At 28.4% G+C, this 128,725-nt stretch overlaps 11 protein-coding genes and 1 pseudogene across 22 annotated transcripts; 8 read left to right on the top strand and 4 right to left on the bottom strand.

The window, feature by feature from the left end:
- The first annotated feature begins 1,169 nt into the window (after window positions 1-1,169).
- On the top strand, window positions 1,170-6,188 carry LOC113547912 (plexin-A2-like). Of its 3 annotated transcripts, none has more exons than XM_026948494.1 (3): window positions 1,170-1,289; window positions 2,458-2,574; window positions 3,412-6,188. In XM_026948494.1, the coding sequence occupies exons 2-3, from the start codon at window positions 2,482-2,484 to the stop codon at window positions 5,533-5,535; spliced, it is 2,217 nt and encodes a 738-aa protein (XP_026804295.1). In that variant the 5' UTR covers window positions 1,170-1,289; window positions 2,458-2,481; the 3' UTR covers window positions 5,536-6,188. The 3 variants fall into 3 exon arrangements, with proteins under 3 accessions (XP_026804295.1, XP_026804296.1, XP_026804297.1); XM_026948495.1 differs by having other exon boundaries at window positions 1,176-1,293; XM_026948496.1 differs by lacking the exon at window positions 1,170-1,289 and adding an exon at window positions 2,316-2,333.
- Window positions 6,189-9,788: 3,600 nt separating this feature from the next.
- On the top strand, window positions 9,789-19,749 carry LOC113548581. Of its 3 annotated transcripts, XM_026949533.1 has the most exons (4): window positions 9,789-9,966; window positions 14,851-15,020; window positions 17,290-17,394; window positions 17,743-19,749. In XM_026949533.1, the coding sequence occupies exons 2-4, from the start codon at window positions 15,015-15,017 to the stop codon at window positions 19,396-19,398; spliced, it is 1,767 nt and encodes a 588-aa protein (XP_026805334.1). In that variant the 5' UTR covers window positions 9,789-9,966; window positions 14,851-15,014; the 3' UTR covers window positions 19,399-19,749. The 3 variants fall into 3 exon arrangements, with proteins under 3 accessions (XP_026805334.1, XP_026805335.1, XP_026805333.1); XM_026949534.1 differs by lacking the exon at window positions 14,851-15,020; XM_026949532.1 differs by lacking the exons at window positions 9,789-9,966; window positions 14,851-15,020 and adding an exon at window positions 12,932-13,087.
- A 3,662-nt stretch (window positions 19,750-23,411) lies between these two features.
- LOC113549455 (plexin-A3-like) lies at window positions 23,412-28,851 on the top strand. The gene is made up of 3 exons (XM_026950766.1): window positions 23,412-23,598; window positions 24,916-25,016; window positions 25,798-28,851. The coding sequence occupies exons 2-3, from the start codon at window positions 24,939-24,941 to the stop codon at window positions 28,078-28,080; spliced, it is 2,361 nt and encodes a 786-aa protein (XP_026806567.1). The 5' UTR covers window positions 23,412-23,598; window positions 24,916-24,938; the 3' UTR covers window positions 28,081-28,851.
- A 6,311-nt stretch (window positions 28,852-35,162) lies between these two features.
- On the bottom strand, window positions 35,163-41,201 carry LOC113556745 (ADP/ATP translocase 4-like). Its single transcript, XM_026961877.1, has 7 exons — window positions 41,185-41,201; window positions 40,580-41,117; window positions 39,285-39,407; window positions 37,858-38,007; window positions 35,972-36,239; window positions 35,736-35,896; window positions 35,163-35,659 (listed from the first exon to the last, which is right to left on the bottom strand). Exons 5-7 carry the CDS (start codon window positions 36,231-36,233, stop codon window positions 35,384-35,386), a joined length of 699 nt encoding a protein of 232 aa, XP_026817678.1. The 5' UTR covers window positions 36,234-36,239; window positions 37,858-38,007; window positions 39,285-39,407; window positions 40,580-41,117; window positions 41,185-41,201; the 3' UTR covers window positions 35,163-35,383.
- On the bottom strand, window positions 37,713-42,080 carry LOC113548883 (ADP/ATP translocase 4-like). Its single transcript, XM_026949977.1, has 4 exons — window positions 42,069-42,080; window positions 39,285-39,407; window positions 37,858-38,007; window positions 37,713-37,805 (listed from the first exon to the last, which is right to left on the bottom strand). The coding sequence occupies exons 1-4, from the start codon at window positions 42,078-42,080 to the stop codon at window positions 37,713-37,715; spliced, it is 378 nt and encodes a 125-aa protein (XP_026805778.1).
- On the top strand, window positions 41,485-46,387 carry LOC113556736 (ras-related protein Rab-40C). The gene is made up of 4 exons (XM_026961865.1): window positions 41,485-42,229; window positions 43,765-43,958; window positions 45,300-45,522; window positions 45,614-46,387. The coding sequence occupies exons 1-4, from the start codon at window positions 42,079-42,081 to the stop codon at window positions 45,928-45,930; spliced, it is 885 nt and encodes a 294-aa protein (XP_026817666.1). The 5' UTR covers window positions 41,485-42,078; the 3' UTR covers window positions 45,931-46,387.
- Window positions 46,388-50,398: 4,011 nt separating this feature from the next.
- LOC113548875 lies at window positions 50,399-55,553 on the bottom strand (annotated as a pseudogene).
- Window positions 55,554-58,135: 2,582 nt separating this feature from the next.
- Window positions 58,136-69,173, top strand: LOC113549874 (probable multidrug resistance-associated protein lethal(2)03659). 4 transcript variants are annotated; one of them, XM_026951376.1, is made up of 26 exons: window positions 58,136-58,326; window positions 60,611-60,689; window positions 62,401-62,511; window positions 62,575-62,709; window positions 62,888-63,095; window positions 63,271-63,490; window positions 63,574-63,730; window positions 63,821-63,959; window positions 64,034-64,144; window positions 64,204-64,479; window positions 64,546-64,710; window positions 64,775-64,896; window positions 64,953-65,050; window positions 65,139-65,224; window positions 65,316-65,728; window positions 65,802-66,088; window positions 66,171-66,250; window positions 66,333-66,483; window positions 66,569-66,675; window positions 66,746-66,869; window positions 66,953-67,123; window positions 67,211-67,338; window positions 67,402-67,647; window positions 68,277-68,449; window positions 68,531-68,771; window positions 68,861-69,173. In XM_026951376.1, exons 2-26 carry the CDS (start codon window positions 60,613-60,615, stop codon window positions 68,900-68,902), a joined length of 4,068 nt encoding a protein of 1,355 aa, XP_026807177.1. In that variant the 5' UTR covers window positions 58,136-58,326; window positions 60,611-60,612; the 3' UTR covers window positions 68,903-69,173. The 4 variants fall into 4 exon arrangements, with proteins under 4 accessions (XP_026807177.1, XP_026807169.1, XP_026807185.1 ...); XM_026951368.1 differs by having other exon boundaries at window positions 60,590-60,689; XM_026951384.1 differs by lacking the exon at window positions 58,136-58,326 and having other exon boundaries at window positions 60,620-60,689; window positions 62,387-62,511.
- A 3,744-nt stretch (window positions 69,174-72,917) lies between these two features.
- LOC113548523 (poly(rC)-binding protein 3-like) lies at window positions 72,918-82,462 on the top strand. Of its 5 annotated transcripts, XR_003404890.1 has the most exons (11): window positions 73,161-73,268; window positions 74,363-74,419; window positions 74,479-74,595; window positions 74,652-74,909; window positions 75,380-75,460; window positions 75,533-75,617; window positions 76,348-76,525; window positions 77,001-77,135; window positions 80,673-80,705; window positions 81,960-82,089; window positions 82,216-82,462. XR_003404890.1 is itself a non-coding variant. In XM_026949453.1 (10 exons), exons 2-10 carry the CDS (start codon window positions 73,179-73,181, stop codon window positions 77,604-77,606), a joined length of 1,344 nt encoding a protein of 447 aa, XP_026805254.1. In that variant the 5' UTR covers window positions 72,918-73,051; window positions 73,173-73,178; the 3' UTR covers window positions 77,607-77,982. The 5 variants fall into 5 exon arrangements, 4 of the variants coding, with proteins under 4 accessions (XP_026805254.1, XP_026805255.1, XP_026805257.1 ...); XM_026949453.1 differs by lacking the exons at window positions 80,673-80,705; window positions 81,960-82,089; window positions 82,216-82,462 and adding exons at window positions 72,918-73,051; window positions 77,264-77,982 and having other exon boundaries at window positions 73,173-73,268; XM_026949454.1 differs by lacking the exons at window positions 80,673-80,705; window positions 81,960-82,089; window positions 82,216-82,462 and adding exons at window positions 72,951-73,006; window positions 77,264-77,983 and having other exon boundaries at window positions 73,173-73,268.
- A 7,343-nt stretch (window positions 82,463-89,805) lies between these two features.
- On the top strand, window positions 89,806-97,290 carry LOC113558502 (nuclear transcription factor Y subunit beta-like). Its single transcript, XM_026963985.1, has 4 exons — window positions 89,806-89,965; window positions 90,247-90,356; window positions 90,759-90,879; window positions 96,936-97,290. Exons 1-4 carry the CDS (start codon window positions 89,933-89,935, stop codon window positions 97,209-97,211), a joined length of 540 nt encoding a protein of 179 aa, XP_026819786.1. The 5' UTR covers window positions 89,806-89,932; the 3' UTR covers window positions 97,212-97,290.
- An 8,819-nt stretch (window positions 97,291-106,109) lies between these two features.
- On the top strand, window positions 106,110-113,510 carry LOC113549285. The gene is made up of 4 exons (XM_026950512.2): window positions 106,110-106,408; window positions 106,472-106,541; window positions 108,431-108,471; window positions 110,786-113,510. Exons 2-4 carry the CDS (start codon window positions 106,521-106,523, stop codon window positions 112,074-112,076), a joined length of 1,353 nt encoding a protein of 450 aa, XP_026806313.1. The 5' UTR covers window positions 106,110-106,408; window positions 106,472-106,520; the 3' UTR covers window positions 112,077-113,510.
- A 5,502-nt stretch (window positions 113,511-119,012) lies between these two features.
- Window positions 119,013-128,393, bottom strand: LOC113547815 (homeobox protein B-H1-like). The gene is made up of 4 exons (XM_026948333.1): window positions 128,062-128,393; window positions 125,238-125,374; window positions 123,382-124,237; window positions 119,013-119,496 (listed from the first exon to the last, which is right to left on the bottom strand). The coding sequence occupies exons 1-4, from the start codon at window positions 128,062-128,064 to the stop codon at window positions 119,152-119,154; spliced, it is 1,341 nt and encodes a 446-aa protein (XP_026804134.1). The 5' UTR covers window positions 128,065-128,393; the 3' UTR covers window positions 119,013-119,151.
- Window positions 128,394-128,725: the final 332 nt, after the last annotated feature.

Below are 128,725 nucleotides of genomic sequence, written 5' to 3'. Positions count from 1 at the left end.
ATGACCTAGGCAGGATATTATTTGAAAGGGCTCCAACCCCACATTACAAAATGTATTTATTATAATTAAATTAAGTAAATCTTAAATATGAAAAATGGTCATTAAAATGTAATACATATAGATTATATATTTGTCATTTTAAATTTAAAAAAATAAAGTTGACAATTCTCTTATTCTAAATTTACAGGTAGGTATTTAACTTGTATGTGAAAAACTATGTATATATATAAAATAAATACATTTAGTATATTATATTAAAAGTCTTATCATTTCTTTTGACGATGTTGATATGTCATCTATTAGTTTTATTTTATGTACACTTAAAGTACCATCTTTTTCTATAGCCATAAGCATTAGTGGTTCTAAATGTTGCTGATCATTTTGAATTAGTAATTCCACTTTTACTTATTTACTATTATTATATTATTTAGCTCGCGCCACAACCGCTGGATATAATATACAATTAGTAGTTAGTAGTTTAGTATCTATTGAAATATCCATATAAACTATACCGGGAAATAAATTTTATTTTCAAGATCATTCATCAATAATAATAATTATAATTTATATTTATCGAACTACAGCACAATTATAAAACCTAGCTAAGATAATAATATAATAAGAAGTACGATTTACTTATTCTAACTTAAGATTTAAAAATTAAAAGATAAACGTACTTTACAGTCACAGTGTTCCTCGTAATTATTATATCCAAACGTTTCATTGCATTTAAGTATACATATAAAAAAAAAGACAGAGACACAGGCAGCGATTGCTGCCTAGTTACATTGGCCAGGCCCACACTGTGCCACTACCACAATCAGCCTTTACAGCATATTTTTTGTAGCTTAAGTAGTATATATTAGTTTCCAAAACAACTAAACAAAATATAAATTATATTTTATGATTGATTTAATTATATTGTATGTAATTGATTATAATGGTATATATAATTATAAGTACTAAATAATTCCTCCCAACACCTATATTTTGTTCAAGGAGTAATGCGACAAAGTATTTTTTCTGTATTCATTTAAACAGTATAATATAATAGTTTTTTTTTTTATTGGTATTGTGGAAGGGGCAGGGGAGGGGGGTTATGAGATGGAAAAATGTGTATACCCCCGTCGGTATTAAACCTTAACATGGCATTAAACTTTAACGCAGCGCAGTGATATATATGTTGCGGAGAGAAGTCAGTTGTTTTCATAATTCTAGTCGTCACCATCACGCACTATTGACAGACCACCTACGCATCATCATCGCCATCATCGTATATCTAATAAAAAGTGTGTAGGTATACCTAAATATGGATAGACTTAATGATATGTTTCCCTTATTCCTTTTTTGCTAAATTTAAAATTCATATATTCAATACTTTTTATAATGTTTTTAAAAACCACATTTGCTGTGATCTATAGATTTTTATATATGTTGTATTCAAAGTGTATCACGAAGTTCTGACAAATGAAATATTTTATGTACCAATCAATGTTTTAAATTTTTTTTATAAAATTAATAGATTTGTATTAAATGTGTAATATACCTAAACTTTTTTATTTATTTTTTTTTCTAGATACAGAAAATAAAAAATTTTTAATTAAATTTATATTATTTTGAAAAGCTTTAAAATATAGCCAATTTATGAACATTGAAAAAATAATTTTAACGTTTACAGTGTTTAATATGAGTAATTTGTTGGCGACACGTGAAGTTCAAATATTCGTTCAACCTTTTTCTACCGTGAAATGTATCGAAATCAAAAATAAAAACCAGTAATTAAAACGGAATGTTTATCTGGAGTTAACGATAACCATATCCGAATACTTAATATTTTAAGTTTTTTATTTTTTTGAATGTTATATACATTTTGAAATAGAATTTGTTTTTTGGACTACTAACTTCAATACATAAAGATCGAAATTAAGACTGGTATAGTTTAAGAACTATAAGTATTTACGAGTCTGATATGTTTGCCCGACTTAACTTTTAGCGGTATATTTTGACGTGACACCATATTTATTTATAACACAACTTTATATGTCATAGAAATGTCAAATGTGTTATTATAAGTTGTATAATTTTGAATGCATGACTAATTTGTAAATAACATAATATAAAATAATATTTTGAATAATTTTTGACACAAATTTATTCATAATTTAATTTGATATTGTCGGGCAAATGGTGTCAGGAAATTGAATGTTGGGAAAATGTACTGATCCCAGTATTTACAGCATTGGTGAGCGGAGTAGTTGACTAACATTTTGCGTGGTATTCTTGCACCACTCCACTGCATTCACCTAAAACTTAAATATATAGAATTATATAAAGTATGTATAGAAGTGATATAGCTGATTATATAGAAGTAAAATAAAATGAGATTTTTTCATAATTTTTTTTTTTTTTGTTATAATTTACTTATTTAAAGTTCATAAGATAATTATTTATTTTCAGGAAAACGTACAGAATCTCCCTATTATGTTTACTTCCGGACATTACAATTTAACGGCAAAACAACACAATTATTGGAATCATTCCTCTATTAAACAACTGTTATTCGCAATTTTATTGGTAGGTTAAATGTTAATAATTTTAATTATAATGTATCATTAATTACACACAAATATAATACGCATGGTATTATTTTTATTTAAATTATATGACATTATCTTACGATAATATATATATATGCTGTTAATGTACTGTATTATATGTATTGACTATGTAATTATTAAATTATAGAATTTAATACGTTTTGATCTTGGATATATGTTATTATAGACTTAAGAACATAATGCATTTATAAAAGTATAAGTAATATAAGTAATATCTATAGTTAAATTAGGAATTAGGTGCATAATATATATTTTTTATTGGTGTAAATTAAGAAAAATCTAGTTTCAAAACATACAAAAGATAACAGTAAGTATTGAAATTAATTAAAAATATTATACTAAAAATAATAATAGTTAAAAATTTAATATAATTTATAAATACCTTACAATTAATTATTAGAAAAAAATAATTTTTTGGATATAAAAACCTTAAATATTAATAATAAATATGAGAAATCTAGAAATTAATTTTGTACTTTACTATAAAGTAAATTTTGAGTGATGAGCATCATCAAAATCATTAGATTTTAATGGATACTATTCATATTTTGATGTTAATAATTGTACCGTTTTACTCGATTCTAATTGAACAGGATATGTTAGATTCAGACTATATCTAAAAATATTTTATAATTCATTTTTAGAATTTATGCATTTATAGCTTATTAATAATGCAAATCAAGCTTATGATTTATAAATATATTAAAATAGCTATATATTCTTGGAATTTGTATTTTTTTATATAAAATATGGTGAATAAGTTATAATATAATATCTTATATATATTTTACAGCTGACACCGAGTGTTATAATTAACGCAGACAACGTAAATCTGACGGAAAGTGAACCAAGTCAAGAAATAAACTGCACGATTTATAGGTCGTGCACACAATGTACTGATGCATCTATTTGTAGTTGGGCGATCGATAAACAAATTTGTCTTTATTCAAATCAAAGTCTCTCAGAGAATTACAGAGTGGTTACAAAAGAATCTTGCCCAGAGTTTGCCGTGACTTTGAAAACCAAAGATAAATATTATTGGATACAAGTTACGGTCTCGAATATGGCGGTAAAAAGTGTAAACACTTTTTTTAATGATAACACGGTCATTAGTTGTGAAATAGAAAATATAATCTATAACGCTTCAATCAATAATGGAATAATTTCTTGTAAATGGGTAAAAGAAAAAATTATTTCCCTCGAGAAACGAAGCTCTATGGACATCAATCCTTTGTCTATTTTTTATTTTTCAATCGTTGTCAACAATAATGTAAGATTACAATTTAACGACCCTCGAGATCATTACATCAGTTATCATAGTTGGACTTGCCCCGACGTAAATTGTTCGATCGTTTTTTGGGAAAGCGATTCGAGAAAATATTACTGTAAATGGTGTTTGAATAAATTCGGTTGTCAGTTAACAGCAGAAACGCGGTACAGTTGCGACGTACGTCACGCGTTGAACAACGAGAAATTATGGAACAACGACACTGCGCTGTCCACGATTGAAGTGAAAAGTCCCGAACTGGCGATCGAATCTTTCAATCCAGACGTATTGCTTTTCAATCGTAACAGGGCAATGGTCGTGAGCATAACTGTAAAAAATCATAAGATTTTTGATGACGACCGGTCGACAACTGCAGTGACCGTGGCCGGTCAGAGTTGTGTCAACCCAACCACGGTCGACGATCAGACGATTGATTGCATCGTCAGTGAGTACAACGACGAGATGAAAGTGTCGGAGGGTCCGGTGCTGGTTGAATACACGTGGATGAGGACGTCGCGCAAGGTGAGGTTGACATCATCACAAAAGTTCAAGTTTGTCATGCCGAGCGTCACGGGCGTCAACTCGACGTGTGTTCCAGCTACCGGCGGCATCCGGATAGCACTGTCCGGTGAATATCTGAACGCCACGACTGACGTTCAAGTGTTTTTCCAAAAAAATGAACAGACCAAAACGACGTGCGTGATCTATGAGCTATGGCGTGACCGAATAGATTGTGTTACAGTCGTCAACATTAAAGAACTCGAGTCTAGTGAGTTGTTGATCGTTTTCGACGAAATAATAGGCATAATATACACCGAAAAAATTGACACATATGTCGACGATCCGACCGTTTTTGACGGTCAGGTGTTCGCGGGAATCGCATCGGGCGACGTCCCGTTGATCGTTCGTGGTAGTTTCGACTGCACGAAAAACCAACAGGTGTACGTCGACTACAACGGGGAAAGGCACTTCGGCCGCTGTGCGATACGTGACATCAACAACACGTCGATAATGTATTGTTGGCCACCAAAGTTCGGTAGCCCTGCGCAGATGACGAGCTTGCCGCTCGGCTTTCGTGTCGAGTTGGCTGATAAAGTGGTGTTTGTGCAGCAAAAGACGCCCTACAGTTACCTGCTGTACCCCGACCCAATTTACGTTGACTTTGAAGTCCACGACGTCGACACCATCCGCGTAAATGGCGTGTTTCCGGACCCGCTGCAACGCCGCCAATTGGACGGAAACTATTTGCTCGAAGTAGTATTGCTTGGCAGGCCGTCGGATGACGATGACATATTTTGCACCGTGACCGAAGTCACCGAGGATTACGCAGAGTGCCGGTCACCTTCGGGCAAGTCGTTTGTTGATGTCCTAGATATCGTGATCGTATTAGCGGGCAAACAAGCGACACGGACCGTAGTGCACAGAAGACCCAAACAGAATGATCATGCGATGCTTCGGTTGTTGAGACAGCGATATATCGTCGGTGGTATTTCAGCATTGCTGATGTGCGTATTGGTGTTGATTTTTTGCGTAAAGAATCTGATGAATCGGTCTAAGCGACACGTCGATAGGCAAAATATAACCGAACTACGAAACATTACCGCCGGAGTAGATGAAAGCAATGACTATTTGTTGAATTCGAATACCTGAAATAGAGTAAAGACTTGACTACAGCATTGAGTTAAGTCAGAATTATATGTTACTGGAACAAATATAAAAAAAAAAAAATTATTTAATTTTGATTTTATAAAATAACATGTACATTAAAATATTATTGATATAGTTATGAATTGTGAATGAATGCTTTTAAGTGAGTTTGTGTTGAGCAAGATTTATATTTTTACTTGATATTGTGAGAATACGTTGTATCAAGATGTAGAGTTGAGTTTTTCAGTGATACATTTTATTTTACATTTTTATTTAAATTGATCTTCTGCATATGTTGTGTGTTGCGTTTTTATGAAGTCAAACTCATTGTCATCATTTTTGATGCTCTTGAATTCTCGATGTATTTTTATTCTTATGTAGAGACGCTTTTCTTATACTTGTATGTTTGTAATTTTGAAATGCTGTTATTTATTTATTTTTTTAATTCACGAAATAATAATAACTATTTTTATATATTTACATAATAGTCATAATATGTAATTATTAATAATATGTCACTTGTTTAAGTAACGTAATAACTAGGGCTAGGGACTTCATGGCCTAAAAAACTTTAAAATATGCATGCATTTATACCGTATTAAAGAATTTCTAAATATGCTATTAAAATATGCATTTAAAAAAAACATATTTTTAATAAATAATAATAGTTGTAGATATAATCCATAAATAGATAAATTTGATTAATTATCTAAGATAATTATTTTCCTTTTTCAGATTTATTTTCATTTTACATCGAGTTTTAGTCTAAAACAAAATTTTTTAAATTTTTTTTTAAACTAAAACTTAAATTGAATACATTTATATATTTTTAATATAGTACTAATTAACTTGTATTACATTGAAGATTGAACTATCAGTTATTTTCTCAAGTTGCAGGGAATTAAAAACTTAGGTATTACTCATTCGTATAAATAATTGTCAAATATGCACTTATAAATGAAAAATGGTCAAACATACAAATATGCAACTATAAATTCGTATTGCTATGAAACAAATGTCTATATTACTTAGCTATGTTCTTAATGGTTATTTAAAAACATGCAAACTCCTAGAAGTCCCGAGCTCTAGTAATAACTAACAAGTAGTTAGTTTTATGTAATATGTTGGTACATTTATTTTGTAGGGTGTTTTTAAAGAACAGTAGATTGTGTGGTAATGGATTGGTGGAAAAAACATAACCTTTATGTATACAAATATAGCAATTTTACAGTATTTATGATGTTCAAAAAGAAGTTATTTTTTATACATAGTTAATAATTGTATATCAGATCCAATAATTTTTCAACTCAATAGATACATCATCTGTCATTATCATTTGGCATGTACTCTATTACAACATTGTGACAGCAACTAGTGACAGTATCTTTAAACTATTATGAATGATGATATTGATTGTTGTCTGTTACTTTTGCACTTATCGCATATACCTGGTAACAATTAATGTCCAAATTTGTGATTGGGTCAATTATCTATACCTTGTGTGTATAATATTGATAGTTGATACTGTATAGTGTATAGTTATACTATACTATTATATCAAATTGATATATTATATTGGCGCTATACTTGTATAGTATATCATGTGTGTGATAATTTATTATACTTATGTAAATATGTATTAGGTACTTATAAATTAGAGTAAAATTATTACATTATTTGTAAATACGAACAGTAAAATTATATTTTTAATCTTTTTCTAAAATAACTTGATTTCATTAACCAATTGGAATTTGAAATTTCTATTCACAATTATATTCATATTTTGTTTTATTATTTATTTGATAGCTTTCAAAATGTTCTGACGGGATATACTCGTATATTGAAAATAAAGTTTTATGGACATGGGGATTGGATTTTCACTCTCCGCCATCTATATCAGCTTATGCTATGATATAAAACCGTGCTATGTAGTATGTATATTGAAAAAGCGTATGCTATATAGGCGTGTGCCGACAATTTTTGCAGGTTTTGAAATAAACATTTAAAATAAACCATTCAATAATCCATTGAAAATTATTATATTTTATCTCTCATACAACTACAAGTTTTTTTAATAAACTGGGACTTGTTATTAAAACAAGTAATATTTTTATATATACCTATGGTTTACAAAAAAATACTGATAAGGAAAATATGGGTGCCTTTTGGTATCGTCCTATCACTAGGCGACCAGTGGCCAATAGCCACTAGGGATGATAAACTCTACCGAATAATGATCTAACATAATATATATAAATTAATTTTGATGTCATTGTAAGATCCACCTTAATGCGAAACCTGTGGAGTCACACTAATAATGTTGTAATATAAAAAGGAGTCCAAAGATTGCAAAATACTTAACACCTTATATGCAGTGACAAAATCAAACACGAAAACAATCAAAACGTATTATCATTTAAAAAAAAAAACCAAGTGTACAATGCAATTTAAATGTAAACAATCAGTATAATATATAATTACTAATGGTGCTGCAAATGTGTATTTCAAGTCGATAATAAAACTAATAAAATATATACTTAATAGTTACTAAAATAAATTTAAGATCATTACTTATTTAAGTGCAACTAACCCAGGGACTGAAACCTTAATGATTTTTACGCTTCCGGTTTCGGTTAGATTCCTAAAAAAATTAAAATTTCGGTTCCGGTTCCTTTACGGTTTTTAAATTTGGGTTTCGGTTTCTTTCGGTTCCTAAAAAATGAAAAATACGTTTCCTGTTTTGGTTTTATACTTCTGTAAAAAAAATTTGGTTTTGTCGATTTTTTAAAAAATATAAAATATTAGTAATGTCAATTGGCTTAAATTATGACAGGCCAATATAAATTTTCAACCAGATATCCTACTAATTGTTTAAGTCAAAGGAAAAGACTAAATAAGTAAAATAATTGCTTAACACTATTAATGTTAAGTAAATTAAAGATTAAACATAACTCTTTTTGTTTTTTTTTAATTTTAAATCTAGTTTATACTTTAATTGTTATGTATAATTTGTTAATTACCACTTATTGTATCAATATTCGGTATTTCAAATTTTAAAATATCACCAACTTTTTATTTATTATCACCACATATTATATCTATAGTATACTATTTAATCTATTAATAACCGAAATAAATCGTAAAAAACCTTTACAAAAAAATAACGGTTCCGGTAAGGTTCCGGTTTTTAAATTAATTTAAATTAGGGTTTGGGTGAGGTTCCAGTTCTCAAAATTCAAAGGAATTTCAAACTCAAACTTGCGTGGGAAACTGTCGTTGAAATTAATAAGTGTGCCCGAACAATAATCGAGTCTCTGTTGACCGAATACTGACTAAAAAATATTAAAAGACATTCCGTATTATTTATCATATAAATTACATTTTATCGTTGAAAAAATGACGTCAGACTATCGGAATAAAAACAATTTTGAGACGTAACTGCGTTCACTTAATAACCGAATATCGGAATATGATAATATTATTCTTTATTCCTATCATTATAATATTTATATATGTATATTCTATAATACAGTCCGTGACGTAACTCGGTGACTTACAAATACGCAAAATGCAATAATATGGCTAATGGCTATATGAGTCGAATAGTAAATAATGCGATCGACGAACATAAATATTAATTTAGTTCGGGAACGACGTTGCTACTATTTTATTTACTTGTAGATTGTAATAAATCGTAAAAACTATTCTGACAGATATAATGCTCTTCGTCTTAACCATTTTAATGACTATAATTTAATCATCGCGCTTAAGCTAAATATATTTAATTATAAGTATACTATTCGTTGGTTTATGATGTATATGGACATTGGTATTAATGGGTACCAAATATTCATATTAAAACTACTACAGTATTATTTATATGACTATGCTGCCTTATAATATTAATGTTCCATATATTTTATATCTTATACTCAAAAATTAAAATAATTACTATAATTATTAAATCATATAAGTCTAACCTATACAGTACAACTTATATAGATTTTGATAAAATTAAACAAGACTGTTAACTATAAAAATATATTAGAATATAATTATTATAATTGATAATATTATTATAAATAAGTAGTTTTGGTCTAAATTTTAATTACATTATAATATTATCATTAAAATAATCGATATTTCACAAAAAAAAAAAAAAAATAAAATAAAATAAACGTCATCGTCAACGAGTGAGCCAAAATGTTTATATCCTATCTCTCCAGTAATAAAATCAGTATGTCTCTATAGCTCATTCCAGACACTATCAATCTATATACTTAAATTGTGTATATACCTACCTATGCATTTATATTATGCGTCAGTGTGTCAAATTTGTACATAGTGTTTCAATTTATTAGAAAAACAATCTTGTTGTTCAACTCGTATGTGCATTCATCAAATTGAAGATATCAAATTTATCTACAATAAAAGGTAATATAGTAACATATTTTGTATCTACATTAAACCCTTTTATTATAATTTATGAATAAATAACTCTTTAATTCGTTTTAATTCCTCTTAAAATGGTACGTGTTTAATCATTATGTACAGGTATAGTAAACGAAAAGACAATCTTGATAAATTTTATTGTATTTAATTTTAGTTAATATAATTTATAATTTATTTGTTTTCTCTCGATAAATATATTATATAGAATTAATGTTCCGTTATTATTTATGTAGGTAATTTAATTTAACTATTTTTTAAATTTGGATTTATTGCGATATTTATATTAGGCGTATTTTATACAGTTGTATATTGCCTATTTAAAAGCCAAACTATCCGTGATATTTAATAATATTAAGTTACATTACTATTATAATTGTATTTTAAATATAATTTGTGAACCTGTTTTTATTTCTGAGAAATTAGAATATATTTTCAAAAAGTTAAGAAGTATTTGTTTTGTGTATTTTATATTTTACAGTTTTATATTATGGTTTACTTGCTGTTTCATATGTTTGTATAATATTTTGAAATATCTAGGTATATAACTATAGCGGAAGTATAAAAATGCAAAATGGAATCGTATTATATCGTCATATATTTTGATTTTAAATACATATACATGTATAAGGTATATTATATTAATAACTATTTTATTAGATACTACTACCTATATTAAATTGTTTTGCATCACGTTTTTATAAAATGCAATTTATAAAATAAATATTGTATTAGCTGATTATCATTTCAAAATTAAAACCATATGCTATAAACTATAAAAAATTAATTTAAACACATTCATGATATTATTTAAAAATTGTAATACGTACTATAGGCAAGAATACTATATATAATAAATGAATAATAAATATTGCAAACTTGAAATAATACTTAAAGTTTGATAAATATTTAAAAAATTGAACGTTTCAATAATATTACCACTATTTTAGTATTGTTACATACACATTACACAATAATATATTTCTGGTCTATATTTTTACTTCCAGGCTTAAATATTCTCGTATACAGTCATACAGATAATTGAAATAAAATTATATCAAATGGATTTTTGAGATTTTTTCTTTTAATAATAAATACACTGTTTATAAATATTTTTTATTTAATTTATAAGAGTGATTCTTTAGGGATTGAATCTTGAATTCCATATTTCACTGGATGCCCATTTCCACCAATTGTGAATATTTTTTCTCTCAAAAGGTATCTTTTCTTTTTCCATCAAAACTTGTATCATTTAAATGATTTATCAATCACGTTTCTATACTATTAAAAGCTGGTAATAGAGTAAAAATTAATTTAAAAAACTAATGTTAGATTCCATGAAGAATTACTTAACATTTAACGAATTAACAGTGAGATAATGGTCCCTTAAACGTAGTTAAGTGGCTCGTGATCAGCCCAATAAATTGTACCTATTAATCTATTAAGTTAATTAATTTTCTTTTTAACCTGATATATAGGTATATAATTTTAAAAACAGTTTATTATACATTTTAATGATCTAATATATATTGTATACAATTATAGAATAAAATATATAATTATAAATATACTATGTATGGGGTACTAACATAAACATTTAGTGAACATTTTAAAAATCTAATATTATTTGTTTTTTATTTAGGAATACTAAAAAAAAAAAAATCAATTCTGCATATAAAATTAGAATTTTTCTTAATTTTTTTTATTGTTTTTTCCTGTTATTTAAAAAAATATTTTAAATTTTAAATTTTGACCTTTTAAAAGTACCAACTAGATTTTCTACCAGAACCACCCTCAACGTTAAAACTTGAAACATTTTGTTTCACTCAAAAATTGATGACAATCAGAATTGTAAAATCAAAAAATTCATAGCTTCGCTCAGAATCTAAAATCATTAAGTAATACTATTATAAAATAACTCTTTACCAATACTAAAATTGCAAATTGGCTATTTTAAAAGTAAATAATAATTATTTGTTTAAATACTTACAACAATACTAATTAGTATAATTAAGTAACATTATTTTTTTTATATACATAAACAAATATTATACATTGATAGGTATACGTATTCAATAAATTCGCGATTTTGTATTGGTACAGAATTATTTTATTAAAATGGTTTTTAATATTTTATTGTATTTTAAATAAATTCATTGTATTATAGCTTTTAATAGAATGGAAATTGTTTTGAGTATTTTGGTGAAGACGTATAGTCAATATTATCCCACTTTGTGGAAACATGAAATAGTGGAATGGTGGAATGGTGAAAAAGAATGTATAGCTGTTTTCGAGGAAACGTATTAAGCACTTATGCACACATCATTCGAAGAGGGTACTTGTATTTGAAAAATTTTGCATTCGCGTAGAACGAATGGATAATTATTTCATTTAAAGTATTTTTGTAACATTGATGGTGTGAAAACGATTTTATAGGTAGGTGCTTACACGTCATATAGGTTTCTTTTTACGTTTGAGATCTTTGAAAAAGAAAAGAAAATTGTTTTTTCATCCATTGGAGAGTAGGTCAGTATTTCCTGTAAAATATTTTACATATAGTTATATACATTATAGTATAATTATTATAAAACATAACGTCATACGTAACGTACATAAATACCTATATATATTATTATTGTATTATTGTTATGGTTGCCGACTTGCCGTATTCCGACACTAACGAGCGCGATGCACGCATTGATTAATAATTATTACTTTAATTCGCCTGCTGTGTCTATATACTACAGTTGTAATCATTTTGTGCTCAATTTGAATATTTTTCGACCAGCCTTTCGTGAAAATCGTAATTCCTTACTGTAAGCTAAGTTCAGATAGATATCGAACACTTTTCGGGATGGATTGCTGCCATTTGTGACACTTGGGGAAACTCCGGTGTTGCCGTTACGTATTTCTTTGCCGCCTATAGGCGCCGGCGTACGATAATAACATCATGTCACAAGAGACGTATCAAAGGTCTGATTACGGTATTAAAGATAATTTACAGATATCTTACATACTGTCGTGTGGTCGTGCGGCGGTTGGTCATGCACGTCCCCATACAATCGGCGTGCACCACGTGAGTTTGCAGCAACAACAGCAGCTACCGGTATTACTTATTGTACTTAAGTTTAAAGGTTGTGACGAACATCTGCAGAAATTAATTTGCATAATTGTTTTAAATAGACATTTGAAGTTCAAATTAGATATTTTAACGAAGAAAACAATATTTTTTTGTTTTAATTCAAAAATATTATTCGTGGGAACTTAAAATTTTATGTATATCCTTATATTTTATTATACGCAATAACATTTCCAAAATATTTACATACATTTTATGACCATTTATACCGTATAACCCTAGTCCCTAATCGTATTACTAATTGTAAATAAAATTACTATAATAGCAATATAAATATACTTATACTATATTCTTATTTCTTATTATGATCTCCACTAAGAATCGTTTTTCGTATATAATAACTAACAACTAATAAGGTATCATTGAATTCAAATTTCATTTATACATTGTAGTGACTTACTGAATGACAAGGTACACTTGAACCCTTAGTACAGTAGGATGGTAGGTATTTTTCTCTTTATTTAAATATTGTTTACCCCGGAACTCTAAATAATTTACTATCACACCTCCTGCACAGGCCAATTTCGAATATTATATACATTATGTAGTTATATACCTATCACTTGAATACACCTATACATATTTCATTGGTTTTTTTTTATGACATTTGTCATCTGTATAATAAGAATCTAACCTGATTTAGGAGACGAAGGAAACCGGTTTTGAACGTCTCTGACCTTATCGCTTCCTCTCATAATAATAATTATTATATATATTTGTTTGTTTATTTATTATTGTTATTATTATTATTTAATTATTTATTTGTTTGCACTTGCATTTTTCCATTCAAAGTATATATTATTCATTGAACAAATAATTTATTATTACATTTTTTTCTACCTTATCTATATTCTATAATAAAAAGAATAAAATTTACCACTCCAGTAGTTGAATTCAAAATGTAGAATATATAATTTTCAGAAATTAGCAATAAAAATAACTATAATATGTAATTATAATTTATATTATTTGTGTAGCCAAAGAATAGTAATATGATTTTAAATTAAATTATAAAAAATAATTTCTTCCGGAGGAAGTTCGGGCTACTATTAAATAATAATATATTAATGTGTTCGGTGATCCAGAAAGGAAGGGTAACCGATATCGTATACAATTTACATGATTATTAATATAATTAATATATAAATAGAATATAGGTAGGTAAAAACGCATTTTATATTTTAAAAACATAATAATATTTTTAAATTGTTTTTTGTTTGTATATATAACACGATAAATTGTCCTTGTTAATATTGCATAAAAATTAAAAGTATAAAAGTGGTTTAGTTCTAAGATATAATATAACTAAATAAGCATTTGAGTACTTTATAATATTATTGTAACCGCTCAAGTAAAGTCTAAAAGTAAGATAATGTTATTAAATTAAAGTTTTTTGTTTAAAAATATTGAAATATATTATAAATAAGCGTATTTATTTTTTGTTATTATTATAAACATTATACAAACATTAAAAAAATTTTATTTTGCAATTTTTAATATATATTTATTTTCGGAAGAAGAGGTTAGTCATATACTTCTTCAGTATACGTAGTTAACTTATTCTTTTGATAATATTTAAATTAATTTATTCCAAGTTGTATAAGTGAAATTGTTTCGATACTAATATCACCATATATAGTTGGATAGGATCAATTAACTAATGGAAAATCATTGATTCTATCTTTTGATTGTATGTACGATATTTTAATGTAATTTTACTGTCCTTGCAGAACGATAACTCCGCAATAATATGTTTATATGTGTATATAAATATATAATATATTTTGTACATTCACGGCAGTCATCAACTAGATCATAGATGTATGTTTTTAGAAATTTGTTCTTCGGATCTTTTAATAAAGAAAACGCGATTTTTCCAAAATAAGATCACGCGATGGAGGTAAATATTTATACAGACGTATCGTGTATCATTTAATCAAAATGCTACAAATAATATTTTCATCAATTAAATTTGTAACTTTATCGAATTTGTTGACATTTAAATCTAATATATATTGATAGCTTTATGTGTTGGTCTGCGATATGAAAAATAAATTAAATTAATTGAGTTATTAATTAACTATTGTCTATCAATAACCGAATTTAACATACATAATATCATAATGCAAATATTACAATATTATCAAAATCTAATTTTTGCATTTTAGCTGCTATATATATTTATAATTACAAATGTATGTTGTGTTGTTGCAATTGGAGATTTTATCCGTTCATACGTGAATTTTTTTTCCTTGTTTTTAATTTATTTACTTATATTAATTTAAATTTGTATCGTTGGTTCACCTTTCTATACAATTTTGAAATGAGTTGGTAGTATTTAATAAATATAATTTATGTAATATTATCATGTATACATATAGGACCTATAAAAGTATCTACCTTATCCCATGATATTTATACTACGATACGTCCTAATTTAGTAGTATTATAAAGAGAAACAACCGAAATAAATATTAATGTGTAATTTCCTATCAAATAAACATAGGTATTGATTTGTTTTACAAAAACTATAAATGTCAAATATAAATAACCTTACTTAAAATTGAATGTGTATACAAAATATAAAAATCTCATAAATAACAATATTAACATAAAAACCTTAATAACACATTTCAAGAATATTATAAACAATAACATTTTAAATTAGATCATCCCCAGGGTTCAACAAGTTAATTTTTTTTATAAATAATTCTAAAGTATAATTCACGTAAATTGCTAAAATTATTTTAGTATAAATACGATATATAATTATTTATTAATGTCGTTTTTTTTTCAAGTATATAACTCGCGTTACAAATAATGTTAGACGATTAAATCAATAAAATAACTAAAACATCTTAAGGGGATTCGAAGCGATGACTTTCTGTCTTTGTCTAACACACGTGGAACATAGCTATACGCCTGACAAAAATTAAGGTACTTCCAGTTGTTCGATTTAAAATATGTAAAGATGTTTTAATTGGTATACAAGTTTACTTTGCATCAATCAAAGCACTTTTCGGTTGTTTCATTATTTAAAATAAATATTTTAAATTTTATAAATTTGTTAATTTTTATTTTTAAATATATTAAAAATATGCTTCGACCGATGCAAAGTAAACTTGTATACCAATTCAATCATCTTTACATATTTTAAATCGAACAACTAGAAGTATCTAAATTTTTGTCAGGCGCGTATAGTTATTTTTCCCGTGTTCCATGTGTGTAAGACAAAGACACCGCTTCCAATCCCCTTAATTAACGGTTGTTGAAACAATTATAACTATTATTACCTCACTTAAAAGCTCATCGAACTATATAAACAACTAGTGGTAATACACTTTTACTGTATGAATTTAAAATATATGTAAAATATCATTATAGTAAAAGTACTAAGTAATAATTTATAATATCAAATATACAGTATATATTTATACACTCACTGAGTATATAAGTTACATTCAGTAGCGTAGTTAGAGCTAAATTTAGGGGGGGCTATTTAAAAACTGTAATACACCACAAAATATCGTAAGGAATTCAACTTTTTGCAATTTTTATTTTATTACCCACATAGGCTATTACAGTGATGAAGACATCACTAATAAAAAATGCCAAAAGAGGCCAAATACCCTCACTCCTCACAGTCCTCAGCTACGCTAATGGTTATATTATGTCTATAACATATAATAGAGATTAGAATCTAAGACTGAGACAGATTTTATATGATTTTCTCAAACTATTTAATGTCTATTGTAAAAATGTTTGTATTAAATTCAAATCAACTATCGAAAGGGTAAAACATATATGAGAATATAGGATCATTAGAGTACCTCGTAGAACGTAAATAACTAATTTTAACTTACAAAACTAATAATTGATAATCGATTAATTAATTCAGTGTAATATACATATATACCTATTTCATATTTGTATACAAATTATAAAATTAAACATTATAAATATATAAAAACAATATATTAACTATAAAACTGTAACGTTTATACAATATTATTATCCATATTTTTTTGTTTTTATTAAATATAATTTACTTACCTACTAACCTACTTTTATAGTAAAACTAATATTTTCAAATTTTTTAAATTGTTATATAATTGTATTTACTATAATCTTAAGTGTTATTAATATTATTTATGATTATTTATTTTCAGAGAAACAAACTTTACTCAAGTGACATGACTGTCAATAGACATCTTAAATTTGGGCGTCATTTAAAGCATTTATCATTGTATCAATTTGTATTCCTAATTAGCATAGTACGTACATAATATTTTGCTAATATTAAAAAGCTTTTATTTTTATCATATAATATAAAGTTCCCAGTAATGTAGTAATTAGTGCAATTAATATGCTGTGCTGCTTAAGATGTAGTATTTATTTAGGTGCTTATTACATTTATTTAATATTATATAGGCACTTTAACCTACGGCATTTAAATTAGGTATTCTATCCGCAGTTGTGCCAAGAAAACAATACCTATATGATTAATAAAAAAATTACTAAAACATTCTACTCGATCGTGTATTTTACATCGATTATATCGTGAATAATAATGTACAATATACGAAATTAAACTAAAAATTACATTGTGTTCAATATTTCAGTTAACTGCGGTGCACGAGATACTAGCTGAGAGCGAATTATCGGGAATTACAACGTTAAATGAATCCACGACCGAAAACGGAATTGCGTGCGCTGAGCGATGGACCTGCACATCGTGTACAAAAGGGATGACGCCGTTGTGCAGCTGGTCCGTTCCCGAACAAATGTGCGTGAATAGCGTTGCGGTAGCAGCGCAAAACCGGCTGGTGATCACCGACGGATCGTCCTGTCCAAAGTTTTCAGTCAAAAAAAGCAACAGCACAACAAATGATAAAAATATAAAAATTACGGTTATGGTTAACGACGGTGACATTGGTTTCGTCAATCTGTTGGCTAATAGTAGCGTCAAGTGTCAGCTGAACAACAAATTCATCGGGGCCAAGGTGGAAGGCGACCGAATCTCTTGTATGTCGGGACCCGTTAAATCGCACTACAAATTAAAGTGCTGGGAATTTCAACCGGTCATCAGTCATCTGTTGATCTTGTTCGATGACAAGTTTTTGAGATTTGACGACGAAAACGACCACTACGTGACCTCGTATCCTAGTGATTGTCCGACACTCAATTGCTCACATTGTTATCGGAACAACGGCACGCACAGATTTTACTGCAAGTGGTGTAGTCCTGATAACAAAACCGAGAACACACCGTTTCATTACTGTGATGTACGGAATAATTTGAATTTCACGAAACTGAATTCCGATAACATGCAAATCAACGAAACGTGTTACGCCAGAAGTCCGGCCGTAGTGAAGACATCTGTGACGCCGAAAACGACAGTCCAATCGTACCAGCCCCAACCGGAAGGTGCCGCGGACAACAATAACAGTTCTCCGACCGTTCCGACAGTGGACGACGGCCAAACAATCGGCGGTATCGTATCTGGCGGCACCACGTTTATGGTGAAGGGTCGAAGATTTAGTAACTTGCTGGACATGAAGGCTTGCGTTTTGAATAAAACCGCGTGTGGATACTGTAATTTCCGTGACGATACGCTCATGGAATGCAAATCTCCCAAGATCGTCATCAACGATCCGCAACCGCAATCTGTAATTGAAACTCAACCGTTGGTGTTTTATGCTAAAAACTCTATCGGAAATAAGATAGAGTTCGAGTCGAAGATCAAATACAACATATACCATGATCCGGTTTTCACGGATTTTGTGGTAAACGGTTGCTGTAACGTCACCGTAAACGGTCTGCATCTTGACCAAGGTTACGCCGCTAAGGACTTGTCTATTTTACCGGACGCTGATAACTCGTCGTCCCGTTGCCTGGTCACTTGGACGGACAGTACACAGATCACTTGTCAGCTGACACAGTCATCGTTGTCTCAGTTAGACCAACTTCCTAAACAGATAAATGTTAAGTTAGGTAATTATAATAGCGTCGTGAACATAACGAAACAAAAAACCAGTCATTTCAGAAGTTCGTTGTCTGCGATATTGCCAGGTGTCGTCATCACTATAGGTGCGTATGTTTCTTTTATCGCAGTTTTATGTGTAGCTCTCATATTTTTTAAGTCTTCAAAGAACTATGACTTATTACATTTGCATGGCCGTCAGCACCTTGCGGAAATGCGGCCGCTCAACGAAAGTGATGACTACGACAACAACAGCGAATCTAAGAATATTTTGTCGGTATGTGATAAACATTAGTTTCGTATTTTGTTATAAAAATGAAATTTAATTTATAAACTTTTTTTTATATATAGTATTATATAATATTCCATATATATATGAATTTTAAAACATCAAATTCTTTGATAAAACTATACTTAAATCTGTAACAAATGTTTAAATTGTGTAAAAAATATATGTGTGATTGCATAAATAATGTAATACGAATAATACTGGCAGAAACTGCAATAATTGAAAAAGTCTTGCATTTACGTGTTTGCTAAATTTTTTTAGAATTGCTTGCTTCGTGCTATGCAGAAGATGGATATCGTATGCTCGATATTATTTTTAAAACTTTTTCATTTTTTTTATAATTTTATTGAAATATGATGAAAGAAATTTTAATGATATAAATGTAGTATTATACATTTTTATAATTGTCAATTGTTTGTGAATAAAATTATTTTATTGAATACTAATGTACCTTTTTTTTAAATGTTGTTAGATATGGAAAAAAATCTATTCTTCAAAGAATTTATTAGGTATAACTATAATTTTACAAATAATTAAAATTATTATTTTGTTTTGCTTATATTATATAAAGTATTTTAATATTATGATAATTATTTTTTATATTTTACAATGAAAGGATTAAATCGTTTTTATAAATAAAAAATGACTTTGTGTGTATCGTAAAAATATAAAATTATTTTTTAAAATATAAAATGATGTTTCTAAATTCTTATTTGAAATACCAAACTGAAATCGAAATCGAAGTTGAATATTATAGCTAAGCCGCTTAGGACAGCGGCTCCCGAAGTGTACACCGCGCTGCCTTAGAATTCTATATGATCTAAAAATAAACCCGTCGAAGGCGACAACGGAAAAGATTATTACGTCGTAATGTAATAAATTTGTAATGTTCAATTTTTTAAATTTTTATTAATTTTATATTTTTCTTATGATGGACGATAGTCATGCTATGACTCAGGAAAGAGTGCTCCGATAAAACCTTAGTTTTAAAAGGACACCACGAGCCGTAAAAGTTTGGGAACCGCTGGCTTAGGTTTTAATTATTATTATAATAACCCCCAAGCTACTATATATAGTTAGAGATTTAGTATTCTTTGAAAAATATATAAAAGAAACATTGTACTTAAATTATTATAGAAAATGATAATATGCATAATACATTTATTATTAAATTTATAAATTAAAAGTTTTTGGAGTATATTTTAAAATTATTTTAATGAATAGATTTAAGTGACTATAGTTTATCAAGAAAAATAATTAAGTTATGAATAATTTAGAAAACTGTGTGAATCTAATAACCGGAGAGGTTGAGAAAATAAATAAATAAAGGGTATTATCATCATATACGATCATTGCCATTTAGTCATTACTTATATTTTATAAACATAATATGGGCAATAGGTACATATTATACAAACATATACATTTTTTATCTTATTAAGCTATAAACATAACGTGTACAATATGTTTATTAGATATTTAGCACCCCGGCTTTTCCCGCATTTATTATTGTAAGGCTACGGCCAAATAACAATATGTAAGAGAACGCTAGTTCTCTGCGATAACCATCACGCTTACCTGAACTCTGAGACAGCTCCACATTTTGGTAAACTGTGTTCCTCAGTAATAATAAACTTTTATGTAATTATAATTATTAAACCAATCTACACTTATTTGTAATATTAAAATCCTAAATACCTTCATGCTGTACGGTACGGTTAAAATATATTCACAAGAAACTCATTTCTTCCCTGAGTATTATATATTTAACAGGTCATCCCCATTCCCTAACCACGTTATAATCGTGTATCTATAAATTCATAGATATATAATATGCCATAACATGGAGATTATATATGACGTATTGACATTTTATCGAATGCTGCGGTGGTTACGCGAACATTTAACACAGTTGCCACATTGGCGCGACTAAGTCTAAAATATTAGGGGGTCTGTAGGCCCACAAATAAATACCTAATTTAATTTACTTACTTTCATGCTTTCCAAAAATCTAGGTCTGAATTATTTTCATATCAATAGTAACAACTGTACAAATACGGATAACTTTTTTGGTATATTAAAAATACTAAATAAGTTTTTTTGTCCATTTTTAATCACCAAAATAAAACTAAAATATTGTACGGTGATCACCGCAATGCCGCTGGTCGATGCCATTTGTTCGCATAATATTTATTCGATAAAAATATTTTTATTAAATAATACCTATATTGCAAAATAAACTTCAATATTTTATATTTATACAATTTACTTTTGAAGTAATAATTGTATTGTAATAATTTTCTACGTCATATTGCATAGGATGTATCTCACATTCTCACTATTTTATGCTTAAATTATTATTTAATCTTAAATAATCAAAACAATTTGGAGAGGCTAAAATATATTTTGAGAGAGTTAAGCCCCCCTAAGTCCCCCCTAATTGCGCTAATGAGTTGCCATGAATTTTGTTCGTTGTTGAACGTTGTCATATTAAAATTGGTGTGTGTAAGAAATTATTAAATTTCACCAATTTGTCCAACTGTATAATAGTATTATTACTATAGTGTTAGATGTTATTTTTTTTCACATTGTCAGCAGCCTATTTTGTGATCCAAATATTTGTGAATCAAATTATTAATCTATTATATCTTGGAATCAAATGGTCACATTAACACATGATATTGTTTAGCGCTAATAACTGAAGGTAAATTGTAATAGTTACATATGCTTATTATAATTTATAAAGTATATATATTTAATATTTATCTATATCAGCTTGAATAATAGATGCATTTTTTAATGAGATACCTATATATATATATATATATATATATAATATTATAATATTTGAAATAGCTTAAAGAGTTATTATTCCATACCTACCAACTCAGATAGCTGCTTATTAAATTTATTTTATTTTCCCGAAAAATAAATAAAAAGAAAAATAATCATACAATTATTGACCTACCCTTTCATTATTACACATTACACAAGTATTTATTAATAAGATAATAATATTATTTTCTATATAACTTTGTATACTTAATTAATATATATTATAAATGCTTTATATTTTTATCGTATTAATTTATGACTCATGCACCGTGACATATTATTAGGAGGTATCAGTAATATTATAATATCAGTAATCAGTGTAAGATAACAACACTCGATTTGCTATTGATGTTTTTTACAATGAAATAAATCAGCTTTTATTTTGAGTGACAATACAACTGATATAATATTTTATTATATGAATTAAAAACAATAAAGTTATACTTTTTCCATAATATATGTATAACCAACAATTGAAAACTTGACATTTTTAATGTAGGTAATAAATATCTTGCTGTAATTAGCGGTGCTTAGTAACCTGAAATACAATATTTTATACCTAGATAGATTAGGTTATCGATTTTTTTGATCACCTACAATATTATTGGGCTGATAAGATTTTTTGTATAATATAAATCTAGCGCAATAATATTATATGTATTGACCAAACATTTATACACAAAATAGATAATGAAAACATACCCTAATTCACAAGATGATGCTTTTGACCAGATAGAAAATGATATGATTTATTTAATTTTATTATTATAGAGTCCATTTTCCATGATCGGTCTCATTTTCATTAAGTGGATATGCATACAATATTATAATATACGAGGCACGAGTAAATATATACATATATAAATAAAATATAAAGATTCAAATTTCGTTGTTATTTATGTATACTATATAGGTACATAGAACGTTGACCATTATTAGTAAACTGTAAATAATACATACATGTCGTCTAAACCAGAAAGATATTTTTATTCAGTTTATTTTATTATTTTATAACAATATATAATATTATATAACTATTAACTACCTCATTTTCTAGATATAATTCTATAACTATCGACTATTAACACAATCTGACTACGCCCATTAAATAATAAGCATAAAATATGATAAACATATAATAGCCCTTTAAGAACGTGAGTTATTTCAGATGATGGTTGAGTTTATTGAATATCGGCTGCAGTAGGTACAACACGTTTCGAACGCTTGAAGAACAAGCTACACAATTAAATGTAATTGTTTATTTTAATTTTTAAGCACACACTTTTTAAAATAAAATCTAAGTGATAAGATACATATACATAAATCTAGTACGTTTACAATATTTTTCAATTTACAAGACACGATCTGCAAGTAAGTAAATATATACTAATTATTCTTATGTAATAGTAAAATTGTAACAATATAATTTATAATTAAATTGAAACAATTTTAGAAATAACTTAAGTAGGTATTAAAAATGGACAACGAATGTTCTCAATATAATAAATTGAATAAGAACCATTATTTAAAAATTAAAATAAATTTTATCCTACAAAATAATGTTTTCCGAGTTTTACATACATTTAACCATTAAATTTACAGAAACATTTTTTCTGAAAATTACTACATATTATCATAAAATTCGATATTTTGTAAAATAAATGCCGCATGTCGAGTAGACACGTAATTTCCGCAAGAATCCACTTTGTGTGGATCCGCCTTTATATTCATTATTGTTATAAAATGCAATTGATATAATATAATAATTGTTTGTAATTCAGTACCCGATTAGTTCAAGGCTGTGCATTAATGAGCTAATATTTGTAAATATGCCTTAAACACGATTATATTTAAAACACAAACACATTAAGTCGGCGAGAGCTTTTTTTCAATTCACGACGTTAAACAGTTATTTAGAACTGACTCTCCGATCAATATCATTGTTGGTTTTAGATATTATACATTTAAAACTTTTAATTGTTTTTAGAAGACCACTTATATTATGGAAATTTGTATTATTATTTAATGATGAAAAAATTACAAATTATTATCTCAGCTTATTTGCATAATGGTTCATGAATACTAAAATATAATTACATATCATTTAAATTAGTTACTGTTATTTAGAAATAAGCTATACTTTCTAAAGCTGTCAATATAATATACGATGACGGTATGCTAGATAAATTGAAGTTTTAAAATTTCAATTATTAAAAAAAATATATTCTATGTTAAATAAGATATTAATATCTATAAATAAATGTAGTAATCATACCCGTTTAGTAGACTGAATCAAATACGTAGACAATTAAACATTGAATACAGAATAACAAAGCAGCGACTCCTTTTAATGATTTTTATACTCAATTGTACTCAAAGAACGACTGCATTCTCGCCACAAAATAACAATATATATATATATATCATATTGTAATTTGTAACAATATGGTATATTTTATGCACAAATACAAAAGAGTTTCATTCAATCGAACGTTTTCCTTAACAATAACTTAAATTCAAGTCAAAAATAAAGATTCCTATTCCTATTCAACTAAAATATAGCAACATAATTTTCCTTCGATTTTAATTAAAATGTCTAATAAAATAAAAAAAAAAATTGAATTTAAATCAAAAATATTCCTTGATGATAATGTTATACTGTCTAATAATATAATTATTTTATTCCAGGTAAACTTACAAATATAGATACCATGTTTGTGGGTAAACGTTCAAAAAAACGGTTCTGGAACAATTTATTTACCAATCGACTATGGCTGGCTATAGTGATCGTACGTAAAGCTATATATTATTGATTATTTTTAGCCCTTTAAGGTGTACAATATATTATAAATATGTGATTTCAAACATGATATTTAATTTTTTTTTTATTTGTTATCAATCAACATATTATAATGTAATGCATGAAAACGTAATAATAGTTAAAATTTAAAAATATGTTAATCTATCTAAATTAAATTAAATTAAAATAATTGTATATAATTACTAACACATCTATACTAATTAAAAATTAACTACCCAATTTTCAGAATTAGTCAAACACAAATTACAGATAATAAAACAAGCGGTTCATAAATTAATAACTGAATAACATACATATATAAATATAAACCAATAGATGTCGACTAATACTTTGATAAACATTATGCTTGGAGAAAAAAAACTATGTAAAGTTAAAATAAATAAATATTTAATTTCAGCCTATATAGTATATATAATAGATGTGTCACCAAATAATAAGAGTTATAAGCTATTTAAAACTAGAATTAATGTTTTAGATGGTTTAGCACTCAGCAAGCATCATTTGATTTTTAATTTTATTAATCGCACAATCAAATCTGTAACCGATAACAAATAAAAAAATAAAAATCGAATAGACATTTTATAGTAGCGAGTTTTTTTTTTTTTTAAAACCGAAGACGTTAAAAGCCGGATTAACAAAATTACATAAATTATTTAATTGATAACGAAAACCGAAAAATCAAAAACGTTTTTGATTCCCGAGCTCATGTCACCTCGTGATTTACTATTTAATATAATATATAAATATAGATGATGTCGATGACGGCCGGCAGTGGCGCGATGGCAGCGGTCGAATCGCCGTCGACGATCGCACCCGAGCAAACCACCGCCATCACGGCCAGGCCTAACGTCACGGTGGACTGCGTGGCGCGCAACACGTGCGTCGATTGCGCGGCCGCGGCGCCCGCGTGCAGTTGGTCGCTGGTGCGACAGTCGTGCAACACCACCGCGGCGACGGAAAAACAACTGATCGAAGACCCGGGCGACGACGGCCACCACCACCCGCCGACACAGCCGGTGCGCGACGCTGGATCGTGTCCGCGGTTCAAGGTCAACTACCAGAAACAGACCACCCTGGACACGACCAACCGCACGGTGAACGTGAAGGTGTCCAACGACCCGACCGGCACGTTCCGGACGCTGCTCGAACGGGGCGAGGTGTTGTGCCATCTGAACGAGATGAAGTACCCCGGCCAGGTGGAGAGCGGCGGGCGGCAGATCACGTGCGAGTCCGATTACTCCGAGTCGGTCAACTCGTCGCTGTCGTCGTCGATGGTTTACTTCGCGGTATCCGTCAACGGCGTCGCGCTGGCGTTCGACGACAAACGCGAACATTACTTGGACTTCACGGTGCCCCGGAACGCGTGCGTCACCGACAACCAGCTGGGGCCCAGCGACGAGTGCAAGGTGTGCCTCTGGGACGACGACGTGTACCGGTACTACTGCCAGTGGTGTCCAAAGAGCAACCCGTGCACCGGGTCGTACCAACAGTGCGACGTCCGCCGGCTAGCCGATCCCGGTCGCGTGACACCCGTGAAAGACGTGCTGGTCCGGTGTCCCGAGGTCCGGATCGAGTCCATCGAACCGCTGTACGGGTCGTGGGCCGGCGGCACGACCATACGGATCGCCATCGGCAACCACCGGACGCTGTCCGAGAACAAGGTGACCGTGATCAAGGTGGCCGACAGCCGGTGCCTGCTACCCACCGTGTCCATGGACGGCAAGACGGTCACGTGCACCATACCGCCGACCAACTCGAGCACGTTGAACCAGGGCCCGGTGGAGGTGACGTACAGGTCGGAGGTGAACAAGTTGCTGCCGTCGTTCACGCTCAGGTCCAACCAGAGTTTCTACTTCGTCGAGCCGGTCATAACGAACGTGTGGCCGTCGTGCGGTCCCGTCACCGGCGGCACCCGGGTGACGATCCGCGGCCGGTTCTTGGACGCCGGCAACACCGTTCGGGTGTACATGCGGGACAACATCACGTGCGCGGTGCAGGCGCACAGCCAGAACGAGGTGACCTGCCTGACGGGCGCCAGCGACGGCCCGTCGTCCAGCGCGATCCGCATCGAGTTCGACCACTACCTGAGCAAGTACGTGTACGAGCCGCCGTTCGTGTACACGTCCACGCCCACCATGGACGTCGGCCAGTCGTTCCGGGGCATATCGTCGGGCGGCACGCAGCTGTCGGTGCACGGCCAGAACTTGGTGTGCATCCGCAATGCGCTGGTGCACGTGTTGTACAACGGCATACAGTACACGGGCGGGTGCGATGTGAAGAACAACACGTACATGGAGTGCACGGCCCCGACCATTAACCGGCCGGCGCCGCATCAGGTGACCGCGCTGCAGTTCGGGTTCCAAGCCGACTACAACGACACCATCGTCAAGATATTGTTGCCCACCGGTACGCCCGACTACACGCTGTACCCGGATCCGGTGTTCACTGACTTCGAGACCAACGGACGAACCGTTACCGTTTACGGTATTAACATCGACCAGGGTTACGACCACGACGCCGACCTGTCGGTGCTGTTCCACAGGACCGGCGTGCCTTGTAACGTCACGTCCGTGCAACCGGACCGCATCGTGTGCCGGCCGCCCAAACGGCTGTCGTTCAACGACCACGGCGGTCGTTCGGACGAGGGTCAGGCGGACGACTACAGCGAAGACGACGACGACGACGAGTTGCCGGCGGCCCTGGTCAACGACGAAATCATCGTCACCGTCGGCAACCTGGTGTACGAGGTCAAGAGGAAGCCGCAGACGATCCGGCGCAACTTCCCGGTCCGGATCAATACCATCATCTTCGGCGGCATCGCGTTGGTGTCGCTGATCATCACCATCGTGGCGGCCATTGTGTACTGCATGAAGATCGCAATGACTATTTCCAACCAGCAGACGGAAATGCGGTCGCTCTGCGAGCACCTCAACAGCACCGAAATTGGAATCAGGACCGGAACTGAAACCGGTAACACCTGCAGAGACGACGTCGAGTCTGCCACGGCACCGGTCTGCAATGAACGATCATAGGATAATGATAAATATTATTTATTAATATATCATCATCGTGCACGAAAATCGTCTAGAATGCACGATAAGATGACTGAGATGAGTCCCTTATTCCCGCGACTCGTGTATATATATAAATATAGGTAATAAGCATATCGTGTACAAGGTGATTTTCTAATCGAACAATACTCTTTATTTCAAAACATTTTAACGTTTTTGCAAATATTTTTCTAATATAATTTACATTCGAAATAAAAGAAATGTTAATAGTTTTTTTAAATAATTATTCATAAGTATGATAAAAGAATCACCTGGTATATAATTAATATAGGATTAGTAAATCTTCGCATGATCTACGACAGTCATCCATAACAAAATATAAAATATTTATATCAATAATCATTTATCTCTGTAATTTTTCATCTATAAATATCATGATTATGTGAGTAGGCGTGTAGAACAATATAATTGTTACCTACGTAAACTGTAATTAGCAAGGATCGCCGCCGTATAGACATAATATACAACGATATATTTAGTATAATAATATGTTCTACATAATAATATTATTACTACGATAGATTCTCATACGTGTGTAAAAAGTAAAATAATATTTTTAGTGACATAATAATGTAATGCAATACCTAATATTTTGGGTTAACTGCGGAGTTTATATAATTATGTAGTGATTAATCTGTAGAGCGTTGTACATATAGATATTATAATTATATTTTAATTTTAATTTTGAATAATTGTTATTGTTGATATATAAATTAAACAATGTTGGTATGACGCCCGTATTTTAATAAAATAAGTCAATTAATATAATTGTATAACTTTTTACGGGCCATGAACTAAGATAGAAACATAAATATATATAAAGAGAGTATAAATTAATTAATATGCGAAGACTTAATATTCTTGATAAGTCGTGATATAAGACAATTTATCAATGATGGTGAGTAATCATGTCGAGCAATAAAATTAACGTTAATAAAATTTCAATGTATATATTCGTAATAATCCACGACAAACGGACGTGTGAGACAAACACAAATACACAGTATTATTATGAGAATATATAAAAGGCATCAGTTTAGTTTTAAAATAGGGCTGCCAAGTTTTTAAGATAGAGCAATTTTTCCACCACTAGACCACAGTATAAACAGTGAAATAAATTACTGTTTTAAAAGATAGGGTGGCGTTCCTTTATACATTCAAGCCTATTGTAAAAGTCTCACAGCCAGCCTAAAATCTTAAGAAGACTTAAAACGTCAACTATCACTATGGGGTGACTGTGGGCTATATGAGAAATAAAAAATGACTTTTTTATGTTTTTATATGCGTAGGTCGTATATCGTTTAGGCAACACATCTTATCATGGATGTGGAGTTTCGATATTCAAAACCCAGATAATGCAAAGACGAATGTAGTTTTTCAAAAATACAGTTATTTGAAGCCTTAAGTAGTACATTTTTAGATAATCAAAATATTTATTGTTTTATAAGATTAAGTGACGATCTTTTGAACATTCTAGCATATATTTATAGTAATCTAACAAACACTCTTAAAAAGACGTAAAATTAGGTTTTTTATTTGAAAAAACCTTCAACAGCTGGCCGTGGCCACTATAATAAAAAAATTGACTTTTCACCTTTTTAATTCGTTTATATTGATTCGGCAAAACACCTAATCGTGAATGATAAGTTTCGAAATTCAAAACTTACAACTTTAGTTGTAGAATCTTAATAAATAAAATTAATTTATATATTTTATAGGTATTAGGTATATATAATATTTATCATACTTTTACTATTATTTAGTGTCTAGTGTCTACAAAATGAATTTTTGATTTTCCTATTTGACAACATATACTCTACTTTTTTAACATCTTCGCTTCAATATACCATAAATTTTGAATTTTGTAATAATATATATATATATTAATCAACAAGTATACATTTTTTTCGTCGTCGAATTCACTTTATAAATATATATTAACGCAACACAATATAATCACATAATTAACGATAAAATATGGGAATCTATGATGCCCATCATTTGTGTGCATATACCTTTTTTTTGCAACACGGATCAGTACTGGGTGAAAATTCAACTCGATATTAGTTGCGTGTCATAGAGACGTTGCAGATCCGCTAGACACACTTGCGACACATCGGTGTGAAACGATAAGGGCGAGGACGACGCGGTGGCTAACGTTACCGGCGTAACAGACTATAAGGCGGAGTTGTGTGGATAGCGATAATACTGGCGCGTGCAAGAACGCGTTTACCGAGCAGTTTTTGGTTACAGTGCAAATGAGTAGCATTGGTGGTGCCAGGATACAGATAATATAACAAACAGCGCATTTGTTCGAAAGTTTTAAAGTTTTTGACAGGTATAAATTATATATTCGCATTATATTTTTAACAAATAATTCATTCTTAGTCAGGCAATAGATTTGACTAGAAGGGAATGCGTATTATTATTTTGTTCGTGTATACCATCAATGTTTTCAATTTAGCACATTTTACCTATTTATTATCTATATTATATTTAAATTGATGACTCTTTTTTAGATTATCAATCGGTCGTACCCCGAGGGACCTTATAGCCTCCGTAACGTTTACTAGTGGGTCCGCTAGTCCCTTATTTAGTCTAGTTGTGTCCCAAAATTTTTCGGGTACTATTTTAGTTGGGTCCACGGAAAACACATTTCCCTTTTTATTTTTACAGACTTATTAAGACTGTCAGTGATCTATAAATTAGAACATAGGTACTTATGATTAAAAATGTTTTTTAAGTTTCAAATTTATAGTAAATAATTATAAAATGGTATACAATGATATAAAATGGTTAAAAAAATTCACATAGTTGGTAAAAATTTAAAAGATAGAGCTTTTACAAAGTCAAATCTATTTATTTTACCCATCAATTTTCCGACTTTTTTTTTCAATAAAATAATTTTTCTTTTGTTTTGCACACTTCTTATTTTTATGTAACTACGATTTGCACTGGGGCAATACTTTAGAGTTTAGGCATTAGTACGGCATTATATCACAATGCATTCAAATTTGAATATTCTTTCGATTACGATATTTAGTCACTATTATTTTTAACTGCACATCGCCAATGATCACGTTGAATACACTAGTTTTCGTCCGATCACTGAAATTAGTATCATAACGTCGGGCGTAGTTAGTACTTGAATGGGTGATCGCTTGGGAGCACTACGTGCCGTTGGTTTTTTTATTTTGATAAATTCAATATTTATTTCTAATTTTAATTTAAAAAATATTAAGATTTTTTTATCTTCGTCGAGTTTTTTTTTAAATTTTTTAATTACACAATATACAAAAATATTTTTTCCTAACCTAACTCTTTAAGCCATAAGGTACTTTTTTAGCTTCAAGTTTATAATATACCATATATTTAATTTATAACTATGTACAAATTAAAATAATCACACTGTATTATATTTTAACATATAGGCTATATTACGTACAACAAAACATTCGACGTACGAATTTTTTTGTACGTTTTCACCACGAACGCGTCTACGTTTCAGTGGTGGTTCCATGTCTGGTGTTAGTTATTGGATCTAAATAAACGTACACATCATAGACCGGTTTTGTTCCATTTTCAACCTCAGCGGCTCAGCTAAAACTTTCATAGGAATGCCCTCAAATTCAGCTGCTTTTGTTTCACCAAATGTTATGTGAATGTTCGGCATCGAACTCCATAGTTTTTTCGGTAGACGGATGAAGTCACCCTTCGCGACTTCTGGTTTGGTTGAGCCCGCGATACTAGCTGCGTCGATACCGATGACAATGAATATGGAAATCCTATATTTCTAAACGTATATAATAAAACAAAATAAACTAATAAACTGTGGATCTTCGTACACGTTTATGTGAACCACACGCTAATAAACTATTTATATTATACATATTTTATAGTTGTTGTGCGATATGATTATATTGTGACAATTGATTTATAAATACTGTCAATCAATATTGTACACGAACACATATTATATAGGCAGGTAATTGAATAGCGAATTATCAGAATTTAAATTTAATAAAATATGTACTTATTATACTTAAAAAAATACAATATACATTTTTTTATATAATATATTAATATTGTATAATATTTACCATAATTAGCAATAAAATGCATCGTTGAAACTACTCAGTGGCTGAAAACTTGTGTTGCAAATGATATACAATTTTTTTTTTTTTATGGTATTATGATATGTGATTCTATTAGTTTTGGCAAAATGCGTAACTCATAAAAATAAATTTCATTTATTTTATCTAATCCATAGGCAAGTTTCATTATGGCTTCATAATGTTTGATTCTTCCCATTATAATTAAATTTAAAATTTTTGGTCAATAAATTATTTCTCATAAATTTTAATAAATGTGGGGGATCATATAAAGGTACAATTTCTTCATCATTAATTAAAAATCTCATGTATCTATCTTAAATATTTTGAGTTTTACACCTGTTAATTCATTCTTTTATAAGGATATTAATTGCAGCTTGATTTTTACATCCTTGGTCATAAACAGTAGCTTTTATTTTGATCCTGTAGTTTGTACTTTATTTTTATATCGTATATTATATAGAATAAATATAATTGATGAAATTTTACAAATTGGCATGATCCAGCCAGAAGTTGTTTTTACAATATCGGCGATGGAGACAGTGGAGTTGGTCAGCAAAAGAAATTCCACTTGTCCAAGACATCCTCGTGTGTGCAGATGACGACGTGGACTGCGTTTCAGTGGAGGTCGATGAGTTGGATGACACGGTGGTTGTTCTGGCAGGTGAGCCTGATCCGCACGCAAAGGGGCGACTAACGTTAGCGTTGATCCGTTTTTACGTAGAACGCGTTTTGCATCTACATGGAAGCTTATTAAGCGCGCCGCTATACGTTTGTGCTGCTGCTTGCGTTGAGACGGCGTCCGCAGCACCACCCCCACCCCCGCCACCGAAGACATCGGCGACGAAATTAGGTGACGGCGGGGGATACGAGACCGAGCACGGATGGTGCGCGGCAGTAAGTCACCCGGGCACGTTTTTTCTGGCCACTCGCGGACCTCGCGAGTTCAGTCGTCGCAATGCGATCGATCACTAGTATTTGGATTGGCGGGCGCCCGGCCGCTTCGGTTCGTGTGCTGTACGATGGTGGACGTTGATGACGATTAATAGCTAGCGGTACCGACGAAAAAAACTATTTGATTAATTTATAGTTTTCATTTACTAAAGAAGCTTGTAGAACGCTCCTAAAATCTAACTATGAAATAACCTAATATTATATATAATATATTATAACAAAAATATATAAAAAAGAATATGATTTTAAAACATACTCCAAATATAATAAATTATACAATTTTTATGAGAAAAATGAACACAGAGTAATAATATGTGATTATACTGTTATGATACTATTTTTGGTATTTCTTTACACTGTCCATTTTTTGTCAAGAACAATAAAATTGCTATATTGTCAAAGAATTGATTAGCTATATATTGTTTATCTTATGTATGTATAATATAAGCATCAATAGATTTTTGTCTCATTGCCAATTCAGAACTGTACTAAACAATATATTATACTGTTATAGTGAATAGTTTTACATCGTTTTTTGGAGTAGAAATAGTGTTTTTGACTTCAGCCCCTCTTCGAAAAGGAAATTGGATCTAGTTGGTACTTTGGGGGGGGGGGGGGTAAAAAGTAAAAAAAGTATTTACTGTATTTATTTATTCTGTATATTGTATGGTTATTGCAATATTCAAAATGTATTGCATTGAAGCGAAAATGTAAAAAAAATTGAGTATATTGTCAAGTAGAAAAATATATTTTGTAGACACTAAATTTCACTATGCTTTTAGAAACGGAATTTGTATCCTCATTCTAAATTCCTTAATTTTTATAAGAAAAAAGTGGGTCTTAAATCTTTATAGATTTCAATTTATAATGAAGTTTATATTTTATTATATACTTAAAATATTTAATACCTCTTTTTAGATTATGTTTAAAATCATTGTAAATAATAAATACTAATAAAATATTAATAGGTAATATAATATTATAAATTATTGTCTTTACAAAATGTTGCCCGGCGTATAATATAAGCAAAAAAAGTACATGTGGAGTTCCATTATGTCAACAATAATTAAATACATTTTAGCTTGTTGCAATTCTGTTCACTGGGAGAATGACTTAACCAAAACATATTTTATCTACTATAGTCACACCAAATCACCTTTTATCAACACCACTACACAAATCGTATGCACGTAGATCCATCTTTTATCGGTGAGCAGAGTATAGGTATGGTATTACACGTATCCGATATTGTGTACAGTCAAAAACAAGAAATTTATTTGAATACGATGAAAAATCAATAATATGACAAAGGGTATGTAGGTACATGAAAAATAATAAATCTACAACAAAATGTACAAAGAATCATCACATTAATGCTATGTTTATTATAATTTTTTTTAGATACAATTTTAAAATACTATTAAGGTATCATTTGAAGCCAAGATATAATTCATTGCTTATTTAGAGTATTTAAATTAATTCGTATTTAAGTTAAATAGGTACATTCAACTATTCAGGTATACATGTTTTTAAGACATTTTAATAAACCAGGTAGTTTGCTTTGCTGTATAGTAGATATTGAGTATATGATGTCATCACGTTGGTTACTGTAATGGGTAAATCATTACCTATATAAAACGATTCTAAATAAAAATCTTTTTAGCATATTATACTTTTTAAATCAAAAATATAAAAATGTACAAATAAATAAATTATTTACATAAAAATAAAAAAAAAATACTTATTATAAATACCTACTTAATAGTATTTTCTCAATACCTATTAGGTAGTTAATCACCATTCACCACCATGTTTTAGCTTTGACACCATTTTGTAATTTTGTCATGGTAAAGCAACACGCAAACCTCTTGCCAACTACCTTTTGTATAAATTTATGGTGATGCAGTAAAAATATTGTACCAATCAGTTTAAACAATTAAAGGAAAAATAACTGTAGGTAAAAGTTTTAACAATTGAAACGTGTAGAAAATCAATCATTAATTTAATATTCATAACAAGTATTTAAATGGTACATGATATTCACAAATAATTGGTCGCAGATACTAACAAGGTTAAGAATACTTGACTAGAATCGCATGGCGTCAACTAACAATTAAACATTATACAATTTTTAAGTTTTTTTTAAAAATATATTATATATGCATGAAAAAAGTAGATAGTAGGAAGGTTATTATCATTTAATCGTCTTGAATGTCTCCTCCAAATAAACCCATTTTACTCAGTGTCCATTTGAATTCATCGTGCAGCACAAGAATTAGAGCCGAACCACTTGATCGAATCATATTAGGTAACATTCCTCGATATAAGCCTGATAAACCCTGAGAATTCCACAGTTTAGTAAAACAGTCTCTGGCATTTAGATATAATTTTTCTTCTTGTGCAGTTTGAACTATTAATACTCTACCAATCGTGTCAAGAGGATAGCTGAATAATTGTGACAAGTAAGTGGAAACCTACACAAATCAAGTATAAATTTTTTATTAATATAATACTACACATTTAAAATTAAGTTTATAGTAAATATTTGACCTGTGCGGTTGCAAAACGTATCCAAAATGGTAACTTTGCATCTTTTTCTTCATTAGAAACTAGACTATTACTATGATCTAGAATGGTTTTATTAAAACTATAATAAGCTCCAAAGTAAATAGCCTTGTTTATGACCATCCCATTAGCTGCAATAGCAAATCCTAAACATAAAAGTTATTATTGTAATATGTGTAGAGGGCAAAGAAAATTTAAAACAAACAATTAATAAGGATTACCTGTATACAAAGCTCGAACACCATTTGTATGAACAGTTTTTTGTATACAATCCAGTAGTCCAGTATATTCCCGGTCAACCAAGGGACCGACATGGGCAGCTAAATGAGTTTGACAGAAAAGAAGTGGATAGAACATACATAAGGTGGTTGCACCAGACAATCCACCAGATATTAAGCTCAAAGCAGTATGACTCCAGCCACTATCTTTATGTTTTATATTGCTCAAAAGTAGTTTTAGATAAAATGTGTTAAGTCCAAACATAACCGCCTGTTGACATAAAAATACATACAAAATATAATACATTTATCAAAACTTTATTTATTGTATTATCTGTTACTGTTAACAGATTGTAATGTATTCTTTTTTTTTTTTAAAAAAAAAGTGTTATTAATCATTATGACAATAACAAAGTTCTATGTAAGGGGTGGCTATGTCCATTAGATGTAATATAGGTATATAAGCTTTAGAGCTTAGCCACTCAGGGTCCCATAAATTGATTGTGTCTGGAGCCTCTAGAATCCTAGTTTCAGTACTGCATATAGCATTTAAAATTAGAATTTCACTTGTTGAAGATTAATAAAATTGAATCCTATACATATTACACCAAATTAACTAAAAGGAGCAACTTTTATTGAAGTTTATTTAAATTAGTCAAAAAACCACCTACTATAGGTACACTTAAATTATAGCTATAGATTGTCTGTATCCCAAAATGCATAAACTGTAATACAATTTAAATTAAATGATTTATGATATCAACAATGAATTAAAGTAAGGCCAAAGAAAAGTGAGCTACATGTACTTCTATATGTTCTTACTATATTCTCAAATTCTATGTTTGGATGCTTAATAGTATATTAATTATATACTATATATTATAAAGATAAATTGAAATACATTTTTATTTTTTACTTATGATGTACAATTTTTTACTCTAAAAAGTTGTTGAAGTAATACTGATTGAAAACGGCCAATAGGTACATGTCAATAATTAGGACTTATTTTTCAATGATTATATGTATCATAATTTAAACTCAATAGTTAAAGTGACAGTATTGTTTCTAAATACTTTATTATTGATGTAATTTCAAGAGTAATTCTAAATATATTGACTATGGTAATAATTTCAATAACAATCTTAAATCTTTAATCTTTAAATCACCAGAGCAATAAACACACTTATACATTTTGATAAAAACAATTAGGTCATAAGTCATTGGCGCAAATCCTCATTAAATTCTGGGGGTACTTAAGCCCCAACAAAAATTACTCATCACAGACCGATGAGTGGCTTGAGAGCCAACCTTACACTCCCTAATACTCTCAATAAGTGTTCTATGAGTTAAAATTTAAAATTTAAAAAAATAAATACAAATTTTAATCTTAATGTCAGTCATTTATAAGTTATAACAAAAAAAAAAAAACTGTTACTTAAAAATGAATTAACATGTTTATTATTTATGTAATTTATAATATATTATGTATTTTAAATATATTTTGACAATAATCTACAGTAATAATTTTCTTTATCATTTTAATCTTACATAAACCAACATACTTCTACCACAGAATTATTCTGTGCTTCCATAATCATATTAGTTACTAAGTTAATATGGGACAATTTTTGACAATTCTTTATCACTCCAACAAATATTGTCTTTACACTACGGTAGATTTATACACTTATAAATTATTAATAATAATATATTATAATACATAATAAACGTGATACAATGGAAATTAATTAGGGGTGCTAGCACTCTTAGCACCCCTGGGATTCGCGCCAATGGTTATAACATAATACATCTGTCTTATATCATAGTAATTATTAGTCTATAAATATAAAACAAAATCAAAAATATTAATTCATAATATTTATAAATACCTGAGAAGGAACAAATCTCAAAATGTTGGTAAAATTTCCAAACCATAGTGCCCGTAAACCTTGTTCGCGATAAATTTGATTTAATGTTGTTAAGATTCCTGGATGATAATGTAAATTGTTTTGACCGTTTACAATAGATGTATAATGAACCTAGATTAATTTAAAAAAATTTATATAATTTTGTAAAAGAATTACAATTTATAATTAAAAATTATTTTAGATAACAATATGTAAATCAAATAAGAAAATAAATTCTAATTTAACATTTGAAATAAAAACATGACATTATATTCCGTTCCAAAAGGGAATACACCAGGCAGCGACCAGTAGAAGGGGAAAAAGTGAACAGAACTGATTTATTTTCTTTTGGAACGGAGTATAGGTGAATATGTATTTTTTTCTGAATTGTGATAGTCGATAACTTTTTTTTATCAACTTTTAGTTTTTACATATATATCATTTTATGGTGAGACTAATGAGATTTCTAGCAGTCATCATTGATAAATAATGTAATATGAAATAGTAAACTTTAGGTATATCTTATAATATACATTTTATCTATAACCCAAGTGATTTTTTTTTTAATATAGGATACTAGTTATTTTGAAAACTATTTGGTTATGTCCAGTGGCAGCTTGTGGTATGGTGCACAGGAGCACGTGAACCACCCAAAAAAATTATTAGATTCTTATAGTAACATATAATTGATTATTATGCAAATGGTCTGTAATATAAAAAAATATATATTAATAAAAAAAAAGTTTTTGCAGCTTTTATGTTAATATATGTGTCTATTAAATAATTTTGTGAAGCACTAATTGTTTGTGCGCTGGGTGGTCGTGTAAAAATTAGCTATATGCCTCCACACGTTGGTTAGTATTAAATGGCAATTTGGAGCACATTTAATGTATGCACCAAACTTATTTTATCATGTCGCGATATCGTGTTATTCGTCGAAATGAAAACGCACCATTGTATATATTTAGATAAGATTAGTAGGTAAATTATTTTGGTATGTATCTAAAGTAAAATTAATTTTTACCATTTCACATAGATATATTATACATTTTTTGTGCACCCTCTTATGTGAACCTCACGAGCTGCCACTGGTTATATCATTGAAAATATTTTTCATATAATTTGAAGTCATTACTTGTCATTATTTTTGAATGATAATTACAGTTTTTATTTAAAATTCCATAACATAATATTTTTGAGGATATTTCAAAAATTTAATTTTGAACGAGTAGTTAGTAAGTTAAAAAGTTATAACTTATAAGTATTTAAAGTTTAAACGAGTGAAGTAGTAGACCAACATTTTTTGGGATACCCATAGTGCCCTCCACTTCTCTAATTAAAATTTTAACTACTCGTTCAAAATTTAATTAATTTTGTTAATTCAAAAAATTTAATAAAGCATAACTTACCTGAGAAATAATTTTAACCCTATCAAATGGAGCAACAACTGATCGTGCTATCGCTGTGGCAACAGCACTGGACACTGCGTCCAAACCGAATTCATGGAGACTAGAGCGTTCTTTATCTTTCTTCTATAAAATATAAGAAAAATATTAATTAATTTTAAAGTATATGTATATTATATATAATTAGTTATACCTCAGTAATATATTTTTCATTAATAGTAAATATTCATTTAATTAAAAATATTTTGTTTGTTTTAAGTTAAAGTATAACTTGATGTGATAAGTACACTGCATGTATGAACAATACAACCAGATAAACTTATTAGTTATTACTTTGTTTTATTTATTACTGACATACTATTTTTGCAGACATTTTTTTTTATATATATTTTTACAATATCAATCCTTAAAAAAATATTTATTGAACTCCTTAAAATTTGACAATTGTAAAAGTAAAGTGTTGTTGAATATTTATTATAATTAAAAATTATAAAATAATAAAATAAATAAGAATAAAATATAGAACTATCTATCTATATTAATTATTTATCATGAAGTAATTACCCACCAAAATACATTAAATAATTCTGTTTCAAATCTGATTCTGGAGTTAAAATATGTAATAATCATATATCTAATATGTTTCTTGAAATAATTAGTGTAGACTAATTTTTAATTAATTTAATAATTTAAGGATTAATTTCAAATTATACACTAAAATATATCTACAGGTATTTAGTTTCTTGTCACGGTCACATAAAAAATGTAACTTTGCAATGATTACATACTTACTATAAATAAACACGAGATTCATGATTGAGTAATAAAAATTTTAGTTATTAAACAATAAGTGTAAACACTATGAAATTAAAGTTGAAAAATGTTAATGAATGACCTCCAAACATAACATGTAATTTAATATTTCTTATAATACACAGGTAGTAGGTTATTTTTATTATTAATATTTTATGAAGAACATTTTTAAAATAAACAGAATTGACGTACAAAAACCCTTTACTTAATTACCAACCTATACTAAAATAAATGATTACTCAAGGCACTAAAACAATTAGGGATCAAGGAAAACCAAATTTGTGCTTCTATGCCTATAGCAAAGGGTTATTTGTTTAAAAAATGTGATTGTAAACTCTAATGGAAACATAGGGAATTTATAACCATTATATTATTCACAAACCTTTTGTACCTAAAAATTATTACCTAATAAACAAAAATTAAAAATTGTAGGCACCTTATACACAACTTGTATCATCAGTTATCAAATTATGGTAGGTACTCACTAAATCCGTAATTTAGCCTTTACGTAAACCAATGATCACAAATAATGCACAGACTTGGATGTCTCTGTTGTAGTCCAGAAGTTGGCTACAGGCCATAACTTAGTAAATGTCCCTCGACAGGTACATTTCTGAATTGGTATTCAACACGGATCAGTTGTAGTAGGCAGTGGTAGTAGGAGGTGGCGCCGGTTGAGATAATATATTAAATTATATAGTTAAAATGTTTCAAAAATGATTCCACAGGTTAGGAATAATTTTCTTTTAGGAACGCGATTTGTGCGATATTAGTATATTATAGGTAACAAATGAGACGCGATTCGGACACACGAGGGTGGTCGGTCGGACTAGCACGAGTGGTGAAAATAGAAGAGCCGCGTTTTACATATATAATTAAATATAAATTATTATAAAATTTGTTGCTCAACGAAGACTCGTGCGACACACATTCGGCACACAAGGTCGTCGTTATTTATAAAACCATCTCTCCCACCACGATTCGAACTAAATATACGTACATCAATGGTCACTGCCGGTCATACTAGAATATTATAAATTATAATATATTATTATTATCTTTAATAATGACACGGCAAAAAAATTCGTACACTAGTAAAGCTAATTCTTACGACACTGTCTTTTTCATAATATCATAAGATTCATTAATGTTTACTACAACAACAATAAAAACAACAAGCAGAGTGGCTACTGAAATGAGCTATGCTGCCTTTAACAAGTATAACATCAAAATGTTCTCCACCACCTAATACCTATAGTTGTAGTGTACCAGTGTAGTCTTATCATTTATCAACAGTAAAAAGTTATAAATTATCGTCATTCCAAAGACTCGGTGCCTTCACCAGGACGGCTGATGAGTGAATTTGTAATAATTGTCACCGGTTTAAACCGTTCTTATTTCATAACACTCTGTTCAATATTTGAGAAATAAAAATGTGTACAAATCAAAATAAATCCATAGAATTATTGCAATATCGGTATGTCGACAACGTAGCCACTATAATACATTTTTGTGTGGCGTGAGAACGGTACATTATTACCGTAGAACATGCGTTCTATGTTATTACCTACGGAGTTTTCTATTTTTTATACGCATCGCGTGAGTTTTTACAACGTCTTTGCGGCACTGCGAATACTCCTCAACCAGCTGTTCACAAAACGGATCGATTAGTGTTATCATGGTGGTAGCTCACTGCTGTGTTGCGATGATATACGAAGTGCGGATAACAAAAGGTTTGAGTTTTTGACAAGTGACAACTTATTTGGTGCGATTCCTATGTAATCTAAAATCTTGTGCGATATTCAAACTGTATTCACTTCATCGCTAGATCATCGTAAATCGACACGACGTGTGTGTTTGATCAAGTTTTTTTTGTCGTACGTCTGCCGTCCTGCCAATAGGATCCGGAAACCCGTTCGAGCGAAACGTACGACACGCCGCTGCCGATGACGACTTGACGGGTACGCGACTCACCGAAATTGGCATGTCGCTTGACACCGACGGTTGTCCGCAGCAGAAAGAGTACGATTACCTGCTGAAATTCCTCTTGGTCGGTGACAGTGATGTGGGTAAACAAGAGATGCTCAATGATCTGGAGGATGGATCATCCGAGTCACCATATTGCAGCGGAAGCGGTAATGATGTGCATTCATTTCTAACGGTCTAACCAATTGTTTGCTTAATATTATAATCTTTGAATCTCATAACTTAATATCAATTGCATATTTTCTAGTATAATACCAGGTGCCTACATTATATTTTGTTGGAATGACCAGCTGCAGACAAAATAAATCCTAATAATTTTATTCTATATTTTTGCTAAAAAAAAGTGATGTTTCTATCCATATAATTTACTGTATTGTACATTCCATATTAACACATTTTTGATAATATCTATAAGTATATTTATTGTAATACCTACCAAACTACCTACCTATAATTATTTTGTTACACTTAATCAGATTATAATGCATTTTATTTTTAAGCACTTCCTAATTACATTTAAAAGACTAGGTGCCTAAACAATACCTAGGTATCTAAAATAGGGAGACAGAAAAAAAAAACTCAAAAAAATAAAAGTGCGAGCATTGTAATATTTTATAAAATGTGGTTGATTGTTGATTATACAATAAAAATTATAAATTTAAATTTTATTACCCAACTAACATTTTGACTGGTTTAAAAAAAGTACAGTTTACTTACTTTATACTGATAGAAAGATATCAGCAATACAAATTAAATCTCAATATTAAACACATTTGAGTGTAGAAATGCAGCTGGAGTAAGCTTGGTATTGAAATAATATTATCAAAAAGTTAAACACATTTAAGTAAAATCAACAAACACTTATTAAGGGTTAATTAATAATCATTTACTTGGATTAATTTAACTTATTTATTGACTTGAGACAACAATTAAATGGTGTCAAAACAATAACAATCATTAGTTAATATAACATGTTATTGACATACCTATTTTAAATATAACTTATTGTTGAACTATCATATTAATTCAGCTACTGGTATTACCTTAACTACCCAAATCACTAATACATATTCTGTTAATGATAAATTAACTACAAATTTCTATGTGTGTATGTATGTATGTATAATTTAATAAAGTGTGTACCTATATATTTTACTACTATGTATATTATTTAAAATATGTATCAATAAATAAATGTAAATATATTAATACATTTATTTATATTTATATTTATTTTTTTGGGCTTTTTTTCCAGAGTGTGTTTTTTAATTTGAGTTTTTTTTCTGTGAATATTTTTTCCACAATATTCCTAAAATAATATAAAACCAATCCAAACTTTTATTTTATTTGTCATTATTGTTGTAATAAAAACTTTTATGTTTCAACATGTATCAGGTATAAAATTAAAAAACTATAAACTTGATTATTCATGAAAATTAATTTTTTTTTTAGATAATATATAAGTTGTATCCAATTTTCATATCACTTTTACAAAAAAAATGTAATTTTATCATCATTTATTATATTACCAAAAATGTATAGTAACAACTAATGAAAAATATCTATTATAAATTTATATCAATATATTAAGATTTTGTACTTAATATGTTAATTGTGTTTTTGTAATCTAGATTTTAAGGAAGTAAGTATTATTAATTATTAAGTTCAATTGTTTTATTTACAGCATACAAAACTACTATTATACTCTTGGATGGTAAACGAGTAAAATTACAACTGTGGGATGCTTCAGGTCAAGGGCGTTTATGCACAATAATCAGATCTTATTCAAGAGGAGCACAAGGTGTTTTGTTAGTTTATGACATAACTAATAAATGGTCATTTGATGGATTAGATAGATGGCTAAAAGAAGTTGAAGAGGTATGTATTGTAATGCAACGGGTACCTCCTATTTGAAATTTTATAATCAAAAATTAGGATTTAGATTGTATTTAATCAATGGTTAGGGTTATAGTTGTATTGTCTATTCTTATAAACGAAAAAAAAAATGTTTTACACAAATTCATTACAAAATATTTATTATTTTGCATTCTTAATTTTGTTTCAAGTGCCTTGGTAGATAGTAGGTACCTTCTATTAATATTATTTAATTAATAGATTTTTTTTTGAATTATAATCATTATATTTAGTATTACAGATCATTAACTATAAAACAATTTAATTGTATGTTTAAATCTTAAAATACAATTAAATATATGATAAAAAAAAATATATTTATCTTGTTTAAAATATCTACATAACATTTCTGTGAGCAATAATCTAATAGCAATTGTATTTATTAAATTGTTTACTTATCTAAATAAAGTACAATCACAGTCTTAATTAACTACATTTTAAAAAGTGCATAACATTAAAACAAATATGATAACTGATATGACTCGCCTAGTATTGGAATTTGTTTTCTTATAGGTTCTAATTACAAAAAATGTTTACTAAGGTGTATTTAGTATCCTTTTCTATTCAAAAGAACAGACCTTTTTTATGTATCAAGTTTGTAATGAGATGTTATTGAACTTTTTTATAATTATTTTCACAGAGTTCTTCCAAAATCTTCCCTCGAGTGTCGTCCACACATTACCCATTTTTTTATTGTTTGTTTGTGGTGTGGAGGAGAGGGGAAGTATTGTGTTTAAATTTTATGGTTTTTAGAAAAATATTTGAATAATTGTATGGTTATGTTTTTCAAAGTTGTTAAATTATAAAAATTATAGTATATTTTATATAAATAATTGCATTTTAATTCAAAATTACGCACAGGCCAAGCCAGTAAATATAAAGTATTATTAATAATAACTATAACTCAATAAATAATATAATTTTAATTAATTTACTAACATTCATAATCAAACTTGAAGCTAGTTACTTGGAAATTAACATAAATTGAGAAATCTTCCTCTACTATATTCATTAATATATGCCGTAATAAAATATATATTTATAAATTAAAGTGGTATGTGTAGGTATGGTGTGAAATAGGAATTGATAAATTAAAAAAATAAATCGATACTATTAATATCAGAACCATAATAGCTTAACAATAGTTTACAGGTTTAACTGGGTAAAGATAATTTAATATTCAAAATAAAATGAAAAATATTAGTATAAATTTAAATCAGAGACAAGATTATAGACCTAACACCTAAATATTGTTATTATACATTTAATGAAATTTACAATTTTGATAATTTTTAATTTACATAGCATGCACCTGGAGTTCCAAAAGTCTTGGTTGGCAATCGCTTGCATTTGGCGTTTAAAAGACAAGTTAGTGTCAAAGAAGCAGAATCCTATGCCTCAAAACACCATATGACTTTGTTTGAAGTTAGTCCACTCTGTGATTTCAACATTAGAGAAAGCTTTAGTGAATTAGCAAGGAGAGCATTACATAGAAATGGAATGGAAAGACTCTTGCGATCAAATAAAGGTTTATTTTATTTTAATATTGAAAGTATTATATATCAAAATTATGTTGTTTTGAATTTTAAAATCAATATTTATTTTTATTTTTTATTTAGTGTTAAGCCTCCAAGAGTTATGTTGTCGTGCTATTGTAGCAAGGACTACTCAGTATGGTATAAACCAGTTGCCTCTACCTGTAACAATTAAGTCACACTTAAAGTCATATGCATTGACTAGTTTCTCAACTTTATCTATGTCATTACCACGTAATACTTCGGCATCCAAAAAAATTAAATTGCCTTCTAACAATACGGGTGTATCAAGACAACATGGTCACCCTGCACATTCTCTATCGCATCATCATCATTTAAAAAATACACCATTGAGCATTTCAACATCATACATTACAAGAAACTCTTGTACAATTTCATGACTTAAATCATAACATTAGTAATATGCCCACTGATTTAAGTTTATTTTAAATGTTTAGTAAGTGTATATTTTATGTTAACAATGCATAGTATGTAATTTTTTATTTGATCTGTGTTAAAAAAATTCATTTTTTGACCCGAAAAGTAAGTTAACATATCTATTAAGATAAATTGTGTAAATCAGTGAGTTATTTTATTGTTTATTACTTGAAAGCAATAATTGTAAAACTGCGTGGTTGTTTATAACCTCTTGTTTATTAGAGGTATTTAATCATCAGATGACTGTATTTATCGGTGAACATGTGTAAATAACATAAGTATGTAACTCGCATCTTTAGTCATTTTATTTTTGCATTTGTGAATTCTAACTATTTTTTTTTCTTTTGTAACTGTTTTTGATGATTTTTTATTATTACTATTATTTTATATGATTATTTTTATTATTGTTTATGAAAAATTATGACAACAATTATTTTAATACTTTTAACATTGATAAATAAACATTGAGTCATCATTCCTATAATATATAATTCATAATTGTTAACATTATTTTCATATTTACCTATAGTATTCTTTAAAATAGTTCTAATTAAAATGGTATAACATTTGAGTGCCACTTTTAAATAATAAAAGTTATGCTTAAAACTAGGTATATACTGTTATATAATTGAAATAAAGTGTCAGAAACAGAAAAATACACTCTAATTAGATTAATATTTAAATAAAATAACACATCTCATAATTAGTATTAAATGTAGAAACACGAATGTTAATATTATGCCCTTATGTCTTTCTATTAACATTTAATTTACATAAATTAGGGATGTTAATGTATTTTTTTTAATTTTAGTTACTCTACAGTAAGTAAAGGGTTAATAAAGCATTACAAATAAATATATGAGTTCTTTAAAATAACTAAAAACAGAATAAAAATTCCCGTTTTTCCTTAATTTTTTGTTTGTTTATTCCGATTATTAAGAAAATTATATTTTACTTTTAACCCCCAAGAGTACTAACTAGATTCATTTTCCTACCAGAAAAATATTTCTGAAGTTGAAAACCGAAGCATTTTTACTGCCTCAAAATGTGTCCCTAGATACACACAAAAATACATCGTTGTATAATCAATACATTCCTTGCTCTGCTCAGAATCTAACATATAGACGACATTCATCATAAATATTTGTCAAAAAAACATTTTTTTGTTAAATATTGACACATTTTAGGTATAGTTGTAATGGTGTAAGCAGTTAGCATCAATCTTCTGTTATGAATTATGATTAAACCTGTTCACCTTAAAACATTTTTTTCCACATTTTCGAGACAGGAGCAGTCGCTCTTAGTATTCTTAAAACAAGTCGCCCCTAGGTGCAAGTGTTTTGCTAGTGTGAGAGAAAATTGCAGTTTCATCACACACCCATTATTATTTAAACAGAACATTGGTGACTTGTCTCTTATAACATTTAATATTTATCATCTTAATTTAATAGAAACTTTATTGTAATGCACACTTGCATAATGCTTCTATACAAATAATATATACTTAACTACACGCAATGAATAGATATTATACTTATTATTATTAGCGTTTATTTGTTTATATACATAATCTGTAGGTAAATGTTATTTATCATAATTTTATAGCATCACCCTAAAATATTATTGAGCTAGGCTAGACTAGATTCCAGCATGGAATTATGTTGGTTCGGAAATGCTTCATTTAATTCCATTTCGTAATATCCTTTGCAACTTTGGTTGTGTCAGGACTTAGTAATGAGTCCAGTTACAGTCCATATTGAGGGTTTTTTGAAAATTTTTCTAGAATATAATGGATTTTACAGCGTATTAATCGACCTTATGATGGAATTATAGAAGACTTGAGGATATTTAAAGAATTGTATGGATTCTTGTTGATTTTATCGTCCTATCAATATAATAATTGATATTTTTTGAATATTTTTATTGAATATTACAGATTTATAGCATTTTAATCGACTTTATAAAACAGTATTATGGATTTTACAGCGTATTTATGGATAAGTTGATTCTAAAAGAAATTTATGGATACTTGTTGTTTTTGTCGTCCTTTCAATGTGATAATCCATGTTTTTTGAAGATTTTTACAGAATATTAAGGATTTTACAGCATTTATATGGACATTAAAATGGAATTATAAAGTTTTTTTGAGGATATTTAAAGAATGTTCTGGATTCTTGTTGATTTTGTCGTCTTATTTATGGAAAAATTGAGGAATTTTAAAGAATTTTATGGTTTTTTGTTGACATTATCGTCATTTCAATGGGAATATTTATGTTTTTTGAAGATTTTTACACTATATTATAGATTTTAAAGCGTTTATATGAACACGTTGAATTATTATGTTGATTATAAAACAATTTTATGAATTCTTGTTAATTTTATCGTCTTTTGTATGGAAGAATTGAGGAATTTTAAAGAATTTTATAGATTCTTGTTGACATTATCGTCCATTCAATGTGATAATTGATGTTTTTTAAACATTTTTATTAAATATTAAGGATATACAGCTTTTTTATCGACTTTATAATAGAATTATAAAGGTTTTTTTGAAGATATTTAAAGAATGTTCGGGATTCTTGTTGATTTTATCGTCTTTTTAATGGGAATAAAGAGGTTTTTTTGAAGAATTTTATGGATTCTTCTTGACTTAATCGTCGTTGCAATGTGAGTTTTAATGTTTTTTGAAGATTGTTAAAGAATATTATGGATTTTACAGCATTTTTATGGATTAGTTGAGGAATTATGTTGGTTCTAAAAGGATTTTATGGATTCTTGTTGATTTTGTCGTCTTATTTATGGAAAAATTGAGGAATTTTAAAGAATTTTATGGTTTTTTGTTGACACTATTGTCATTTCAATGGGAATATTTATGTTTTTTGAAAATTTTTACAGAATATTATAGATTTTACATCATTTTTATGGACTTTATAATGGAATTATAAAGGTTTTTTGAGGATATTTAAAGAATTTTCTGGATTCTTGTTGATTTTATCATCTTTTTAATGGGAATATTGAGGTTTTTTTGAAAATTTTTATAGAATGTTATGTATTTGACAGTGTTTTTTTTTGGAAAAATTGTGAAATTTTAATAAATATTAAATAATTGAATGGATTTTTGTTGATTTTATAGTTCTTTCAATGTCATTATTAATGTTTTTTGAAGATTTTTATTAAATATTACGGATTTACAGCGTTTTAATCGACTTTATAAAGGAGTATTATGGATTTTACAGCGTTTTTATGGATAAGTCGAGGAATTTTGTTGATTCTAATAGAAATTTATGGATACTTGTTGCTTTTGTCTTTCTTTCAATGGGAATATTGATGTTTTTTGAAGATTTTTATAGAATATTATGGATTTTAAAGCATTTTTAAGGATTAGTTGATGAATTATGTTGGTTCTAAAAGAATTTTATGGATTCTTGTTGATGTTGTCGTCTTTTTTATAAAAAAAATTGAGGAATTTTCAATAATTTTATAGATTCTTGTTGACATTATCGTCCATTCAATGTGATAATTGATGTTTTTTTAAACATTTTTATTGAATATTAAGGATATACAGCATTTTTATCGACTTTATAAACGAATATTATTGATTTTACAGCGTTTTTATGGATAAGTTGAGGAATTATATTGGTTCTAAAAGGATTTTATGGATTCTTGTTGATTTTGTCGTCTTATTTATGAAAAAATTGAGGAATTTTAAAGAATTTTATGGTTTTTTGTTGACATTATCGTCGTTTCAATGTCATTATTGATGTTTTTTGAAGATTTTAATTAAATATTACGGATATACAGCGTTTTAATCGACTTTATAAAGGAGTATTATGGATTTTACAGCGTTTTTATGGATAAGTCGAGGAATTTTGTTGATTCTAATAGAAATTTATGGATACTTGTTGCTTTTGTCTTTCTTTCAATGGGAATATTGATGTTTTTTGAAGATTTTTATAGAATATTATGGATTTTAAAGCATTTTTAAGGATTAGTTGATGAATTATGTTGGTTCTAAAAGAATTTTATGGATTCTTGTTGATGTTGTCGTCTTTTTTATAAAAAAAATTGAGGAATTTTCAATAATTTTATAGATTCTTGTTGACATTATCGTCCATTCAATGTGATAATTGATGTTTTTTAAACATTTTTATTGAATATTAAGGATATACAGCATTTTTATCGACTTTATAAAGGAGTATTATGGATTTTACAGCGTTTTTATGGATAAGTTGAGGAATTTTGTTGATTCTAATAGAAATTTATGGATTCTTGTTGACATTATCGTCGTTTCAATGGGAATATTAATATTTTTTGAAGATTGTTATAGAATATTATGGATTTTACAGCGTTTATATGAACAAGTTGTGTTATTATGTTGATTATAAATGAATTTTATTTTTAACCATAGGCACCAATAACTCCTTTTACCGTGTATTAAAATTTGATCTGTATATGCAGTTATAATTTACAGTAAAATTATTAAAATTTGAATAACATTACTTTCTCAGAAGCTTCAATTTTGATATTGAGTTTTTTAATACAAAAGATGAGTCTATGTCATAACGTAGATGAAGTTTTTCGAAAATGATTTGGCCATTATTAGACCAGTCTGTTAGTAGTAATTTATCTAAATAATTAATTATAATATTGTATAAGTCATAAAAAAAAATTTATACAATTTTTTTTTTACATATAATATTATATATTATTTGTGTACGATAGGTGTTAACTATTAAATATTTCTTACTAGGAGTTGTTTCAAATGTTGATTCTTGTAGTACATCTGAAAACTCTAAAATTCGTTTGACAGACATCATTTTATTTTTAAATTTGCTGTAAATTTCATTACCTATTGAAATACACTTGTCATTACGATTGCTTGTGTGACGGTCAGTCCAACATATCTTCTATCATTTGTAGCTATAATTTGTGTTATAAACCAATAAAATTATTTTACAATCTTATTTTTATTATTGTTAAACAAAATATGTATGTTATAAATTTACCATCGCTAATCAGTAAAAGAGAAAATATTACAATAATTATATAGAACATGCAGCTAATATTCAAACAAAAACCAAACGCTCTACTTAAACTCAGAAACAAATAGCAAGTTGATGAATGTAAATCCTGAAATCATTATTACGTATCAATTAATGTAAGGTATTGAGTAAAATATTAACTGATAAATTTACTAATAGTTTTTCATTCACTTGATGGATGGTAAACTCTTGGATTAGAATTTGTTCTAAATTAAACGCTCTTATTGTTGCTATTCCTTGAAACAATGAATTTACATGAGTGTACATAGGGCTTCGTGCTTGTATTAAATAAATAGTTAAAATAGATGGTTTAAATAGCAGTTATTTTTTTTCTTAAAATTGTTTTTATAATAAATATATATTAGGTACTCACTAACATCTTCTAAACGCTTGACATTTTGAGTTGTTTTCATAAAATTTTTTTTCATTTTAAAAAATAATATAGCTAAAACGATTGTTGGTAGAGCCAAATAAGGATTGACAATTCCCATTACTATTATTACTCCAATCGCTGTCAATCCAACCTATTAAAAAATTATGTATTGAAAATTCCTTAAATAATCACAAACCAGCATACATCAAAAGTATATGAAAGCAAGAACTGACTTATGTAACTTTATCTAACATAGGACGTATCATTTCATCAATAAGTCCTAATCTTTTGAAAATCGATTGAGGATTCGCCCTGATATTAAAATATTTTTTAAGCTAATTAAAAAAAAATGTAGGTAGATATTATGTTATTACCCGATGACGTTTTATTTAAAAAACTCATTGTTGCTCTAGTAATCGAACTAAACATATGGAAGTGTAAATTCGTAGATGCTTCGGTGCAAACAGATACAAATAAAAAGGATCTGATTAAGGCTATTATGATGATCAAGAATGTTAGTCCGGCAAAAAAAAAATAGACGATTGTCTTGATGCAGCTCATGACGTTAAAAAATCCATCAAATAAAACTGTTGCAAATGTATTGATTGACGTCGAAGATTCGACGCGATATTCCATAGAAGTAAATCCTAAACAAATTATATGTATCTAACCAATATTAAACTAATTCAACAGCTAATATTTATTGATTTATTGTTAAAAAATATTACCAATAAGTTATCCAGTAATCTGTACCTTACAATAGAATTAGCGTGAGAATTTATAAGGAAAATAAACACAATACTCTGAAACAATATCCACTGGAAAAAATATATGTAAAAAAAACACTTAACGCATTATTTTCGATAGAATGCGTTTCTTCTGTTTTTACGGGATCAGTATGATCTTTGTTAATTATTTTGATATCTTTCACGAACGAAGTGACTGGATTTATAATCGATTTTTGAGAACCTTCATGTATAGAATATTTTTTTACGATATCGGTATTATTTTTTTCAATCACGTTAATAAAAATTGACGTTTCTGATGAAAATCTCAGATTATTTTTGAAATATGAACTTGATTTTTTAAGTTTTCTGTACGAACCCTCTGCCAACACTTTTGCCTAATAAAAGTCATTGACTTATAAATTTATGTTAATAGGTTAAATGTTTTATAATAATAATTACATTATCCATTATGACAATATGATCTACGTTTATTAAGTATTGTATTTGATGAGTTATAAGTATGCATATCTTTTCTTTAAGATAATCTATAGTAAAAAATGAAAAATGAAAAAAAAAATAAAAATTTTACAATTTTAAAATTTAATTTGAATATTTTTTAGGAAAAACGTTACTAGTTATACATTTTTCAAATAAATGCTTTCCAACATGTGTGTCAACTGCTGATAGGTTATCCAATAAATAAATATTCGCTTGTTTGTAAATTTCCCTGATGATGTAAAATATTTTTGAATTATCACTATTTATTAAACTATTATATTAATTATAGATAGGTTTTCTAAGGATAATAACATCATTCAACTATACTTTTATTTTTTTTAATACGTTTAATTATTTATATACAGTAGAACCTCGATTATCCGTGCTCACTTTTCCAAAAATTTAAAAATAAGTATGGACTATAGATATACCATGATATACCATGGTAATTATAAAATAAATTTGTTTACAATATTAATTGTACAACCTTGTTAAATGTATTCTTGATTTTTGGCCACCACTAAGAGAAATCCCTTTCTCGCCAACGATTGTTCTATCACCATACGGAAACTGTTCCAAGTCTGGATTTAATGCACACACTTCTATAACCTATTTGAAATTAAATAGATACCTAATGTAATATAAAATTATATTTTGAACGTTTAAATCTGTAAGAGGATACAATGAATTTACTTTATCATATCGTGATTTGTCCTTTGGTGATCCAAATAAAATATTTTATTTAACAGAACTTGTAAATAACCACGGTTCTTGAGATGCGTATGATATTACACCACGTACAGTAATACTGCCTTTCATAAGTGGTAATTCTTGTAAAATTGCTTGTATTAAAAAACTCTATGAAAAAAAAAATAAAAATATTTTTAGATATTATATATGAATTTTCGAATTTATTTTTATATATTTAACTATACTTTTCCGGCTCCAACTGGACCGATTATTGCGATTAACCGATTGGGTTTTGCGAATAAATTTATATTTTCTAAAGTGTTATTAGGTTGAGAGACTGCCCATTTGGCAGTAACATTCTAAAATTCTACACCAAAATGATTTAACTGTTCAGTGCCACTTTCATCATCAATGATTTTATTTGACACTTTACTCTCACTACTAGTTGTGTTTTTAGCATATGTTGCTTTTATAAAGTTGTTCAGTTATCTATCTTTTTCTTTGTTCAATAGAAAATTCTGAAAAATGTTCTTTAAATTATTTTAATCAAATTATAAAAATTATGCACACCTCGATCATTTTAATTAAGACTAGTAATTCTGCACTTAAACCTATGGCCGGTAGAAAAGTTATTACGAATGCTTTTTGTAAACTGTCATAATATGAATTTATTATAAATACCTACAACCGATCATGAAAGTAATGTAATTAAATATTGTTTCATAAAACATTAAAATACATTACTTTTGATGGAGTTACATAATTTCCGATTAATATATATATATATATATATAAATAATGTCACAAACAATGCTAGTTTCGTGTTAAACAAACAAAAAGAGGACAAAATTCCTTTGATACAAGATGTTTTTTTAATTTCGTTGATTACTTTTCTATAATATAGAATAATATTATTATTTAAATTTATTGTACTCTTATATTAATTATAATTATATATATATCTTATTAATTTCTTACTGTCTAGAATATTTTGTAAGATTGTCAAAAAATGGTTCCCATGTGTACATTTTTGTCACTTTTAATCCCGACATTATTTCATTTATTAGATGAACTCTCTCGTCTGTCCTTTTATTAGTTTTTAATCGAATTTCAGATGTTTTTGACCCTAACCATACTAAAAGATCAATCATAATAATAATAGATTAAGAATTATAATTGTATCATTGTTTTTATATTCTATACTGACATTGGAATGGTATAAACATAATCAATGTGGCTACATCAAGTATTGATGACACACCAACATCTTGCCATCAAAAGTATGTCACTACTACTGTTTCTATAGGGCCCACCAACAAAAATGGTATTAATATAAGTGTTGTGTCAAATCGATTTACGTCGTTTGAAATTAAGTTTAATATTTATCCAGTAGAGGTTTGGCCCAGAGAATTCACTCTGAGACGTAATGCCTTAAATAACATAAAAGGATTATCGTACTATCATAATGGTATGTCTAATAAGACATAATAGGAGAACTATAAACGTTTTATGCGCTGTTTACCTTTTTATAAATTAGATTGCATGTTGCTATTTTCATTTTCATACCTAAATGTGAAATTGTCATATCGTAACCAGAATAAATAATTATTCCCATTAATAAAATTATGACTAGACCAATTAATAAATATATCCCAGTTGAGTTATTCGACGAATTAATTTCAAAATGTACGACAATTTATCCAACGATAGTTGCAATGGTTATGCTGTTCAAAAAGAAAAAGAAATAATTAATTGCAATTATTCTACGTCAAGCACTCAAATTAGTTAATGTTGATTTATTTTTTTTATTAAATTTAAATTAACAAAAAATATTGTTCTCAACTTGTGAACCGGTTTGTATGTATTTGTAATAATTAATTTATATCTTGTATTCTCTGCTTACTTAGGCTAAAATTAATATTTTTATAAACTAAGTTTTTATTTAAATTTGACCTTAAAATAATTTCCATTATTGTTCTAAAGAATTTCTAAAAACATAAATATTGATCCAAACATTTTAAATAACGTATTCAAAAAATTTGGCTTTTGTTTTTTTTTTTCTGAGTTTATCAATTCATTATTCCATAATCTAAAATAAAAAGATCATAAATTATATTTTCAAATTTTTATACATAAAATTAATTAATAGGATACTTTTGTAATTTGTTCCCCAATAACTCTGACGAGTCTTCATTCAAAATTCTGTACAAGTCAATTAAATTTAAATCTTGTTTAAATCCTTTTTTGACAATTCCAAAAATCCAACGTTAAAAAGTAAAAATACTTGTATTATCGCCACATAATAATAATGTAAAGTTTGAAGCTCAACAGTACCTAACATTATAATATTGCTTATGTCGCATAGGTACTCACAAAGATAACAAATTAAAATTTAAGTTCAAACCAGATGACCAGCTATGATTCTTAAAACAATAAAGGTTCACCTAAATGTAATGGTATTTTAAGTTTTTGTTTACTATTTTGTTTACTATACACATAATTTCAAATAGCATAATATTATCATCAGTATTATATTATTATAATCTATTTTATAAGCTTGTTTTGAATTAAAAACAATTATATCATTAAACTAAAGCAAACTAACATTTATTTTATAGTCTAATAAGAAATCAATGTTAAATAAATGTTGTTTCTACAGAATTGAAAAAAAAGAAATATAGTAAACAATAAACTGCAGTTAGAAAATTAAATAAATATCTGTTATGAGTTATTTTCTTAATTTTTGGCAATTTAAAAATATTAATTAAATAATACATCTACTAAAGTTATGTTCGTAATTTTTACATTTAGAACTGATTCTTTGATTCAAAATACAATTAGAAATAAATTTCGTAAGTGTATAGTATTAATGATTGCACATCAGTTGAATACAGTGATGGATTCTGATACGATACTTGTGATGAACGCTGGCACAGTAGTCGAATTTGATCATCCATATAATTTATTGAAAAATAAAGATGGATATTTACATAAAATGGTAGAACAAACCGGACAGAGCAATGCTTAATCGTTACATAGTTTAGCTTATGAGGTATTTATCTTTCTTATATATTTTTTTACTTATTAGTGTATTTCATTCATATATTTATTATTTTAAAAGAATTATAATAAAGGACACACGCTAGACGGTCAACGGTTGTCAAGTGTTAACGAAGACGAAGACTAAATCAGTTCACGAATATATAGTTATTTACGCATAATCAAATAAGTATTGGATAATTATTGTATATTTAAGTGAATTATACAATTACATGTTATAAAAATTGTCTAAAATTATTCTGGATTTATTGTATAAACAACTACATATTTATAAAAATCTATGTATACATATATGTACAAATACATATACATATATATATATATATATATATATATATATATGCGTGTGCGTGTGTATATGTGAATACAGATCGATAAGTATTAATGAAAATGAAGAAGATACATTTAGATATTTCATAAATAATATCGTATAATAGTTTTAAATAGTTGTATGTGTAATAGCACAATAGTATTCAAATATGTTATATATTATTTATAAATTAAATTCACAATTATTTAAAATCTAACATATTATGTAATCAAGAGTTTTTAATTTTTTTTTTTTTAATGTTTAGTATTAGATATAGTAATAATTAATATCACTTCATTGATTAATTAGTTTCAAATTAACTATTGGTTATTTATTTGACAACATTTAAAAAATAGAATTTATGTTTTCTGCAATTTGAGTAACTCGTTTTTCACAAAAATTTTTATAATAAATAAATACCTTGCATAAATAAGAAGAGTCACTGCCCATAGATAGCAGTTTTTCCTTTATTTACTATAACTTATGATATATAACTAACTATCGTCAGTGTATTAAACTAATAATTTAGAATAGATTAGCACATCAATTTATAAATATTAAACACTTATAGTATAAATTAAGTAGGTATAAATATACATTTAGATATATTTTGCTTGTGCTCATAATATCTAAATGATATCGATAAAAATGTCTTAATACCTATGAATATAATTAAATAAGCAAAATAAGTATATTTATTGATTGAATATGTTTGAAATGTGTTCAATTTAGTTTCAATATGAAAAAATACAATTTAAATTCTTATTAGTTTGAATAAATTTTTTATAACACTGGTGTTACAAACTAATAGAAAAACAATCAAAAAAATATAAAATTTTAAATAGAAAATAATTCCAAATAATTTGATTCAAAAATTGACCAATAAATCAAAATTAGTAATGTACCTATTAGGCAAAAAATGATAAGAAAATAAAATTTATGGAAATATTTTTATTCAATATAATATTTTTACATATTTTTCTTTAACTTAATATTTTTTTTAAGGTTTCATTAAATTTTGAATCTTTTTTCTTCAAAATGAAAACTTTTCGTACTTAAAATTATTAATAAATTATTTATTTTTAATAAATGTTGACATATATTATAAATGTTTAAGTTTATTTTTTTAAATTAATTAATAACATGCTGCCCGATTAAATTTTACAGTTGTATTTTTTTTTGCGATTATATCAGTTTTTCCTTCTTAGTTAGTAAACAATTAACTATAATAGCCTATAAATGTAATTGAATAACTGATTTTAAAATCTTTATAAACAATATAATTTGTTTGACCTAATTGATGACGAGTACCATAATTCTTAAATTATTTACTTTCTTATCATAAGTGTATACACTATTTAGGTACTTTAGATTTTTTAATTCTTTGTATCGAGATTTTAGATAAGCACTCAAATCATTTAAAAAATATTACTTCAAATATTCATCAACTGACATAGTTGATTAATGATATTCAATTTGACATAAAGTATTATTTCAAATGGCATTATAATTTACTAAATAGTTAACTTCATAAAGATGATGTATATTGCTGAAAATAAAAATTTTATTTTTTTTTCATATTATACTTTTATAATACAGTACAATAGCTCTACTACATTCGTAGTATGTCGTATGTCTAATTCAATCGTCTAAATTCTGAGGTAAGATGTAATTGGATAATAATTTTTTATTTTATAAATACGGACCAAGCACAAAGTACAGTAATAGATAAATCCAATTAACTATAATTATTCTATTTTCTATTCAAATATTAAGCTTGCATCTCACTTTAAGGATTTAGGCATTATTTTTGACTCTAAATTAAATTTTTCCCCACACACGGAAATGATAAAGAACTTTGGTTTTATTAAGTGCTCCTGTGGCTCATTCATATCCTATTCCCTTGAAAATGCTATTTTGCTCCTCTGTTTATTCCCATCTAGAATACTGCTCTCTTATTTGGATAAATAATACCTCAAAACAAAACTCTTCCCTAGAATCTGCTCAAAATATTGTAAATATTGTCATGTGTATTATATTCAACATGCTTATTAACTTAACTTCTAAATTAATTATACCAGTTATTATAGACAAACAACATATTACTTCATGACCGTAGTACCCACATGTATTGTCTCTGTCTTACACACGTGAGACATAGCAAATTTTTGTTCACCAGTTTCAATATTGTGCTGTTAGTTTTGATATTAAAGTGAACTGACCTATTATTAAATTTAAAGGTAAGATTATTATCCATGGCCCCACGTAGCCTTTTATTGATATTGTTATTTTTAAGTAAGTTATGAACATTTTAAAATGTATAGTTTCAAAAAGATCATAACTTACTTAAAAACAATAATATCAATAAAAGGCTACGTGGGGCTCCGGATAATAATCTTACCTTTAAATTTAATAATAGGTCAATTCACACTAATATCAAAACTAACAGCACAATATTGAAACTGGTGAACGAAAATTTACTATATCTCACGTGTGTAAGACGGAGACAACACATGCGGGTACTATGTCCTCTTAATTAATAACAGTGATCCCATTATCTTTTGAATTTGTAGAAACAGTGTAAATATCTGTTACTGTATGAACAATTTAATAAATGCAATTTGATTATCATTGTATTACACTTACAGATATTAAAACCATAATACTATCATATTCTCTCTTTTTCTAAAGGCTAAGCCTTGTCATAGCATTTTTTTCTTGTTTTCCTCCACTATGTATTATTCTAAAGTCATCGCTCCAAAAATCGTCATTGTCACCCCCATCTTGTTTCGCATACTCCTAACACATCTAATTGTTTTTCCCTCGTCTGCTGTTTCAATTCTTCTAGTTTTCGGGGACGTTACAAGTACTTATTCTAGTAGAATCTTTTGTACTAACTATGTGGTCTGGTTTTCGCTGGATGACGATCTGGAAAGCCATGCTCCTCCTTTCACTGCCGGACTCCGGATTCCGATTCCCATCGTCTATGTTTATATGTTTCTTCTTATCTATTTTCATCGCTCTAATATGGTAGTATAATGAGGTAGTTTCCCCTTGCTTTCCTCATCGCAGTATTTTAGCCGTCAAATTAGTTCCGAATTTCGCCCGGAATAATCTGATAACGAGCCGTACCATAAAGTTCTTCTTCCGCTTCGTTTCAATACTGATGGTTACAGCTGTCCTCCATCAGGTGTTTAATCTCTACTAGAGTAAGCATTCTTACTGGAATCGCTCGCTTGGAGCTTTCCGTCAGTAAGAACTCGGGGTCCTCGGGGTTGCTAGGCCCGTAACATAATGTGTCTCCCTGAGGTAATTATCATATTAATAAATAATAATAATAACGACATTAACATTTTTAAACTATTAAAAATAGAAATAAGTTTAATACCTTTATTAATCAGTGAACAATTATAATTATAAGTAAATATAATAATGTTGAACTTAAAGTAATAAAATGTGTATAAAATTAAGTAAATTAGTTAAATCAATCATTAATTATAGTATAGTTTAATATAACCAATTAAAATTAATTTTTCTAATTTATTAAAAAGTATCTAAATTTAACGCACATTAAAAATGATTTAGAAATACAGGAATTATAAAAATAAATAGTTTTAAGTGCTTACCTATATCACCTGTTATACAATATATTATTAGATCTAAAATGACTAAAATATTTGTATACTGTTTGAATATAATAATTAAAAACGTTATTAAAATATATAATAATATGTATTATATCTTATTTGATACACAAATTATTTTTTTGTATTGATATTTGAGTTATATTAGTTATACATTTTTTCCAATTAAGATTGAATGTATACCTAATTAATACAGTTATTAATTTTTATTTTTAAATATCGAAATATAAAATACATAATTTTTTTTTTTTCAATAATGTTGTTAAATTAACTGTTGTAGATTCCAATATTTTTGTATTAGATATGGATGCTAATAACAAAGAAGAAAGACCACTAAATCCAAGATCCAAAGCTAATTTATTTGAAATTATCACTTTCAGGTAAATATAAAAATATATACTCAACTTATTATTTCAAATTATTTATCTATAAAACATGTTATCTTTGTCATTAAATGATTTTTTTAATTAATTGATTGTTATATATATATTTTACATATTATAATGACTATAATAGCTTATTATATATTTACAGTGTGATAAATTAAAAACAACTTCTTTAATTGAAACTAACTATAAAATAACAATTAAACCTTAATAGTAATAAGTATACAAATATATAAACTGTATTAATTTGTTTAAAGTTATAAGCTTAAAATTGTTTGTACAAGCAGTTTTCCACACCGAATAATTTCAAATTCCTCATACTTCGTATTTTGTATGCTCAAATTCTACATTTAGTACTTATTAAAGGTTGTTATGATTTTGATATTTTGATATTAGGTATTTATCTGTCCTTGAGTTAAGAGTGTATATCTTGTTCAACTTATTATCGTTTTGACTATTCATAAAATTTTACCTCTAGTTTTTGATTGATTTTAGATAGTAAATTATACAGAGTATTTTGTCCAAAGTTTAAAATTTTAAATGTTAATAACTAAATTTATTTAGAATTTTATCTTCTGAATAAAAAATGTTATATAATATAAAAATTTAACCAATTTTCATGAATTCTTTTACAACTAATGTGACTAAAATATTAAGAATAAATATATTATTACAATATAAAATACTGCAATCGTTTTCATGCTATATAAAGTGTCCGGTGATGATTTACCCATTGCGATATCTTCTGAAATAATGCAGATATCATAATGATTATCTTTTTTTTTAAAGACTCGCAGGGACTAGGACTACAAATATTTCATATTAAATTTAATTTAATATTTTGATAAAAAAGTTAAAAATATAATTTTTTATTTAATTATTTTCAAAAAAATCGAAGATGTCCATTTTTTTAAAGTTTATTTTCTGAATATTTTGACGTTTTGGCATTTTATTTACATATAATGTGTTCATAAATTGTTTCCACTAAGAATTGTTTTTCGTGTACCTATGTATAAATATGATACAATATATTATAAAATTCAAATTTAACATCCATCATAAGAACCCGCTCGATATATACTATCTATACAGAAGCTAGAGTGGTGACTACTTTCCCATCTTTTTTTTTTTTATATAAATAGTTGAAATTAAAAGCCAAAATTATGAAAGTTTTCAAATTATTTTGTGATAAAAAATATTATTTATTTTAATAGCTTAAGTTTTTAATAATAAATCCAAGGTTTTTCATTAACTGGTCTTGTCTTATCATAGACATCAAAATACATTGAAAAATGCATAATTTTTTTAGACATTTCAAGTTCTAATTCCGATAAAATTTAACACTGTATATGGTAATTTTTTACCACTATACGGGACATACGATTATTTTGTAAACATACATGAAGAAACAAACTGTCTTAGCTCAAAAAAGATTTTCATGTGCAATAATTTATCACTCAATTATAATTCGACACATACATTACAGTAACATGAAATATTATAACGTATACTTGGTATCTATTATACCACATAGTGACTTTCAAAGTCAATTAATTCTAAATTAGTAAAATCGGTGTTAAAATATTAACAAATTATGAAAATAAAGATTGTATCAAAATTACGATAGCTGTGAAACATTTAATGCTTAACATTTTAAGCATTATTATAACACTAAAATATTTTTTATTAAGTTTTTATTTTTTAGTTGGATCTTAAAACTTGTTCAAAAAGGATTGAAAAAAGAATTAGATGTAATAGATTTATATAAAATTCTAGACGAAGACTCATCTGCCCTATTGGGATCCAAATTAGAGAAGTAAACAATTTAACACATCTAAAAAATATAAATATTCTAATTATTATTTTTGTCGTTATACAGAATATGGAGTAAAGAGCAAAGAACTGCAACAAATAAAAATAAAAAACCTAGTTTTTTGAACGCATTGTTTCAAATGTTTGGGTCAAAATTAATTATTCATGGAATTTATTTAGCAATAACTGACATGGTATTTAGGTAAGTAGGTTTATTAATTAATTAATAATTAGTCTCATTGAGAAATAAAAACTATAGTAGAATATTTATAGCTATAGAATTATTTTTAATTTTAAATATATCTAAATTTACTCTATATTTAATTTACTAATACTAAATACCCTGCAGCTGTTTCGTTATTACCTTTTTATTTATTCAGTATTATCCAAACGATTTTTGTGGGAAAAATAATATCACACTTCGAATCAAAAAATACAAAAAACCAATTTCATATTGTAGTGTATTATGCTGTTGGTTTAATAATAGCTTGTTCATTAAAAACATTCAGTTCAAACAGTTACAATATGATGAGTTCACATTTAGCAATGAAAATGCGAGTAGCAACTTGTGATCTTATTTATAGTAAGGTATATAAATAATACAATTCACCAAAAATAATATATTAATAATAAAATTAAATATAAGAAGACACAATTGTAAATAATTTATCATGACATATAAGTATTAATAAATTATTATTATTATATTTCCAATTTTCAAAATATATACTTAATTATTATAAACACAATATATTTATTATAGGCATTACGGCTAAAAACAAATTCTCTCGAAACTACTACAGGCCGAATAGTAAACTTGATGTCAAATGACGTAATTCGATTTGATTTAACAATTGTATATATAGGTTATATATTCATTGGCCCTCTAGAAACAATTATAATAACGTACTTCTTATGGAAAGAAGTAGGCGTGGCATCAATACTTGGTGTAGCTACATTTATTATTTTTATACCATTACAAGGTTTGTAAAGAAATAACTTATAATAATAATAATAATAATAATAATGATAATACAACCGTTATTTTTTTTTCATTATCTTTAAGTATGGTTGGGTTCAATTGTATCAAATTATCGACTGAAAACAGCTAATAGAACAGATGCCAGAGTAAATTTAATGAATGAAATAATTTCTGGCATACAAGTAATTAAAATGTATACTTGGGAATATTTTTTTACCAAACTAATTGAATTTGTCAGAAAGTAAGAATTAATAACTCGCAAAGAGGCATAAATAATACATAATATGTATCTTAATGTAACCACCAAAAAAATTTAAATGATGAAATATAGGAAAGAAATCGACCAAATTACTAAAACAGCATACATCAAAGCTACATTATTGTCATTTTCTGTATTCAACACAAGACTCGCTTTGTTTTTAAGTGTTCTTTTATATGTATTACTTGGAAACTATATAACTGCATCAAAGGTAAAAAAATATTCGTAATTAATATATTTTAACTGTTAACACAAGAAAATAAAGACATATTATAATATATTTAGGTTTTTGTAATAACATCGTACTATAATATTTTGAGAGTGTCTATGGCGGTTACTTTTCCAGTTGGAATGGGTTTGATTGCTGAATTATTAGTCTCGATTAAAAGAATTGAAGTACGCATAAATAGTTAAAATAAATTTATTTAAACAACTAATAGTATGATATTACCTAGGATTTTCTTTTACGCGAAGAAAAAGATGAACGATCGATAACCCAAATGAAAACAAAAAATGGTTTTGAAAATGCAAAACTCAACGATGGCAATACAGTATCAAATAATATTATCAATCAAGATGCTACTGAACAATCAAATGATTTTTGTATAGTTGTTTCAAACATTACTGCCAAGTGGACAGAATCTCAAACTGATAATACTTTAGAAAATATAAATTTAACCGTGAAACATGGTCATTTGATTGCAATAATAGGACCAGTAGGAGCCGGAAAAGTATAATTAATATACACCTACAAAAATATTTTAAATGGTCTATATTTTTATAGTTCCATTTTACAGAGTTCATTGATACAAGCAATCTTGGGAGAATTATCACTGTCCAAAGGAAATATTTTAGTACACGGTGTAGTGTCTTACGCATCTCAACAACCCTGGTTATTTGCAGGTTCTGTTCAACGAAATATTCTATTTGGCTTGCCAATGGATAGAAAACGTTATAATAAAGTAAGGTAGTCGTACATAATATCAACTTGAAACATGAACCATTATATGTTTATAATTAAAATAGGTAATAGAAGTGTGTGCTTTAAAAATAGACATAGAACAACTTCCGTATGGTGATAAAACAATTGTGGGAGAAAGAGGAATATCTCTTAGCGGTGGACAAAGAGCAAGAATAAATTTGGCGAGGTATGAAATAAGTAAGATTTATTAAATACATTTTGCTGTTTTGGATTATTTTATAGAGCTATATACAAAGATGCAAATGTTTATTTACTGGATGATCCTCTATCAGCTGTCGACAATCACGTTGGCAAACACTTGTTTTCAAAATGTATAATAGGTAACAAAACTAACAACCCAGTGGTGTCTAATTAATGATATATAATATAATCTATTATCATATTATAATATCTGTATTAACATTATAGAATTCCTCAAAGAAAAAACGTGTATACTTATTACTCATCAATTACAATATTTAACGAATGTAGACCAAATAATAGTAATGGAAAATGTAATTATTTAAATATTACAATTATAAATATATTATAGCCTACCGATTACAGTATGTATTTAATAAATTATTTATTATTTTTACATAACAGGGGAAAAAAATAGCAGAAGATTCGTACAAAAACCTTCAAGAATCCGAATTAAATTTTACAAAAATGTTAGGGTCTCTAGTAGAACCTATCATAACTAATGATAATGAAACAATTACGATAGGTACAAGACCAAATTTGCGAAGTCAAAATTCTATGTATACTCGACAAGTGTCTGTATTGAGTGTTACGTCAGCTGTCGAAGAAAGTAATTACAATGATGTTCAAGTAGAAGTTGTAGAAGTTGTTGAACCAATTGAATTAGCTGAAACTCGTTCTTTTGGTAATTCCGGATTCAGCATTTACTCATCATATTTCTCTGCTGGTGGACACAAGTGTAAAATCATACTATTTTTATTAATATGCATCTTTACTCAAGTACTATCTTCAAGTGGTGATTATTGGATAACTTACTGGTAATATTCAAAATCTGGTTTATTTTAAAAATAATTAAAATAGTTTTGATTTATCAAATTTAATGTTTTGTAGGATAAATTTAGAAGAACATGTTTTTTTTTCAATTGATCATTTAGAGTCCAATAATAATAATAGATCATTGACAAACAATCCATCTAATACATTAATTCCATGGATAGTATCTCGTAACACATGTATTATCGTGTTTACTGTGATTACATTATCTATTATAATATCTACATTAATTAGATCAGCTTTATTTGTATCAGTATGCACAACATCTTCTACAAATCTACATAATCGTATGTTAGGTTCAATCATAAGAGCTACAATGTACTTCTTCAATAAAAATGCGTCAGGTAGGTGATAATAATTACAAAGACAAAACAGCTACTTAACATTATAACAAATAATATTGAAATCGATCGCTTAAAATTTTAGGACGAATACTTAATCGTTTTTCAAAAGATCTAGGTTCCATTGATGAAATGTTACCCTTCGTATTGATGGATGTAATACAAGTAATATAAATATAATTATATAATATTATATCATAAGCTAAATATAACAAAATATAATTTTTTATTATTTACAATTTTTAAGATTGGATTGATTGTGATTGGGATATTAATCATTGTTGGAATAACGAATCCCTACTTTATTATACCAACATTAATCATAGTATTCATATTTTTCAAAATAAGAAATATTTATATGACAATATCACAAAATATTAAACGTTTAGAAGGAGTCAGTAAGCAAAAATAACAATTTTAACGTACTTTCATGAAACAAATAATTTTAAAATTAACTATATAATATAATTTAATGAATATTAGCACGAAGTCCTGTATTTACTCATTTAAATGCATCACTTCAAGGAATAACCACTATAAGAGCATTTGAAGCGGAACAAATTCTTTCCACGGAGTTTTCTATCCATCAAGTAAAAACTATTACTACTCTAATTTTCCAAATTTACAATTTCATCAATAATTATTGTGATAAAATTCTAGGATTTACATTCTTCGGCTTGGTATTTATTTATTTCTTCAAATAGAGCATTTGGATTTTGGTTGGATGTAACCTGCCTTATATATATAAGTATTGTGACCTTCTATTTGTTATTTATTAGCAATGGTAAATAACGATTAAATACCTACATATTTTTTTATGTAAATATAATATTTATAATATATTTTAAATAATAAAATTTACCTTAGACACGTATAGTGGAAATGTTGGTCTTGCCATAACTCAGTCAATAGGACTAATTGGCTTGTTTCAATGGGGAATGAGACGATCAGTAGAATTGGAAAACCAAATGACATCAGTTGAAAGAGTACTTGAGTACACAATTTTACCCCAAGAACCAGCACTAGAGTCACCTCATTGTAATAGTGATCAGATTAAATAAAAATGACATTCATAAGATTTAAGCAAATAAAACAACTATATGTATTTTTACAAAACTTTTTCAGATAAAAAACCACCGAAGAAATGGCCTAATAAAGGTCGAATAACATTTAATAATTTTTATCTACGGTATGCCATAGATACGCCTTATGTTTTAAGCAATCTCAACATTAACATTGAACCGATGGAAAAAGTGATATTGAATAATGGCGTACATTTTTAAAATCGTTATATTAATTATAATTTTTAAATATAGATTGGAATTGTCGGTAGAACTGGTGCAGGTAAATCATCGTTGATTGGGGCATTATTTAGGTTAGCTCTCAATGAAGGCAATATTATTATTGACAACTTTGAAATACATGAGTTGGGACTACACGAATTACGATCCAAGCTTACTTTTATTCCTCAAGAACCAGTTTTATTTTCAGGAACCATACGCAATAATTTAGATTTGTATGACGAATATTCTGATCATGAAATTTGGAGTGTATTAAATGAAGTAAATTTTTATCTACTTAGGATTATTAGTTTTAATTAAAATAAATATGATTTAAATTTAATATTAAAGGATGTATTAACTGCTGTTCTGAACAGAGAGATTATAGCATATAATACGAGTAGGTACTACAATAAATTATTTTAATCGTATTTATTTATTATATATAAAATAATGATAACTAATAACACTTATTAAAACCATAGATTAAACATGCACGTGTGTTTTTAATCTATGTTAAAACCGAGCTAATCTTTTTATTCAATTCTAATTTTATTAAAAAACTAATTTATTTTTACGCTACATTATTCTGTAAATTTATTTTCACTCTTAAAGTTGATTTAAAAATTAATTTTGCCAAAAATCAATTGTTTTACTTGTGTCAAGCATTCATAATGGTAAAATGGCAACTATATAACTATAAGCTAAACATTAATATAAATATATATATGAGTACAAGATAACAATAAAACTGAAAATAAAATATAATCATATGAAAAATAGTATAGTAGGTATGGTATATAACTTTCGAATTCTTTTTTAATCTAACCGTTACGTTAATTATATATTTGACATAGCAGCAAAGATTATTACATAATAATTTATTTTTAATGTTTTAAATGAAATACTAGGTAGAACTTAAAGATGTTGTGGATGATTTACCAAATGGTCTAAACTCAAAAATGTCCGATGGTGGTTCTAACTTCAGTGTAGGTCAAAGACAATTAATATGTTTAGCTAGAGCAATCTTACAAAACAATAAAATTATTATTTTAGATGAAGTTACAGCAAATGTTGATCATCGGTATGAAAAATAAATATTGTGTTATTAAAGAAATAGTATATTCCATTAACCATTTCCGATGTTATCATTATTGTTTTATAGAACAGATGCATTAATCCAAAACACAATTAAAAATAAATTTCAAATGTGTACAGTTTTGACAATTGCTCATCGTTTGAATACTGTAATAGACTCTGACAAGATACTTGTATTGGACGGTGGAACTGTAGTGGAATTCGATCATCCGTATAGATTATTAAAAAACACGAATGGATTTTTCTATAAAATGGTGAAACAAACTGATCACGCCACTGCGCGTTTGTTACATAAAAGGACTGCAGAGGTATAAAATATTTATTATTTTTGTTTACAGTATTTACTTTTACAGTATTATTTTAATGACCAAAAACTTTAAATTTTTATGTTTTTAAGAATTACAAGAATATTGATATACGAAGAACGAATCCTCGATAAAGTTTAATGAAAATGTGTTACATTCAACTAAATGTTTTATTTCAAGTGTTACAAACACTACTAAATGTCTTTAATTGTACGTAAAACGTTAAAATTATATTTTATGCAATTTATAATAATATTTTTTAGTTAACTACTGTTATGTGTATGCATGATATGCTTGTATATATCGTTTTATGTTTATGGGATAGTCTGGAATATTTATTAGTATTTCATAATATTATCATCTTTGTTAACTATAGGTATAATATAAATATATTATACAACGATATTACGTGTGCTCGAGTTTTATTTTTCCTATTAATATTATTATTAGTTCTTGCTGTGAAACAATGATAACATATCCGTATTGGTATGAATGTAAATAATGAAAATAAAATACGATATAATAATAAATATAAAACATGATCATAACCGATCTCGCTATATAAATTATGCCCAGTGGCATATCCAGGATTCATTTTACGGTGGTGTTTTAAATTTAATAGACTTAGGTAGGTGGGGGAAGCAAGTTCATCAATAACCTCTGCCCTAGATATAGGTACATCTCTATGGATATTCATTAATGCTAAACCATTCAGCCAGTCTTATCCAACAGTATTTCTTGTATAACTTTTAAGTCTACGGAGTGTTGAAAAGGAGCGTACACTCTTAGATGTAGTGACAATGATCGTTGCTGATATAACCAACAGCATGTGAATCGTAGGAATAAAACTACAATTTATTATGAATGATTATTTCTTGCTCTAGTTGCACTCGTGTAGAGAAAATTACACTGTGAGTAAGTTTAAAGTTTGGTCAAATATAACAAAATACGACCAATGGGGGGTGTTCCAACACCCATATCACCCTGCTCCCTAAATATGGCCTTGATTATGGCTATAATAATTAAAAAATCAAATATACAAAAACTTCAATTATTAAGCTTTTGTATTGTATAATTAGTGAAGTTATCTCGAAAAAAGTTTAAAAAAAGAAAAGTATCATTAATATCATTATAACACGGTCCACAGCAGTTGTGACTATATTATGCCATTTAACCATTATTTTACCTATTTAAGATATAACATATACCATAAATTATTAGCATTATTATCTATACACTTGACTATTGATTTTTATTACTTGTCATTTTTATTTTTATTATTTTTTATACTAATTGGAAGGAAATTTTGATTGCTGAGACTATTATTATAATATGAATAAAAATATATAATATTTACAGTTCATTTTTATTTATTATTTTCATTTTTATAAAAAAATGTATACATTTTTACTTTTTACTTTTTAGTTATTAATTTATTATTGCTTAATAAAATTTCTAAATGCTTATTTACATTATTTGTACATTGTACACATAATAATATTATCTACAATTTCAAGTTAACAATAAATATACTTCTAGGAAGTATACAAAATATAAAAATAACAAAAATTAGGGAAGTTGTTTTGATGTATGATAGGATCATACTGAGATTAATGTATGTTAAATTTGAATTCAATGGTAAACTATTGAATACGAAAAATAATTGTGAGTAGACACGGGTTTTGTCTCTATTTATAATGATATTTTATAATTGTATTATTGTTATTATATTACAATAACTAGTTTATTTTTCTATTTTACCAATTTGGTAGATATTTTGTTTAGTGTGAATATAATACAGGCGATCTATACATAATTTACACTTGTTCATGTCTGTACGATAATCTATATTCTATATCATAATATCGCACTGTCTTTCACATCTGTGCCCGGTCAACGCCGATGTCGCACACACTTCCATCGCCGTATCCGGAAACTGTGTGCTGAGTCGCCGGAACCACAGCTGACGCTTTAATTCCGAACAATTCACCCGTACCGTCTACGCCGCGACAATAAGTTGTCGCCCGTGCACGTACTGCTGTCGTCGCGCCCTATCTCCGCCGTACCGCCACTTCGTATAACGCATTCAAAATGTATGCAATGAGCCTCAAGCGCGTTTCGTACATGGTGTCATGGTATTTTATAAAACGACACCGGCCACACATAATTATTATCTCGTTATCATCGTTTCTTTACCATGCGCAGCCGAAAAGTTCAAGCGACGGTATATATATTATTATTATATATTATACGAATATATAGTATCGTGCCTCTCAGACCGAAGAGCGTATCGCGTTCGTCAATCACCGTGATGTGTAATACTTGGTTACTCTCACGGCGATTATGGATGATTTGAATGCGTACACAAATTGTTTAATAGTATATCGAGGGATGATGGCATACGAACATATTATGATGTTCGTTACGCGTTTATTTGAATACCGTGGAGACGTGTGTCAATATATTAAAATATAAATATATTAAAAATTAAAAAATGATCACTTACTACTTACTAGTTATTATTTACTACGCATACATTTACATAACTCGTATTCTTACAGTCTTATTATTTTTTTTATCCTTAATTTGTTTTAAGCTTTTTACTTTTTTGAATTACAACATAGTTTTGATTTCATATTCCAAAGCAGAATAATTTTCTGAGTATTTTGATACATAATAATCTAATTTAGGGCGAGTAGTTTATGAGTTATAAGTATTTAAAGCTTTAATGCGCGGAGTGGTGTGGTACGGGGTTACCTCGCAAAATGTTTGTCCACTACTCCGCTTGTCAAAACTTTAAATACGTATAACTCATAAACTACTCGCCCTAAATTCGATTTATATGTATCAAAATACTCGAAAAATTATTCTGCTTTGGAATTCAATTTATGTTGTCATTCAAAAAAGTAAGAAACTTAAAAATATAAGAAAAAAAAATATTTAAAAATATAATTTTTTAAAAACGTTGGTTTTTAACAATTTGAAACAATGTAAAAAAATATTTTCAAAACCATGAATACTTTTTGAAATAACGAGTGGTTCACGATAAAAGAATCACTCTGTATACCTAGTACCTATATTTTTGTATATTAACTTACTACTTAGTACTTAGTATATAATATAGATATAGACTTACACTATAGAGTAAAGTACATTTTTATTACAACTATGTACATTGTACATTATAATAAAATTATTTTAGTGTTTTATTATGACCAATTGAATTCATGTTACCAGCAACTTGCTAAATGTTTTTATATTATATATTTATTATACGCTTGTAAAATTATAATATGATACTATCATTGATTAATAAATAATTAATAATAATTATTTTTATACAATTTCTATGTGTGTACATGCGGGTTATATAAATGTGTGTAAGTAACCATTTTTTAATTTTTATAATTAATTAATTTTTTTTTATTTTTATTAAAATCTTTAAAATTATTTTTCTTTTTTTTCCGTTTTCTTTTTTACCAATTACTCGATTTAATCAATCGCTCGGACTAGAAATAAGACGTAGTTTTAATAGTAGTTTTTATTTGACGATAAAGCGATTATTTCAAAACCATGAAATCATTGAGTAATAAGCGTCAACCCTGATTAAACAGCTAAATTTGAATTTGTTTTTGGGTCTTGATCATCCATAGCGTATCAACTAGGCGGCAACGTGTGATCTATGAGAACTCAAATGTCCGTCACGGAGAAGGATAATTAAATCTATACTACGCGTGCAAAGGCCAAAAACTGCTACGAGTTTAAAATGTTTAAATAGTTTCAAACACACGCAGAAGTAATATACCTAGTCAATAAACTACAAACGTACAGTGTACAGTGTACACTATACATTATTTATAAATTTGCTACCTAGGGACTTCAACATATAAAAAAAAAAATTTAACAAACAAATTTTCTCAGTACACTACCTATGACTATATTATAATCTAAATTGTATGTAAAATATACTTTGAGTGGATTATTTCGAATTAATAATTTACCTATATAGTTCATGGTGCATGGTGTACATTTTTTGTTTTATACAACTGTTGGTAGGAATGGATGAAGGTTTATACATTTTTTTATAAACGGTAACACTGCGTTATTCATTGCGTCTATCAAAATATTATAATATATCACATAGATACACATAAATATATTATCTTAAATAATAGATGTAAAATGATTTTACCTATGAAATTACTCAAATAATTCATGATAGTAAATTTGCAACGATTGTAAGTACGTCTTGTGTTCAATTTACATACTGTATTACTGCACAGGTACGTCATACAGTAGTTGATTGTTGTCTCAACCTGACGATTAAATGTTTGGTTATATCTGTTTATAATTAAGTAAATATTAGCTATATTATACATTAAACTTTTGATCATGTCTCTTAAGGTAAAAATGGAAAACGTACAGCAAAGTTCCAATGGGTCTAGTTTCAATGATTATAACGACGTCAATTTGACTATACGGATTCTATTTCATGGCCGAGTATGTTGTATATTTTATGTTATATATGTTACTTAAGAATACAATACACATGCATTTGTTGTTTGTATCTATTAATGTTCCATATTTTCCATAGTTTTATTTTTTATATTAAGTAAATTAATCTATTATTTAATTTCATGACAATAATATTGTTTATAGGTACTCATTTGTATTTTTTTCTCAACATTTAAGAGATTATAATGTTTTATTTACCATAAAAATATGGTGTACGACCATTGAGAAAAAATAGATAATGACGTTTTTGTCTTAGGTTTGATAATTGGTAAAAATGTACTAATAAATCATTCAGAACCTAAATGTTTGTATTTGATTTATGTGTATGGCATAGACCAGTGGTTCTCAATCTTTTATATTTGTGTACCGCCTACACAATTCAAATATTTGTATATACCACCTTACTTGATCTTTTTTTTTTCTTATTCAAAATGTATATGTTCGTTTTATATGTATAGAATTGTATTTTATTAAGAATTAAAAAATGATGGTAATATAAGTATTGAATGTACAAAAAGAAATTCATCATACCATCCATATAATATATAAAACCAGATAATTATATCAAATAGACGAAATAATATTTAATGTTAATAATGATACACTCCAATTTTTTTATAAAGTGATATTTTCTCTGCGTACCACTTTTCAAGCTTACAATACTAGAGGTTGAGAAACACTGTCATTGACTTCTACAATTGTATTATATACCTAGTGTGTTTTTAAGCTCATAAATTATTAATAATTGACAGTAGTCCATAATCCTTCATTAATTTTGTTTTTAAATATATTATAAACTGTAAGACATAAACAAATCTAAGCTACATTAATTAACTTATATAATACTTTATTTTTTTAACAACTGTACTTGCTTAAGACATTAAAACAAAAAAAATTCTCAATTATGTTTCTAGTTTATAATTAGAAGTAATATTAGTATTTAATTATACGATTTATAAAGTGTCCTTTAAAGGTGTAGCTAGGTGTAGCATACTGTAAATTAAATGTATGCTTTATATTTTTATTTATAATATATAATTTTTTTTTGATAAAATCAATATTTTTTTATTCAACTTTAGGAAGTCGGAAATGTGATTGGTAAAGGAGGTGAAACTGTAAAAAATATAAGAGACCAGGTAAATAGTTAAAGTTGTTCAATCTATTTATATTATTAAAAAATTTAATATTTTTTTAGTCTGGTGCTAGAGTTTTAATCTCTGATGGTTCAACTCCAGAGCGTATTGTTACCATTACTGGAACTACAAATGCAATTTGTAAAGCTACTGAACTTATTGGACTTAAAGTTGAAGAAGTAAGAATTTTTATGAAAATCTAATTTTGAAAATCACTTTATTAACTTTTTTTCAGTTTTTTGAGAGACAAAATGGTGATTGGAATGGCCCAAAAGCACCTTTGACTTTTAAGTTAATTGTACCAGCATCTCAATGTGGTTTCATAATTGGAAAAGGTGGATGTAAAATAAAAGAAATTAGAGAATCAAGTGGAGCTGCCATACAAGTAGCATCAGATATGTTACCCAATTCAACTGAGCGTCTAGTTTCAATTACTGGTACTACGGGCACAATATCTCAATGTGTTTATCAAGTGTGCAATGTACTTTTAGATGTAAGAAAATACAGAATATTTATTATAAGTGTCAAATAAATTGTATAGTTGAAGTATGGTGTTCTGAAGGAGGGATGGGGCACACAAATGATTCTATTCAATTTTTTCAGTTAACCAAAATATATTTTTTTTTACAATATATTAATAGTAAAAATACGAAGACTGATTATTATGATCTAGAAATTAGTTTATGTGTTTTAACTCAAATGTTGTCTTGCTTCTTGACTTGAAGTACTTATAAATTGTATTGTGGTGTATAAAAAAATATTTAAGTCAAATTTATATATGTTCTCTTTGAGATTAAAGTTATTGAGACTACTATATTATTATTATATGATTGGTGTTCATGTAATTAGTTTTTTTTTTACAATAGCTTACTTTTATTGTTCAGTATATTTTAGTTACTAAAATATATTTATATTTTAACATAATTATATTATAAGTATTTAAAAATGTGTATACATTTTCAGTCTCCACCACGTAGTGCAACAATTCCTTATGATCCTCGCAGTAAAACTTCAGGATTTGCTAGTAGTGCAGTTGGTAATGACGTAAGTTTCTTATTACTAATTAAGATCTATTAATAATGTAATTTTTGTTTAATTATTTTAACGTTATTTTAGTTTGGGAGACAACGCACTAATCCTTTAGCCAGTCTAGCAGCTCTTGGGTTAGGAACTGCATCGACTGGAGGTATTAATCCAGCTGGTATGTAAAAAAAAATTTTTAATTTTTAATGGTAGCGAGAAAGCTTTGTTTAATAACGATCAGTATTTCTAACTTTATGTGAAGTTATACCTTTGCGGGGAATAATTGATAAATTAATAAAACCAAATAAGGTGCCTGTATAATATTTTGAATTACAAATTTGATTAATAAGTCAATTCACTTAATACAATGTTAGATAAAAATGATTAATCTTAAAAATATAAATTAAATAATCATTCTTGTTGCTTAATTAGACATTTGACTGACCCCTCCATTTTTATGGACACCCTAAATAGATTTAACTTTTTATAGCTTTCTAATGTATGGTTATAAAACACCCTACTTCAGACTATTAATATTTTGATAGTTTTGTCCATTATTAGTACAATTTAAAATTGTATTGACTCTAATAATTTTTTTTATTTATTCTTTGACTATGTCTGTTTATACTATTGTTCTTTTTTGTTTGTTTACAAACAATTTATGTATGTGAAGCATTACCTTAATAAATGTTCAGTTAACAATATTTACATATTTTGTATAGTTAAACACATACTTTAAAAATATTTTTGTATGGTTAAATTAGTACATTATTGTATTATAGGAACTTGAGTTTTAAATTTAATTATAAATAGTTAAGTAGACTGAGATTTTTTCAATGTAATAACTCAGTTTATCTTGTTCATTATTATTTTTTTAAACTAAATTTGATAAATAATTATACTTTTAGCCTTAGCTGCATTAGCTGGAAGTCAGTTGAGAACAGGTAATCGTCAAAACCGAAATGGTGGTGGGGAACATAAAAATCAAAATTCTAATTCAAACACTGAGACAATATCAATGACTGTACCTAATGACTTAATCGGATGTGTCATTGGTAGAAGAGGAAGTAAAATTGCAGAAATTCGGTAAGTAGTAACTAGCATAATATAATTTTCAATGTAAAAATAAATATGTTTTCAAATTGATTAATTTATTTTAATTTTTAAATATATATAATAATATAATTTAAAATATTAATCTGTCCGGTTATAATAATTATTTACTGTGAATTTAATTTCCATCGCTTCCATTTTTAAAGTTAACGTTTCTGATATGAAATTATTTGTTCAGTAAATTGTCATTTCAAATTTTTACTCGGTAAAGCTTAAAATAATTATAAAATTAAATTATACTTTATTTTTGATTAAAAAATAAACGCTTATATTAATAAGTAGTAATTAGAATAAACATTTTACTAAAATACTTTTGATCTAGATTCTAGAGTTTATATCATTTTAATTAATTTTAATTGTGGTTCCTAATATTTGAAATTAATTGATTTATTTATTTTTTTTTAAAGTAATAAATAGTAATTTTATTATGTGTATGTATTTTATATAGACAAATAAGTGGTGCTTTAGTACATATAGCTAAAGGTGAAGGAACTCATGAAAATGGTGAGAATGAAGATCGGCATATAACAATTACAGGAAACAAAGATTCTATTTCAGTTGCCAAGTACTTAATTGAAATGAGGTACAATTTAATTATTATGCTTAAGAAAATATTCGTGGGATCATAGTTGAGAATCCTAGTGTTATCATTAAATCCCTCGTATTGTATTATATGTCCTTTTTTATCACTAATCCCAATTTCTTCTCTAGCGTGGAACTGCAGAAAGCCAATCTTGAGGGGGCAAACTCATCCTCTAGTCCTGACGATGGGTCCAGCTCAACCTTGCCCACTCCTCCGACGGTGGCCGCATCTCCTTTGTCGTCCGCCATCCCATTGGCTCAACTATTTGCCAAGCCGGGTGCCATTAATGCCCTATCCAGCTTATCTGCTCTTGGCGGCCTAACCGACCTCTTGGGAGCCTTATCTGGCGCCAATCAATCCCCTCCGATACAGACCACGGGTGTCCATCGCCCGAAAAATTATTTCCAGAGAAACCGCAGTCCTTCAGGCGAAAAAACCAAAGCAGACAGGACCAAGTTTGCTCCTTACTGAATGCCAATTGATCCAAAATCCGCCAATTATTGCTATTCATACTAATGTTTTATCCTACCCATCTTCATTTCTTTATTTTTAAGTAGTTTTTTTCATTATTTTATAATTTATTTAATTATTCATTAAGAAAGCTTCTAATTTTTGAAAGTCTGAAACAATTCTAAAAAAACGTCTCTTTTTTGTTTTTAAAATATTTAACATAATTGATTTTGTTTATAGAGTTAAAGTTAGAAACAAATCTCTTTCGTGGGTGGAATTATTGCATTTTAAGGTTTTAGTATATTATTTTTATTTAATATATTTTATTGTGTCCAATTTATATTTCACCTTTTAGTTTAGATTGTTTCCAATCACTACTTATAGCCTATATTTTTAGTTCTTACATTATATTTTTTTTTAGATCTTATTGATAATATATCTTGTATTCCTTATTTTATTTCTTAATTTTTAACAAATTAATATGAAATCCAATAAATAAAATTGCTCTGATTACATTTGTTGATATAATATTGTTACAATAATAAAATGTAATTATGGGTTCACAAAGATTAATGAATCATTATTTACTACTTTATGTAGTTATAAGATAACGTGTTAATGTTTTAACTTCCTTGTTTTATTGGGGTTTATATTCATTAAAGTATTTACTTAATAATTTTTAAATATGCATGTTTTAATTCTTTTAAATTACAAGTTGGACAGAATTACACATATACATTTGAAAACATATAATTATAATCTTTTTATATTTCAAGTGTCAACACAAGCATTTTGTTTTTTGTCTTAGATACAATTAACACATTAGCTGCATATCATATTTAAGTATAGTTGTGATGCTGAATAAAATAGAATTTAAAAAAAAACCCAAACGTAGAAAAATTGAAATATCATTAAATAATTTGCACCTACATATGAAATAATACTTGTAGGATAGCATAATAAAAAAACTAATAATTTAATTACAATGCATTAATAATATGGTAGATAATACCAGTTGGCATCATTCAGAATATGCAAACAATGTTAGTTGACATTTTTTTGGCATCATCTACAGTGGACATGTTAAAATCCCCAAATTTTTATTCATGAAAATTATTAATTTAATTAATTTAATATTAAGATGAACAGTTTGAATATGTACTAAGTAGTAACTACTTGTTTAATATGCTATATAGTAACTTATGTTGTACATTCTTTGTATTACAAACAACCATCTTACCTTATGTATGTATAATAATATGCTATATTTTCTGTATCGTATAATATTTTTACGTAAAAGTATAATAACCAACTAATTTATATTGTATCAATTTTCTTTGCTTGAAATGTTGGAAAAAGATTTGTTCTTTTTAAATAATAATGTCTATTTAATATTATTCTTTTTCTTAATTTTGTTATATTATAACACAACTCCCCTTGATCTATACATACATACACACATACAATATCATACTAGTCTTATTATGTTGAAAATCTTTTACATTATTTATACATGTAACATACTAAATAGTACATTTGAAAATGTGGTAGATAGCATGTTGAATAAGTACTCGAAAGGTGAAAACCTATATGGTAATGTTTTTCATTAATAACATTAATAATCTTATGATACATGTGTTGAGGCAATCAGTGGTGATTTATATGAATTTTGGCCCAGTTAACTTTTTAAAAAAATATTAAAGATAAATGAGGATATAAAATATTGAAATTATATTAATATGTATAATAAAATTTGTTGAAGTTTTGATAAAATAAAAATAATGATAATGTAGTCAATTATGATTCTATGTTAGTTATACATTGTATTATATTTATACTGTGATATTGTATTATTTCATTACATCTTACACATATTCATACATATTTATAATTAAAATTGCACCAAATAATTATTTAAATTATAAATTGTTATAACACTTATAATAAATAATCAACAATGTACTATTCATATTAGTTTATTAAACTTATTATTAAGTTCACATCCAAACTAAGCAACTAAAACAAAGTTTTTAGAATATTAATAATGATAAATAATGGCATTTTAATTTTTACCTAACTCTTGTTTTTTAATTTTAAATGGTGTAGAATCAATAAATTATTTATTTTTATTTAAAATTATCAAACAATTGTAATTTGACTAAAAATTAATTTTAAACTCTTAGAAAAATTTAATTAAATATTTAAAAGATTTTTTTTAAAAAGTGTTAAAAATAAAACAAGTAATATATGAAATATATTATACAAACCGTATATAAGAAATAAAATTTTCTTCATTAACTCTGTGATTAAAATTATTTTATTTGTATTTAATATATTGCAATATGAAGATGACTTAAAAAAAAGTGGTAGTATTATTTATTTTAAAAATTATCTTTACTTTTCTGAGTAATCTGCTTTTTGTTTAAGTTTAAAACTAATGACCTTATATTTATAAAAATAAAAGTATTATAAAATAATTACCTAATATATTTATTATTTTATTTAATTTTAAACTGTAATATTATAATCCTAGTAATAAATTTACATTTATAATAAAATAAAATTTAAATTCAAATAATACATTTGTATGTTTTTTTTTTAGTTTTATTATGAAAAATGTATTGTTTACTTTTAGACTTAAAAAATAATTTGTTTCAATTTTTTCCTTAATCCCACTTAACAGTTTATTTCTATACATAATTTTACTCTTCAGTTATACTCACTACCAAAGTATAAGCTACTTTTAATCTTCCACAACATTTGTGCTATCTAATGTATTATCAACTACTCTTACGATTACTATCATAATCCTTATTGATGACTATTTAATATGATCTATAGCTACAAGTAAGCTATTTTTTCCTGAAAAATCCATCAAGATAACAAACTCAATGGGTAATTTATATTTAAATTCTATTCTTAAATAAATTATTGTTTTTAATTTAATTTTTTAAATCTATTATTATTTTCCTTTTTTATTTTACTTATAATGTTATCCACCATTTATAAATTCATTAATTATTAAGCTGTTTTAGAATTATATTTATTTATACTAATCTTATTTGTTTTATCTTTATTTATTTTTAGAAATATTGGTCGAACCGTTGATGTGTTTTGAATGTGAGTATTTATGATAAGCATAAAATATATTTTAAAATTAAGAGGATATATTAGCTTACTATTTGTTTTTTTAAAAATAACAAATCTGCTTTCAGCAGGTTAGGCCCTGCAGAACCAACAATGAGTTATTAGTTTAACTAATAAGTGATTTGTCATACTATTAAATTTAAAGTTAAAAACATTTGAACATTGATTTTTTTATAATATTTAAATATATTAGTGTGATTTTAAGCTTTTATACAACAAAAAGTTTTTCATGCTCAAAATTGAAATCTAAAAAAACCTAGGTTTTTTATTAATACATATAATATTCTTTACTGTAAGTTTGATAGTGTATCAAATCACTAATTACTAAAACTAATGATTCTATGTTGGTTCTGCAGGACACAATTTTTTTATGTTTCATATGGGGCAAAGAGAGAAAACAAATAAGGTTAAGATTACATATTCAGTTATATGCTAAGTACTAAAGTTATATATTAATGCAGACATTTTATTAATGTTTGTTATTTACTTAATTGATATAATATTAATATAATTCTTTAATTATTATCTGTATATACTATAAATACTGTATATACTAAATATACTAACATTTTAAAAATAAATAATAAGAAAAAGTTGGTTGATTACAAATTGTAAATTGTAATCAAAAACAATTAGTTACAAACATTTAATTTTTGAATATTTGTTAATTTCATTTTCTTTTCTACTTCAAAAAAAAAAAAATAATAATAATATAAAATATAAAATTAGTGTAATGGCTGTGCGAATTGTCTAACCTTTTTACCCACATGTGTTGGACGGGAGAGAATTTTATTCTATAACCAAAAATATCGACTAATATTTATAGATTTATCAAAAGTTATATGGTTGAACTATTTATCAGTGAATTAACCAATAAAAATTGTTCATAATGTTGAATATTGTAAAAAGTTGCAAAAGGTGAAGTTTTCATAATAGTATATTGTTATTAAAAATGTGTTAGCAAGACTGGTCATGAACTATATTCAACTAAATTCTAAATAGTTAATTAATATTAGGTATTGTTAAAAGTTAATTGTTTTCCTAATATTCCCGATATTCTCATATTATTTATTAAAAAAAAATCTGTTTTGTAAAAATAATTGTTTTTTATAAAAAGAAATTTAATATTTTATACCTTGTATGTTATAAAAAATAATTAAATTATTATTAGACAGATATATTAAAATTCTTTTTATTATTCTATTTAAAAATTATATTTGTTTTTAGGTATTGATATTTGATATATTTTGGTTGATATATTCACTATCTTTAGCCGTCTATTACTAGACGTTAATAGAGCTATTTTGAACTGGTGGTTTATTTAACACTGACAATCATTTAAGGAGGATGTTGCCATGTATGATTTTTTTATATTATCTATTTAGTTATTAAGTCAATTATTATTTATAAAATATAATATTTATATTAATATAATATATTGTATTATTTTTACTAATAAATCAATTTATTTATATTTCCATAGGATATTAGAAAACTGGAGAAATTTGCCAAATTATGACTTCCATCTATAAATAATTCATCATCTAATTATTAACAAAGAAGAAAATTTCAGTTATCCATATTTAATGAACAATGTGCTTATAAATTCATTTGAACGATTTTTATGAAGTTGTATGCTAACAACATGCTTTAATTCTTGAAATTTTACCAATTGTAAAAATGACAACAAATTAAGTATTTGTGTACTTAACTATTTTTAAGGATATTGATGATTGTACTTAATATATATTGTTATGTTTTGTATTAATCATATTGATTTTGCTTATTTATTCCTCAATCTTATCATATAAAATATTATATTTTTAGATTCTGAGCAGAGCGATTAATGTATTCATTATTGATTTCAATGATATATATATATATATATTTTTTTTTTATCTGTCATTAGTCATTACGTTTTGGAGCAATGAAAATGCTTCAATTTTTACTTTGATGATAGGTTAGTAGTTGAAGATAGCAAATACATTGGGATAAAAGCAAAAGCTTAAAATTCTCAGTACATTTTAAAATAACCTGTAAAAATTAAAGAAAAAAGAATTTGACAAAATTGATTTTATTTTCTGGTGTAACTGTAATGAATAATGATATATATAATATATCATTATTAATTAGATTTAATTATGTATATTTAAATATTTGACATTTAGCCATTATAAGGTTACAAATTACAAGGCTTGGCATTAACAAATTAAAAGTAAAATTAAGTTAATTAACTCGTTACATTTTTTTCAAATAAACTGTTAACTTAATAAGTTACTTTTTTTTTTAAGATTAATATGTTAATTTCGAGTTAGTTATATTCAAAAATATCTAAATTAAGTTAATTTTCGTCTAAAGAATAATTCAACATTTTAGGATTTATTTTAGAAAATTAGGTTTTTTGTTAGGTGATTGGTACTTAAATGTATCATTTTAAATTTTCTTGAGCATATAGAAAAACTATATAATAAACAAAATTGTGTCTGGAATTTTTTATTTTTGTAAATTAGAAAATTTCAACTTTTAACTTAACGAGTTAAAAAAAATCGTTAACTTTTCCAGCCTTGACAAATTACATACTTTAATATAACATTTCGACATTATAATAAACCCTAAAATGGTAGTAATCTATTTTTCGATTTTTATTTTATGGATAGATTCGATAGCAATTTAAGAGTAATATTGACTGTTGAAATAGATTCAGTGAAAGTCATTCAGTCCATAGTTATTAATAGAAGAAGATTAGGTGTACTGGCAAAGAAAGATTGTAGTACATGCTTTTTTTTTAGCCCCTTAAAGAAATACAGAAATGGACTACTACCGTTTCTACCCTGTACCCTTCAAATATTTATGTAAAATTGTAAATTAATTTAATATGTAATAAACTAATAAATAATTATATTTAAGTTGCACCTCATATCCGCATGATAGGGTATTTCATGAGTTCATTGCATTGCTTCACGACTCTCTCAGCTATAAAATATGACAATGTATTTATCTTATACAATTTAAGCGATCATGGTCTATCTTTAGCATCTATATTAACATTGTGAAGTAAAAAATGTTCACACTGCCGCTGACTACACCCATGAGTCTTGAGTGTTCATATGTCACATACAAGTACAATCACAACACTCTGTATATCAATTTTTCTGTGCGAGACGCATTTTTATATCTATAAATAAAAATAATTATGTAACTCATAAGTTTAAAAACAGTAATTTTTATACGACATACGTTAAATACACATTTAGCCGAAATTCGTATTAAAATTAAATTAACATAAAATAGTGTTGGCGTTATAACATAAATGATAGACGGCGCTTTATGTAGGCAATCTAAAGCCATAGACTTATTATTTTTTAATATTATAGTATATGTTTGAAGACTGCAGGTTAATAGTTTCCAGAATCTATTTTTATTATAATATATAATATATATATAAGGGAAAAAAGACTAATAAAACTTCTAAATAGATAATCATATTATATTATGATATATTTTTTTGCTAAAGAAGAGGTTTCTTTTACGATCATATCAAACATCCAGATCTTAAGCCATTCTGTCGCGTTTTGTTAATTCAATATCAAAAATAAACTAAAAAGAAAATAAGTATTGCAAATTTTCTGCACTTTTTTAATCGCATAAATACTAACAATTATCTAGGAACTATTAAAAAAATAAACAATTGCGCTATTTATAATATTATGTTTTATTATGTTAGTAGTTATAGATATTTAATTTAAAAAAATTAATAATAATAATTTACTACAGATACTTAAACTAAAGCTATAGCTGTTAGAGGCTTATAATACTATGATGATTTTCCAAAAGAAAGTCATGCATAATTGTTTTTAATTTTGATAATAATAGTGTTTAATGTTTCAATATCTAAACTTAATATAATATAATATTAATATATTTATAAAGCTAATAACATTAATAGAAAATAACACTAGAAATAGTGTTAGAAAATAAATATAATTATACTTGATAATTGTAATTAATTAAAATGAAATTTTATACTAGAAAAAGTATAACTTCAAACATTTTAAGAAAAATCAAAATTGCGTTGCAATACCTATCATTAAATCTTATAAATTATTTATTAATGTATATACATATTATATCCACTATATGAAGTGGCCAAATGGTTGATTGTAGACAATTTCAAAGTCGATCATGTCAGAATTTATTTTTAAATGCTTATTATAATTTTTTATTATTTATACAAGTATGTTTGTTAATAACTATAGATATATACTATATAGGTACAAAACGATAAAAAAAACTTTTTTTATGGAAATGATTGTAACTTGTAGTAAAGTAAGTTTCTATACCAATTAACATGACAACACAAATAGTTAACCGTTACAAAATACCTATTTTAAGATTAAAATAGGTGCATAACCCGTTTTATTATATAGGGCTATCTGTTATAAACAAATATTTAACTATATATTTAGTATTCAATAAATCTCTAAAAGAAAACGTGTATATCCACAGACTACATAAAACTATCATGTACTTATATTTACTACAGTTAAAATTCTATTTAAACGATTAAAGTACAAAACCACGTATATGATATGTTAAATTATTTATTTCTATTTATTTACTATGGATAAAAATATTTTTGGAGGACAAAACAATGCTCGAAAATTCTTATCTGTATAAGAATAAACATATATATTCTTATAATATATAACATATACCTAGTGTTGATGAATCGCCCTGTATTTTATATTATCATTTATTCATCTGTAATATATAGACAATAGATATAATATTATATAGTGTTACGTCACCGGACAAGATATTCATAAATTATACTATTTACTAACATTGAAACCGCTCAGAAAACTGTACCGTTAAGCCTATTAATGAAAGGTATTGACTATAACAATAATAATTACTTGCTATATACATAGTGTACACGTGATGTTATATTTGAACCATTCGGCGCGTTCCAATTATACAATCTGTCTACATAAATATAACTTATGTATTATTATTATTTATTATATACACCCATATTATTATACATGTTATGTATAAACGAATATCTCAATTAAATCACAAACGGCGGCCTCCGTCGTGGCTTATAATACGCACACGTATAACAAACGATATGGTGTAAGATGAGTTGGTGTGGATATTAGGTAGTCTTATTATTGTACGAGTTCAACGTGATCACCGAAAACAGACCGTTAACCACACGTACGCATGATGTGTATATTATTTCGAGAGAAAATGTTATTTTACCCTTTTGAATTTTTTAATTTAGTTATATATAAATCTCGTACACGTGTATATTACCACCTATATATGATATGTCTATATGCAGTAAATATACCATATACGTGTATACATACATAATAAATGCGCCCACTTGTCATGTAAATACAATATCAATAATAACACAACAGCGATGTAATTACCAGCTCGAAGGGCTATTTTTTCAAAACTGCTTTAAACATGAAAAAAAAAAAAAACAGGAAAGATAAAGAAGAAGAATAATAGTAATAAAAATATATACATTTTTCTCACCAACGACGACAGCTAGGACGCATCACTCGGCGATGGTGGCGGCGGTGTTCTAAAACCAGTTGACCAAAGTACATCTCCGTATACCTACATTTAATGGATAGGTACCTAATTCAAAAAAAAAAAAAAATGATGAAAATGATTTCATTTTGGGGTACCTACCTACCTACCGCACTCTCCTCCAAGAATGTAAATTTACCATTAACCAAACCAGTCTTGGTCGTTATTAGTTTTTTGTACTTATATTTTCTATCCTCATGGGTTATTTTTTATCCTATTATTAAAACAACAGTAATTTATATAATATATTATACGCGGTATGCTTCCATATGTGTGTGTGTGTGTGTGTGTGTGTGTACGTGTGTACGTGTGTGTACACACGCACTGTGCATCTACAGGCGCAGGTCGAGCCGTCAACATATAATCCGTAGGGTCAGGCTTTATAGTGGTATACATTATAGGTGCCGACCAGCGTAATAATATTACGCATGACCCGACAGTAATGATATACACGTACAATACCAAATGTGTATGCCTAGCTACTTGGTAGGTATACACCGGTCATTCGATTACAATATGATTGTTGTTTTATAAACATTATTGTTTTTGTTGTTATAATTTATTAAAAGTATTTATATTGTTGTCGTTATTATACGCGTACGCTAAATGTGCGCACGCGTGTCGTATTATGCAAATGAAGATCAGAGCGCTGGCCGCCGATGTAACCGAAAAAATAACTACAAGCAACAAAAGTATAAGAAATCAGAAATGTTACATATAGTTATACTAATATGGTTAGCGAATCATCGAGCGTTTCACGGTCACCGTTCCTATGGTATTATATGAAATGTGTGTAATCAATTAAATAGTAATCCTTCGATCTTGAATGTTGAATAATACTATTAAATAATGAATTTATTCTGAACGAATAAGGATATTTAAGAGAGCAATATCCAATATAAATTATTTATAGATTAAAAATACTATGGACACAATAAATTAAATGACAAATATGAAAATATGAAAAATAAAAAATTGAAAGTCCGATCCTAAATAGGTATATTTTTTTTATATTATATATTATATATATATTTGTATCTACATGGATTAAAAAAATATCGCTGTTTAAGAAACGCTTTTCAAAAAAATCTAGTTAAATTATTATATTTTAATATGGCTGTATAAGTACCTACTTGTTACATTAATCATTGCTATCAATGGTTTTGTATAATACCGTAATCCGACTATCCGAGTACGTGATAAACAATTTGGTTTTATCCTTTTGATAATATATCATATTTTATAATATGGGCAATAAATGTTAAAAATATTTAAATCATTTGATTAAAATATTTTTTATTCTATAAAATCGCTAAATTATTAAAATTCCAATCTACTATACATATTACGCAGGTACTTATTTTTCATTTATATGTAACCGATCCTATATAATATGATGATGGGTCTTTCGTGTTTTTCAACTTTCATTATGATAATGTTTTTAGTAAACTGCGTACAGTCGTTTTTAATTTATTGTACAATAATTTTTTATTATTTTAAAATTTATTCATAAGACATACAAACCAATGAACGATTGTCCTATAATGATATCTGTATATCTGTTTATTTATATAATATAATATAGTTTGTACAAATATGAAATGTTTATTCCCTCACGAGTACAATACTGCGATGATACAAAAAAATAGTAACGATATGCATGGTTATTAAAACTGTTTTGTTTAAACGGTATATTACAATTCATAATATTTTATTTATAGTTTAATTTTTGTTCGGACTTGATTGTTTTCAAATCTCAGTATGAAGGTATTATATACTATTAATGTGGTAGGTACCTAACGTAATATTATATTTAAAGATAGGTATACAATACAGTACACTTAATACTTTAACAGTACGCATCATCAGTATTCAAAAATGTTTATATATTTATTTTCCAATAAATTTTTCTCAAACAATTTTGGGTTTTGATTCTGTTTACGTTGTCATAAATGTGGTTGCTTTGTTTGACAAATGTTTGAATTCGATCAAAGTTATTTTTTATTCAGAATATATTATATAAATTATTTCTGCTCAAAATAAAACGATGTTGGGCGCAAGAACAATATAATCCATAGGTAATACTAATGTAAATATTTCAAAAGTTGCAGCATACTTGCATTTTGCATAGCCCAAACTTGCAAATCAAATTGGGGTTATGAAGGTATAATTAAACTACTGAGTAAATAAATTAAAAAATTATTTATTTACTCAGTAGCTTAATTATTCGTTCGGATAAACTACTGACAACCATTGAGCTATTTTCATAAATCTTTCCTTTTTCATTTTTGTACAATGTACTTACCTTTTTAGTGTTCTGTACAATATCCTTTTACGATTTGTACACTTTTTTAGTTACCAATGTTAATAATTTCAACATTTTAGCGATGGAAAAAACAAATTAAATAAATTATTTTTACAGGAATCTATTTATAGTGTATTGTACTTGTCTTGCCCACGAAAAAAGTAAACAGTTTCACGCATGCAGATCGGCGGTAGCGACCGATGTTGACCAACGCCAACGTAAAACGATGTTGGTATGTTAATTGGATAGGGTCTTAGTGCGTTTTTATCGGGACGCGATTTGTTTCTCTCGTGGACTGGATCATAGTTCAGGATTTAACGAACTGCATAAAGTATTGTCAATAAATATAGATGAACATAAAATCTATGATCATCGTTAACTTTCGGTCTCTTTAAACAATACAATTTAATATATTAAGTTTTTGTACTATTATTATTTAACTATTTTCATTTAGAAGATGTAAACGATTATTTTACGTTAATTTTGATTTGTCTTATTGTTACCCATGTTTAACAATTATTATCTAAGTTAGGTATTCTGTGTCATCACTAACGTCCTACAACAAACAATTTTTTTAATTTTAAAAATTTACTTTGGTAACTGAAATGGTGTGGCTAAGTCCATCATTGTTATTTAATATTTTTTTATTTTCTATACCTACAAAATAAATGCACATTACATGAGAGGTGTTCCCACCGCATTATTCTTATTTTTTTCTAAATCATCTTCATCATTTTTTTTTTATAGCTTTTACACTATACAAAATTAACTTTAAAAAGGAGCTGTTTTTAACACACGCACACATACATACATGCATTATTAGATTCTTCGAGGAGTTCCTGTAAAAAAAAAATAAAAAATAGTTATTAAACAATTCAGGAATGCGGTAGAACCACAAAGTTAGTTCAGACGAAATGCGCGTGTACTTACACGCATATGTGACCAAGACAAGGGGAAATGGGAGAAAATAAACGTACCCTTATTATAGGTAAATATATATCTATATGTATAATATATGTATTATATAGGTAACACTGCAGTTCGTCGATCTCGTTTTAATTCCTGTTTCCACTGAAGTAGATAATTATTATCCGCTTCGGGTTCGTGTTTGATTCACCGACACCGCACATCTCCTCCTTGTATCTCTCATAACCCTCGTAACCCTCGTCTTCTCATCCTACGGGTGCACCAGGCAGTAAGACTACCACTACCTTTTTATCCGTGCCTATATAAATAGGGTTGGTAGCGTCCAAAACGAGTCTTTGGTAGTTCGGTCACAATTCACGTCATGTATTCCAACGCCGAACACGTCGCCCCTACGGTACGTAGATTTTCATATTTATAGTATACATAATCCATATTATGTGGATATTAGGATATTATTTTGACATGTATAATGTTATAAATTTGTATTTTTATGCACCACTAATACACCGTGTGTTGAGATATGATATTTTAAAATTGTATGAGTACAGTTAATTAATAAACATAAAATATATATAATTATAATACGACACACGTTAAAAGTTTTGTTATATATTAATATATCCTATAAAGTCACATAATAATAATTCTATTATGTATGTATTTCTCGTTACACAGGCGGTCCTTATCCTAATCCTGTGCGTCTTGAGTACGGATCAAACGTTGTTTTCCCGAAAAAAATCAACTACTCCAGCTTCGCCTTTGGATAATGTTTCACTTCAATCAGGGTAAGTGACATTTTTGTTTTGATTTTTAATTATTAACCTAACTTAACATAGAAAATACATTGATATAATGTAATAAAAATTATGTTCGACAATAACATATGTATCACATGTACCTAAAAATTATAAAATTTAAAAGTCTGAATTTTAATACTATACCTACTGATCTTCTGCAGTAAGTAAAAATAAATACGAAAATTTTCAAAATTTTAATCAAGACCTAACTCAAATTATAAAATATTAAAATATAGTATAGCAGTAGTATAACTTGCATATAGGTACTCGTTCTTTATAAAATATATAGTATTGGCCATATCTAGACATGCATCGGTAACAATTATTTTAATCGTAAAAATCGTACAATTGTACATTGTCATTGGTTAATTCAATATATTGCACCTACAGGCCGGTTCCACAAAAAGAAACATCACATTGGTGGCAATTGAAGCGTAAGCCGGTCGAATCTAGTGAAAATTCGGTACCAAATAAAGTAGCTGTGGCAGTACCTGTACCAATACATCAAAAGGTAATAATTATAATATTTGTTTTTTTAAATAATTTAAGTTAAAAGCAAAGACAATATTGAAATGAAATTAGTCACAAATTTGTTCAAAATTTAATAATATATTAAAATCAAGTCTGTTTGTAATTTGTATAATTAATTCAAGAAACTTTTAAAAGTTTAACCGTGTTTGAGCAGTTTTAAAAAACTTTTCATAGTTTAATTTATTTATTTTTTCATTTTATTACAATTCAAAATCTCGATTTATTATGTTTATCTGATACACCTATGGGCTGCAGCCTACATAATATGAAATAAAAATACATAATATTCTATGTATTTTTTACTATAGATAGTATTTTCTAGATATTTTTAATTCTATTTAATGATTAATTTAAAATATAAGATAAAGCGGATTAGTACTTAACAATTTAAAATAGGTGTATTAATTAAGACAGAAGCAATTTTGGGTCACCGTATGTTTAGTAATTAATACTAGGTAAAGATAATATTTATTTATTGATCATCAATATTTATTATTTACACCGTTGTAATTTCTTCTTATTATTATTCGATAAAGTTCCTTATGTATTTAGCTTGACAGTCTAACATATGATTATACATAATCTGCTTGGCATTTATTCGTGTTCTATGTAGTTTTACCCACCGCGTGACGAGTGAATTTACATTTGATTTAAATGGATCAAGTCATCGAATAAGTTGTTAAAATGTTTTGTCATTCATTAATTAAGCATGTAATTTAATTCAATTTTAATTTTGGTCAGTCGTGCGTGTAAATCACACGCGTGCATAGCGTGAAACTTACTGCCGACTATTAATTACGTTCTGAGTAATGTGCTGCTAATATGCGAATTACACATCACGTATAAGCGCAATACGCGCTTGTAGGCTGTACATGTGTATAATGTGTACATACTACATAGATGTTAGTAAACTAAACATTATAGTAGCTAGTTGAAATCTGAAACTGCCAATTAAGGCACTTTAAAATACTTTAAATGTACATGTTATACAATTATTATACTGTTATAATTTTTTAAGCATGCATAGTAATTATTGTCGACGTTTGTATTGGTGATCCATAATATAATAATTATAGTTCATTCTTAGATATTTTTTAGCCGAAAAATACTGCAGAATTATTTTTAAGTCTATACTAGTTTGATATAGCAAAACGAAAATATTATGACTAATACAATATTTAGATATTATATGTAGTTTTCATAATATAATTTTTATATATTATATAATATATTATTTATATTTATATTTTTTTTTATTTTATAGTTAAATTTAATAATAATATTTATCTTGCAACAATAATAATCAACACATTGTATAATATTGTAGTAGTCTTTAAAAGTTAAACTCGTTCTAAAGGAAGCCGTTCTAATCAATTAATGAAATAAATAAGTTAAAAACCAAATACAAATCCTAAAAATATATCGATCGATATATTATGTGAAGGTTATGTATTTATATATATTATATAATATATAAGCTAATATCGAAAGATCAATTATCAGTAAAACAGGATATTATATTTCATATTTTCTGTCTTGAAAATCAATTAAAAATGTAGGTACTTTCAAAGTACTACTTAGTAAAAAATTCGTTCTCAATGATTAGAAAAAAAATGTCATATATTTTATAATTATTTTTTAACAACAATGACAATTTATACCTATAGGTTATATGAAATAGTGTAATATAAATATATATAAATTCACCATTCAAATACTTAAAAAATAATTATTTAACCTTTGAGAAAAGCAAACAAGGAGAACTAGCAAAATATTATATAACTAAGATTTCACGTTATGAAATAAAATATATAAAATAGAATCATAAAAATCATATACTTATATGATACATGATCATTTTTTTTTCAAGGAAAATCAAGATCACCCGAATAAACAGTATAATATGCCGAGAAAGAGACTCATCGTTAAATCAATTTTACACCATAGAATTGACTATCAGTGTGAAATTGATTTAATCGACGAGGAGTTAAATTCAGACAATGATTACAAATTAATTATAGTATATGAAGATAATCACACTAAATTTGTAATTAATCGGCCTTTACGATGTAAGAGTGCTGATAATTTTTCTCCATATTTTTTGTATTTAGATTATCGAGAATACGATATAATTAATAATTATTCATACATTTCATATATCTAAGTATCTAGCTATTCTAGGCTGGTTGAAGTAATCTGCATTGGTAAAAAATTGGAATAAAATACTGTTTTGAGCTTTAAAAAATCTAAAGTGTATATTTTAGGTTCAACTAGTTAATTTCGGGTTTACCGGCAATCAGACTGACCTGATTGTCCCGATTATGTGTAGGAAATCGTTTTAATTTAAAACATTTAAGAGTCGGAGAACGACATTCAAAAAATAATTCAAGATATTCTTTTTTATCTAGTTTTCCTATTTAATTATATTATCACCACTGTTCATAAAATGAGTTATTTACACGCGTATAGTATTATATTGTCAAATTATAGACGCACGCTTTAAAATCATATTTTTTACGTTTCATTTAAATGAAAATGTCGTCGTGGAAACGCATTTCGAAAATCTCGCTGGCCATTCAATATTTATCGGTCGTCTGTGTTCTTATACGTGCGCAGAGCACACCCTACACGTCATATGATATTATAGTGATGTTACTGCCATCGTCGTCTCAACTGTCGGGGTGCCGCGCTTCATGCGCGTTTTCGTGTGTACCTGTGTGTAACAAGCTCGATACGTGAACGCCGTGGGTATACGTACACGGCAGTTTATCGAGTTCGAGGATCGCGAACGGAAAAAACAGACAACGGAATGAAAAAGCTAAAAGAGGTTTTCTATAATGCGCCTATTATATTATACGCGTACCTGTATTGTATACACATATATTCATGCACAGGTAAATTTTTTTACTCCCGTATACCTTACTTATATATATACATATATACGTATTATCTGAAACCGTTTACGAAGCCCCCGCGTGTGCGGCGTGCATATTATAATATGTGTGTGTGCGTCGTTGTGTCCGTTCGGCGTTCGTGATCGAAGAAAGTGACACCGAAGGTCAAACCCTGAGCTCAGATGCTTATGAGTTCGAACGACGAGAGAGAGAAATCGACGAGCACGACCGGCGGCGAGCCGTATGACATGTACACGGTATAATATCTTCTCGTCCGTGCAGGTACACTGCGATATTATATACCTTACTTGCTTATACCTATCTATCTGTATCTGCGTAATGCCTCTATACACGCGCATATTATTTTCAACGCCGATAGCGCGCGCGGATGTGCCGATTGTAACCGTGAGATTTATAGCCGCAGGAATAGGTACAAAGCGACGAGGGGTTTTTCGCCAATGGTATGTTTATCGTCACAGACACACATACACGCGCACACGGTTGTATTCCTCATAAATCTACTGGTTCTTGCTCGTTTGCGCCAATAGCAAGTGCATATTGTTTCGGATGCTGTGCGTTCGTGTACGCGCGAGTGTCCTCGTTTTCAGGGATGTGATTTGTCATCAAACTGTCACCTCTTTAAAAAAAAAAATCGTCAACGGTATTATCATAATGATTGAATGGCGGTAAACGATAAGATATATAGTAGCTGCAGTATTATTTATTTACTTACGGAAACACAAATCATTACAAATTCGGGGAGCGGTTAAAAGTATTTTAAATTTTAATGTAAAACGCAAAGTCGCTCAACAGATAATATAGGTAGGTATGTACTCGATATCGGACTAACACCAGGCTACGTCTTAATACGTTTTTAGTTTGTACGTTCCGAATTCACCTCAATAAATAATAATTAAAGCGTCGACCAATATAGTGAGCGCGAACGTTTTCTTCACGAATGAATCCTCGCCATCCGAATGGTATTCCATATGATGTTTACGAATATATAAAAATTAATTTAGTTTAGTAACTATTTGTAAATCATTCGCAGTCAATGTGTTGGAACAAAAAGTTATATAAAATAGCAATGTTTATGCATTTTTCGGGTCATTTATCAAAATATTTTGTTTTGACTTATACTAACATATAACTCATTTCGTGTACATTAAAATTGGGTAGGTACATGTATTTTACACTTTAAAAAACCAGCAATGGTTCTTATTTATCGATTTTCTTTTTGTTATTCATCATAAAATAAATTATGCCTGCAGCATATTATTTATAAATGATTAATATTATGTATACTCGTCCATGAGCGTTTGAGTCATAGGAGGGGGTATAATAAATCATTAAATCATCAGGACGGCTAATTTTGATTGTCTATATACATAGACTATATCATTCGCATATTTTCCCGACTCAAGCACAATATGTAAATAATTTATTCTACAATTCACTAGAGAGTCGTTTAGACACGTGAAATCTTAAACAAAAAATGACATGAAGTTATCAAATATAGTGTACTACCTGTACAAACATCGAATTTTCAACACAGCGGCTTCATCTATCTTCACGGGCGAACCTTACACATACTTATATTTGTATGCTAAAAAAATTGTCTAACTATGTGTTTAGTTTTAATTCCTGTACAATCAAAAAAGAATTCCTCCCATACACGCGTGACATTACTGTAACAACGTCGACTAGTCGTTGTCGTAACAATATATCCACTTGTTACTACATTACATTTTACGATATCTGGACAATTCTCATCGTATCTATTTTATGTATACGTATATCGAAGCACACTAAGTCGCGTTATGACTGTCGTAAATTGATACACTCGCTGCAGCATCCTCGGGGTATATATAGCGGCATTGCGCGTTTCGTAATGTTATACATACTTTATAGGTAGACACTGGTACATATCAATATATTATCGAGTTTTCCCTCCAGAATTTCACGTCATATGTCCGTTTGTATAACAGCGTAGACTATAACTCGAGTGTATAATTTACCCGTACGCTGTATAAACGGGTTATATACGCGGCAATGCACCGGTAATGGATTCAGTAGACCGAAATATATTTATGGGTTTCTGTAATATTAGTATATATACGTGTTATGTGTGTATGTGTATGCTGTATACATTGTGATTATTTTATTATTATACTGTCCGTCATTCCATTTGTATACAATAGTCGTTTGCGCGGGATTTTTTCAAGTACATTACAATTCTTCCCTCGCCCCCGCCACTCAAAAAAAAAAAAAATAATAATAATAATAATAATACTAATAACCGTCGATGCAAGAACCTTGGCTTTCTTCAATTTTCTTTTTTTTTTATCGTATTACGCAAGCACGCCGTTTGTGCGCAACTACACTTAAAAACAATAATTTACATGGGCGTGTGCTTACCTTTGCGCGACGGTCTGCGATGGACAGCTATCTCTTTGCTATCGTTCGTTAAAATCGCCGCTACCAAGCGATTCCACCGATTGATTTCATAAGGTCCACTATTATTGTATTTATGACCGTATTGGATGTTTATTTTTCTCCGAACAACACCTGCAATCTCCATCTGTAAACTTCTATTTATTTTTTATTTATCTATTTTTTTTTACAATTTTTTTCCAATGATACTGAAAAACCGTGAGCTTCTTAAAGAAAGTGTGATTTCTATAGTTGTACAAAATACGCACTTATATACGAATGCTTATATATTATGGATATTGTAATATGTACCTATGTGTGCGTTTAATAGGTATTGTCAGAAGTATACGAGTATGTAAATATTCATGTTACCATACTAGCCATTTTCACTTTTTCCCCATTAATTGTTTTTATATTTATAAATCGTTATTATTTAAACTATTGCGGTACTTTCTGTTTATAAAGAATGTAATATTATAAGTCGCTTAAGGTTTTTTTTTTTTTGTTGTTGTTTAATTATTTCAAATAATTTATTTGCATTACGAACAAATAAATAAAATAGGTAAAAGAGGTACTTTTCTTAGAAGTTCACGGTACCATATTTATACAAAAGTTTAATTGCGTGACCTGCCTTAACATTACTATTGTTAACTGAAGTATATATTATAAGAATATCTCTAGTTTATTGTACAAATGTTTTTTTTTTCAGTTGCAATCTATCTTTGAAACTCATTTTAGCTCTGATGTGAAATGGGTACCGTGTCTGTGTCCAGTACGCAAGGGTGAACATTTACAACAGCATCAACAACAACAACAACAACAGCAGCAGCAGCAGCAGCCTCAACCACAACAACGACCACAACCACAACACCACCAACCACAACAATCACAACAGCAATACGGGCCTTCGACTCAAGCGCCATCCGACCTCTCCAACAATGACGTACCGCGTTTTATTTTCTCAAACTACCAAATTGAGAATTAAGAAAATAATTTTCTTATTGTAACTTGATCATTTAATTTATTTTAATTAAAACATTAAATTATTTATTTATTCACTATAATGATTTATTGATTTTTTACTTGTTATAAATATGTTTCATAATCTGTTAGCAAAAGTTTTGGATAGGTTATACCTATTTTAATTATGCATTAAGAATCCATCCATTGATGGTATTTCATGACATGCTGGTGTGTTTATTTTATTCTAATAAGATGTCATAGCATTATTCTTGATTCAGTTGTTTTCTGGCGTCACTGGGATGATAATACTTGTAAGAACAGAATGTTTGAAAATTAGAGGATTTCAACGGTTGTGGAGACATTTCTAGAAGGTTATATCTACATTTTGTAAATTTTAAATTGAGATTATCGTTTTTAATAACAAGAATCACTATACATACATTAGTTTGCAACACTAATTGCATGTAAAAATATAATATTATTAAAAAAAATTGTTAATGATATCATCGTAGAAGGGTGATTAAAATTTTAAAGAATAGGTACTAAAAAAATAAATAATTAAGTTAAAGTATGAAATATGACCACAATATTATACTTTCAAGTTCATTTGTTTCTTTTATAATAATATTGTATAGAACTATTGGATTTTGAAATTATCTTTATCAATATGGTACAAGTTTCAGTAAATGATTTGTGAATAAAAGATGAAAAGCCTCAAGGACTATATTTCGCAAAAAGTATAAAACATTTAATTCCATATTTTCTGCTATTGTTTTGAAGTGTGGTATAAAAATAACTTCTCGGTATTATATTGCATACATTTATAAGATATTATAGTTGCGCTTACGCGACTAATCGACAAATCGAAATAATATAGTACTTATATTAGTTATATTATACAGTAGTTGTCAACCTGAAAAAAATTAATAACATATAATATATATATATAGATACTTATACATACTTACTAGATGTCTAGATAGTAGATATCTATTTAATACACCATGTGTCTATACACTTAATAAATTAATAACATTATTCAAACAGCCGATCAAACGTTTTGGGGAATGTTGCAGACAATAATAGACGCGTATTTTTTTGGCTATATAATAAATTATAATAGATAGGTATACGTAAATAGGTCCTACTGAAAACAAAATAAAATCGTGACTCGTTCGGGGAATATTTACGCATTTTTCAGTTCCGGTATAGGTACGCATCAAATAACGTACACACTACAGTGCTACATTATTTATACATATAATGTGTGTGTTCATTTACGAACAGGTACTTGTAGATAAAAATGTATACACCTTGCTCGGGCGTTATGATCGTATTAATCGACCATATACCAACCATATTATTACACACTGATATAATGTAATGTGTGTACACATATTATACTCACATACATTATACGCGTATAGATTCAGTGTTTCGGGCGACGATATCGAAATTATGGCGTCGTAAAAAATAATTGAAGGATTAAAAAACCGACGACGACGACGTCGACAACAACAAAATAAAATATAAAAATATAGGTACCGTCGTTCGCGCGTCCAAGGCAATTAATCTCCGCTGTGCGTACGGCGCGTATCGCGGAGAAAGATAACACGGGTATACCGGAAAGACGGTTATGTACGAAAAAATATAAAATTTATATGAAATAAAAATACAATCGTTTACGCGCGCACATCTCTCCCGGGGAACAGCGAAAGCGGCGCGGTGCCGGTAACGGCCGCGCTCCGGGCGACAGGCACGCCAATTAATAATATAATATAATATTAAACATTATTACATTAATGTACACGCGTGTATAAAGTATTATGCGGAGGTACGAGAATCCAAAAACTCGGAGAAACGACAATCGACGTTTGCGCGCGCGTCACAGCGAAAAAGAAAATACCCGTAACGATAATGATAGAATACTAACAGGCGCGCGAAGTAGTGAAATAAATGGAAAAAAAATTAAATGAGTATTTCTTTTTCTTTTTACGTAAGAATCGATCCGGCGGAGGTCGAATGTCGTCTCCGTCGCCGTCGCGGTCTCTGTGCAGAAACGATGACCGTTCCGTATCGGGAAACGTGATCGGAATGCACGTGATACGCAGCACCGTCATCAGCAGCAGCAACAGTAGTGTGTGTGTGTGTGGTTTATATATGCACCGTGTACACACATACCGCAGTCGTGGTATGTATAATACATATAGGTGCATTTAAGTATAGGTGTACAGCGTGTGCACGTATCGCTTATAACATATATTATATGTACCCGGTACGTGTAATGTATATGACGGGATATGAATGGGATGGGTACCATCCCATTATCTATACACACACACACACACACACACACGTGGTCTCACAAGACGCATGCACAAGCGAGTGTATGTCGTGTTCCAAATGTGTATATTATGTGCAGCATCGTAAGTACGTGATGATAAGTATTGTTCACATTATTATTTTATACTATATAATGTAATAATATACGGTATAGGTGTTGTCGTAAGTCGCCGGGACTTTTACCCGGGACGATGATTATTATTTTCTTTTTTTTTAAACAACAACAAACATTATGGATATTAGTTATAATAACAGGCTTATGACGGATGATTACATATTACTCGTAAGGTATTTGGAATTAAAAAGTTATTTACACAATATATAATATTCAACACTATTAAGGTATATGATTTAAATGGCTATAAGTATTCTAAGTTTTTTTTTTGTGTTGTTCAGGCCAGGGCTCAAATCTTCGGGAATTTTCAGTTATTGCCGCTATTTTACGTTTTTAAGTTTTTCATTTTTTAGACAAGCTATTTATTTTTATTTTTATCTAAAGCGGATTATTTTTTAGAATATTTTGATATATAAATATTAAATTTTAAATTAATAGATAATAATTAATTATAACTTTAGTATTTGAGTAATAGAAGATCAGACGAATAGACTACAATTTTAGACAACGAAATTAAACTAATTTAAGTGTATAATATTATATTGCTAACATCAAAAAACTTAAAAACTTAATAAACCGTAACAAAAAAATATTAAGTATATAATTTAAATCCTATTTTTTTTTTTTTTTTTTACTGTTTTGTAATGCCTAAATGTATATTCAAAAACGTTATCAGTTTTCGAAATCACGAATATCCTATATTAATAGATATTAAATTTGGTAGTAAAGTATGAGTTACGAGGTAAATATAAAGGTATATGGTCTATAATAGGCTTTATATAGGTACAAACCATTTATTATAATAAAAAAATAAAAATTAAGACATCCTTTGGATTTTTTTTTTCATGGCTTCGATTAGCAATTAAACATCTGTATTATATTTGTTATAAGTTCAATCCTGATTTCCATTACCACTGTAATGTATTTATTACATAAATGTACGCACATTTTGTGTAAAATAATATTTAAAATTATGTCATTGATAACGAAAGTTACACAAACAATAATTGTATACAAAAATAAACAATGATCATAAATACATTTTATTAATATACAATACATTTTCTCTGCTATTGAATTATATTCGAGAAACTTAAATAATTAGATACAAAAAAAGACCCTCTTAGTTGTAAAACCAATACTTTGCTCGATCCACTTAGTAACTGAAAAATTGATGCAATCAATAAAAAATAATTTTATTGTTTTAAAATCGGTCTGCATATATGAATACAATTAGCACAAGATGCATCCCATAAAATTATGGGCGTATATGATTATAATGACTGCAAATTGTGTAGTATTTTTTTTTCGTATAATATTAAAAGTTGTTGTTGTCCTGGTTGTTTCTCTATCCATGTTAGTAGTCACCGAAGTTTTCTCCGATAATCAATGTAATTATTACTATGATTATTATGTTTCATTTATATTGAGTGAATAATATATAATATCATACACACCTACGGCTCATTCAGTCATCTAAACTTTCGTTGGCGTTCATATAGAGGGTGGTATTAAATATTAATCAAAATAATAATCGTGCAGGTCTTACCGTCAATGTTTAAATGCAAGTAATAGTATTTCTCGAAAATCCGCTGACCTTCGGTTTGCTATATGTAAGCGAATATAAATAGATATCTCTATTGGTTATATTATCATACATTCATACATAGGTACATAAGAGCTCCACGAATATGTTATATGTAGTATCTTCGATTGGTACAGTGATTATGTAGTATGTACCGAATTTTATTTCAATAGTATATCTTAAGTTACTCTTATTGCCTATTGGTAATTGAAAAAAATATTTTCAGCGGAACCCAAGGCGTCTGAAAATGATTAATATTTTTTATTAAAAACGACAGGAAGGCTAGTCTATATAGATATCTAATCACCAAGTATAGCTTGTAATTTTCTCGAAAACAATTAAATAGTCTATTTTTATTGTACATAATTAATGTGTCTAAATTTTAATCTATAAGCAATATGCTGCATACAACTTTAGAACTATTAATTGAAAATATTAAAACACCAATTTTTGAATAAAAATTATTAAAATACGATACAAAAAAATTAATTTAATTTTAAGTCAGTATTTCTTTTTCTTTTTTACTAACATAGTTGTTTAGAACCCTTACTTTGAGTGCCTCCTGTAGGATATTTATTTTTTACCGATTCTGACACAGTCTATTTTGTTATTAATGCTTCTTCTTAAGGAGAAATTTGTCTACACATATAATAATTCAAAATTGTTCGTTATAATACGACTTACGTGCTTATATTTAAATTATCTGAAATGTTGATATTAACATATAACATAACATCATATAAAATTATAATATAGTATTTAATATAACATAGTACGTTTTCTTCAAATAAGTAATATCATTAATACCTAATTATTTATGCAATATTATAAATGTAAAATATATTAAATATGTAGAAAGTTAAATTCAAATATTTTTAAATCATTGTATAGAAAATAAAGAATGAAAGTTGTAAAAATAGAAATGGTAACTCGAGTTTCGTAAAAATAGAATTAGCATTTTTTTAAAACAGAAAATATGATTCTTGAGTTATTTTGACTTATATTTTGGAGATAAAATGTTTCATACTTACATAGGTACCTAATAGTTAATCCACTATAAGTCCAGTAAGCGTTGAGTATTTTTTCTATTATATAACTATAATAGTACTTATATAACTTTATAAATTATAAATCAATTTACTAACCTATGGTGAGGCAATGAGAAATTATACGAATCAAATAAATAAATGGTATCTTTATTATAATACCATATTCAATATTTTATCATCCGTAACATCAGAACATTGTCTTAAAACCGTAAAAGCAATTGCATATACCATAAACGCCTACCTCAGAATTGTCGTGCTAAATGCGAATTCCACTGACAGAAGACCAAATTTCAATATAATAGCCTATAGTCCTGTTTAATACATTTAGATAAACATCTTTATGACTACGGGTTGCTGCAGGTATCGATGTTGTACTCGCCTTTAATGCCCCGTCAGTGTATCGTCATGATTAATAAAAATGAAACGACAACACGATAATAATTTAATTATAATGTAAAAAATAATACTTTGAATATTTATTTCAGGAATATTATACTGTTAATAATTTATTTTTTATTTTTATTTTATTTATAATCTTGATAATATAATAATTATATTATTATATATCTTCAATGGATTAAGAAGAAAAAATCACTTTATAGTAAAGTCTTAATCGATGTAATTATTGTAGGTTTTTTCATTCAACTTCTATAATATGGTCATAATGTTTTTTTTTCTAAATCGTAGAAACGAAGATAAAATATAGATACCGCATCATCTATTTAAATGGGAAAAATATAAGAATATATAGGTTTTTTTTAAAGATTTATCTGAGAAGAAATAGCTCCACAACAAACAGAAGAGCAAGAGGCATGTCCATAAGCGGATCGCTGATATGCAGACTTGAAATAATTGTGTAAATTGAAGAAATTAAGTCGATACCAAAATAACGATTTAAATCTTATTGATCAGAATATACCATAATAATAATAAATTTAATATGTATATAATATATATATTATAAAATTATGAATATTCTTTGAGCTTGAAAAGCTATAGTAAAATATGTGATTTTGAACTTTTTTGATTTTGTTATATTTTATATATAGTTAAAAAGTTGCTTAAAAACTAATTGATTTCCATGTACGAATAAGTTTAAAAAACAACATGAATATAACAATATGATGTATTCATACTACAGTATACGTAGTACAATATAATGAAAGTACATTTAGATCTGTTTTTATTCGAATGTTTATTATTTCGTAGAAAACATTGTTTTTAAATTCAGATCATATTCTTTCGTTTGATTTAATCCGATTTCCACCATTTTTTATCAACTACCATACATCAGCTTTCACGACCAATAAACGTTATGTTTTAAATTTTACACGAAATGAAAACATAAACAAAGTGTTACTACTTTTATTTTGTCAATGCGAATATTATAGTCTACGTTATCTCGTGTAAAGTCGGAATTGTTAAGTAGAAAATATATTAAGTTTTACGTGGTTAAAATGATAATAAGTTATCGTGACACTGATGGTATCCGCCCGGGTGTTAGATTAGTTTTTCATTTTATTGTTGTTTCATGCTGCACCGGTAAAACGTAAAAAGTGAGAATTTAATAAATCCTTCCTCTTACTAAACAACTCATGTTTTGAAGCCGACCGATCGAAGTTAAATGATACCGTAAATCCAGCTAATATTAAACTCGATGTTCATAACTAAAATATAATATCTTTTCATCTTTTCACAAACATAATTCATAAGGATACACTATTTTTTCTTTGGTATATTCGTAGTATTTCATATAATATTTAAAAATGTATATGTATAGACACATAGGTGTGGTACCCATAATTTTAATGTCAGTGCTGAATATCCTATGTGGAGGATTAAGATTAATGATAATTGTTTGTTTGTATAATGTATCTACGTCATCAATTTATAATATGCGTATATTTTTTTCTTTTTGTATTGACACTACCATCAGCTTTCTATAAAATATAGGTGTAAATATTCTACTCTTTACATGTAATATTATATCATTTATATCATTGTAAAACACAATATGTGCAATGTTATCTTTAAAAATGGAAATCGATACACATTTCATAACGAGTATTTCGACAAGCAAACCATTAAATGCATTATTTATCTATTAAAATAACATTTATTTTTATAAGAAGGTACCTACGTTGATGACGTAAATTAATAATATCAGTAGATAATTGTTGAGCAACTAGGAACGAATTATACATTTTTTCCCGGAATCAAACTCATTCCCACGCCTTCGCTAATTATTTCAATTTAAATATTTTAGGAAATAGGTATTCACATTATCACGTTAGTCAATATTTAACAGTATTTTGAATAATTTAATTAAAGTTAAACAAAACCTAAAGATGAATTGACTAACGCTTATTAATAAACATTATTAATTTCTAAAACACCATTCAGATTAAAAGCATATAGATTTTTACAATGAGATAAACTAATAATATTTTCGATTAACCGTAGTCCGTAGACCGTTTCACTTCACTACCTATGTATTATTTTTATTATTATTAATTGTAATTCATATGTTTATGATTTTTTAAATACTACATTTTTTAAGCTTGTTTAGGTGTATATATATATATATTAATTATACAAGCAAACAAGCTGGTATATAGATTATTTATGTACTCAAAATATTTCGTGAGCAGAATCTATTAATATAGCTTTAATAAAATCGTGAAGATAAATGTTGACACGTGATGATTATTTGAGAGCTTGAGCACCCTATATAAATTGGTCTTGTTTGAAGTGTACACAGCTGCTTACGGTATAAAATGTTAGGAACAAAAATGAAAAACACGTGTGTTTCTTTTTGATAAATTCGTGACATACAATTATACGCGTTCACTTCCGGCGACAACTACTCGATAAGTGAATATATTATAAAAAGAGAGTTTATCGTATTTACCTTTTTGTTTAGTATTTCCTCTTATTTAGAAGAATTTATTTAACTTTATCTTATCCCTTTGGTTTTTAAAATAATATCAAATTTAAATTTTCAATTGTATAAAATAATATACCTAGCTAATATAATTTAACAATTCAACAATTACCTATATCTAGTCTAAAATAAAAAATTTTACTAGAAAATATTTTTTAAAAAATATACTGTAGTAAAAATAAAATATTAAAATATTATATAATATTGATGGAAGGATAATCATGACAGATGTACAGCAATTTTGATCATTGTGGATAAATTTTGTTTATAATTTATATCCCTCATTATGATTATATTTCTAATCAAATGATAACTCGTATAAAGATTTGTTCTTAAATCAGTGGCGTAGCCAGTGGGAGGGCTGAGGGGGCTGCAGAAAATTATTTTAATTTGAAAATTAAATTGTTTATTTAAATACGGCGCGTAGTATCATATACTCCTATTATGACGACCGTTTATGATGTACTTATCATAATAATCGAAAATTAGAATTCTATAATCACAAACGGGCCAAACAAAGTATCTGTACAATAATAAGTGGCATGTATACGTACAGTATTCAGATAATCGAAGTCTCTGTACAACCATCCAGGTAACACGTATAGGCATTTATCATAAAATCCATATATAATAATATTACTATATATACTATTATATTATGCCTATTTATGCGCATTCCGCGGATGTGAAATGGGAGAAATTTGTGGCATCGGATGCGGCTATTGAATTCATATACTAGATGTATACGCGATCCGTGCGATTTGTGGAAAGCCTGTGCGCCAGTGTCGTAGTCACTAGCCGGGCAGTTAGGTAGGTATAGTTGATACCTATATATATATATATATATATATTATACCTATAATATCATACTTGCGTGCATATAGAATATACGCACACCGCAAGATGTTCGCACTCCCTCCAGCGACTCCCTCGCAACCGGTCTCTCAGAAGCTTATAAAAGATTGTAATTAGAGGTTACCGTGCGTCTTATATTCAATGCCAATGCACAAACACAGTCAGACTGCACATTTTCACAATGCGATTCTCGTTCGATTTCGGGTAGTATAGTGTCGATATTTGATCATTTAGTTATATTGTTTTACGTGACTTCAACAACAATAATACGATATATAGCTTAAGTATTAAAAAGAAGTTGCAATATTTCGAAGATGCGCCGCACACGGTTTGCCTAGGACTACTATATTATATTGTATATGTTATACTAAAATAATAATTACTGTCCTAGAGTCAGTCGAATTGATCAACAGTTGTGGATTTATTTTTAAATTTCAACAATGAAAACGGATAACAAAGTGGTGAGTAAACCTATAAATATTAAATATATGTCTAGGTACAACTATTTATTTATTAAATCTACATATAATTAAGTACCTACATATTTATTTACTTTATTTTCGAGAATTTTTATTCAAATTATATCGTATTATAATATTAAAAATAAACTTTAAAGAATTTAATTTTACCAGTTTTTAGTTTTTAATTTTTATAATCATATTACTTATATATTTAACCAACAGATAGATTTACATACTTAAAATTGTTTTTATTTACGAGATGGAACTGAAATACATTTTTTTCTTGTTTTATTTCCATTATTTGTTTTTTACGAAAAATGTTTATTACTTATGTGGTTTTATTAATAATAATATTTTATTACATTAATTAATACAATTTTATACTATATAGGTAAAATTTAAAATAATATAAATTTCAGAACATAATATTTTTTTATAGAACATAGAACTGATTTATATATGATACGTATTATCTCCATAAATTCATACATATATATTGTATATCTTATCTATATAAAAATTAAATTTAATGGTTTATACTTACTCTCCCAAACTCCGTAGGTTCTAAAAGTTATATATTTGCATTTAAATTAAAATTATACAATTGTAATATTACATATTATAAAGGAATAGTTTATTTAAAAAAATATATAAATAAATAAATACCTAACTCGCAAAATATTGGTCCGCTAAATTGTAAATGTATATATATTAATTACGAGTAGAACTTTACTTTAATATTAAACACTCATTCGAAATTAGATTTTTATGTAAGTATTCAAATATTTGGAATAAGTAGTATTCATTATGGAGTATAAAATCAAAAATGTATGTTGTTGTATAAAACAGTAAAAAATTTGAAAATGTCAAAGATAAAAATTAAAGTTTTTCGAAATAACAAGTTAAAAGTGTAAACTTATATGTATATATCTTACTTCATATATACCTATTTAAATTTAAATTTTTTGATAACATTTTTACTAAAATAATATTAAAATATTTAAAATCGAAAAAAAGGTTAAGTGAAAAATATAGCTATAGATATACAACATAAACTAAAAAATAAGATATTTAAAATAATTTTTAAATTAAATCATACATTTTTTTTAAATATTATGTTCATTTTCATAAATTCTTAAATAAATTAAAAAATGAACATTTATTTTTATCATTAATTTTGTTTTTTTTTCAATACCTTGCATAATTGAAATATTTAGGTACACTATAACGAAAGTTATACGATATTTAATTTAAAAAATATGTATTTCTACATTTTTTTCAAATTACCTTCTAAGATTTATTTATAAATAAAATCCAAATATCTTCGTGATGATTTATAATTTGTGTGAACTTACTTTTTTATTTGATGATTCTAAAAATAACTTTTACACTTAAGTTTGATTAAGATTTTTTACCGATTTCAAACGTATGAAATTGCCAAAATTGATTTTTAAACGTAGTACAAATTGCGAACTTGTATCATTTGTTTTCAACTTAGTATTTAACTTATAGTGCAAAATATGTATTTATTCGATTCAATGGTATAGAAATCCCGAAGCACGCTAATTATTTATGTATTTACTTTAGCTTAAAGTTTACACTATCACCGTTATTTTGAGCTTTTAATATCCTTGAAATCTTATTACATAACACTACTGTACCAGTAATATAATTTAATGTATTGGTATCTATATTAATTTCTGTTATTAAAAAACTTATAATTACATCCTATACAATACTTGAATTATGTAATATTGGTTTAATAAATTTAAATAACTTACCTATGTAGCACAACTTAAACAAATAGCATAGCTAATATATAATAAATATAATTAATAAATTAATATGCCTGTATAAAACCAATATGTATTATTATTTATGAATTTTAGGTGCTGATTTTTCTTTCATTCCTAGCTGTTGCTCGTTGCACGTAAGTTAATCCAAATTTAATAAAATACACACAACTATCCGTTATTAATTCTAAAATAGTAATCGATTGAATTTAGAGAAAAAATAAATTAAGTCAGAAACCTATCCCCCAAATCCATATGACAGACGACATATTATTATAGTTAGTTTTGGCGTAACTTGGATTGAATTACTGTAATAGGAGTATCTAAACACTAAACAGTGGCACAATTAGAAAATTTTTTTTTTTTTTGGGGGGGGGGTTACATTATTACAATATATACAGAGTGTAACAGAACTATTTAACAAATATAGTAACATTTGTTATGGAATTTTGTCAAATAGTCTTATTACACCTTATATACTAAGATAAGTACATAGGTTATTATACTAGGTCTCGGAGAAATTTCGGGTGGGGTCACAACCCCTTAACCTCTCTGTTTGCGCTACTGGGGGTAAATAAAATTAGCTTTATTTTAGCTCTCGAATAATTTATTAGTAATACATTTATTTCTATAAACACTATTTATAAGTAGTTGTTAAAATTTTGTAAATTAATATAATTATATCCAGTTGCTACTATAAATTAAGGGCACAAGTTCGAGTGTACCCATACACCCTGTATGGGTACCCATGTACCCATATAAAACTATTTTAATGATCAATTAATATAACCAATTATTATTATATAAAACGTACACAGGAAGATAATAATGAAGCTCAAGTATAATTTTTTTTTTTTAAATTATATTATATACATAATATATCATAATATACCTGAATCATATACAAAAAATTAGAGTTTTAAACGATTCTTTGCTTCCATCCTATTATAAAAATACCCACTGCCTCAAACTAAATTATGCCTGTGATAGTTTTATGCTAGGTACTTACTAAAAAATTATGTATTTCATATTATCATATACCTATATTATTATCTGAAAACTACTGATCCCCTAACACTCTGTACGTTTCGATATTCGATATAATAATTATTATATTATAATATTGTTCATTACAGATTCTTAGCAAGTTGTAGGTATATCAACTATTTAGAACTCATTTCATAGATATTATTAGGGTTATTAGTTACATGTTATTAGTCCTTTAGGCGGGTATAATAATAAAAATGAATACAAATCCTTAAAATATAGAAAGACCGTACAAATAATACCGATACAAATAGCCTGCCCGGGACCGTATAGAAAAACCAGTTGTTTAACGGATATGCGCGTATCGGGATAACTTGCGACCGATGTGTACCCGAGGCGATCACTGCGAGGATAATAGGAACATACGAAAAGGAAGATGCACGTCCTCATTATTATAGGTAGTAGATACTTATGTATCATGTATTCCAACTATTTCCAACTATGTCTTCACGGTAAACGTTACATTTTGAAATTTTCATTTTTTTTTATTTTCTTTAATTACTTATTTTAAAAACGTGTTTGCTGCTTTAATCGATAATAATCATATTATCATAATAATATATACAAGCAACTGTTTCAAATAGTTTATAAATTATTTTCTACAAATAAAATTTTAATATGTTTAAATACAGTCGAAAGTTAACACTATACAATAAATTTAATATGCAATTATGATTTATCTAAAGAAAGTATTTCTTGTACAGTTATACTCAGTCGTGAGTAGACGAATTGATCTTTATAGCAATTAAAGAAAACTGCGAATAGTGAAAATGTATATATATTTTTATAAATGTGATACACTCAACACAGTAATACATATATTATATCGCGCGTACACAAAAACGTATTAAACGATTAACTTAAAATAATATTATGCATCGTGGGCTCATAATTTAATTTATTCAGTTTCAAATGGGCGCAGTACAGAATACATAAATTCTAAGTTTAATTGGAAGGGATGCAATATATTTTAGAAGTTATTTTAAAGTCTATTCGGTTGGGTTTCTCGCTGTAATTTGATCTAAATATATGATATCCTCTCACCCCCCTCCGCCCCCAAAAAATAATGCAACAATCAAAAACAATTATAATATGTACGTGTGTGATCTAATCGAAAGTTCGGTCTACAATGCGGGTATTAAAATATGCGAACCTTTAAACGTGTCACTTACATACATGCACTAATATTTTTAAATATCTGAACGCGAAATTAAACTTGAAAATGTGAGATACTTCTCATTCCAATATACTCTGATTGATAAACATGACCTGCGCGTAAATATGTTTAATTCGTAGACCGACTATTCGATCGAATTAGTTATACAATAATGCACTATCGTACCAATACGGCAATAATAGGTGTAGTAATGCGTTTGACAACAATATTATTGGCACGTTCGACAGGGACCTGGAACCATTGACGAGCAGTGACGAAGAAAACCGACTAGAGCCGACCGCGGGTGTCGGTAACAGTGACCCGCACCCGGAAACGGGCGCGGCCGAGTCGACCACGGCAGCGGCGGCCGTGGTCGACGGCCACCGGTCAGCCAGGCAGTTTTACCGACCGTCGGCGGCGTTCGCGTACCAGCCGTACCCGCAGCGCAGAGCGTACAACAAAAGTCCGGGCCAGTCGAAGAAGAGGCCCAGTAAGTTCAGGACGAAACCCGGTGGCGGGAGACGGGGGCTGAGGCCACGGCGCCGGCCGTCCGGGCCGCCGTTCATGTCCGGGCCACCGTCCATGCCCTCAGCGACCGGTTCACGGTACAGACGGTTACCCGCACCGGCACAGGTGTTACGCCCACAGCACGTCAACTACATCGACACGGCGGGCGGCGGGGCGGACTACGACGACGGTTTCGAGTCGGCGCCGCTACCCATGTCGTCGTTCGACTACGGCGATATGCGTGAATTTGACAACGAATCTGGCAATTACGTTTACGGGCCGCCGCTACAGGCCGCCGCCGCCGGTGGCAGATCGCGCAAACGTCCGGTCGCCGCCGTCGGTTACGCGGACGAAACACGTCCGACGGCGATCGTACATGTCCCGGTGCGCGTCGTCCGGCCCGTCGTACCGACGCCGCCGACCGCCGTAGACGTAGGAACGACAGCCGATCCGATGGAAAAGCTCAAGCAGTTGGTGCACGAGGCAATGGACGAGCACTTCGCCAGTCGGCACCAGGAACTGTACGGCGACGGTTTCGGCAAACAGCAGCAACAGCAGCAGAACATGCATCAAATGCAGCAGGTGTACAGCGCCAAGTACAAGCGGCAACCGTCCGCGGCCGCCGACAGGGAGAAATCGGTGCACCATAATCACCAGCAACAGCGGTCAGCCGACGCCGTCGGGCCGGCCTCAGCGTCCGTGACGCCGACACAGCCGCCGTCCGACAAAACGACGAAGGACGTGGACGTGGACGCCGATGGTTCGGACGACCGTCTGACGTTGGCCGAGATATCAGCGTACATGGGCGCCAAACCCGCCGAGACAGTACTGAGCGCCGGCGGTCACCGGTACGTGCTATCCGACGCACTGCAGCAGAGCTACCGGCACCAGCAGCAACAGCACCGACAGCTTGAACACCACCACCAGCAGCAGCAGTACGGCGGCGAAGACCATCAGCCGCAATACTTGCGTTACGTGTCGCCGTTCGAGGCGCTTTACGAGCTACCGGCCGCTCGTTGGACGTACAAGTAAATGGGTACAAATCGTTTAGCTCCTCAAAGACGTATAACTGTGTGGTAGATGTGCGTGGACGTAATCGTTGTGAATGTCATAGCCGATCCTCGCCGTTCATCAAAATATAAGTTATATTAATAATATACGTATTATCATAGAAGAGGAGCACAGCAAATAAACTGAAAACTTATCAAAATTAACACTGATACGTACTGTATTACGCCGTGTATATTCACGTTTTCATCCAATTATAAAGATCGAATATTAATTCTTTTATTCACCGAAATAGTTTAGTACGCTGCAATGACGTACGAAAATGGCGTTGAAGTCAAAACTTCAAAGATACCTAAGCAGTTCAGAAATAAAAACGATATTACTATATTACTCTAGACATTTAATAATTATATCACGTTATGAAAAAGAGTACTCAGCATACGCCTAAATCGTAGTTTAATTCTATGAGAAAGTAATTATTTTCCAACCATAGTTGTATTTGAGTTCACTCGATTGAACGTAAGTATCAAATATTAAGTAAATTAAATGAATATTTGTTTATTAAGATTCTATTAAAACTTCGTCCGTAAAATTCCGTCTATTGAATTTGTTTACCGTAGATATATTTTACATTCAAGTTTATTGAAAATTTGTTTTATTTATTTACGATTATAAATTTATATTATATTTTACGTTAGTTAAACTTTCATAATTATTAGTAGGTGTTATTCGGTCCGCGTTACGTTTACAATTTATAACGACTTGTTTATATATTATTATTATTTATTATTTATAAATTATTTTTTACGTACATAATGCATAAATATATGCGATATGTATTAACTATATTTTTGTGAAAATGTCTATATTATATTAAATTATGATATTATTATCTATTTCAACATCGTGACTTTCTTATTTGCCAATTGGTTCCGACATAAACGCATGTGAGTTAGTAACTGGTAAGTACGACTAGTACGATAATGAAAACAATATCGGATAATTCATCCACGAATCACTAACAAAATTACAGGCTTCCACACTCACATAATATAATACCTATCCAATCCGTTTGTAAATAGGTATGTAGGTATACGAGTCTCGTAGTTCACATGCATTTTTGTTCGAGTGGAATTTACGGTTTCGTAGACATTTATGTAAGCGGCATATTATTATTACTGGGATTCAGTACGTGTCTAATGTCTAGCTCATCCTATAGTTGTACAGTTAATTTTTTTTTATTCGATAGACACGCTACTACATAAATAATATTATGTTGTTGCGAATCATGAAAATAATAATGAAAATAAAAACGAAACAAAAGAGTCGTTGTTTTAAAGTTACAAATACCTAGGCTTAATATCACCATGCGTATGGACTTACATGTCTGACGTTTTAATTATGTAATAATAATTATTAACTATGTTATATAATATATTGTATATTTAGCGTTAATATTGAAGCATTATATATTTGTAATTTAATAAAGAATAATGTTTTACACTTAAGCATTGACTTTTTCATTATGACCGATACGGTCAATATAACTTAATATATGATGTGTAAAAAGTGTGTATTTCCTGTCATAATAATAATGTAAATTAAATAAGCACTTAGAACTATAGTAAAATTAATGGTTACGAAAACGTGGAAAATAAATTATAATGATTAATGGGAAACCAAGTTTAAAACGGTTCGACACTCCATATTATTATTATAATATAATTACACACGCTGTGATGCCCAAAGAAAATTTATTAAAGGTAATTTAACTCTAAAAGTATACAGTACATTTAAATTATTGGGAATTTATTATTTCTAGTGTACTTAATCTGTGTAGTATTTAAAATTTAATATGTTAACTGTAAGTATAAATACCTATTTGTATTTATCAAACTAATAAGAAACAAAAAAGTAAAAATTAATAAAATTAATAGCATATTTTTATATTTATATAAATTGTTATGAAATAATTACAAATAATTTTCTATTAAGTATTTGCAATAATATACATATTATGTATATATTTATATATATATATTAAATCATACAACCATTAATTTAAAACTATTACTATTATTAAATTAAATTAAATTGAAATTAAAAATAATCGTTTGAATTTTATGATTATAATAATACCGATTACAATTTCGTAGTAGGTAGGTTTTATCGTTAAGGCGAATTTTAAATTAAAGTAAATTTCATTATAATACTATGAAATTTACTGATGTTAAAAAATATATACTGTATGTTTATATTCTAGTTAATAACTTCAATTTAAAGGACTCGTTAAAAAATAACATACTATACCGTATATACCCTATTTACAAAAAAAAAAAAAAAAATAGCGTAGAAAAAATTATTTATCGTCATTCTCTGAGCTTCGGGTATAAAAGAAAGTCTGTACCGTTGATGAATTATTTAGATGTTGCTTAATGGTTTATGAATTGTTTCAGTAAAATTTAAAAAACATATTTGGTACCTACTTTTATTTCCAGCAGAATAAACTCAATAACCGATACGGCTGAACCTAAAATAACCTACCTACCCACCTACACATAGATACCTGTTATTGTTATTCGTCATAAGAAAATCGACATACAATTTGAAAATATGGTCAATAATAGACATTCAATTTCAATATATTATTATAAGTGAGACACAAAAGGATAAAAAAAAAAATTATTGTTATATAAAATATATATTAGCGTTTCGTGAATAAACGATTGAGACATTTTCTAACGTAGGTATATATTTCATGTATTATTATAACACATATACAGTAAACTATTTAATATTAGTCAATTTTTTCACCGAGCCACAGGTGCATAACAAATTGAAGTTAAACGCCGCTGCAGTGTGAAATGTGTATAAAACATTTTATATTAGTATATAATAAAGTAACCAATTACTGCAACAATTAATCTGTGGAACGACCCAATCACATATTTTGCATTTATTTTATTTGACGTACGGCCGTGAACATTAGCACCACATTAAATACTGTCGAGCGTGTCTAGAAACTGAAAATCTACGTCGAGTTTCACATTAATCGCACGCACCATACACATCAATGTACATACATATTGATTCATTATGCATGCTCCCCTTCTTATTTTTCGCCTAATAATATTAATTAAACAATTTATGATTTGTGTAATGATTAAATTAACCTAAAACAGATATACTTAAAAATCATATTTTCAAATACTTAGTTTTTTTTATTCCATTTAAGAAGCGTCCAGTACTTCTGTGACGATGTCTTTTTCAAAAGAGTATCGCTCAGTAAACCTATCCAAAAGCAAAATATTACTATAGACTTTAGACTCGTGTAGTTGTGTACACTTGAAATATTGCAGTAACATATTTTAGACGACATACCTACGTTATTTATCTGGTTAGAGTACTATTCTACCTAACCACCAGCGTTGAAAAGTATTTCAGGTACAAAAATACGTCCAAGATAGTATATAAAATACTTTCCAAACGCTTATTTACGAAATTATTTGAATGTCAAATGTCAAGTAGGTATACTTTAAAATAATACTGTGCGTTTGGATGTCGTATAATAATATTATAAATAATGGGTTTTGTCCACTGTTTCGACTTTAACTGTACTCAATAGATCGCTGATACGATACTACGGTTATAGATAGGTACTCGATAACGCCATATAATCTTCAGCTGCGTGTTCACTACCTACTATAATAATTTAAGTATTTAACTATTAAGTAGACATACGCGAATACCGTCTAGGCGGGTAACTACACCGATAACGATTATATGTCAGATCTTAGGACCCCGGTTGGGTTTCGAGATTCTTATAATAATGAGATTTTGGCTTTATCCGCATCATATTATATCGTAGGCCGTACAAACGTAAATCACGTTGTGCAATTAATTCGAATTGATAGAAAAATCCAAATATCTTTAGAAAGTTGTGGTGTGAGTGTGTAACTGTATAAAAAGTATTATACACATATACTACATTTCATAGAGATTTCATTATACGTAGTTACCTACGCGTTGTGCATTTGCATATTTGCGTTCATCGTGGCCGTCCGCCGATGCTGCTTTCGTTGTCGTAGAAATGTGTACAACACAAAATTGATTTTACGAAAATGAGTACAAATATTTTTCGGAGATAAATTGAAATAATACACACGCAATATAATTTCATGTTTACGACTTAATTAAAACTTTTATTATTCATATTTTATGACATGATTGTGGTTCTATTTTTTAAATGTACCTAATTTTTAACATCATATTTTATATTGAATCCAATCAGTGTCAGATAGACGATGGTAGATACCTACAACGTTAGATAGGTACTTATTGATTGTATTTCATATATCCAATATTTATGGTGATTTGTAAATAGGTATATTCGTATATTATGAGTAGTAGAAACTTGAAGTGTTTGTAAAAATATTTTTATATAGTTTTTTATGTATTAATACAATTATTTGTTTTATAGAACTTATTTTCGTTCAAGTAAATTCATGCGGTCGTAAAATAACAATTATTACTGTGTTAGTCATAAATCATAATGTTTGTTTTCTGTAAAGAGAGAATTTGTAATTCATGACATAAATAAAAGATATATCTTGTATCGTGTGTATCGCACTATATATATATATGTATATAGTCTGCTATACACACACATATATATATTAATACGAACTAATATGGTATGTATGTCTTATAGATAGTCCACGTGAGTAGGTACATTAAAATAATATAACTATTTTAGGTAAATACATAAAAGAAATCTTTCGAAAACATAGTATTCTATACGGAGGAAAAATTTTAATTCTAAATGTTCAAGTCTAGCTAACGATTAAGATAAATACAATGGTGACGGATAAAATCAACTCAAACTCGTACATGCACATTATTGTTGGAAAATAATATAATATATTAATTGAGTGATGTTTTGACAGCAAAAAAAAAAAAAACTACAACAGTACATCGCATGATAACAGTCGAGACAAGTTTGCTCGCTTGCAAATTTGAATAATAAATAAATCTAATATTATTTATAATGTTTTTAAAGTAAACACGTGTGAATAACATTAATTGACATTTTAATAAGTGTACGACGCGTATAAAATATATACTTGCGTGAAGTTTCCACCCCCCCTCACTTTGTCTTATTGATGTCAAAACCTTCATCAATATTTTGGAACTATTTGAAACCTCACACTTTTCCCGGAAAAAAAATTTTTGGTTGAGTTTTGGGCAATTTCACGTATGTAATAAATATTATGCAAAGTCCGTTGGATTCGGAAAACGCATGTCGTGTACAACGAACATTGAGCACGTCACGTCATACCTATTCTAATGTAGAAACACTGTCATCGTTGGCCGACTGCTGGATGCTTAAAATATTATACCAAACTATACGATTTAAATCGGTGCCGTCTTGTCCGACGCGTCTCTCGCTGGAGGAGTTTCCGGTGTAGTATAATGTAATTATCTTATCATTTGATTTGGGCGTAACGTATATGCATATATAATGTGAGTATGTATAATAATACAGCTATAATTTTTCAAAACTACTTTGTAATTGACTACTTCTATGAGTATGATAGTGGCATAATTACATGGAGGGATATTATACGATGATGCGTGTCATAACCCCCAAAACCCACGTGACCTTTTCTAAGTTAAGTGTAAACGATGTAATTTTTTTTTTTTAAATTAATAACAAAAAATAAAAATACGTATGAATCGTTATTATTGTGTAGGTAATTGTCTGGACAATGTTTGTTTTCCGCATATCTGAACGTTTTTCTATCATCATGGCCCACGGCACTCCAGAAATATAATTAAAAACATTTTGCATTGTCTATTAGTGTCATATTCACATACGATTTTCCGTTTTATATAAATAAATAAACACAAAAAATCGACTGACACTAGACTAGGGAAAATACATCATAATGTTATATTATTTTATTATTATATCTATTTAATAATAATAAACAGTATGTTTAATTACTTGTCTCTTTCTAATGTGTGCCATCGTCGTGTACGCATATATATACAAAAAATTATTTATCCGGTCACTTAGTACCTCATCAATTTATCAATATGGCAGTATATAATTTGTTAGTTCTCAATTATTTTAATATACATAGTTAAAATAATGATAATTCGATTTTTATGAATTAAATCGGATAAAAACATTTTCATATACGAAGTTTATACCTAAAAATCAAACGAAAATGATATATTTACCATAAAAATAGGTAGCGCAAATTGTATACTAACCATAAGTCCGTAAAATATAGAAAAAACATAATAATTAGCACACTGATATTCAAAAATATTTTTTTTCGCGATTGGTCATTCAAGTTTCTAACACTGTTCATTGTCTATAATAAACGTTTTACAAACTTTAGATATTTTTAAATGTATCAATTTTTTTTATAAATTATTTTATAATAAAGTTAATATATTCATACATTTTTAACAGTTATTTGTACGTAGTTTTAATTTTTATATTTCTACAACTAAGTTTCGAGAAATAAATAGTAGATCATATACAACACCGTTATATTAAAGGTTGGCCGTGGTACAAAATATATTTCCAAATTTTCTGGTTTATTTTCTCGATTGAGAATATTATTATAAAGCCAAAAATATACATTATACATAATTTTATTGCGTCATGAAATTAGTAGTTTTTTGTCTTATCTGTAACCTTATAATTAATAAAATTGAAAATATTGATTTTTAAAAACATATTTTATTGTATAAAGTATAATAAGATGTTTTCATAACTCTGTGTTACGAGTTAAGAATAGTTTATTCGGACAATCTAAATATAGGGAATCTTATGGCAAACAAATTTATGGAAGAAAACTACACAACCAAGATATTAAAGAAGAATAAAATATTATATTATTATAATAATACATCATTTCGTAAAATAAAGTTATACAACGACAAACGACGCATAATGCAATACTACGTTATAAAACAAAATAAAATCAAAAACAGTAACAAAAACAAATAATTTACACGTAAAAAAAACTACAACAAAACTATAACGATCTCATAAGACTTGGTAACGGTGTTGAAGGTTATATCAAAACTGTAAACTGTACGTCTGGCTGTAGGCGTTGTTGCTGTTGCTTCCGCCGCCGCCGCCGCCGCCGCCACCGTCTGAGGGTTCGTCGGCCGAAGGTTCCTTGAACGACTCGTCCGCCTCCTCCTCGTCCTGCTCCTGGGCGGCGGAAAAGTCATGGGATCCTAAGTCACCTGACGTGTCCATTGCTAGTCTATAACCCTCGCCGAACCGGTAACCGACGTCTTCCAGTAACAACTCACCGCCCACGTCCTCGTCGTCCGTTTGCGCATCAAATTCGTCCTCAGCATTTGCCGCGGCCACCGCACGCCCGTGTCCGATCACCTTGTTGTACTGCGTCACCGACTGCACACACATAAAAACACAGTACCGACAAATTGTTTTTTTTTTTTTTTAAATCTCCTCCGCTGTGACCTCAGAGTATAAAATATATTTTAGCCCCAATGTAGCATACTAATTGACATGTGAATATTAATTAAAAACTTAAACTTTTAATATAAAAGTTATAATCAGAAGTGATCATGTATTATTTGTTATTTTTATAGTGATATTATTATCGCGTGCCGTAAGCTAATCACCTTAATTTAAATGTATTAGCTACTTACTTACATAATTTATTTATGTAACATCGTTACTTAAATAGAAAAAACGGTTAACTCATTTATGTAATTTGATTTGACAAAAACCCGTAGTAAAGTCATTAATTTTACTACCTATAAATCAGTCATTAACATGTAGTACGTACATTCGTTAAAATTGCAGTTTGTTCTGCAGTATTTTCAATTGTAACCAATGATGTTAAACGGTTGATCTGTGATTCGATTTTAATGATCACATCGTAACGTACAAGACATATTTTTACAAGCATAAAAATATAACATTTTAACAAAGCGTTTAAAATATTATTACGATTGTTATTTGTAATTATTTGTTACAGGAAATTAGACGTACTACAGATTTCTTTTTATATAAATGCAATTTATTGAAACAAATTGAGATTTTATAGTTTTGAAGAGAATAATTGACTTCGTAATAATGTACACACATTGTATCAAAATTCACCATATCATAAAATAATATAATAGTTCATAGTTATTGTTCATTCTACTCATATTATGGGAATATTTTTTTTTTTAATAACATGTTTATTGACTATCATTGTTCAGAGTTTTCTTTGAGTTCACATTTTGTCAGTCAAAAGTTAACAATAATTATATTTTAAATTATATTTATTTGCTTAGGCGTTTATTTCTATATATACATTAATAATGTCACATTGTTATAGGAACATTTAAAGTTGAATTTATCCACCATGATGTTATTGTTCGTCAGACTTATTGATTTTGAATAATATATTTTTATAGTCAACTTATTCTAATATTATTATTTATTTTTTTACTATTATTTATTCAGCATTCTACTAGGTACACTGGTTATCGGATATTCATGAACGCTAATATCATGTTTAAAATATATTTATAATCATTGTAAAATGTTTAAAAAAAACTGAAAGAATTAATCACACAGCGATATTGTCAATAGGCTTTGTATTTTTCTCAAGAATCTTTCGTCACTAGTAGATACTGAGTATTCATTATTTCACTGCCTGCAGGAAGAATTTTACTTAATTTACTGTACATAACAAAAAAATGGGTTAAGAATATGTTGAATTTTTATAAAATGTTTTTTAATTATATTTACATTTACCTAGGTATATAATTATTGTCCGTACGTATAACTTACTGTAAAACATTTGAACGTGAATTTCAAATTTTTGTTGGAACACTATTATGTTAAAATAGGTACGTATGCCGGACTTCATAAATAACCACTAGATATTTAATGAATTAATAATATTAACAGTGAGCTAATGATCCCTTAAGTATGACTTAGTTTGTTCATTTAATTTTAGTGATCCACAAAAGTCATCGATTTTATATGGAACCTGCGGAAATAATATTTTAAAATGTGTATTCCGAGTGTTGTACACGCATAGACTCTATCTAACACATCCTTAGTATAAATAACAACATGCAGCTATTTTTCTAACGACCCGAGCAATCATTTCGCACAGGTACAAGCATGTATTATATTATACAGTGATGCAAGAGATAGATTCGTGCAGATTTGCAAAAATTGGTCGTGTCGGAATGCGTATTTGAAATTGTATTTACGGAAAATCACACACACGTGATTTGTGGGCTTTCTTAAAAATTACACTATTGGATTCTCAAACATCGTGTCCAAGTCGACCATTTGCCCCGTTCGGACGCGTACAGTAAACGCGTTTGTTATTAGGTATAAGTACTGTGAGCGTCTGGGATAATAACACAACAAAAACAACAACAAATTGGTTGTAAAAAATTTTACTGTATGAAACAAAAAAATAGCCAGCTAGCAATATTGTACAGTATGCAGTGTATATTATAACACGTAAACGTACAGAGATTTATTATTATGTCATCGGCTTATTTGGATCTATGCTCTATATTGTACGGTACAAGATCTATATTTTTTATGCGGTCTCTTCTGTCACGGATTATGCGATATCTGAAAGCTGTGCGTAGAGTGGCTTGGAAAACGTTTGGTAAACGAATTTGGCGTACGCTGAAAGAAAAACAAAATTAACTAAACAACCGCAAGTACTACAGAAAAATAACTAACCTTTCGGTTTAAATTAATTTATTGCGTACGGCCAGTAACGTTCTGTATTTTAGTGCGATTTTTATAGGATTGTATTATTATAATAATAATATACAATTCACCAGTAAACATATTTTATTATACCATCAATTGCGCACGCAAGAAATAAGAGTTATAAAGTTCAAGAATGTTGTATATGACGTATTATGTGTATATATTAAAAAAAAAAAAATCTGATATGAATAATGAGTAGTGCATATATACAAACGACAAAACATAAAGATCGGTCGTAATTATTAAGATTTGTTTAACTCTACGGCCATGAGGAAAACGAATTCATAGTATGTTTTACATTTAATATGCTTTACGAGTGCCTGCCTAACCAAAACTATATTATTTTATACATATAGGTAGATACATACATATATTATTTAATGTTTATCTTAGAAATTAGACATTTATATTGCATACCTATATATTGTTTCTGAGAGTATTATAATACACGAAAAACGAGTCTTTAAATAGTCGTTAAAATTATAATAATACTGTGCTTGTGCAGTGTATGTATCTATATTGTATTTGTGGGTGCGTGTGTCTAGTAAAATTGAAGACTTAAAATGTATTTATAGTAGATTGCATATTATTTAATATACCTATATTATAATATATCATCATAGCTGAAAATATACCCGAATAATATTTTGAATGGGTTATTGTTGTTATTAATACTGTTGTATGTCATCGTTCATCATAACATAGTTATAAATTTATCATAAAGATACGCGTTAAGCTAAAAAAGGCATTGAGTGATATATTTTGAAAAAAATCTATGTATCAACAGACAACAGTCGCTACCTTGAATATAAGTTACAATGAATTTCCAAAACTTATTAAAAACTAATAATCGAAAATTTAGGTATGGCCGTAGTATTTATAATATAGGTATACGAATCCAAAAGTATAATAAGAAAGATTGTACAATCGAATTTTAGTTGTATTCTTCTTCAATATATAGGAAAAAGAGTCGATGCCTTTTAACAGAACACCCTCGAGTTTTTGTGTTTTCCGCTCTAAATTTATGTGAGTGTGAAGTTGTGAAAATCCTAACTATAAGAAGCAAACGCGTCAACTGTTTTTTGACAGTTTATACGAGGTGATTCATTTAAAATAAGGCACTCATTATTTCAAACACTATTGTTTTTATAAATAATTATTTTGTACAAATTTAAGTCGTTCAAAACAACATTTTTAGACAAAAATTATATTTTTACATATTTTTTTTTTAGTATTCATCGTCATTGTTTTTAATTTATTACTCTTTTGAATGATAAAATACGTTGTTTTTATATAATTCAATATGCATTTATCAAAGTAGTCTAAGAAATATTCTGCTCTGGAATAAGAAATTAAAAATGCATATCCTCACTAAAAAAGTAAGAACAAAAATGAAAAGTTTTTAAATAATAACGAGTGTCTCACGTTTAATGTATCATCTCGGTAGTGTAAGTGATTAACACGTCCACTTGCCCCGTGACAGCAGTGACGAGTGTGTCTGTATAATTTATCTCAAACAAATGGGTAACTCACCTTGAAATTAGCAGTGACTGGCTGTTGTTTTTCGCTGGTCTGCAGTTTGGCCACGTTGTTGACCAAATCGATGTCCACGTGCTTGATGACGTTCGGTTCTTGATGATCGGGCACCCGTAAGTGTATCACGTTGTACGCGGGCGGCGATGCACTACGGCCACCGCCGCTCTCGTCGTCGTCGTACTCCGCATACTGCTGCTGCTGATGCTGCTGATGGTGCTGATGCTGCTGATGCTGCTGATGCTGCAACTGTTGATGTTCTAACTGCTGCTGTTGGACGACCGCGCTGTGCTGCACGTACTGTTGGATCTCCGCGGGCATGAACGATCCCAGGCCACGCGGCTTGGACGACGGCACGAACTGTACGCGACCACCGGACGCGGGCCTACGTCCGCCGGCCTGCAGCACGCCGCTGCTGCCACCCGCGGTGCCGTGCTGTTGCACTAGATAGTCTCCGGCATGCAGCAGCTGCTGTTGGTGCTGCAAGTGCAGCTGGTGCGCGGCATTGTGCAGCAGTGGATGGTGGCCGCGGTTGTGGTGGTCGAGCTGCGAATGTCGCGGTGGCTGATGCACCTCCTTGTGCCCGTGCCCGACGACGCCCACTTTTCCGAAGTGCTTGTGGCCCATGTACCCGAGATGCTTGTGCTGGTGGCCGTACGATCCAGTGTGCTTGTGACTGTGCGCGGATTTGCCCACGTGCCCGTGCTCGTGCGCCACCTTGCCGCTGTGCTTGTGGTCGTGCACCACTTTGCCAGAGTGTATCAGCGGTATGCCCTTACCGGCTAGCTTGTACGTGTGCACGTGATTCACATGCTGCGGCACTTCTTTGGGCACCACGATGATGATCCTGTGGTGTCTGTACGAAACGACAAAACGTCCGATTATTGTACGATAAATACGTTACGCTATTGTTACGAACGATCTTTTTTATGGGCCTTTTTTTAATGCATAACTGTTGTTATAGAAAACAATTAAAATACGATACGATTATCTAAGTTTGACTAAATTCTTCAATTGGTCATAATTGGCATTAAAAAATAAAAATATATTTAAATTATATGAAACCATTTAATTATATTAGTTTACTAGAATTAGATTTGCTAATTATTCAATTATTGGTAATTTATAAAAAAAATACAAACAAACAAATTAAATTGTTTAAAATATAAGTATTTTTGAATCCGAGATACATTGTACTAAATTACTAGTTATAACTACGTACTACAATATTATATTATTAGTGAGATGATCCATTAATTTCACCGTGCTAAAACAGTAAAACTAATATCTCGTTCTGTTATAATTTTTTAAAACACGTGATCCACAAATGTATAATCAAATTTTTTTATCCAAAGGATTAATGAGGCGCAAACGACAATGATTATATACCCCGTGATCCATGACGGTGTTAACAATAGTTTCGTTCTAATGCTCAAACATCGTACTAAATACAATAAAGGAAACTTTAACGCACGCCTTCAATGTTTCGTACTGAAATAACGGAATAATAATTTATTTTTACTGATTGAACTATAGTATTTCCTAGTATTAATGTGTTTATAAGTTTTATGGCTTAAACGTGTAATTAAATTAACTAAGGACCAAGATGGGTTACTCGTTTGAAACATTTTATCATACAAATAAAATTCAACTACAGTATGTATAATTATATTATATTACATTATCATACCGAACACGATCGTTGAAAATACTTTACTATTTCGTTCGGTCTCAAATAATTGCAAAATGATAATAATAATAATAAAAGTATAATAATATTATTTAATCATAAATAATACTTTCACTCTTGTCTCGAAAAAATATTTATGAAAAAAATATGTAAATGTTCGACTTACTCGTGATCTTCGGCCGCGGCGATTTCGTCTTGATATTCGTCGGAATTTGGTGTTACTTGACGTGGTGTCGTGTCTTCCGAACTGCACACCGTCACCGTGAAGAGACAACCAATCAATAAACTATGCCAAAATTGTTCCTAACACGCAATAACATCGATTAAAAAAATATAATTGTTTTAATTGAAATGTATTGTTTTATAAATTAAAATAAACACGCCTATAAGATGACGAGTGACGATTTATTTAAATTGTTAAATTGCTGGACAATTTAAGCCGGCATATTGTAAACATTATAATTATAGATTTAGTTAATAGATTCATGTTATTGCTGAATGTCACAATAGTGGGTAAGTGCGATACAGATTTAACGGAAACGGCGAGGCGGCATGTAATTGGATGTAATTATTATATGAAACTAAAAAAATGTTCTCCGACAAAACGTTTGGATCTAGGAAATGTCCGTCGTAAATAATAATATCGGTCGATAATTTGATACCAAAATAAATACGTTCCATAACGATAATAATATTGTGTAATATAATATGTACATTTAAGTAATTCCTACGAGGAAACTATCGTAACAATTGGCTGTAAACTACATCGAAATAATACACCACATAAATTCGTGAAATCATATCGATGTACATACATCGAATTATTATAATTTTAATATTAAAACAATAACGTAACTGCTGACGATCCGAAACAAAATGTGGTGGCCATACCATGTGCACGTTTTGTGAAAAAAAAATCAAAAAAAAAAAAAACCCCAACGAATATTTTTCGATTTCTAAATGATGTTATAATCGGACCGCCTCGAGAGTTGAAGGGAAAAACTATAGGCCTTATATATATTATATATAGGCATTACTATAGACACACGTGACAGGTACTCCATGCACGTTCACCCTGGATCCGATTTCGACACATTTCTCATGACGATTGAAGAAAAAAACTGACCGTGGATAATCAACAAAGTGATAATAGGTCCAGCGTTCCGGTACCTAACCAAACCCCTCGGAAAAATAATATAAGTTCGTAAACCAAATTCAACGGTAACATCGAATGTGTGTAAACACTGCTGATGCAGGACCTGCAATAATTTCATAACAAGTTTATTTTATTTTTATAGTTTGAAATTAAATCGAGAAGACTGCAACAGTTATCATATTGAATACTATAACTCGACAGTATTTCGACTAATAACAACGTGAAACAATCGTAATTCTTTGGTCATACCTATGATGTATTTAGAACAATTACACATATTTTTCCGAAAATATTTTTTTAAGAAGTTTGTATGTAATCCGTCCTCCACCTTTACCTAAAAATTAGTATTAACTTTTGGATGTTAACACGTCTATGTCTATGTTATACTTTATCCAAATATGAATGGCTGTTGGTATTTTGGTATCTTATGGTGGCCTACCTTTGTGATGTTTAATATTACAAATAAGAAAACGACTACCTATTGAAACATTTGAAACAATAACATAGTAACAGATATAAAATAAAAACGAATACGATTATTATAAATACTAAGATGTAAAATTATTTAAGGATAAAAGGTATACATATAGGTTATCGGAAATTTACTTTACCATATAGCAAGCCATTCGGGACTTTATTTGCAAAGTTACTCTACACGATCAACTAACGTGTTTAACACGAGTAGATCAGCTATCGATGCATAATCAATGACATACGACAAGCTAGACGTCTAAATAAATTATGAATTTAGAGCTGCAGGACAATAGATTTTTTTAATTCTAATCGAAATTAAATACAAATAGTGATTTATAAAAATCATTACAATCTACAATCAGCGTTTAAATATTTGGAATCCTTACCCAAAATAATTATTCATTTATGTAATTATGTATCGCGTGTTGTATTAGCTTCCTAACTTCTCTAAAAAATTTAAAATGAAATAGTGAATTACAATAATAGCGCAGGTAACAAAGTATAAAATGCATTTTTTTCTCGCTGATCGTATAATACGATAATGATTAGTAATATTGATAGGATCGATTCATTAACTCATAAATAAATATACTTTGATGAATATTAATAATTATATCATTTATGCAAATCATTTGCCTACGACTTTTATAAAAATTGAAATTTACATGTTATGTATATCGTGTACCCGCGTGTCAGGTACATAATAGTATATTATTAATTACTATAGTTAATTTAACCTGCGTACCTCCAATAGGTAAGAGAATATATAATATCCATATTATTATAATACTCATACAGTCACGCAGACACGCAGTACATTGAAATACCGTGTGTCTAGAAACTAGAAAGTATTGAAATCTTAAATCTGCGGTGTAGGTAACGTATGACGATATAATGTTCAACGATCTAATAGATAACCGTGACACTATTAACCTCAACTACCGAAGTATGCATACATAAAAGGCGATTTCTCGCACCAGACCTGCAGATTCGATCGTTCCGCCGATGACCGATCGTCCAACCAGCAATAATCAAATAATAATATTACATAATTCACGTTTTGTACACGGTAAGGTCGCCGGAGTAATCGTCTGATCCGGCGCGTTATACGCGAAAATCACGGTTCCGATATTATAATTATTTTTGTGTAAATTATGAAAGTTATAATTGTGGCGTAGACACGTATATTGTACCAATCATAAAGATGTATCACTCGTAATTTTAAAATAATGGTACCTACAAAATTGTGAGTTTCGTCCGGGGGAATTTCACCCTGTGAACCTACTGTATTATGTGTTTGATAAATAATTTATATATTTAATACATAATATAATATTAAAATTATACTTGTATACTTTACCATTGTATGCGTTCGTATCAACTATGATGCATATACGACGAAGTGGTCTTCAAACTATTATTTACTATACTATTTACAGTGCAATTTTACTTGCGTATATATATGGTAAGCTATAAATACGTTATTGAAAATACACTTCGTCTTGCGGTGACGCACAGGGTGCGTACGGCATTATAACGGAAAACCCGATGAAAATCTCGATGACAACAACAAAAAAAAAAAAATCACCACCGAATCGTTGTATTAAACGGTTACACACAACGAGTATCACGATATAATGGATATTAATATATTATAATGTTCTGTACTATTCTTCGCGTGTTTGGGTCCGGCCGAACGGGTAGAATACATGTGACCCGAAGTAGCCGGCGTTTTCACTTTTAATCGCGATGGTGGTTTTCGCTATTAGCGCAAGTCGGCGGGGGAAACGCGCACGCCACCAGCGGGAGTTTTCCCGCAAAACCGTCTTGGAAAAACGGTTGCGCAAACACCGCGGAAAATCGTAACCACTGCCACGGCAGCGCATTGTTGATCGCTGCAACGTATTATGATATATACACGCGTGTATCACGTGTACAAAGTATAGCGGAAAATGACAGGAGGCAGGGACCGGGGTGTTCACCCAAATTCACATTAGATGACATCGGGTTTGTATCTTATTGCA

Source organism: Rhopalosiphum maidis, chromosome 4 (genome assembly GCF_003676215.2).
Source record: "Rhopalosiphum maidis isolate BTI-1 chromosome 4, ASM367621v3, whole genome shotgun sequence".
Taxonomy (NCBI): Eukaryota; Metazoa; Arthropoda; class Insecta; order Hemiptera; family Aphididae; genus Rhopalosiphum; species Rhopalosiphum maidis.
This window is presented reverse-complemented; position numbering and strand designations above follow the sequence as displayed.

Excerpts from the sequence above, each read along its gene's own strand:
- LOC113547912 (XM_026948494.1), top strand. The coding sequence starts at position 2,482 with ATGTTTACTTCCGGACATTACAATTTAACGGCAAAACAACACAATTAT. Across the intron at positions 2,575-3,411 it reads TGTTATTCGCAATTTTATTG|CTGACACCGAGTGTTATAAT; the intron begins GTAGGTTAAATG and ends TATATTTTACAG.
- LOC113548581 (XM_026949532.1), top strand. The coding sequence starts at position 12,932 with ATGTCACAAGAGACGTATCAAAGGTCTGATTACGGTATTAAAGATAAT. Across the intron at positions 13,088-17,289 it reads AGCAACAACAGCAGCTACCG|AGAAACAAACTTTACTCAAG; the intron begins GTATTACTTATT and ends ATTTATTTTCAG. Across the intron at positions 17,395-17,742 it reads TTGTATTCCTAATTAGCATA|TTAACTGCGGTGCACGAGAT; the intron begins GTACGTACATAA and ends TCAATATTTCAG.
- LOC113549455 (XM_026950766.1), top strand. The coding sequence starts at position 24,939 with ATGTTTGTGGGTAAACGTTCAAAAAAACGGTTCTGGAACAATTTATTT. Across the intron at positions 25,017-25,797 it reads TATGGCTGGCTATAGTGATC|ATGATGTCGATGACGGCCGG; the intron begins GTACGTAAAGCT and ends ATATAAATATAG.
- LOC113556745 (XM_026961877.1), bottom strand. The coding sequence starts at position 36,233 with ATGTTTGGACTTAACACATTTTATCTAAAACTACTTTTGAGCAATATA. Across the intron at positions 35,897-35,971 it reads TGTTCGAGCTTTGTATACAG|GATTTGCTATTGCAGCTAAT; the intron begins GTAATCCTTATT and ends TTTTATGTTTAG. Across the intron at positions 35,660-35,735 it reads TACGTTTTGCAACCGCACAG|GTTTCCACTTACTTGTCACA; the intron begins GTCAAATATTTA and ends TGATTTGTGTAG.
- LOC113556736 (XM_026961865.1), top strand. The coding sequence starts at position 42,079 with ATGTCGCTTGACACCGACGGTTGTCCGCAGCAGAAAGAGTACGATTAC. Across the intron at positions 42,230-43,764 it reads ACCATATTGCAGCGGAAGCG|CATACAAAACTACTATTATA; the intron begins GTAATGATGTGC and ends TTTTATTTACAG. Across the intron at positions 45,523-45,613 it reads ACTCTTGCGATCAAATAAAG|TGTTAAGCCTCCAAGAGTTA; the intron begins GTTTATTTTATT and ends TTTTTTATTTAG.
- LOC113548883 (XM_026949977.1), bottom strand. Across the intron at positions 38,008-39,284 it reads GGGTTAAAATTATTTCTCAG|GTTCATTATACATCTATTGT; the intron begins GTAAGTTATGCT and ends AAATTAATCTAG. Across the intron at positions 37,806-37,857 it reads TGAGATTTGTTCCTTCTCAG|ACTAATAATTACTATGATAT; the intron begins GTATTTATAAAT and ends TTATATTTATAG.
- LOC113549874 (XM_026951376.1), top strand. The coding sequence starts at position 60,613 with ATGGATGCTAATAACAAAGAAGAAAGACCACTAAATCCAAGATCCAAA. Across the intron at positions 64,480-64,545 it reads GACCAGTAGGAGCCGGAAAA|AGTTCATTGATACAAGCAAT; the intron begins GTATAATTAATA and ends TCCATTTTACAG. Across the intron at positions 68,450-68,530 it reads ACAGCAAATGTTGATCATCG|AACAGATGCATTAATCCAAA; the intron begins GTATGAAAAATA and ends ATTGTTTTATAG.
- LOC113548523 (XM_026949452.1), top strand. The coding sequence starts at position 73,161 with ATGTCTCTTAAGGTAAAAATGGAAAACGTACAGCAAAGTTCCAATGGG. Across the intron at positions 75,618-76,347 it reads TGGAGGTATTAATCCAGCTG|CCTTAGCTGCATTAGCTGGA; the intron begins GTATGTAAAAAA and ends TTATACTTTTAG. Across the intron at positions 76,526-77,000 it reads AGTAAAATTGCAGAAATTCG|ACAAATAAGTGGTGCTTTAG; the intron begins GTAAGTAGTAAC and ends TATTTTATATAG.
- LOC113558502 (XM_026963985.1), top strand. The coding sequence starts at position 89,933 with ATGTATTCCAACGCCGAACACGTCGCCCCTACG. Across the intron at positions 90,357-90,758 it reads AATGTTTCACTTCAATCAGG|GCCGGTTCCACAAAAAGAAA; the intron begins GTAAGTGACATT and ends TTGCACCTACAG. Across the intron at positions 90,880-96,935 it reads CTGTACCAATACATCAAAAG|TTGCAATCTATCTTTGAAAC; the intron begins GTAATAATTATA and ends TTTTTTTTTCAG.
- LOC113549285 (XM_026950512.2), top strand. The coding sequence starts at position 106,521 with ATGAAAACGGATAACAAAGTG. Across the intron at positions 106,542-108,430 it reads TGAAAACGGATAACAAAGTG|GTGCTGATTTTTCTTTCATT; the intron begins GTGAGTAAACCT and ends TATGAATTTTAG. Across the intron at positions 108,472-110,785 it reads CTAGCTGTTGCTCGTTGCAC|GGACCTGGAACCATTGACGA; the intron begins GTAAGTTAATCC and ends CACGTTCGACAG.
- LOC113547815 (XM_026948333.1), bottom strand. Across the intron at positions 124,238-125,237 it reads GCCGCGGCCGAAGATCACGA|ACACCACAGGATCATCATCG; the intron begins GTAAGTCGAACA and ends CGTTTCGTACAG. Across the intron at positions 119,497-123,381 it reads CAGTCACTGCTAATTTCAAG|TCGGTGACGCAGTACAACAA; the intron begins GTGAGTTACCCA and ends ATGTGTGTGCAG.